The sequence below is a fragment of the Antedon mediterranea genome, chromosome 3 (assembly GCF_964355755.1).
Source record: "Antedon mediterranea chromosome 3, ecAntMedi1.1, whole genome shotgun sequence".
NCBI lineage: Eukaryota > Metazoa > Echinodermata > Crinoidea > Comatulida > Antedonidae > Antedon > Antedon mediterranea.
Genome location: NC_092672.1, coordinates 30959541 through 31098737, shown reverse-complemented (window position 1 = coordinate 31098737; position 139197 = coordinate 30959541). Strand labels below are relative to the sequence as shown.

General features: G+C 32.6%; 6 protein-coding genes and 4 long non-coding RNA genes across 12 annotated transcripts; 4 read left to right on the top strand and 6 right to left on the bottom strand.

The window, feature by feature from the left end:
- The first annotated feature begins 25593 nt into the window (after nucleotides 1-25593).
- On the top strand, nucleotides 25594-33674 carry LOC140043846 (translocon-associated protein subunit gamma-like). Its single transcript, XM_072088318.1, has 5 exons — nucleotides 25594-25754; nucleotides 28582-28708; nucleotides 30435-30533; nucleotides 32477-32608; nucleotides 33303-33674. The coding sequence occupies exons 1-5, from the start codon at nucleotides 25628-25630 to the stop codon at nucleotides 33367-33369; spliced, it is 552 nt and encodes a 183-aa protein (XP_071944419.1). The 5' UTR covers nucleotides 25594-25627; the 3' UTR covers nucleotides 33370-33674.
- LOC140043845 (uncharacterized) lies at nucleotides 26421-27409 on the bottom strand. The gene is made up of 3 exons (XR_011844426.1): nucleotides 27262-27409; nucleotides 26757-26788; nucleotides 26421-26587 (listed from the first exon to the last, which is right to left on the bottom strand). It is a non-coding gene; the product is annotated as an uncharacterized lncRNA (long non-coding RNA).
- A 3695-nt stretch (nucleotides 33675-37369) lies between the features above and the next one.
- Nucleotides 37370-113585, top strand: LOC140045196 (procollagen-lysine,2-oxoglutarate 5-dioxygenase 1-like). 3 transcript variants are annotated; one of them, XM_072090003.1, is made up of 20 exons: nucleotides 37370-37761; nucleotides 41723-41823; nucleotides 44011-44147; nucleotides 45476-45590; nucleotides 47608-47766; nucleotides 48638-48701; nucleotides 49359-49456; nucleotides 50227-50328; nucleotides 50635-50766; nucleotides 51480-51601; nucleotides 52105-52206; nucleotides 52331-52456; nucleotides 53020-53155; nucleotides 54459-54533; nucleotides 57430-57543; nucleotides 66759-66827; nucleotides 67556-67660; nucleotides 85042-85188; nucleotides 87244-87369; nucleotides 112972-113585. In XM_072090003.1, exons 1-20 carry the CDS (start codon nucleotides 37650-37652, stop codon nucleotides 113125-113127), a joined length of 2298 nt encoding a protein of 765 aa, XP_071946104.1. In that variant the 5' UTR covers nucleotides 37370-37649; the 3' UTR covers nucleotides 113128-113585. The 3 variants fall into 3 exon arrangements, with proteins under 3 accessions (XP_071946104.1, XP_071946105.1, XP_071946106.1); XM_072090004.1 differs by lacking the exon at nucleotides 54459-54533; XM_072090005.1 differs by lacking the exons at nucleotides 54459-54533; nucleotides 112972-113585 and having other exon boundaries at nucleotides 87244-87378.
- Nucleotides 68981-71108, top strand: LOC140045199 (uncharacterized). Its single transcript, XM_072090007.1, has 2 exons — nucleotides 68981-69042; nucleotides 69982-71108. Exons 1-2 carry the CDS (start codon nucleotides 69032-69034, stop codon nucleotides 70709-70711), a joined length of 741 nt encoding a protein of 246 aa, XP_071946108.1. The 5' UTR covers nucleotides 68981-69031; the 3' UTR covers nucleotides 70712-71108.
- On the top strand, nucleotides 76576-79060 carry LOC140045198 (complement C1q-like protein 2). Its single transcript, XM_072090006.1, has 2 exons — nucleotides 76576-76764; nucleotides 77771-79060. The coding sequence occupies exons 1-2, from the start codon at nucleotides 76754-76756 to the stop codon at nucleotides 78531-78533; spliced, it is 774 nt and encodes a 257-aa protein (XP_071946107.1). The 5' UTR covers nucleotides 76576-76753; the 3' UTR covers nucleotides 78534-79060.
- Nucleotides 90722-91953, bottom strand: LOC140043956 (uncharacterized). Its single transcript, XR_011844448.1, has 3 exons — nucleotides 91896-91953; nucleotides 91097-91193; nucleotides 90722-90823 (listed from the first exon to the last, which is right to left on the bottom strand). It is a non-coding gene; the product is annotated as an uncharacterized lncRNA (long non-coding RNA).
- Nucleotides 101296-104830, bottom strand: LOC140043843 (uncharacterized). Its single transcript, XR_011844424.1, has 8 exons — nucleotides 104799-104830; nucleotides 104459-104490; nucleotides 103527-103558; nucleotides 103184-103215; nucleotides 102842-102873; nucleotides 102495-102526; nucleotides 102306-102345; nucleotides 101296-101672 (listed from the first exon to the last, which is right to left on the bottom strand). It is a non-coding gene; the product is annotated as an uncharacterized lncRNA (long non-coding RNA).
- On the bottom strand, nucleotides 105727-106790 carry LOC140043844 (uncharacterized). The gene is made up of 4 exons (XR_011844425.1): nucleotides 106759-106790; nucleotides 106416-106447; nucleotides 106070-106101; nucleotides 105727-105758 (listed from the first exon to the last, which is right to left on the bottom strand). It is a non-coding gene; the product is annotated as an uncharacterized lncRNA (long non-coding RNA).
- Nucleotides 113586-121493: 7908 nt separating the features above from the next.
- On the bottom strand, nucleotides 121494-124221 carry LOC140043842 (uncharacterized). The gene is made up of 2 exons (XM_072088317.1): nucleotides 124198-124221; nucleotides 121494-123781 (listed from the first exon to the last, which is right to left on the bottom strand). Exon 2 carries the CDS (start codon nucleotides 123776-123778, stop codon nucleotides 121841-121843), a length of 1938 nt encoding a protein of 645 aa, XP_071944418.1. The 5' UTR covers nucleotides 123779-123781; nucleotides 124198-124221; the 3' UTR covers nucleotides 121494-121840.
- A 7031-nt stretch (nucleotides 124222-131252) lies between these two features.
- LOC140043840 (uncharacterized) lies at nucleotides 131253-136791 on the bottom strand. Its single transcript, XM_072088316.1, has 4 exons — nucleotides 136778-136791; nucleotides 135324-135435; nucleotides 134580-134864; nucleotides 131253-132027 (listed from the first exon to the last, which is right to left on the bottom strand). The coding sequence occupies exons 2-4, from the start codon at nucleotides 135415-135417 to the stop codon at nucleotides 131741-131743; spliced, it is 666 nt and encodes a 221-aa protein (XP_071944417.1). The 5' UTR covers nucleotides 135418-135435; nucleotides 136778-136791; the 3' UTR covers nucleotides 131253-131740.
- Nucleotides 136792-139197: the final 2406 nt, after the last annotated feature.

The following is a 139197-nucleotide window of genomic DNA, read 5'->3' as shown; positions in this document are numbered from 1 at the left end:
TATTGAGTTGATACGCCTCTCATTAGAATTAAATCATTAAAATAAGTCCATATTCCTACAAATGTTCTCACTGGCAGCCCCAACCACGGTAGGGCTGACATATTGTTGAAATGTTTATATTTATCAATTTAACCCGACCAGAAGATTTTAAAGATTTTTAATTTCCTTATTTAGGTAAATTGATATATAGATACATATTCGGCACGTGGAAAACGGCTCCGTTCATTCTTTCGCATTATGATTTAACAACAAGGGAGTGAAATTAATACCTCATTCGAACCTGGATGATTTTCTGCTCAGGATGCAAGTGCAGCCTATTTGACCGGCATGCCTTTCATGATTAATGTAAATAGTGATTATAGTTGGTTCTAGTAAATTTATAGTTAATACTCTTATGCACAGGGTTGTAATAGTCCATGTATAATGAAAGGTTTGGTTCTAAAATCCACCGTGGTTCATCAGGCATATCGGAAATGTCTATTGTGTCAACCTGTGACGAAATTAAAATTATATTTGTGTGTGATTATGAGGTACGTGTTACCAGTTTTCACAAAGGTAATGTCGTCGAAATAATACCCTAATTGATAAATGAAAAAGAGCGGGTGTAGAGAGAGTGTAGAATGATCAGAATTATTTACTTTGTTTGAGATTGAGTTTTGTATTCTGTACACCTTTGTGAGTCATATTTATTAATATGGACATATTATGGTATAGTTTACCTACAGGAAAATACATGCTCTCCTGCATGGGAAAGTTCTCCAAAATGTTTACGCTCACATACAACATACATTAAGGTACAGTACATTATAAATATAACTAGTCCTGTGGATTAGATTTGGCGGTGTGGTATACAACAACTAAACAGCTGGTGTCTCATGGTAGGGGTATACGTGGAAGTAACGCACTGTTTTAGAGTAGTGAGAATGCTTTATTAGAAACTGAGACCACCTTTTACAGAATAATGTTCGTATTTTATTCATAAAAGTTGCGTATCACGAAGTAGGCGCAGTTTTTATTTCATTTTATATATAGACAGAAGCAACCTATAGTAAAAGCTGCATGTGTTTATTTCAAGATTTTGGAGTTCAAAATATAATACAGTGTGTCGACGAATGTTTTTATACCTGGTATAGGAAATATTAGTGTGTATAGAATGTATTAAAGGTCTATAAAGGCTGACTGACTGGCTGAACTGTGACGTCATTGGGAATAGCCCCGCCCCTATTAGAACATAGCACAAACCAAATTAATTACGCATGCATCAGTAGTCTCATTTATCAGACCAAACGCATGACTTCACCTAATCGGGGATTCCCCATACCAGATGATTCAGATTTGATGAGGTGATCCCCAAATGTGACCCCAGATGATGGACACTAACTTCAAGAGTACAGTGCACCGGCAGTAACTGTTATAGTTATCGGCGCAAAATTGAAAGTACTTGCAATAGGCAGCAGTAGCAAAAAGTAGCCGGCACAAACTAATTAATTGAAAGTAGGCGGTTGACTGAATTGAAAGTTTTCAGTCGGTGGATCATTTTGTTTACAGTGAGTATTTTTTGCATATCAAAGGAGGCTTAGACTTATTTAATTCAAATACAAGTCAATAGCTTCTTCTTCTTTACGAGAGTGGAAGGTGGCGTTAAGGTATAGACACTCACCACATCCAACTCTGTATCTTACTAAAATCACGACAATTAGATCGCGTCAACATTGTATTTTGCCATCATAATGTCAAGACAAACATAATATTTGACACAATTAGGCCTAGAGTTATTGATGCATTATACATTATCGAGGATAATCGATTATTTAACCTTTTTTTTATGCCAAAATCGATCTAAAAGTATATGATTTTATTGATGAAAATGCAATGAGTACTAAATATATCCTATTTTGTATAATTTACACTTTATACTGGTTTGGACAAATGGTATTAGACTTTCCAGGCCTGGAGCCATATACCCACGTCACGTTCATCGGGGATCGCTACTTATGTATACTTCAGTCTTATTATCAGACCAAACGTTCTTCTTTTTTTTTAAATTACGGAACCACGGGCATTTTTGTTTATATTGTTAATGTTATATTTCGTAGATTAATATATTGTATACAATTAATTTGATGCTTTAATATCTGAATGCCAAAATTGGGAAACTATTTTTATGAGTACTTTTTTATGGTTTGAAGGACCAAAATTTGTCTAGTTTATTCTTGAAATTGATGTACTGAGCATTGACAACCTCTTCAGACAGAAGAAAATTTCCAAAATGTGCAAAATAGATCTAATACTATACTCGTTTTGTAGTTACGAATATGACTGGTGATATTCGTAAACACGAATACGCTTTACGAATATGAAAACTCCTTATATTAATACCTGCCAGTTTAGTTACAACAAACAGAACTGGGGATCGTCTCAATATGTTGATTCACCATTATTATGGGGGAATCTCCCTATTAAACATTGTATTTGGTATTCAATGCCGATTGGCTAATACAATATTTAATAGGGAGATTCTCCATAATAACGGTGAATCAACATAGAGACGATCCCCAGTCCTACTGTTTGTTGTAACAGAATAATTTGTTTTGGTATTCAATGCCGATTGGCTAAACAAATTATTTAGATAGAAAGATTGACAGTAAAGGTGTGTCAGAGCAGTGTATACTATTCTAATTTAGAAGTGCGTTGTATTCGTGCAGTTGCCTATGGGCAGTGTAGTTGGCGAAAAATTGAAAAAGTAGATGGTTTACGTCATTCTTGTTTTGTTCTTATATCATACGTAATCTTTGCATATCGAAGGTAGGCTTAATTACTTTAATGTAGAATCTAAAACACTCGGATATATCGAATATTTCAGTTATTTTTAGACATTTTAAGTACCTTGGTTACAGAACACATTATATGTAACAAATCTACTTACTGAAATGTTATACATCCGCGACCTGGACCTTTAAACAGGTACAGGTAATAGGCCTGCAGTAATATTAAATTGGATATTCGGTGGATATTCTACATAGTAACACTGAGACACCCTTTTTCAGGTTCCTATAATAATAACAGTAAGTTGTGCATATCGTTTGATAAATTAGGATTTAATCAAATTATAGTTTGGTCTTTATTATAGTTATTATAGTTAATTAATATATTTATAACATATTTATACTTTTAAGTACAAATTCATCCCATTACACTAGCCGCGGCGGGGATGAGTTTTGGATGAGTGGGGCTGTGGGGAGGGAGAAACTTTAGAGTCCACACCAACTTAGCCCCACCATGGTTGTAGTTGAGTAGAGGCGATTTTGAAAATAAAATATGACACCTCTACCATAGGTGCAGTACCAGTACCATATGCAATACATTTTCCTTCATTACATTGTTATGCAAATTAGCAACCATTTAAAAACAAAATCTGCCCTATTTTAACGCAAACCTAGCAAAGACTATTCAAATGTACTAACAAGGCGGAATGCAGTCATTTTAATTTAAAAGAAAAATACTTGTTAATGTTTAAAACAATAATTCAATGAGTGTTTAGATTTACTTGTGAGAGCTTATGAGCATTATTATATTAAGGCTGCGGTGAGCACCCTCAGATCACAACAGAAGGCATTAGGCCTAATTACGCTAACTATCGCTAACTATTTATTACGCTAACTATCTATTACGCTGACACATGACAGGATTGCCGTCGATTTATTCGATTGATCCGCACAATTTGTTTTATGTACCCAAAAATCCGAGCGATTTCGCCGAACGGCGGGATATAACAGAAAAACAGTTATTTTCAGGAAGTTATTAAGAATGTATCTGTTATTATTTGCGAGTGGCAAACATTATAATTTGTAATTCAAAAAAATCATTTCACTTAATGTAAAGTGTTTTGATACGAGTATAAAAAACCGAGTTGTTTTTTTTTTATCCCAATCCCCGCGTGTCTAGCCTTTTCTTTTTGCTTCGTCATCACCTAAGTAAACAATGCTCGAAAGTTGATAATTATCTAGGGCCCCTCGGAAGAGCAGTTTTATTTTATTACTGAGAGAGCTACCCTACTGAAAGAAAACGAAATAAATAAATAAATAAATCTATTGTTAAACTTATGTTTGTTTATACCAGAAAGAAAACGAAATAAATAAATAAATAAATCTATTGTTAAACTTATGTTTGTTTATACCAACCGTGTTATCCTGGGCACAACGCACTGATATTAAATAGGCAAAAAAGTGTTATTTTTGTTGTAAATTAAGTTGTAGTTAGTGTTTAAATATTGAGAATAGATTTATTAATAAAAGCTAGAATAAAAGCCATCAAGTGCACTTTCGGTGTCAACGAAGGACGCGAGTACGTCGGAAATGTTTGCCAAGGGAGGTTCAGTCTCAAATCACATGGGTATGGTATAAATATATGAGTACGGTATCTACAAAAACTTAAATTTTAGTATGTATACCGTTTGCAATAACATAAAAAACAATACTGCTATTACTAAAGTCCTACTACCAATAATACTCAAGGTCGTAGCGAGAGGTTAAAAAAAAAAACAGACGAGGCAACGATGGTTTAAATATATACAGTAATTATTAATCTCGGTTTGTATAGAGATATAGAAGTGAATAAGTAAATTAATAAATGATAAGTGTGAAGAAATCAGTAATCAATGTCATTATAATTATATTTTACTTTCACAGCCATGGGAGATCACGAACTAAACAATACTGGGATTAAAGAGGAAGATATACAAATCGGCATCGACAAGTTTTGGCTTAGAGTTGGAGGCGGTGCTTTTTCTATTGAAGAGGTTGGAAACAACGATGTTGGTTCACAAGACGAGAACAACAACGATAATGCATCCGGCACAGCTTCAGGAAGCAATGGAGTTTTTGAAGACAACGGTGCCGCCGTCAATTATTGCCCTCCTATCCAAGAAGTTGGCGAAGACGATCTTAAATTCGGTATACAAGAAACAAATACACAATAAACAATTGATACTATCAATTGTTTATTGTGTATTTCATGGAATGGAACAATTCAATCGTATCATCATTTAGCGAATGTATAAGAACTTTATTTGTACATTTTAATTTGGAGCAACGAGCATCTTTGCGAGAGGATGATGCGTGATTCGAACCTGAATGGTCTTCTGTTTGGGACACAAGTAGACCATAGACCAGTAGACCATGCTTTTCTGAAGATTAATAATTACTGATGATCATGTAATAGTAATTATTGTATCGTATGGTACTCATTAGAATCAATGTACTCTGAGATTTTATTACAAAAGTTGTTGACACATTTTCAGTTTAAGTATAAATTGTACAGATTTCAAACGGGACGGGTAATTTGGGCAAACAGTCCTACTACTTCAAATTCACGATATGTTCCTGTATACTATAGTTTTATGAGAGTAATTTTGCGGTTGAACACACTCATTGTTGATCACCAGTGAGTACCCGCAGAACATATCCAAGTATTGCAGATAGATTGCTAGACTTGCCCCAAGTCTGTATTCATTGTCTATTTATTTATTTTATTTCTTTTTATTTCGATTTTTGTCTGAAAATATCCAAACCAAGTAGTATACGTATGAAACGCCATATGTGCAAAAATATTTATCTTTTTACTAAATTAAGACAAGACTCCGTCTGGAACCCAGACTAATAGATTGTAAGTACTGTATAGTTTAAGTACAGTACTAATGATTACAATTAATGGCAGATGCTTTTACTTTTGTTATTAATTCTATAATTCCATGACTATGGGAACAAATATCAAGTGAATTCACTTTTTTTCACAACAATTTCAATATTACAGCTTCTCTGACCAAACACTGTGTTTGACGATATAAAATAATTCTATTAAAGCCATTATTATTTTAGTTTGATATGTATAATTATTCATTTAAACTGATAAATTGTTTACTGTAATATAGAGTGAGATCTGTTTGGGCTTTGCTTATTCTCACTTCCATGGCATTTATTATTATTATTATGGATCTTAAAAGATCACTTATAATCTGTTTTCTTCTGTACATATTTTTCCCGGAAAACGTTTAATCTCAATGATGTTCCAATGTTAACAACACCCCTTCCTAATAGCCTATCATTACATGTGCATTTAACCACTAAACATTATCCAAGTATTGTACCCAATGTTAAATAACAAATACATTTAAACAATACCCACCCTATTTTTTAAGACTATTTAATGTATGCACTACGGAATGCAGTCATTTTAATTAAAAAGAAAAATACTTGTTAATGTTTAAAGCAATAATTCAATGATAACATCAAAGACAATTTAACACTGTGGACTACATTCAGAATTAAATAAATTATTGTTTGTACATTCGGTTAATCTTCAGGTAAATCTTTGGATTTTTTAATACAATCGTGGTACTTTAATTCGAACTACTCCATAGCAATCCTGCCTACGGGCCTGATTTGTGCATCATAATTATCTGTATTGATTTCACGCCGTTTTGAGTAGGCCTACATAAAACAACACTTTTAGTACAATTCCTACCACTGTGTCAATCAACAACATTTATTTAGAAACAGTTCATGAAATAAAACAGCATACATTAATTACAATAACTTAAAATGGTAACATTAAATAAGAACTGTTTCTGGGATCAGAAAAAAAGTAAAAGAACTTGTCAAATACCAACCCCAAAACAAAAACAACAAAAGAGCAACTGCATGACAAATTATTAGCTAATGATAGTAGATCTATAAATTATAATCCTAAAAAAAAATTTATAAATGGTTTATTTTTTTCATTTAACAAATAACAAATCTAATTAGGCCTACGGCACATTATTTATATTTGGAAACAAACGTTTTTTTTTTATAGTTTTTTAAATATTTTAAGGTTTTTACAGCAAGTCGTTTCTATAGACAGTTCATTCCATAACTTAGGACCATATACTGTAACAAAAACTTGAGTCTTTTTTAGCCTCGTAAATGGTACTTCTACTTTTACTGTAATTTAAAGATTTTCATGATATTAATGGTAAAGTCGGCTGCCCAGATAATGTTACAATATTGCAAATGAGGAAGAATAAAAGAATTATATAAATTAAGCAAAATATGTTGAGGAAAAAAGTGCTTCAGTTTGTTTATAATCCCATGTATTTAGATATTTTATTGCAAATATACTTTTGATGGCTAGACCAATTTAGATTTTCGTGGATAATTGCACCAAGAAAAGCAGTCTCAATTTTGCGTTCGATGATATTGCCATTAAGATAATTATTTAGATTTTTTAGTTTAAGTTTAGACTTTATACGGTGTGAATTAAATAAAATATAATTGGTTTTAGTAGTATTTATCAAAAGCTTATTTGCAGTGAACCAAGCACAAATCTATGTTAATTCGCTATTAAAGTTTTTATACAAATTAACAATATTATTATTTGTACAAAAGAGAGCATTGCGTATCATGCTAGGTAACAACTATTTGTGCTATGATCATGCATTGTCTGTTACTGGTTTACCTTGTAGAGAGAAGAAACAAACTTGTGTTGTCTTTCGGGGAAGGCTTATTAAAATCCGAGCTGTTTAGAGAAATACTTCCCCCTCTTCATAAGCCAGCTCGGTCTCTCAGAGTCAACCGCTTTCTAGAAGTACCTCATTGTAAAACCAACAGACTTAGGTCGTCTCCAGTTCCCACCATGGTGGATATAATTAATAGGCACCACTAGCTCTTTTTTAGATATGTAATAAGTGAATGTTTTAAGGTTTTTTATTCATGTATGTTTTTAATTGTATGGTACGATATCTAATTTTATTAAGATGTTTCTATTTTTATAGCAATTTTAACTAATTTTTAGTCATTTGTAATACATTTCATTTCAGTCCTTGACTGTCGTTTTGTAATATATTTTTATATACCGAATAAATAAAAAAAATAATATAGTATCATCGGCGAAGGAAACAACATGAAGAGTATCACTAACGCGAGGTAAATCATTAACGTATATCAAGAACAGTAACGGACCAAGAACAGATCCCTGTAGTACTCCACACTGTGGTTATGTTTGTTTTATCTCCATCGTCGATGATTTAAATGTACCAATCTGAACATATTGTTTCTATCCGCTGAGGTAACTTGTGAACCAGTCATGAGATATACCTCTAATACCATAACGAAAAAGTTTAGAAAGTAATATTTTATGACTTATAACATCAAACGCCTTAGATAAATCAATAAATGTACTTAATAAGAATTCTTTATTTTCAAATGAAGTATTAATGGAATGGAGTATTGGAAGTGGGTTGTACTTCATAATTATTAAAGAACAATGTTAGTATAAAATAACTGTCGAAACAAACAATTGTTACAGTAATTTATAAATTAGGCTATAGGTTATATCTTTACCAGACCAATTAAGATTCACCTGTTGTGAGCTTTCCAAGATAGTAAAGAGGTACTGTATATTTGTAAATGTCTAAACACTATCAACAATTCTTTTAATGCATCTTACCGATGCAATTTAACTTGTATCATTAAAGGAAGAGTAAAGTTTGTGATGTAAGAAGTGATTTTCTTTGACTTTAGAATTGGTCAGAAAGGTGAACTTAGGAAGTTTGAATTTAAAGGTAATAATAAGACTGTTTAAAAAGCAACTTGACCAATTGAGTTATTATGTAATGTCAATGTAAAGTTGAAACAACATTTGAATTTACCAGTCAAGATGTCAGCATCCTGTCGCATGTTGAATATTATAACATATTGACACCTGGAAAAATAGTTGATTGAGGAAATATTTAATAAAGAAAAGAGGTAGGCCTATATTTATAAATTACTGTAACAATTGTTTGTTTCGACAGTTATTTTATACTAACATTGTTCTTTAATAATTATGAAGTACAAACACACATTTCATTGTTTGGAGTGTGTATTAAACTTTCTAAAGAGGTGGTTATGATTATTTACCTACCCTGTTTAATTCAACTTCTACCAGGTATGGCCTAACAACGCTGTGCGATATTGTTTTGCTTCTTTTTTATCACTGCCATGGTCTACAAAGACTTGTAGGCCTTGAGATATCTACAGGCTTGAGGAACATTGTTGGTTCTAATGTCATCTTGATTACAAAAACAATAGCAACAGTACTTTCCTTTAAAAATAAATCAATTTTTAAATCTACAGTACTTCAGTTTTGTGTCCAAACAAATCCAAACAAGAGAGCTAATAGCCAAAATATTAAACCATTATTATACTGTACAAATGTATTAATATTAAGGCCTAGCCTAGCTGTGACTGTCACTCAGTCACACCAGCTAGCCTAAAAATGCACCAGGAAAGCAATAATTATTATTATAAACACATGCCATTAATTATTTGGTAACAGTTATAATGATTACATTTAGGATTAGGGTAATTAAAGGTTTAACTATTACGAATTTTCTATGTTTCGGCCTAGCTTCATTCTAGGCCCACATTACCGTCACGGTCATCGCGGGCGTCAACGCACTTTCTAAGCCTATCGCCAAACCGTTTTCTCGCCGATAACAATAACAATGTATAAAAGGGTTGCAAAATATGCGAGTTTTACTAAAAACTGAACCAGGCTATATTAACAAAACTAGTATTATTTTGTTTATATAATAATGATGGACTATATTCTAGTTCGTTCTTTTTCTAAAAAAATGAATTATATCCACAAAAAAAGTAAAGAATACAATGATATTTTCTACTTACGATTATTTACTACTGTATTTCATTACACAGTTTATCTCAACTTCCTGGTTTATGTGCGGGAGAGTATTTCAGTAAAATGGACAATATCGTCGTTTATTTATTAATTTATAGTAAAGAAACAATAAAATATTTATTTTTTAATTGAACATACACTTTTTTTAATCGTTTAGTTTTGTATAAAATGTTTTTACTACATAAAAACTCACGATAATCCCACAACACAAGGATCATGGCTTGGTCCAATCCTGTTTGTTGCCTTCATATTGATGACCTCCAGGTCGATCTGCCGCTTATGAAGAAATATGGACGATACCACCTTTTACCAAAGATATAATAAGAACTCCGAGTGCAAAATTCAAGATAGTATGAACAGTATATTTAATCACTGTGAATGGATCCGAAGTCAAGTGTGTTGAGCATGCAAAGTTACTAGGTGTCAATCTTGACCGTAAATTGTCGTGGCAGACACATGTTGACTGTTTAAGCCTGTTTTCCTGTCGACGTTGAAATACGTTGAGTTGCGTTGAGTTTAAAATCGTTAAAGTTGAAAATAAAATAGCGATGACGATGATCGAGTCGGACCGCTAATTTTTACAAATTTTTACGCGATCGTTCATAGTTTCTTGGTTCTCTCGAGCGTTGCTGGGACACGCGGACGTGAAGTGTTGCAAAACTAGCCACGCGCAGCCAGGACCGCGTGAAAATTGAAAAAGTTACGGGTTTTGATTCTTAAACCCAGCCTAGGACATGCTTTCGTTGATATCTTAATCTAGGCTTACACTAAAGACAAACATTAAATTTAATTGGTTTAATATTATAATTTAATTTAACTTACACTTGTTTTTTTTTAAATATCAGACCTTAAAAGTGTACAAAAATAATGATAATGTTAATCCGGGTGTCTTTTTTGAATTAGCACCATCTACTGTAACTAGAGGCCACAATTTTAAAATTAAAAAAGTTCATAGTAAATCGAAACACAGACAGAAATTCTTTTCAATATCTGCAGTAAATGATTGGAATAGTTTGCCATATCATATTAGTAAATGCATCCTCTATAAATAATTTTAAAACCCATCTTGAAACACACTGGAAAACCCACAACCTAAAGTTTGAGCCATATAACCAAGATGTTCAAAGAGGGACTCACAAACCTTAACAGGTTTATAGTCTAAAGGTCAAGGTAAATCAAGGTAAAAAAGGTGAAAAACATCGTCGCGTTGTAAACATTGAAGAATTGTCAGCGCGTACCTATTTTTTCACAAACTGCAATGACGTAATTTGTGGACCATTTGATTGGTCAGTTTTAACGATCGTAACGATCGTAATCGTTAAAGTTGAACCGAGTTCAACTTTAACGATTTAAGATTTTAACGATTTTCAACGTTAATTTTTACCCCCTTTTCCTGTTAAATCGTTGAATATGTCAACTCAACGCAATTCAACGCAACTCAACGTAACTTAACGTCGACAGGAAAACAGGCTTTTAAAGTTGAACCGAGTTCAACTTTAACGATTTAAGATTTTAACGATTTTCAACGTTAATTTTTACCCCCTTTTCCTGTTAAATTGTTGAATATGTCAACTCAACGCAACTCAACGTAACTTAACGTCGACAGGAAAACAGGCTTTAACTAAGCGCGTTGTACCAAGGTTGTTTTTTCTCAAGCAACTCAAGAGGTCTGGCTTAGATAGACTGGAACTGCTCCGATACTATCAAGCAGTGACGACCAGTTCTCGAATATGCCTGTGCTGTTTGGTCCCCGAGTTTATCCAAAGCACAATCTGACCAAATCGAACATGTCCAAAGAATAGCGTGTAACATAATATGCCCCGATGGTACCTCGTATGCTGATACCTGCAGATACCTTAACATCATCACTCTATCTGAACGCCGCGAGAAGTTGTCAAGAAAATTCTTTGATAAAATGAAAAAAGAAGATCATATTACACTCTCTCTTACCTAAACCTCCCACACACAACCATCGGGTGTCACGAAACCTAAGACCACGAAAGCGAAGACCCCCTAAGACCTAAGATCACGAAAGCTAAGACCCAACACCTAAGATTACAAATATTTATCTTTCGCACCTGCCTTGTATTTTAACTCCCAACATTTATTCTGAATACCACACCTTAGAATTGGCACTTTCATGAAAAAGAATAATACATTTTTAAATTGATGATTTTACAGACGTTTTTCTCGCACACAAAATGACTAGCCTACAGTACAGTAGGCCTACCCCATGGGCCATGTTCAATGTTTTTGTTTCTATGTAACGTCAAAAGAGCAAAAATTATATAGAGGGCTGAAAACTCTGTGGAGTCCATCTACAGTGTGGATGGAACAATGTAAAATTAAAATTGTAATGATAATAGTATAATCATGCAAGTACGAAGAAATAAATACTGGCAAATAAATTTTAATTTAAAAATCATGATAAGTTTTTTTTGTTTCGTTTTCTTTCTGTTTTTATACTTGTACTATTATTGTTGCTCTTTTGGCGCTCCATAGAAACAAAAACATTGAGCATGGGGAGCTCGAGGAGTTACATTGTCATTACAGTATACAAAGAAACACATCTGTAAAATCATCAATTTAAAGGATTTATTTATTTGTTATTATGTGTTTCTCCTTCTGAAAGTACTTATAAGTCCTAATTTTAAAGTGTGGTGTTCAGTATAAAGTTAGTCAACAAATTTGGAGTCAAAATACAAGAAAGGCAGGTGCGTAAGAAAAACATCCTCTGAACCAACACAATGGAGTAAATATATACCAACAAACAACCCGTCAAGTTTGTTTGTTGTAAAGAAAAAATATACATTTACTCAACGGGCGAAAATAATGTGAGTTTATCTATGTTTTGCGGTAGACGTATTAAATTATAATTATGGTAATAAATGAAACCTACTGTGTTTAAAATTATGTATGGATAAACAAGTATTGTTTTTAAGCTGTAGTATATCTTAGTATTTGTAATCTTAGGTGTTGGGTCTTAGCTTTCGTGATCTTAGGTCTTAGGGGGTCGGAGCTTTCGTGATCTTAGGTTTCGTGACACCCCACAACCATCAGCTCCGACGCGTTAGATCGTTCACCCTCCCCAAAGTCCGGACACAACGCTTTCCACGGAGTTTTCAATGATTGGTGAATGATCAGTAGCTGAGTTATGATAAGCAAATTGTGAACCTCTATTGGTTTGTGTTACTGGATGTACTATGATGGCCATTGAAAGACTGATTTGTGGACTATGATATATTTTAGTATTACTTGTTTGGACTGTGTTATACTATGTGTTTACATATTTACTATTATATTTATGTCAACTTCATCACTGCTTACTTGATGCAATAAAGGAAATAAATAAATAAATAAAAACGATAGTGAAATTTAATTTGGCGTTCGCGAAATAATGGTTTGTAAACAAAAATTATATGTCCGCTTGACTTTTTCTGATATATCTTAACACTAGTTGAAACAGATCCAATCACATCACGTCATTTAGGACGGAATGATCCACTTTTTCATGGGTTTTCTAGGTATACAATATAACCAAACACTTTGATCTAAAAACTTAGATAGGCTTATTTGAGTTTTTAGCAGATCTAAAATACTTGGATATATCCATAGGTTTTGAGTTATTTTTAGGCACTCATTACAGTGACTTAGGATACAGCACACATTAAGTGAGACTTATCATCCGGAAATGGTAGATTCTATGTCTATTATATCGTTTGATAAATTTAGGCTTGTTTAATCTATAGTTGTTATTATATTTTTTCACGCTGCTGCTCTAGCCCGCTACGTCCCATTAGGACTACTCAATCAGAAGCTAAAGCAAGCAGCAGTTATAGTTCTAAGGACAGACAGTTTTGTGAAAATGGAAACTCCACTATGATTTATTGATTCCAGCTGCTACAGTAGACCCAAAAAACGGCTGGGAAAGAGTCTATTAGGACATGCCATGCTAAAATTACAAATCCCTATATTCACTGTCAGTGTCAGATATTCATTGAATTATTATCGAAACAGTCCATTAAAGTTTGTGTTTGTAATAGGATACTTCACAATTGAAATATCTAGGGTGATGAAGCGACCCCCAGATTTGACCTTAGCAATAAAATTAACTAAAGTGACAGAAATTGAGTATTCACTTCTGTAACAAAAAAGTAATATTTATTCACATATAAAAAATGAAAAGAAACCCAAAAACCAGTGTCTGACAGACAATTTAAGTATTTGTTGCTTTAAATTACATTTTTTCAGGTAAAATAACTATCTATTATGTGACAATAAAATGACACATTTAAAAACATTTGAAATAAAAAATATTTTTCAATAAGCGAGCAGCGTTTTTTGTAAGAAATATTTCTTGTTTAATATAGACATAATAAGATTTCACCATATTAAATTATGTTTTTGTGGTGTTTGCATAGGGTAAAATTAAATACGCTTAGCAGGACCCACACCCAATATCTTATATACAACTTATGCCATGTAATGACACAGTGTTTGATTTCGGGACTAGGCCTACTGATCGCGAGTCATGGGTTCGAATCCAACTTTGTCGCATTGCGTGTCACTATCGTTATTTAACGTTATTAAAGTGTACAGCGCTTAGCTGATGTTTCACAACATTAGGCGCTTCATAAATCCAGGATATATTATGCCACAAACCATATTCTTAGAGGAATGGCAAGGCGGCGACGGCTCTTTTCGACCAACTTCTGCAGTACACCTACTCAGAGGAATTAATTCATTCCTCCATGATCTTACTAAAAGATAAAATAATGAACAGATATCTGAAAAATCAATGAATAGTTTTATATTAATTAAAACAAAAATAACATTTCAACTACAAATTTACATAATCGAATACGATAATTAAAAAACAATTATTTTATATAATGAGCACATCATATAATAGTTTATTGATAATTTTGGTAGACACTAAAACTACTTGTTAAAATCATAGTGTGAACATGGACCTATAAATGAGAATAATGTTGTAAGGAACACGGTTCATTCATGCAATGTATGCAGGATTTTTTCGACTCGATAGCTAGGTGGAGCTTACTACCCACCAAAAAGATAAACTATTAATAGCACAACCCGCAAACGGTGCAAAGTGACGAATCCAGGGATCATCTTACCACCAGAGGAAACTCCAGATATTATCTGCAGCACAGTGGATAGGCCAATAACCATCTATATTGAGATGATCCCTGGTAACTCATTTCTAGCGAATGTAGAAATAAAATGAAAAATGAATTTAACTTTTTCAGTCGGTGTAGTGGATCACATTTCTTATACAGTTTTCTTCTTATATATTTGTATGTGTAAAATTAGTAATTTATGCATATTAATTAATATAGCCTCTTCTCCAGAAGGGTGCGGCGGAGTTGAAAAGTAGTGTACAGGCTCTCTCATGGCGCACCAAAATTATTTGCAAATGTCAATAATCTTGCGAATGCCTACCGAAACACCATACTCACCTCTGTATTTACTAAAAGAGGTAATTGAAGTCATAAGTCATACACTGTAAAAGCAGAGTTTAGATCTTAAACATGTATTTTGTATACTCATCTTTTCTACACATTTAGCTTAAAAACATGTTTAGATATGAACATGTAGTCTGTATCCAACACAACACATCAGTGACGTCTGTGTTGATTGCATGTTAAACATGTGTAGCAATATAAAGACACGTTTAGGTATTAAACCTGTTTAATTTGCCATGTATGGATCTTTTTTCCGTATCGTATGTCCCAACGCTAAACACGTACCTAAACATGTTGACTGAACATAATAGTGACATGTTGACTGCAAAGTGGAGGAAAACAACATGTAGCTTTAAACACGTTTAGGTTTTAAGCACGCTAAACATGTAACTACGTGTTTAAAAGCTACAAATGTGTTTAAAAGTGGATACAAAATAATGTTTAAGATCTAATATTACTACTACTACACTAGTTTACAGTGTACATAATGTATACCCATGACTCATCTCGTGAATTTGTTTATTATTATACTTTACTTTATATTTTATATTATTTTACAGATGGAAAGAAGAAGAAGAGAAGAAGAAGACATACATATTAGAATTGAGATCCGCCTTAATGGAAGCGGTGGTGTTTCCATCATAGTTACAAACAACGATACCGCCGATGCTGTTTTACAACAAAAAGCTGAAGATGTCCCCGGCGGCGCTACTGGACAAGACGCTGCAGCATCACTAAACGAGGACCACACTGGAGTTGCTGGCGCTTCGGCATCACAAAAAAAGGAACTCACTGGAGTTGCTGGCGCTGCAGCATCACAAGAAGGGGAAAATACCGAAGTCGCTGACGCTTCTGCAGCATCACAAGAAGTGGAAAGCACCGGAGTCGCTAGCGCTGCTGCATCACAAAAAGAGGAACACGTCGGAGTCGCTGGCGCTGCAGCATCACAGAAAGTGGAAAACACCGGAGTCGCTGGCGCTACAGCATCACGAGAAGTAGGACGCACTAGTGGAGTCATTGGTGTTGCTTCACAAGAGGTTTTTGGAGATAATACCCTCAATTATTGTATTCCAATTCAGGAGGTGGGTGAAAACGGCCCTGTCATGTTTACCGATTTTCTTAAATTTGGCATACAAGAAACGAATACACAATAATCATGGTACTACCAATTGTTTATTGAATTTATGGCAGAACAATTATTAATATAATTTTACTGATTATACATATATATAAGTTTTTTTAAACTCTTTGCAGATGCAATTTGAGTAAATTTTGATATTTACAAAACAACTTGTAATAAATAACTCATAATTTAGTATTTTGTTTGTTTGTTTTTTGTTGTGAAATTTGGAATTAGGAATTTGCCTATTGTAATTTTGAAAGATAAGACTGTGTTATCACACACTATATTCGATACTTAGATATTTAAATTAATGTTTGTTTAAACAGTTATCACACCTAGAATATGATCACAGTCCATTTCGTACTTTATTGGAAGCATATAGTTGGTGGGTTTGCACATACGAAAAATACTACGAAATCATTGTGACTTTTAGCAGCCAAATTGAAAGGAATTAATTGAGGCCTACAGCAGATAATCTAGGAATTTTCAAGATACACTAGGGAGCAGGAATTGATCTCGATTTATTGTTTCTCTACAGTAACATACTAGGCTACGGATGCCGGTTCTTGATAATGTTCATACACACACAGCAAAATTAGCTGATGTTTCACAACATTAGGCGCTTCATAAATCCAGGATATATTATGCCACAAACCATATTCTTAGAGGAATGGCAAGGCAGCGACGGCTCTTTTCGACCAACTTCTGCAGTACACCTACTCAGAGGAATTAATTCATTCCTCCATGATCTTACTAAAAGATAAAATAATGAACAGATATCTGAAAAATAAAAAAAAACAATTATTTTATATAATGAGCACATCATATAACAGTTTATTGATAATTTTGGTAGACACTAAAACTACTTGTTAAAATCATAGTGTGAACATGGACCTATAAATGAGAATAATGTTGTAAGGAACACGGTTCATTCATGCAATGTATGCAGGATTTTTTCGACTCGATAGCTAGGTGGAGCTTACTACCCACCAAAAAGATGAACTATTTTCGACCAACTTCTGCAGTACACCTACTCAGAGGAATTAATTCATTCCTCCATGATCTTACTAAAAGATAAAATAATGAACAGATATCTGAAAAATCAATGAATAGTTTTATATTAATTTAAAAAAAAAATAACATTTCAACTACAAATTTACATAATCGAATACGATAATTAAAAAACAATTATTTTATATAATGAGCACATCATATAACAGTTTATTGATAATTTTGGTAGACACTAAAACTACTTGTTAAAATCATAGTGTGAGCATGGACCTATAAATGAGAATAATGTTGTAAGGAACACGGTTCATTCATGCAATGTATGCAGGATTTTTTCGACTCGATAGCTAGGTGGAGCTTACTACCCACCAAAAAGATAAACTATTAATAGCACAACCCGCAAACGGTGCAAAGTGACGAATCCAGGGATCATCTTACCACCAGAGGAAACTCCAGATATTATCTGCAGCACAGTGGATAGGCCAATAACCATCTATATTGAGATGATCCCTGGTAACTCATTTCTAGCGAATGTAGAAATAAAATGAAAAATGAATTTAACTTTTTCAGTCGGTATAGTGGATCACATTTCTTATACAGTTTTCTTCTTATATATTTGTATGTATAAAATTAGTAATTTATGCATATTAATTAATATAGCCTCTTCTCCAGAAGGGTGCGACGGAGTTGAAAAGTAGTGTACAGGCTCTCTCATGGCGCACCAAATTTATTTGCAAATGTCAATAATCTTGCGAATGCCTACCGAAACACCATACTCACCTCTGTATTTACTAAAAGAGGTAATTGAAGTCATAAGTCATACACTGTAAAAGCAGAGTTTAGATCTTAAACATGTATTTTGTATACTCATCTTTTCTACACATTTAGCTTAAAAACATGTTTAGATATGAACATGTAGTCTGTATCCAACACAACACATCAGTGACATCTGTGTTGATTGCATGTTAAACATGTGTAGCAATATAAAGACACGTTTAGGTATTAAACCTGTTTAATTTGCCATGTATGGATCTTTTTTCCGTATCGTATGTCCCAACGCTAAACACGTACCTAAACATGTTGACTGAACATAATAGTGACATGTTGACTGCAAAGTGGAGGAAAACAACATGTAGCTTTAAACACGTTTAGGTTTTAAGCACGCTAAACATGTAACTACGTGTTTAAAAGCTACAAATGTGTTTAAAAGTGGATACAAAATAATGTTTAAGATCTAATATTACTACTACTACACTAGTTTACAGTGTACATAATGTATACCCATGACTCATCTCGTGAATTTGTTTATTATTATACTTTACTTGATATTTTATATTATTTTACAGATGGAAAGAAGAAGAAGAAAAGAAGAAGACATACATATTAGAATTGAGATCCGGCTTAATGGAAGCGGTGGTGTTTCCATCATAGTTACAAACAACGATACCGCCGATGCTGTTTTACAACAAGAAGCTGAAGATGTCCCCGGCGGCGCTACAGGACAAGACGCTGCAGCATCACTAAACGAGGACCACACTGGAGTTGCTGGCGCTTCGGCATCACAAAAAAAGGAATTCACTGGAGTTGCTGGCGCTGCAGCATCACAAGAAGGGGAAAATACCGAAGTCGCTGACGCTTCTGCAGCATCACAAGAAGTGGAAAGCACCGGAGTCGCTAGCGCTGCTGCATCACAAAAAGAGGAACACGTCTGAGTCGCTGGCGCTGCAGCATCACAGAAAGTGGAAAACACCGGAGTCGCTGGCGCTACAGCATCACGAGAAGTAGGACGCACTAGTGGAGTCATTGGTGTTGCTTCACAAGAGGTTTTTGGAGATAATACCTTCAATTATTGTACTCCAATTCAGGAGGTGGGTGAAAACGGCCCTGTCATGTTTACCGATTTTCTTAAATTTGGTATACAAGAAACGAATACACAATAATCATGGTACTACCAATTGTTTATTGAATTTATGGCAGAACAATTATTAATATAATTTTACTGATTATACATATATATAAGTTTTTTTAAACTCTTTGCAGATGCAATTTGAGTAAATTTTGATATTTACAAAACAACTTGTAATAAATAACTCATAATTTAGTATTTTGTTTGTTTGTTTTTTGTTGTGAAATTTGGAATTAGGAATTTGCCTATTGTAATTTTGAAAGATAAGACTGTGTTATCACACACTATATTCGATACTTAGATATTTAAATTAATGTTTGTTTAAACAGTTATCACACCTAGAATATGATCACAGTCCATTTCGTACTTTATTGGAAGCATGTAGTTGGTGGGTTTGCACATACGAAAAATACTACGAAATCATTGTGACTTTTAGCAGCCAAATTGAAAGGAATTAATTGAGGCCTACAGCAAATAATCTAGGAATTTTCAAGATACACTAGGGAGCAGGAATTGATCTCGATTTATTGTTTCTCTACAGTAACATACTAGGCTACGGATGCCGGTTCTTGATAATGTTCATACACACACAGCAAAATTAGCTGATGTTTCACAACATTAGGCGCTTCATAAATCCAGGATATATTATGCCACAAACCATATTCTTAGAGGAATGGCAAGGCGGCGACGGCTCTTTTCGACCAACTTCTGCAGTACACCTACTCAGAGGAATTAATTCATTCCTCCATGATCTTACTAAAAGATAAAATAATGAACAGATATCTGAAAAATCAATGAATAGTTTTATATTAATTTTAAAAAAAAATAACATTTCAACTACAAATTTACATAATCGAATACGATAATTAAAAAACAATTATTTTATATAATGAGCACATCATATAACAGTTTATTGATAATTTTGGTAGACACTAAAACTACTTGTTAAAATCATAGTGTGAGCATGGACCTATAAATGAGAATAATGTTGTAAGGAACACGGTTCATTCATGCAATGTATGCAGGATTTTTTCGACTCGATAGCTAGGTGGAGCTTACTACCCACCAAAAAGATAAACTATTAATAGCACAACCCGCAAACGGTGCAAAGTGATGAATCCAGAGATCATCTTACCACCAGAGGAAACTCCAGATATTGTCTGCAGCACAGTGGATAGGCCAATAACCATCTATATTGAGATGATCCCTGGTAACTCATTTCTAGCGAATGTAGAAATAAAATGAAAAATGAATTTAACTTTTTCAGTCGGTGTAGTGGATCACATTTCTTATACAGTTTTCTTCTTATATATTTGTATGTATAAAATTAGTAATTTATGCATATTAATTAATAGCCTCTTCTCCAGAAGGGTGCGACGGAGTTGAAAAGTAGTGTACAGGCTCTCTCATGGCGCACCAAATTTATTTGCAAATGTCAATAATCTTGCGAATGCCTACCGAAACACCATACTCACCTCTGTATTTACTAAAAGAGGTAATTGAAGTCATAAGTCATACACTGTAAAAGCAGAGTTTAGATCTTAAACATGTATTTTGTATACTCATCTTTTCTACACATTTAGCTTAAAAACATGTTTAGATATGAACATGTAGTCTGTATCCAACACAACACATCAGTGACGTCTGTGTTGATTGCATGTTAAACATGTGTAACAATATAAAGACAGGTTTAGGTATTAAACCTGTTTAATTTGCCATGTATGAATCTTTTTTCTGTATCGTATGTCCCAACGCTAAACACGTACCTAAACATGTTGACTGAACATAATAGTGACATGTTGACTGCAAAGTGGAGGAAAACAACATGTAGCTTTAAACACGTTTAGGTTTTAAGCACGCTAAACATGTAACTACGTGTTTAAAAGCTATAAATGTGTTTAAAAGTGGATACAAAATAATGTTTAAGATCTAATATTACTACTACTACACTAGTTTACAGTGTACATAATGTATACCCATGACTCATCTCGTGAATTTGTTTATTATTATACTTTACTTGATATTTTATATTATTTTACAGATGGAAAGAAGAAGAAGAGAAGAAGAAGACATACATATTAGAATTGAGATCCGGCTTAATGGAAGCGGTGGTGTTTCCATCATAGTTACAAACAACGATACCGCCGATGCTGTTTTACAACAAAAAGCTGAAGATGTCCCCGGCGGCGCTACAGGACAAGACGCTGCAGCATCACTAAACGAGGACCACACTGGAGTTGCTGGCGCTTCGGCATCACAAAAAGAGGAACTCACTGGAGTTGCTGGCGCTGCAGCATCACAAGAAGGGGAAAATACCGAAGTCGCTGACGCTTCTGCAGCATCACAAGAAGTGGAAAGCACCGGAGTCGCTAGCGCTGCTGCATCACAAAAAGAGGAACACGTCGGAGTCGCTGGCGCTGCAGCATCACAGAAAGTGGAAAACACCGGAGTCGCTGGCGCTACAGCATCACGAGAAGTAGGACGCACTAGTGGAGTTATTGGTGTTGCTTCACAAGAGGTTTTTGGAGATAATACCCTCAATTATTGTACTCCAATTCAGGAGGTGGGTGAAAACGGCCCTGTCATGTTTACCGATTTTCTTAAATTTGGCATACAAGAAACGAATACACAATAATCATGGTACTACCAATTGTTTATTGAATTTATGGCAGAACAATTATTAATATAATTTTACTGATTATACATATATATAAGTTTTTTTAAACTCTTTGCAGATGCAATTTGAGTAAATTTTGCTATTTACAAAACAACTTGTAATAAATAACTCATAACTTAGTATTTTGTTTGTTTGTTTTTTGTTGTGAAATTTGGAATTAGGAATTTGCCTATTGTAATTTTGAAAGATAAGACTGTGTTATCACACACTATATTCGATACTTAGATATTTAAATTAATGTTTGTTTAAACAGTTATCACACCTAGAATATGATCACAGTCCATTTCGTACTTTATTGGAAGCATGTAGTTGGTGGGTTTGCACATACGAAAAATACTACGAAATCATTGTGACTTTTAGCAGCCAAATTGAAAGGAATTAATTGAGGCCTACAGCAGATAATCTAGGAATTTTCAAGATACACTAGGGAGCAGGAATTGATCTCGATTTATTGTTTCTCTACAGTAACATACTAGGCTACGGATGCCGGTTCTTGATAATGTTCATACACACACAGCAAAATTAGCTGATGTTTCACAACATTAGGCGCTTCATAAATCCAGGATATATTATGCCACAAACCATATTCTTAGAGGAATGGCAAGGCGGCGACGGCTCTTTTCGACCAACTTCTGCAGTACACCTACTCAGAGGAATTAATTCATTCCTCCATGATCTTACTAAAAGATAAAATAATGAACAGATATCTGAAAAATCAATGAATAGTTTTATATTAATTTAAAAAAAAAATAACATTTCAACTACAAATTTACATAATCGAATACGATAATTAAAAAACAATTATTTTATATAATGAGCACATCATATAACAGTTTATTGATAATTTTGGTAGACACTAAAACTACTTGTTAAAATCATAGTGTGAGCATGGACCTATAAATGAGAATAATGTTGTAAGGAACACGGTTCATTCATGCAATGTATGCAGGATTTTTTCGACTCGATAGCTAGGTGGAGCTTACTACCCACCAAAAAGATGAACTATTAATAGCACAACCCGCAAACGGTGCAAAGTGACGAATCCAGGGATCATCTTACCACCAGAGGAAACTCCAGATATTATCTGCAGCACAGTGGATAGGCCAATAACCATCTATATTGAGATGATCCCTGGTAACTCATTTCTAGCGAATGTAGAAATAAAATGAAAAATGAATTTAACTTTTTCAGTCGGTATAGTGGATCACATTTCTTATACAGTTTTCTTCTTATATATTTGTATGTATAAAATTAGTAATTTATGCATATTAATTAATATAGCCTCTTCTCCAGAAGGGTGCGGCGGAGTTGAAAAGTAGTGTACAGGCTCTCTCATGGCGTACCAAATTTATTTGCAAATGTCAATAATCTTGCGAATCCCTACCGAAACACCATACTCACCTCTGTATTTACTAAAAGAGGTAATTGAAGTAGTCATACACTGTAAAAGCAGAGTTTTGATCTTAATGATGTATTTTGTATACTCATCTTTTCTACACATTTAGCTTAAACATGTTTAGATATGAACATGTAGTCTGTATCCAACTCAACACATCAGTGACGTCTGTGTTGATTGCATGTTAAACATGTGTAGCAATATAAAGACACGTTTAGGTATCAAACCTGTTTAATTTGCCATGTATGGATCTTTTTTCCTCCGTATCGTATGTCTCAACGCTAAACACGTACCTACATGTTGACTGAACATAATAGTGACATGTTGACTGCAAAGTGGAGGAAAATAACATGTAGCTTTAAACACGTTTAAGTTTTAAACACGCTAAACATGTAACTACGTGTTTAAAAGCTATAAATGTGTGTAAAAGTGGATACAAAATAATGTTTAAGATCTAATATTATTACTACTACACTAGTTTACAGTGTACATAATGTATACCCATGACTCATATCGTGAATGTGTTTATTATTATACTGTACTTGATATTTTATATAACGTTACAGATGGAAAGAAGAAGAAGAGAAGAAGAAGACATACATATTAGAATTGAGATCCGGCTTAATGGAAGCGGTGGTGTTTCCATCATAGTTACAAACAACGATACCGTCGATGCTGTTTTACAACAAGAAGCTGAAGATGTCCCCGGCGGCGCTACAGGACAAGACGCTGCAGCATCACTAAACGAGGACCACACTGGAGTTGCTGGCGCTTCGGCATCACAAAAAGAGGAACTCACTGGAGTTGCTGGCGCTTCGGCATCACAAAAAGAGGAACTCACTGGAGTCGCTGGCGCTGCAGCATCACTAAACGAGGAAAACACCGGAGTCGCTGGCGCTACAGCATCACGAGAAGTAGGAAGCACTGGTGGAGTCATTGACGTTGCTTCACAAGAGGTTTTTGGAGATAATACCCTCAATTATTGTACTCCAATTCAGGAGGTGGGTGAAAACGGCCCTGTCATGTTTACCGATTTTCTTAAATTTGGCATACAAGAAACGAATACACAAAAATCAATTGGTACTACCAATATTGTTTATTGAATTTATGGCAGAACAATTATTAATATAATTTTACTGATTATACAAAACACTTTTTCTCTCCCTCTTTATGATGCAAGAGGAGAGAGAGGAATGAAGATCTGCTACTATTATAATCTAAAGGACGAGGAACAATAATGATACGCGCGATTCGAACATTGATCTTCTGCATGTTATCAGGCCCTTCTGCAGTACACCATATTTTTCATGAATTTTAATCATGATAATGTAAATAATGATTTAAAAAAAATGTTATTATAGACTTATAAGTGAATGTCCAAAGTTATATCCTATAGGATTTGATACATTTCGTAGGCATAGGATAAATTGTACACATTTAAAGATTTTTTTCCTACCTATGTCGATTCTTGATTATTCTAACTCCCCAAAAAGTCATACACGTTTTAGTTTTTGTCTTTCTTAGTATTAATGTATTCGTTGTTACGGATCAAATACTTGTTGACAAATATATTTTTGTGACAGGAAAGTAGGTTTATCATTAAATTATTAATATTATTAGTATCACTAGAAGTTATTTGTGACATAAACTCAGTCCCATTATCCTATGAGTTATGCACTTGAAAAAGAACACAGACGTCGTTTCAGCTTTACTTTTCTTTTAACTATTTTGAGATTGAGATTTATAATTAATGTTATAGGCTCCTGTATAGGCCTAGACATATATATTGTATAAAATAGATGAAAGACATTCTATCAGGAATTGTTTTTTTATTTAATTATTTTTTATTAAATCAAAAAGGTGGACATTTTTTATTCATATAATGGTATATATTATTGTATGTATTATTGTTTTATAATAAAATAATTAGACACGTGATTACTATATTACCTATATCTGACATTAAAATGGTATATTAAAAAAAATAAAAAGGGAACTATGTAAAGAAACGATTACATCCGAATATAATTCGGTCAAATATTAATACAGTACACACGTGAGTGAATTTCATAGAAGGAGGGCTTTAAAAAAAATGTATTCGCACAATTTTAAATTTCAATGGCATTGATTTATGTTCAATTTAAAAATAAAGGTTGATAGTGTAGACAGAGCTTTAATTATTTCGTTTTTTTTTTAAGAAAAAATTCGTTATCCGGCTCTCTGGTTACGAAAAATGTAGCGCGCCCTCATAATAGCGTTGCAGACTCGCAATTTTGTCTTCTTCTCTCTTTTTGCTCAAAATATATACAACAATATGGCTGGCGGAAAGAAACTTACCAAGGAAGAAGAGCTTTTGCTCCAGGATTTCAGCAGAAATGTCAGCACAAAATCATCTGCCCTATTCTATGGAAACGCATTTATCGTATCAGCTATACCAATTTGTAAGTAGACTTAGTATTATTGGGCGATCTTCTTGATTAACGCTAGGCTAGTTTAGTTGGCTGTTTGATCGGGCTTGCACACCGCGGCTGGTACCTGTCCTATTCTATGTGTAGGCTACTGCCACGTTTACAAAATGATCTCTGCTGGTGGATTTATGAATGAGCTTTACCAAAGGAGTGGAGATTTCTTTCCGAATATTTTGGTGATCCTGTAGTTTAAACTTCCGAATTATAATAAAACTGGCCGCCAGTAATCTAATAAATAAATTTGAGATTAAAAAATGTTAAATCTCGATTAATTTATTATGATTATGAATGAATCATAGGTAGGTACGAGTCAAAAAAATTCAAAGTCAATATTTTAAAATAAAATTGAAGTCAAAAAATCAGAAAAAACACATCATTTTCAAAAATGTAAATTTTATTAAAATTGACCAACTACTTGATTTTATATTAATTTTTTAAGTCTTAATTTTAATCGGAATTTTGGTATAGGAATTGCTAATAAAATTGTGACCTTTTTATAATCGATTTTTTATATTTTGTATAAAACATGTACATCTTTTTACTTCATAGATTTTTTTTTTTTTAACAGAATGAAGCTTGCAAAATTTACATTATGCTAGTAACATCCCCTCCCTACCCCCCCCCCCCCAATATTTATAATGTTCCATTTGATGTTGAATCACATTCAGTATATATAAATGTAAAGGATGTGTCCATTCTTCAAATCTACGACGTCATCAGGAAGTTCAGAATAGCCACTCAAAATCTGCCTATGTTTTTCTGGTTTTATTTCAACCTTTCTTTTCTTTTTTTTCCTCATATTCAAACTACAGAAAATATTTAAAAAATAAAAAACTGTTAATGTACTATAATATTATATTAATATGGTAGTGAAAAGGCAACAGTAAATATAAATATATACTTAAAAAAATACTACCACCACTGTGATAAAATGTAAACCTATCATTGAAATTAAAATGGAATATTGTTACTCACCAATTGTATACAATTAAAGTTTGTAAAAATACCTGAAAAAATAAAACAAAATCCATTAGAAATGGCTTGATCATGTGATCTGCAAATGCATGAATGGGCCAATCAGCAGCCAATTAAATGACGTCATGCGATATTCATTCTAAACTGTTTAAGCGTCGGATTTTCAGATATTAGAAATCCACTTAAATCACCTATAATATGTTTATTATTTGTAATTAAAACTACACAAAATTATTTAATAATATTTAAGTAATCTTATATTTTGAATATTCGGACACATATCGTTAATTTACACTAAAAATATTGTCGTTACATTACTATTACGAAAGCCGGTTTCGACTATCCCAATAAGCCTGTCGCCGTCAGAGAGCACCCTCAGTGCTACAAGGTGGATCACGGCGATCGATCACATTCTACCGTTAATTATCTAATTGCTTTCATATTTGGCAGAAATATACCTAAATACATGAACTACTGTTTACCGTCATAATAATTTATTACTTACGCAATGCTAAAAAAAACGACTTTTATTCGACTCAAATGTTCAAAACGCTGCCAAAAAATTTGACGATCACTGTTTGAAAAAAAAAAGTTACCTGACCCAAGATTGAACTTTAAATGACCTGTCTGACATCAAATCCCTTAAATTAGCCAATGAAAACTGATTTAAAAATGTAAATTCCCAAAGGGCTTGTTGCGCCCACACGATATTTTGGGATCAAAAAAACAGAACCGAATTTAAGTGAGTGACGTCACAAATTGACTCGTACCTATCATAGGATGGATTGTTATTTAATTTGTATAAAAATGTAACCCTAGGCCTAGGCTAGACCTAGGCCTAGTTGTCCACAAAAACTTTGTTTAAATGCCCTAAACTTTTGTCAACTTGGCTTTTGATAACGTTTGTTTAACGCCGTGGTTAGGATTCCGGCACCGGAACTCAACTGCCCACCGTTAGGGAATCCGACACGCTATTGCGCATGCCCACAGCGCCTGTAATCGGCGACTCTATACTTTATCAACAGCGATGGATCAGTTCATAGCTCCGCCACGGCGAACTAGCGTAGATAATTAGTAAATACTAGGCTATGCCTACCAGCTAGACGTGCCAGTGGGCCTATTTATTTTGTAATTAAAAAGTGGTTGCTTCATTCATATATAAACTTCATATAGGGCCTAATTATGAATTATATAATTACATGAGTTGACCAGTTTTATGATTTTTCAAGTACAAAATAAAAGATTTCATATCTGTACATGCAATCACAAGTTATTTTGTTGACGGCAGCCACGGCGTGGAGTGAAAAAACTGTTCGGGAAGTCGGGGTCGCAACAGCATAACTACAGCATTACGATTCTTACGGTAGATAGATACTGATTCTTATTAATATCATAATTATTTTAACGCGTGGCGTAGTCGTATTTTAATTATTAATTCATGTATGGCCTAGGCCAAGTTTCATCCATCGCTCTCTCGCTCGCGCAACGACTAACTAGGCTACAGTAAATCCTAACACTCCGACTCTCAGCAGTGGTAGTGTGGTGTGTGGCACAAGCTATAATTCACTTCCCAAAGCTCTGGGCATGCGCAATAGCGTGTCGGATTTCCTAACGGTGGGCAGTTGAGTTCCGGTGCCGGAATCCTAACCACGGCGTTTATTTAATGTTTAGTTTTATTTGCACGGAGACTGTGAGTGTACTGTAGCCTAGGTAGTACTACTAACTATAAATATAACTATGTTTTTAAATATAGGTTCTAAACATTGCTGAAAATGAAATCATTAAAATAAAATGATAAATGGATTGTTTAATTTTACTTTTTTAGGGGTGTACTGGCGAATTTATCAGATGGACCTTGTACAATCTGCAGTTATTTTTGGAATCTTCACAATCATTAGTACCTGGCTTGTTGCCTTCGCCTACAAAAATGTTAAATTCGTTCTCAAGCACAGGTGATTAATTCATTTTTATTACTGATATAGTGGATAAAGTAACATGTTGTTTAGCACATACTGTAGGAAGATGGTAAAAATATGTTTTTTTAATATATAATTGTTCCCTGCCGATGACACAAAAAAAATATCACCTAAATTCGTACTTCATTTACAACACATCTACTTAAATATTCCTAATCTATCTTGTTACAATTTAGTGTACAGTACTGTGTACAGTGCACAGGTCTCACGTACCCGCAATTGACCCTGAGTACTAATTGTTCTCTGTGTTTATGTATTAACTATTACAGTATGTCGTTCTATTAATCACACAAAATAGAGTGTAACTAGTACCGTCACAGCGTAATCTGTATTAAAGTCATGCCTAATTTTGCCAAGATGTACAACTTTTTTATTTTATTTCACATACATCCAACAGCGATATCGCCAATTACAGGATGCCTTAAAGAATATTATATATATATATGATGAGTTTGTTACAGTGGCTGTGTGTGAACTAGTACACTGGGGTAACCCCCAACTCATCTCGAAAGATGTACTAGGTTCTTTAAAGTACACATGAGCCAGATGTGCACACTTGACCTATGGTTTATAGTCCATATCCTAGAAGACCTGTTCTATCACCAGAACCACGAAGCGAGTGAGCTTGAACCCTTGCCGATGTTATGGCAACGTATTACGGTTCCACTGTCTTAACCGCTCGGCCACTTACTCTAATACTGTACATAATAGTAGGAATTGCCGATTAGGATATTTTGTCCCCCAAAAAACAATTTACTAAAAATGTGTTTGTTGAATATGCCATTTTATTGTCACAATAGTTATTCGCTTTGACAAAAAACTGTATCGAAAAAAAACCCAAATTATTTACCTAGTGCAAACTGTATTTAAAACCAACAAATAGTCAATGGATTTTTTGGGAACAATACATCGTTATCACTGATAAAATCCAAGCATAATTTATATTATATTAAAATAAATAGGGACATTGTGCATTGCTTTTAGCAGTGTCCTCTCAACAGATATGGTCAAATAAGTTTATTCAGATGGGAGGATTTCTAGTTTCTACTCTGAATTTCAGTTCAAAACTTTGTGTATGCATAGAGATACACTATAATATCTCTATGGTGTATGTGAGTCTCAACTTGAGAAAATGCAATGTTGTAAACAAGAGAGAAAAATGTTAAGATACATTAAACTATAGAGGGTGCTATTATAAAATCTAGTGCTATCAGCATCTATAGTAAACAATGGGCATGTGAAGCATTTTGTTTTTAGTAACAAACTAGGGCTTAGTTTAAAACATAATTCACTATAAACAATAATAAAATTAAAACAATACTATTTATACATTATTGAAATGAATTTTTGCATCTCTAAAACTCTGTCTTCACTATCAAACTAGTGTGACAAAAAGTGTGATGTGCCAATTATGGTAGTGATATGCCCAAATATAGTAGTGGCACATCACATTTTTTTTTTGTCACATAAACTTTGATAGTGTAGACAGAGCTTTATACGATTGGGAGACAATTAGGTGGATGGGAAAGACGAACTGAAAATATCTTGAAACTCTGCAATTATTGAAACACTACGTCTTGTAACAGTTTGTACCTCTTAATGATGTCACTAACAAAATACTTTTGTGATGACTGCCGTTGATAATATAAATTGATTTAAATTATTATGATAATAAAAGTGTTTTTTTTTTTTAATTTATCAGAATTGCACAGAAGCGGGAGGATGCAGTTTCCAAAGATGTGATGAGGAAGCTTACAGATACAGATAATAAGAAAATGCAACGCAAAGAAAAGGATGAAAGGTAATACAAAACGAATAAAGGAAAAATCTCCTCAAAATAAATACCTTCCAATTAAGGACCATGTTTTATCTATCTAGTTCAATTTTAACTAGCGCCCTTTTAAGCTCTGTCTACACTATCAAACTAGTTGGACAAAAAAGGGTGGTGTGCCCTTATAAGGTAGTGATATGCCCAAATATGGTACTGATATGTCATCATCATGTCCATCACATTTTTTTGTCACATAATGTTTGATAGTGTAGACTGAGCTTAAGATGTATTTATTATAGATGTTATCAAAATACACCGTCAACTCTCCTAATACCAGGGACAGCATTGGGCTTTGCTAATGATATGTCTGGTTTCCAGAAATTTTAAATGTTTTTGATGACAAGTTGAAAGTATTGATATTGTCACTTTTGGAAGAATACAAAAGTAAAAAAATATAAGACTAACAGAAATTGAGTTGTGAGCGAATGAATTTCTTAGTGCAGTAAAACTATAAATGACATCTTTTGGATCACAAGAAAAGTCTGGTTTTTGGAGAGTTTTGAGTTTTCAAAGATTCCAGTATATGGGAAAACAGACATATCGTATTGAACAATAAATCTATGTATTTTAAAGTATGGTTATCTTCTGGGTTTAAAACAATCGGAGATATTTACATGAATGATAGAGTACTTTCACCTTGTGAAATATTTCCTAAACTGTATAAACAGCATAACGCCTTAATTGAATATATGCAATTGTTAAAAGCCATACCAAAAGAGTGGAAAGAAATTATTGAAAAAGATAATACAAAAAAGGAAGACAATAGTATTCCTAGTCTACGACTTTATATGAAAAATAAAGGAACCGTCTTCTATAATCATTTTATTAATAGATGTTCAAAAATACCAAATTCACAAACAAAATGGGAAATAGAACTAGGTAAGGTAGACATTGGTTGGAGTAATGTTTGGTACTATAAAGTTTATAGACTAAAACATATACCCAAAGTTGCTCAATTTAATTTGAAACTTCTGCATAGAATACTACCATGTAAAAAACGATTAAAAATCTGGAACTTAGCAGGTAATGATTTATGTGGTAAATGTATAAACAAGGTTGAAACTGAAAAACACATGTTATATAAATGCAGTGTAATTCAATGGATATGGCTTAAATTTAAAAATGTCATAGCTAAGAGCTTTTCAAACGAAGACCCAATAACTTGGACTACAATGATTACTGGATCAAATAACATAATTGTAAATGAATTGATTTCATTATTTATATTCTCTATATATAAGTTGCATATATTAACAAAACCTGAAAAAAAAGGAAACAACTATAAAAAAAAGATCTGGAATCTTTTTATTACTGAAGTAAAGCATTTAATTGAAAATGAGTATAAGTGCTACTACTTTAAAGCTCAATCAATGTAAATGGGGAGATATAAAGCAAAATCTCCTTAAATTATTGAAATAAAAAAAAATGCTATTTTTATCTCTTAAATACATTGTATATAGGCCTAGTAACTATATTAGTTTTAAGATATGTCATCCGGGTATGAAGCGACTCACATACACACAGAGCCAAAATATTACCTTGGACTTGCACTGTGTATGGACTCTATCCTTACGGTTTTCATTATATATATCATTCCATCCTATCCATTCTAAACACCCTTTTTTCAAGCTTCAAAAGATATGTATTTTTAACAATGTACCTTATAAATAAGAGAATTATATAAATGTGCATATATAATATTATTTATATTTATAATAAAAGTGGGACGAACCCACACAAGACAAAAAAAAGATTCCAGTATTTTGGGACCAATTATAGAGTCGACTGTGTTGCTATGCTGTAAGGTGTAACCAACCAAATATTCTGCCATTACATCAATAATTAATATATCAATTTAGTCTTACAACAAATTTTTTTATATTTAATAATATTAACTTTTTTCTTTGTTTTAGAATTCTATGGAAAAAAAATGAGGTTGCGGATTACGAAGCTACCACTTTCTCTATTTTCTACAACAACACGCTTTATTTGTTGCTCATCGTGGTCGCTAGTTTCTTCGTGTTGAGTTCATTCGAACCACAAATGTATCCTTTTTTTTGTACTTTACTATAATAATAAATCATACTGTACAAAATTTAAATTCAATTCAGGTTTTAAAGAATATATAGTTTTATACAATTTAACAAACAATGAACATGAGTTTTTAATATCTGAACCAAAAGCATGCAAGTTTACAAAGAAAACAAAACATTTTCAGTTACGTAACGACGGTGGCAAATGCCCCTGGTATAGTAATTCTAAGGGGCCCTCCAATAATCGGCGATCTTCTACGTAAACATTGAAATGTGAACGATTTACAGGAAAAGGTACTCGTTATCATTTCAACTTGATCGTTTTCAAACGATCGTAGTTGAACTGTAACGATCAACGACGATAGCGTCGAATAACTTCAACAGGAAAACAGGCGTTACATAAGTGTAATAATCAATATTTAGATATTTATTACACTCTTCAGTTTAAAACACATTCAACATAAAATGCTTTAGAACTTCATTGGCTAGTTTTGTGTTATCACATCTTCTATAGCGCCCTCTATTATTTATGTGGATGAGTTTAAAACTTTTCTATAGACTTTAAAATAAAATTATTAGTAGTAGTAAATTATATGTATAGAACACCCAAATAACTGACGTTCATAAATTGTTTCGCCTAATAATACATTTTAAAATCTTAACTAATGTTCAATCTTGTATTTTTTCCTTTACTGTATTCCACTAGAAATTACATAGCATCGGTACTTATGGCGTCTGGCTTGCTAGCTCTACTATCAACCGGAACAAAATAAACATGAAGACGGACAATATCGGAACAAATTGGACCAATCAAATTCATAAAATAAACTAGATTTAATAATTTTTTAAATGATAACAATAAAAAATCCTCCAATTACAGACCACTTTTCAGTGTCCTTAATATACTTGAAATAATCTTGTCTTATAGGGATACTTAGTAAAGACTGGTTGTAAGACTACTACTGGGTCTTTTATTGGTCCCTAATTGGAGTAAACATGTACAATTAAAACAATCTTTTTTCAGCAACATGGTTACCACATACATCTCTACTGTATTTGAATAAACTTATAACATCACGTTTCATGAAGTTTATGGTTATTTTTGTTGTCAAACGTTTTAATCAAAGCTCTGAAGACAGACATGCAATATGTATAAACGCCCTCTAGGTTATATCCTTTCTACATTAGAAAGAAATACAAAGACGTAACCGGAAGTTGCGTGTTATGTGTCTCCACTATCATTACGTAACAATAAACGTGTCTGGGTTGTAAATAAATATCTGAATACCGCCCTCTGGTTCATGAATAAAACCGAATACTGTAATTGTAATGGACGACGATCGTTTTTTTTAAATTATTTATTCAGACAAAATACATAATAGACACCTACATACAGAGATGCATAAATATAATACAAATCAAAAAATTAAACAAACACGACGTATAAGAAGAGGAGAAAATATATATAATATGTCAGTTGTCACCTAGCTAGCTGCCAGGAAAGGACAAAAGCAGCCTAAGCCACTGTCACCAATTCGGTCGTTGATTCCCACAAAGATGTGAGCTGCAACGCCAAGTGATTTATCCAATCACAAGCGTTTAGTTGAATTATTCTAACTGTCGCTTGGATTGGTCGATTCACTTGCGTTATGTCTCCGCCCTGAAGCGTGGTTCCCACTAGCGACGCAACGCAAGGACGTAACGCAACGCAAGTGAATTGACCAATCACAAGCGATGGCTTATTCGCTTGTGATTGCTAACTGTCTATAACTTCGCTTTTCATTGGTTAAAACGCTTGCGTTGCGTTTACGTCCTTGCGTTACGTTCTAGTGGGAACCAAGCTTTACTTTCCTTGCGTCACAGTAGAAGCCAAGCGACGGTCAACGGTTTTTTTTTAGCTTAACAAACAAAAATAGTTTTCACAGAGAGTAAAATGTTTTTGAATTTCCTTAATAATGCTTGGTTCCCACTAGAGAAGAAACACAATGACGTAATGCAACGTAAATGAGTTGTGTAAAGCTTGGTTCCCATTTGAAAACATAACGCAAGGACGTAGACCAATGACAAGCGACAGTTTGAATATTCCATCGCTTGTGATTGGTTTACTCATTTAAGCGTGGTTCCCACTAGCGACGCAACACAAGGACGTAACGCAACGCAAGTGAATTGTTGACCAATCACAAGCGATGGCTAATTCGCTTGTGATTGCTAACTGTCTATAACTTCGCTTGTCATTGGTTAAAACGCTTGCGTTGCGTTTACGTCCTTGCGTTACGTTCTAGTGGGAACCAAGCTTTACGTTGCGTTTACGTCCTTGCGTTACTTCCTAGTGGGAACCAAGCTTTACAAAGCAATAAAATAACAAAATGATTTAAGCAGCAATGTTTTGCATAAAAAAAGTGAATACAAAAGGAGCAAGAAGCAATCCTAAATGGAACATTTGTAATTGTTTAGTTTTAATCATTTTATAAGGGGAGACATAAACAAAAAATACCTGTTTTAATCAGAGTATAACAATCGAATTCAATTCAGCTCATATTTATTTAGTCATCGTTTATAATTATAATTTCAGTATATAATTGATGGCAAGGATCCTGCATAAAGCGCTTATTCGCTTGTGATTGCTAACTGTCTATAACTTCGCTTGTCATTGGTTAAAACGCTTGCGTTGCGTTTACGTCATTGCGTTACGTTCTAGTGGGAACCAAGCTTTACGTTGCGTTTACGTCATTGCATTACGTTCTAGTGGGAACCAAGCTTAAAGAAGTTTACAACTGTTTTCGCAGGACCCTTTTTAGACGCAAACAATAAAAACACAACATAAATAAAATTAAAGTAAGAAAGAAACGACATTTCCTATATAGGCCTACATAAAGCGATAAATAGTATTTTTTAACATGTTTATTTATAAATTTATTTTTTCTTTAAAAAATATTCAGTTATTATTATAGCAAAAGTAATTTGAATCAGTTTACGACGGGAGAGTTGATTTAGAACGACGCGAGAAGAAGACGAGGGATTTACATTGGATTATGAATAATGCGCAAATCCTAGTTTATTAACAATGGCTTCTGGAGAGATCTATATTTCAAATCTATCAAGCCGTTTGACGTAAACAAGACAGTAATGGTGCAATTTATAATGCACTGCTTTTGTTTGAATATAATAATAAACAAATAAGTTATTTAAATTGTGTAGCATTCAAGTGTAAGCAATACGCGCGCGCGACCATGGCCCAATTATAATACAGTATAGCGCCCACCCATCATTTTGGACACGTACCCAGTTATTCAAGAGCGACATCCATATAATTAAGAGAAAACTTTCTCATAAAAGCCAACTCGATGAAAGGATACCTCCATTAAGGAGACACTTTAGTTCGGTCGTCCCGAAAGTTTTCCCCTCCTGATATCTGTCATATGGTGCACCGTATTTTGTTAATTTTATAGTGAGCACGCCTTTCATAGCCAGCCTCACCCTCACCACTAATTGACAATGCAAAAGCTCGGGGAGACATGGGTTTAGCACTTCACTTTAACATTTGGGTCTGGGATAAACCCTATTTCAAAATCCTGGATTCACTGCATTATTCATCTGAATTCAGGTTGCATATAATGCTTTCGAATTTTGGGAGGAGGGGGGGGGGGGGGGCTCATGGGTGTCACCCCACCCCACCCTACTGCATACACTCCAATACATTTGCCAGTGTCCATTAATGTAGTGTAATGTGACACACAACACGTACACAATACACACACGTACGACGTTTATTTCCGACGCAGCCGACTGCGATTATTCGGTCTTTAAGGATGTTATTAGACAAGTTGAATTACTTCATCTTATAACGAGGCAATTTAATTAGCAGACCAATCGTAAGGAGATCATTAGACTTATTTATATGACTATGAGTTTAATTATAGCTTTACGCTCCGCGGAATTTCTGACTGCGAAGGCATTATGATGAACAAGACAAACAAAATAGGAATTGGCCAAAGAGCTATGTCTACCACTATCAAACTTTATCTGATGTGACTATATTATAATGGACATGATGATGTCATATCACGACCATATTTAAACATTAAAACAATACGAATAAGATTTTACTGTACTATGTTCATTTAAAGTGTATTTTAATTTATTCAGCCTTTATTCAGTGAGTTTATAATTTTTATAAATTTATTTATTAAAACTTAGGTCTAAAGTAAAGAAGAGCGGTGGGATAGAGGTTTACACTTCGTATCTCCTGGCCTGATCCGGCTACCGGATGAATGGACGTCTAACTTTTGTGTTAGACTTATTCTCTGGGTATACTTGTGAGGAAGTGCATTCCCTAATCTCCTACCCGCATAATTTTTTGTTGTAGGCCTGGGTGACGGACATTTATCGTATTTCTTTAGGTAATGGAAAAATAAGTACTTGTGGGCTACTACTAGCATTTCTCCATGCTTGCCCTAAGAATTTAGGCTTCTCTGTTTTGCAAAAAAAAAAAAAAAAAAATTGTAAATAAATAAAATAAAATAATTACAAATAAAAAGTTCGATAAATCTCTATCTACATCTATTAGAAGATTGAGATACTTTAACAAAAATTAAACTGTAAATGAATTGAACTTATTTTGAAATTTATTCAATCCTTGAAAAGGTAAAAAAAAAACAAATAATTGATAATGCCTAGGCATATAATTATGTTGACAACAAAAAGTAAAATTGATAACACCCACTAGTGTTAGGAATAGCCTGTTAACACTTGATTATCATTTATGATAGTCATTTCAATTTTCCGAAGCTGCTAAGTAGGATTAATGGCAACAGTAGTTAATGGTAGTTCACATTCATGTGCAATACGTGATATTATGTTGCTCAGCTCCAGTTGTTTCTAGAATTTTCATTCTCAGATGGTCACGTAAGCAAGAAATCCACGGGACACACATACTTCACTGTACACATTTCGCCACGTAGATAACTTAATTGATCCGTTAGAGGGCGTTTTTGCTCGATTCTAAAAAAACAAGAAGTCTCGGAAAAACTTTATATTTTCTTACCGACGAAAAATGGCTGGACTAAATAAAAGTTTATTACGGACTCTGATATACATATTTATTATTAACTTATCGGCTTTTCAGCTTACATATTCTGCATCTACAGAAGCTTTAGAAAACTACGGTAAGCAATGGTTTTACTGACAATTTGTTTCTTGCAGGAAGTTAGTTGTTTAGCTTAGCGGCGTGTGCTTACTGGCCGTGTATATTGCTTGGTGTCAACGGGGCACACACACAGTGTGTCTGTCAAGTGCAGTTGCTGCAGAGAGCTAGGGATGCCAGCAGAGAGCTAGCTGGCTAGTGTTTTGTCAACACTTGGCTGATTTGTTTAGTATTATCACTACACTGTATGTATTGTGTAGATTTATTGAATGAATATTGTTGTCTAGCAATACAGTATTTTAAGAAATATATCTTTAAAAATTAAAGTCAATCAAAATTTTAGTCAGTGCATCAGTCAGGCCATGGAATCTTTTTTATACCTCCATGGTCAGGCAGAGTATTTCAATTGATATCCTTTTAATTATAAATTTTTTGAATTTTAGGTTGCCATAGATTATTTAAATTAATTAAAAATATATATTAAAGTTTAAAAGCCATCAGATATAGAGTATCAACATGTTGTAAATAATATGATTTTCCATTTTATTTTAATATGACGCTAAGTATGAGTTATGCCTTAACTTTTATGTCTCAATTTAAATAAGACTGATCAGTGATAATTGTAGGCTATGCAAAGATGTACGGTATGCATTTTGTTAAATTTTACATAAATACCCAATTTCTCAACTGGTCATCATTAAAAAAATAATTTTATTTAAAAAAAATCAGGGTTTGATTAAGTCCACCATGTTAATATTCTAGCTGTGATTCTCTTCTTTATAATGAAGGTCATGAAGGTCATAAAGGTAACATTTGATGCGTTCCTATAATAATAATAATTAACAAGATTTTTATAGCGCACATACCACTCAAGAGTGCTCAAGGCGCATTGTGTATCTCTGATTGTTACATTGTTTTTAATTGTATATTTTTATGCAGTATCTGTATATATTATAAATGTTTGACTACAAACAAGCTATTGAAATTTCTTCAGATTGGATTTTTCTTATTATAATGCGTTATTTCCGCCTGTCTGATTGTGTTTTATGTAGGATGTCTATTGTTTGACTAATAAGATAATGTTTATCTTAAATTATGGAACTTGCTGATAATGAGTCTGATAGACCTTGTTTAAATGAAAGCTTGTCAACTCGACTCACGTCAACTCGCCCCCGCATCAACTCTTCCCCACGTCAACTCGCCCCCGCATCAACTCTTCCCCACGTCAACTCGCCCCCGCTTCATCTGGGCCACAAACTAATCAGCCCTAATAAAGATGTATGAAACATAAAGAGTTACTTACCTAATATTAATAATAGGCCTACTATTAAAACAAAATTCTAATTTTAAGCACATAATAATTTCTCTCTAAAAAGGGTACTACAGTAAAACTCTTATACATTTATATAATACCCAATTTTTTTCTGAAGATTGCAGACATTTTGTTTTACTGTAATGGTACTTAATTACATTAAGGTAACATTACATGGGTTCTGCCCGGTTCATAAAAATACTATTATCTGTGATTCCATAGTTTTCATTGTCAATATTGTTACTGTAATATGAAATTGTAATTATGATATAATCCCTTATATTGATAATTAAACAGCAGTCAATGTTAATTCAATTCTTAAGTCAAAATAATTATTTATTCTTCTTTCAATTAGAAATAAATGTGTACAGTTTTTACAGTACCGACCATAACTACTACCTCCCAATTTGTATGCATCCGAGAATTCGTCAAGAATGTGTCCTGAATACGTCCAATTTTTAGACGCGTCCGGTGCTTTTCAGACGGACGTACTAATTTCCCCAACGTAAAATTTAAAACATTGGTACTATTGTTAACTACTCATTGTTGAGTGATTCAATGGGCTGAACCCCCTGCTTGTATTCTTGGTGGGAGCAAGTCTTGGGTTACACTACAGCATTAGGTCATAGCACTGTACACACATAAGTTGACCTTTTAACGATTTATTTATATTTATACAGTTGTATTTTAAAATATTAAAGTAATTTGCACTGACAAAGGACCAGTATTGCCCAAAAGCTCTGCTAATTTTTCTGATTGTTTTATTTTACTTTATCTTTTTGATTTAGCTTTTTGCTTTTTTTATTTTGTATATTGAGATCCAGCCACGGATACCCACAGCATTGTAATTTTTTTAATAATTTGCCTTTGGATTTATGATATAGTACATAATCTCTATCTAACCCACATCCCTCTAACTATTCATCATCATAATAATATTAATAGTACTCTAATTAATGTAAGTTAGATTTTCAATATAGAATACAGTTAGTATAGTTTAATTTATCATTATTATTTTAAAGTACACATTTTTTGTTAGAATACAGTATTCATCATTATTTGTTATTTAGAAAACTATTAATAAATTAATAATTTTTCATAATACTAATACTAGTAGCATTATACTATACTAATTCATCATCATTTTTTGAATTAATTTATTAAAAAATTATATAGAAATAGAATAGAACGGGATTAATCATTATCATTATTTGAAAACTTTATTGATAAATTTAAGAATATAGAATATTTTAGTACATTTTGTATGATTCATGAGAATATATTAGAGGTTATTTTATTTATTTTTGAAAGCAGAGTTATTGTTACTTTGGAATCTTTATATAGTGCCTGTTTCAACTACTAATTTATCCCCAATTCATTGACAGCATAAATATGGCAAATTTCAACTACAGGTACCTATTTAACTGAGGTTAACAACATACTATCACAACAACCACTGGTTTAATCATGCACCTACTGTATAGGTCCATAGTTTAATTTAAACACTTTTTTGAGAGTACAAATTTAGCAGATACAGTAGTGGGTCATCCGCTAATCAGAAGACACCCCAATTACGGTTGTTAGGTCCCAAATGTGTCCCTTTTAATAGAGCTTCTACGATATTTTCATGGTCAGCATAGGCAAGAGAAACATTCCCATGCATTAGTTAGATAAATCAGGCTTTTTGAAATAATACTTAAATAAAGCACTGTTTATTTGTTGACAATGACTATCACATGTTTTTAAAACTGAAGGTTCCTCTTCCAAACTGCATCCTTTAAAGCTCTGTCTACACTATCGGTATCAAACTAGTTTGTCAAAAAAGTGTGATGTGCCCGTATATGGTGGTAGTGATATGCTTAAATATGATAGTGATATGACATCATCATGTCCATATATGAGCACATCATACTGTACTGTAAGTAAATTGATTTTGTCCCATAAAGTATGATAGTGTAGACTGAGCATAATAATGTGGTTGCTACTGACACCCATACTGGGTGCAGAACAGTACAGCAGATATTTTTGATAAAATTTGAAGTAAAAGAACATTTATTTTGGTTTTTCTGATAGAGTATAGTATACCATTTGAAATGAACTATTTATATTTCAATGTTTAGGGGCTGAACTTGATTAGTTTTAACTATTTTTTAGCCCTTGTTTGTTTATAATTTATATCATAGGTAAAATAAAGAAAGAAAGAAAATAAAGAAAGATCTTATTAAAGTATAAAAAGAACAAAAAAAAAAGAAAAATAAAATTCACCACCCCAAGAACTTCGGCAAAATTATTTACGGCACTGTTATTTATTAAATCTTGGCCTATATATACACACAAATTATACATACAGTACCTCATGCAGTAAAGATGATATAACAATACCTTATTATTATTAGGGGAACAAATGGTTTTTCTCACTTGGTTGGTAATCTGTTACAATTATTAAAATTAGCAGAGGCTTTAATAACTACTGTACTTCTCTATTCATAGTAGTTGATGAATCGAGTTTTGTACAGTATACATTGATATAAAGGAAGTAATGTGGGATGATGCAATTTTAGTACAGTACTAAATAATGACAACATGGGTCTGGCTTGGCTTTGAACATAGGAAGCTGTATGCAATTATTTTAATAGCATATTTAATTGTTAATGTACTTTTTTTCTATTAGTAAATGGACAGAAAGTTGTCGTCTTCACTGTAGCAACCAATGAAACAGATGGATTTCTGAGATACAGGAAGTCGTGTGAACAACATGGGGTCAAAGTTCAGGTAAGTCATTTTACATGAAAATTAAACAAAGATTGGACACTTCTTTCTCCTGATGTCTCCAAAAAATAAAAGAAAGAAAGAGGATAATTTAAATGTAATTAACAATGGTTATTACTGTACACTTTTACAGTTTATGTGAAAAATAAAAACCATATATATTTGAGAAAGAGTAGAGTTGAAAATACATTATTAATGCTTTATGGTTTCATTTAATTTCCTTTCATTTCCTTTCATAAAACACCTGTAATCATGTTTGTATTTTTTTATAATCTCTCTCTTCACAGTTGACCGAATAAAAAAAAGGAATATAATTCTATAATGTTTACTATAATTTGTAATGTAGATTTTAAATGAAAAATCAGGTTTGGTTGTACCAACTTTTAGAATCGGCTGAATTTATTTTATAGTAGATAGAAAACCCTATTGGGACACCTGTTTAGGGGCACTTGATTTCAAGAAAAGTCCAGTTTTCAGAGAGTCCGGTATTGGGAGAGTTGAACCTGTATGTTTTCTACTTTTTTCTACTTAAAGTAAGGTTTCCTCCAGATAAGGGTTGTTGTAATGTTGTTGTATTGTTTGTTTATGTTAGGAGGCGTTCTGCTATATTTGTATTTAATCTGAACTTTGAATCAGTAATTTGCAACCATGTGCAAAATCAGCAAATATCTGAAAACAATATTTATAACCAGTACTGTATGTAATTGTAACTTTCTTTTAATTTGTTTTGGTTATTGAATAGGTTGATTGGTTTTCCTTAATATGCTGTATACAGGCCTTTTTTATATATGTCCCATGGGTTTTTTGGGCTAATTGGGCTGTCGTAAGAAGAATTTTAAAGTAAAGTAAGAAATTAAATTTGTGTACAGTATGTCCTGAAGATAATTCATTTGTGTTCTAGTAATTTCTTTTAGTAAGCTCTACATAATTAACTATTAAATTAACTAATTTCAAAATACTATATTATATACTTGGCTTGTAATGATCATTTTTAAAGCAAAAATTGTAAACCTAGAGAAACTGTCTAATGCTCTGTCTACACTATCAAAGGTTATGTGACAAAAAAAATGTGATACGGCCATAATATGGGCGTATCGCACTTTAAAAAAAATAGTTTGATATTGTCAGACAGAGCTTAACAATGTTTTACAAGTGAAAATATTCATTAACAAATTTGTCAGGCAGTATTGCTACACAAAACCAATGAAATGGGCTAATATTTACATAACATTAACAATATGCACAACGAAAAAGTATCTCAAACAAAATGATTTTAGTGTGCCTTTAACAGATAAAACAGAGAAATAGTAGTGTACTGTAAAAGTAAAGTACCGTCGTAGGCCAGCAATTTCACTTTATTGGGTTTGGGAAGATGGTTTTGTAGTGTAGGTCAAACCCATGGACAGGCAGACAGACAGGCTTTACATGAGCGAGAATGTATTTCTAAAGTATAGAGTTTAACCCAAAATAATGCGATTACAGTTGTCATACAGCTTCTGGTGTATGATGTTGGTCTGTGCTTCCGATTTCAAGTGGTCACCCGAGAACATCTTAATGGTGTCAAGTATTGAAACATATTGTATATGGTGTCTACAAATTATCATTTATACACCTTTTCACATACAGTACAGATGAGCCTCCCGATGTGACCACTCACTTTGATTTGATTTTAATGCTATTGTTGAAAAAGATACAAAATACATACACAACACAATATTAATATTAAACTTATTAAAGGCAGATAAGCACTGTAATTAAAGCATCATTACACAGTATTGTTAACAATCAAAAGTAAAACACTACAGTAGAATCTATAATAAGAGACACCTTCAGGACCCAACAAATCTGCCCCCTTAAAGCCTGTTTTCCTGTCGACGTTATTCGACGCTATCGTTAACAATAATCGGCGATCTTCTACGTAAACATTGAAATGTTAACGATTTACAGGAAAAGGTACTCGCTATCGTTATCATTTCAACTTGATCGTTTTCAAACAGACAGGAAAACAGGCTTTATAGAGGTGTCCCCTGAAGTGTTGATCATAAGTGTTAAAACATACTGTAAATTTTGCTCCTCTTTTGTTTTAAATTTGGGTGTCCAAAAGGATGGGTTCTGCTGTAACTTTACTAACCATCAATTGAGGCATTTACTATTAACTATTATTTTGTTTTTTCTTGTTTTTTTTTTCAGGTTTTAGGAATGCATAAGCAATGGGTAGGAGGAGATTTACAAAGGTTTCCTGGCGGAGGTCAGAAGGTCAATTTATTTATAGAAGCTCAAGAAAAGTATAAAGATGAGCCAGACACTATTGTTCTATTTACTGACAGGTAGGTACAGCTATTGATGCCTAGGTTACCTGGATAAACCAATATATGCACTTTTCTCCTCTGAGAGGTATCAAAGATATTGATGTTTAATTTATTTCATGTGTTGAGAATAAATATTTAAAGCTAAAATTGCAACCGATTTTATTGTTTTGCAAAACTTGTATGTGTGTGAGCTTATTTCGAATTGGCTCATCAAAAATGAGCTTGCTCATGAGCTGGTTGTTCACATGGATAGACCCAAAGCAAGCTGGATTAACCAACCTAGCAGTCGCTAATCACTGGTCACCCATGTTTGTTATGTTGTAACATGTGACAAGCAAGGCACATTTTGAAATGACCTCTCGTACCAACCTTGCCGTCAGCGAAAAAATCCAAGATACAAACACGATTTGAACCTACATATTTTTCAAAATATAGCATGAAATTATTTTTTAAATTACTTTTCTTGCCGTTCAGGTGCTAAGAATAAAAGAGTTTTTAATCATTTACATCAGACACATAGAATGGATTGGCAAAACAACACTTACTCCTGCAGAAAATTAATTGTTAATGGCGTATCTTATAAGTGATTATTCAATGGAACGAGAGTATTTATAAATGATAAGCCTTGGGATTTGGTCTTTTGTCAGATACAATTAGTCTCGGCAGCTTTGTCTCTTCGACTAGCGTTCACGATGCACTGAAGCGATTCTAACTGTAGTGAATTCGTCGTACTTCATTTGATATACGATGTAGATAATTTATCAAAGCTTACAAGTTTCAAAGAAATGCAATTTAAAAGAGTATTATCATATATGTAATATAATGAAATATAAGAATACTTGGTAATATAAACTATTGTGCTGTTTAAAATAATATATACTTTTCGGTAAAATAAAATAGTCGGGTTAAGTCTTCTATGTATGGGTATGGAATTATTACAGATTACAAATTTATTTATTTGTCCTACTGTAGATGTCCGAATAATATAATTTTGTTTTAAACGCTTAAAATGAATCAGAAATTATTTTCGTGCTTTGTATGCGTTTTAGTGAGCCACTAAAAGAAATGTATATTATTACTGTTACAAGTACGGTACTGTATCATAATGTAGGCATATTGAAGGGGCTGTCCCATCACTTACCCCTCTGTTGCGTATTAAAATATTTGGTTGTGTTGCACAAATCTTAATCCAGTTAAGGTTTGATACAGACTATGATTAGTAATCCTGTGATACATATGTGACTCTGTATTTAGAATTTACCTATGATACTGAACAAATTATAGATACCGTCCGATAATCGGCTAATATGAAGTCAGGTTAAATTCTATATTTTGTTTCGTTTCAGTTATGATGTAATATTTTTAGGAGGATTAAAAGAAATAGTTCGCAAATTTAAGGATTTAAATTGCAACCTTGTTTTTGGAGCAGAAAACTATATTTGGCCAGACACATCTCTAAGGGTAAGTTAAGATACTGTATGTGTGTTCAGATGTACAATATCATGGTTTTGTATCTTAAGCAAGGTCACATGGTGTTGAACGGTCAAGTGTTTTTAGGCTGTTTAATTTAGGGAATGTAAATATAATTTTAAATAATGTTAGAACTGAACATATTATAAGGATAAATTACTGGATGATGTAACTGCGGTTGTTCAGACTTACAGTGTTATGATTTTGTATCTCAAGCAAAGTCACATTAGTGTTGAAAACCAAGTGTTTAGATAGTGAGTGAGTGGCCGAGCGGTTAAGACAGTGGAACCGTAATTACGTAGCCATAACATCGGCAAGGGTTCGAGGCTCACTCACTCCATGGTTCTGGTGGTAGAACAAGTCTTCTCGGATAAGGACTATAAACCGTAGGTCCAGTGTACACAACTAGCTCGTGTGCACTTTAAAGAACCTAGTAAATCTTTCGAGACGAGTAGGGGGTTACCCCGGTGTATTAGTACATCACAGCCACTGATCACCAACAGGGCCCTCTGGGAGATCAGTCTTTGACAGAAGAGGTCACCCAGTATAAAAATGAACTAACTAACTAACTAACTAAGGATCTTGTATGTTCAAAGTGATATGATTTGTAATACTAATAGACACAGTATACAGGTACACAAACTGACTCTCCTATAATTTCAGTTTTTATGATTATGGTTTTCACATTTGAATAATTTTATTACACTCATTCTTGTTTTAATGTATTTGAGTTAACACATTTGTACGCAGGTTACAGCAGAAATGAATTAAATAAATAATCCCATGGGCCTATGATCAAATTCAAATCCTGTCACAGTCAGAATATTCTCACAACAAAGAGCATGCAGTAGAGAATTTTCTGTTTTGAATTCAATTATCATTTTCACTTTAAAAATCAAGTTGACTTTATTATATTGTCAAAAGCACAGCAGTCTGGTTGAAGACTAGATCACAACATTATACAAAACAACAAAATAATACCCCTGTAAAACATAAACGGAAAACAAAATTCCTAAAACATGTTTTAAATTTAGCGTTACGTACTGTTTTAATTTATGAAAATGTCAGGAGAGCCGATTCCCATCTGTTGGAACAAATATTTTGCTTGTTATAGTTGTCCTTGCTAAAATTTAATACCGCCCTGAGTTTAAAATCTCACATGAAGTCTATAATCCAACTCTACAGTAGGTTCTATTATAATCCCACCGTGGGGTTAATAATCCTACCCCAAGTCTACGTTAGGACAAATTGGCATCCATCTAAACTTTTATGAAAAGTTGTTTATACAGGGGTGATGCATTGATAAAGCCTGACCAGCCAGATCAATCTTGAGTTAGTGAGGATTGGGCAACACAGCAATATGTTTAGCCTAAACTAGTTAGTTTATTATTGATTTTTGATAATATATTATACAAGTACTGTAGCATAAACTAATACATTGAGACTAATGTTATATTGAAGTACAGTAGTACCATAAGGGCGTGTGGTGCAGTGTGTTGGACTGATCATGAGATCATGGGTTCGATTCCGATTCTAGCCGCATTGCTTGTATCCCTAGGCAAGACACTTTACTTACGTTTTTGCTCCTTTAAATCCAGGTGTACAAATGGGTACCTGGCAAGGTAAAGACACAAATTTGCGCGGATTAATAGCTGCATTATGAGAATATTTTTTCATAAACATGTTTGATCCAACAAATGACTGGAGTAATGATATGTATTCTAGAGGGCCCCAATGGAAAGCAGTGATATTACTGATATGGCCTTCGCTCTCTAAAGCTCTGTCTACACTATCAAACTTTGTGAGACAAAAAAATGTGATGTGCCCATAATGGACACTACCATATTTGTGCATACCAAACATATTTTGGCACTTCACACTTTTTTGTCAAACTATTGTTTGATAGTGTAAACAGAGCTTAAAGAAACCTAATTAACAATAAGTAAACTATAAAAAATACCTATACTACGAGTAATACTGATTATTATTTTATTTTCTCTCTTTGCAGCATTCATATCCTAAAGTTGAGGGCTACCGGTTTTTAAATTCTGGTCTTTACATCGGCTATGCTGACTACGTTTGGAAAGCGTTAACTCACAAACCTATAGCAAATACAGCAGACGACCAATTATTCTTTACAAAGTTATACTTAGATGATGAAATAAGAGTAAGTAAATGGATAAGAAGATAATCGGAGAGTTTCAACCTATTCGTAAATATGAATAAATAAATGTTTTTAATAATGTATAGCCAGTGCATTCAAATTTGTTTAGTACCTTTTGCAATTGTCTAATGCTCTGTCTACACTATCAAACTTTATGTGATAAAAAAATGTGCCCATACTGTATATAGACATGATGATGTCATATCACTACCATATTTGGGCACATAACATTTTTTTGTCATATAAAGTTTGATAGTGTAGACAGAGCTTTAAGAAAAGTAGGCTACATACAACAAAGGCATTCATGACCTGTATCCAGGTACAGTAATTATGGAATGTCTGTAATTACTACTGAAAATTTGGCCGCATTACAGACATATGGAAATGGAGATAAACACTGTGGAAATGCATACACTACATGAAAATATTGCTGAGCCTATGATTGTAAATGAACCCTAGTTAAACATGATCTAAATTATAGTCAAATAAACGACCTACTGTATATGAACCCTATATATTTTATTGCATTTTTTTATATGTAAGAAGCAAGACAAATTTCGGGCCAGAGTGCTTGTCGAAACAAAATAATTGAATTGATTTAGCTACCTTTCATTTTCATGATTCTTCACTTGTGTCCTGCTGAGTCGTAAAGTCATTCTGCTTATTCTAATATGTTTCTTAGCATGCAATGAACGACTTAACTACTAAAAAAATTCACAGGTACTGCCTTGCCTTTTTTAACGTTTTGTCAGGCTCAGGTTTTGATCATGTTTTTTTGCTGGTAAGTACATAGGCCTACAGCTTGAGAATCTGGTTTCCAAAGCAAAGCAAAATATTTTATTCTTCAAATTATAAATTTCTTTTAATCTTTTAGAAATCATGGAAAATGAAATTAGATAATGAAGCTTATGTTCTTCAAAACCTTAATGGAGCAACACGTAAGTACAGTATTAGATTGCTAAACCCTTACAGTACATCAATCATCAACAGTTATTAGACCATGACTGATTCTAGATGGTTTCTGCCACCCTCTATAGGTTTTGTCCAGGACTGATTAGGTGGCATTTCCCACTTCTTTTATTTGTCTTTTCTGTGAGTTACCATTTTGATGATGTTTTAAAGCTCAGTCTACACTATCAAACTAGTTTGACAACAAAAGTGTAATGTGCCCAAATATTGGTAGTGATATGATTGTTTCCATATGGGCACACATCACATTTTTTTGTCGCATACAGTTTGATAGTGTAGACAGAGCTTTAGATAAAAATTGGTTGACTATGGACTTTAAAGTTTATTGTACTATTCAAAAGTGTGTACACAAAAACAAATTACTAGACTGTATATATATTGAAAAGATTGATAGATATACTGCACCATTGCAGAGGTCATGTCAATTGATGTGTCATCAGTTGTCAACTACTAGGGACCTAAAAACTATCAAAGCTTGTGGGGAGGTGGAGAGTGAGGAAGCACATCCTAAATTCCCTGCATGTGCACACTGAATTGACATGACCTAGTTAGGTTGTAAGTCATCAGTCGACCAATCAAAAGCTCCCGATTCTTTAAGTAGTCTGTTAAAATCTATTTGTTTTCAGAGGATGTGAAAGTCAAGTTTTTGAATGATGCCAGTTTCTTGCACAATATAAAACACAATACGCTACCTTCTATTGTACATGGCAACGGTCCATCAACAGTAAGGATTATCTCATATGGATTTTCAGAAACATATTTTTTAAATTTGTTTATGTATGATTGTAAACTTTGAACGATTTGCAGTAATAACATGATATTTTAAATACCAGATAGATTATGGTATAACAATAATGAATGTCAGTTGAATGGTGAGAATATTTCATAAGATTAACTGCTCTATTCAACAAGGGCACTAGGCCTAGGCCTAAATCATTAAAAAATGAAGTAGAACAGTTTTAAATGGCTGACACTATAAGTTTTCTCAAACGGACCAGTCAACAACTCGCATGGTATGGTAGAACATCTTCAGAATTTTTACTCAACGCTGGACGTTGATTATTAGTAATATGGAACGTCATGTGATATGTAATTAACCAATCAAATTGCAAAATGTGCTATAATTCTCCTAACAAACAATATGTTTAAATATTTGAGATGATTAAAATGTAAAAATTATTTTCTCAGTAAAATCACTTTTTAAAATGTATTAAATTGTGATTAATAATAATTAATAATTCTGATTCTTAAAGACACTTTCCCTTGAATAGTTTTGTAAATATAATTCATATTTGTTACTTTAAAAACATTAAACCAGGTCATTGTTTATTTTATGGTTAATTATGAGAAAAATAGAAAAGAAATGCACTACCTAAGCAGCTCACGTCGAATGTCCTCTTGTGGACCGTCTTAGGCCTATAGCTTAGCTAGTCTTAGTTTTTTAGGCCAAACTGGTAAATTAATTTAATTATGTAACTTCTGTTTATGTTGCAGTTGTCATTAAATTTACTCGCTAACTATCTTAACAATTATTGGACGGAAGAGTCTGGATGCAAGGAGTGTGATGATGGTACCTTCACATTGGACAATGTAGAGGTAACTACAATACATATACTAGAACTGAAAATTTATGATTAGTGGACTCTGTGATTAACTTGCCCAGTACTAGACCAGTAATTGACCAATACTAGACCAGTAGGGTCTTTCCATTGTCAAAAGCATCACTGCCTTTCCATGTCTCTTTTTAAATTTTTGCTAGGATGCGAGGTCCAAAAATACATTTTTATAGGGTGATGAGTACCCTTGTCTGGCCTGCCCCACCCCAACCCAGAGGATTTACAACGTTTCTTGTTTTAATGTGATACATTTTTAAAAGCTATGTTTATCTTTTTTATTTTGTAGGATGAAGACTTGCCAAAAGTTCTTGTGGCTATATTCATTGAGCAGCCAACGCCATTTCTTAATCAGTTTTTTGAAAACATTCTTAATTTAGATTATCCAAAGTCAAAAATAGACTTGTTTATTCATAATAATGTGAGTATAATATGCCGTTTTGGTATGTCATAGCTGTAGAGACTTTTAAGGTTTGTCTACACTATCAAACTAGTTTAACAAAAGAAATTTGATAGGCCCAAATATGGTAGTGATATGGGCACATCAAATTTGCCTAAAACAATCTTTTCTTTAGTTGTATATTATATATTTAAAATTGAGGGACTAGTGCTGTTCCGCCGTACCATGCCGAAAATGTTGAAGAGTTGCTATCCAATCGGGTTCGAACTACACCGTGAAAGTCCCAGTGGTCTAATGCTTAGGACATCTGCATATCAAGCATTATGCCCGGTTCGAATCTCTGTTGGGGCGACTTTTTCTCATTCTCACAGATTTCTCATCTTATCGTTTTAAATTAATTAATTAATGAATTAAATTTCAGTATATCACCGAACGGTTTAAAATTAATGTTATGTGTATATATATAGTATTCACCAATCACACTTAAGTAAGATATGTCCCTGAAATATTATGTATTTCACTTAACTCAATAAATATTTAAGTATTCCTTAAATTGTATTCACTAATAATTTATATCGGAAATTTTGTTATTTTTAAGGATAAGAATGTTTCCCAAAGTGTGAATGGTGAATACGGACCCAGGCTTGCATTTTTTCCTTCCACAAATTTTAACGCAATGAATTCTATTAACAATTACTATTTTTCTTATTTCATAATATATTTCTGGTTTGTAGGAGATTCATCACTTCAGACATGTGTTAAATTTTACAAGAGATTATAAGGAAGTCTTTAGGTCAATAGAATACATTGTACCAGCCATTGAGATCACAGAAGGAGAAGCACGCCAAAAAGGAATGTAAGTTTATAAACACACTGGGCTGAATTGTGCACAGGCGTGGACAACACATACCACAACTTTCTCCCCCCTAAAGGTCCCTTCGTGTTGAGTGCTGCCACCAAACGAAACCCGTTCATCTGTCCAGATCGACAGAGTGGACCAGTACACTAGAGTATTACCCCCTCTTCTTCTGAAAGATGTACTGGGTTCTTTAAAGTGCACGCGAGCCAGATTGTTTGTGACGCCCCTTCCTTAACCGCTCGGCCGCTCGACTTGACATTTATGTAACACAATAAGGAAAGCATATGGTTAGTTCTATTGAATATTTGAGTTGAACTGAGCATTATAGTATGATTATATAAAGTTTTCGGTTTTTTCAAGTTTTTGATTATTAAAGTCTATGTCAATATAAGAAGTGTCCTCATGTTTGACAGATTATAATTTTGTGTATATGTTAAGAAATCATTAAAAAGAAATGAATGGATAATAATAACAAAGTAATCATTTTTTTTTGTCTGTAGAGAATACTGCAATGTAATTTTGTGTGATTACTACCTGTCTATAGACAGTCCGAGCCAAATTGAAAATTCACACTTAATACGTAGTTTGATAGAGCAGAATCGGTAAGTAGTAAGAGAAAAATATTTTTTATGTTTTTACATTACAACACTTATCATAAATATGATTGCGATGATTATTCTTTTGTTTATAAGTGTGAAAATAAAACCATTTTCATATAACCTTTAGTACTGTCATTGCTCCAATGCATATCAAGTATGGAAGGCTTTGGTCCAACTTTTGGGGCGCCCTCAACGACGATAACTACTATGCAAGGTCACAAGATTACGTCTCTATCGTGAGACGTCAAAGGCTGTAAGTTATTTTTTTGTCATTTTTGAGAAATTGAAATTCATATTTCTATAATAAATTATGAATTAAATTTTTTAAATTGACCTATGAGAAATAATATGTATAAGAGATACAGTTAGACTGTGTGCGCTGATCCATAAGTATCCCAGCAACATTTTCAAAACAACAAATTAATAAAGTCACTGCAATAATTAAGATTAATAAATATTTTTTTGGAAATTTTATAATTTTGATGTTAACAATAATGTTGATGGTGGCCACAATAATACAATAATTGAAAATAAAAAAACGCAATAATTAAAAAAAATGAAAAACAACATTTTTTTTGTGCTCATCATATATTTCACCCAAAGATTGCTTTGTACAAAAACTTGAGCTATTCATTAAACTACAATATTTAAGTTACTAAAAACAAAATATAAAATTGTTATTCGGAATAAATTTTGCCTATTTGACTTGAGTACAGTGGCTGTATTACAGCGGCATTATCATTCAATACATTTATTTTTACCGTGTGCCAAAATGACTGAATAAAACGTGATTGCTTTTATTTTGTATTCCATCAGGGGCGTGTTTAATGTACCATACATCTCCAGCGTATATTTAATACATGGACGCATCTTGAGGGAGCCCCACATGCCCTCCTTTCTTGATGGTGACAGAGACGCAGACATGAACTTTTGCTCTGATTTGAGAAGTAGGGTAGGTTATCCATTCTTCCATTGACATTTCTTTTCTACATCTTTTAGTATTAGTATTACATAGTTATTTGGCTATGTTTGAAGGGCAACATTCATTTTTAACGGACCTCTACTGTTGAGGTTTTTATCGAGGTTCCCTGGCAAAATCAACCAAAATATTTAACTATGTAATTAAGAGTAATGGTAAAATAGGTGGTTTAAACCCATGAGCTTCCGAAATCTTCACCCCTAGACCCTCCTCAATATGAGGCCCTATCAAGGTTATTTAGTAAATTAAAATCTGTCACACACTAGAAAACTACTACTTACTAATTTATCCTGAAGTGAAAAAGTCACGGAACTTTCATGCTTTTAATACTCTTAATGATTAAATTGACTAGTGTAAACAGGCTTGCGTAATCCTCCTTTAGTTAAACTGCTAAATTCAAAATCTTTGAAAATGTTTTCATTTAGTAGCACATGTAAATATATTTTTTTTGGCTCTAAATTATTATTCATCTTTTCTAAAGTTATTAGGTTATTTTGGTGGAATAGTGCGAAAAAAATTTAAATCTTGCCTTTGAATTATTCATACTTTTGGAAAATTATAACATTTGTAAACCCAGTGCTATGTTAGTTTTAATCCAGAATCATTAATAATAATTCTATCGTTAATGTATTCATGGTCTAATTACTATCTAACTTCTCTGATAGCGTTCCTATCTTTTAATTGAGATGTTTAATGTTGTACAGTATATCTATTAGGGAGGAGAGATTCGGCGAGCTCCCCAGGGTCCGTCACAAGTCGGTGAAGCATGACACGTACTGCGACGCTTGTAGCTTCATCATGAATTTTTGAAAGTTCAATGTGTCTGTATTAATGATTAATATTGATAATATTTGATAAGTGTTAATAATAATAATTAATGGAAACTGTAGGTTTAATTAAATAACTTCTTTTTATGTTGATATAATGCGGCATTCTCACTCCTGAAGATGATCGAAGTATATTGATCGAGAAACAGTTCTTTTTAGAACTATATATACGTGGTGTACCGCGAACTTTATATTAGCATATTGATTTTGCCATGCAAACTTTTAAACAATAATAACTTCAATGTTTTTACCACTAGACAGTTGGTTAACACCACTCAACCCCCCTATTTTCCCAACACCCTAAATCCGCTACAGTTCTTCAATTAAAACTGTTAATATACGTATAATACAATCTATGTTTAATATGTATTTAACTGTCTAAATGTTTAATATAATTCACTATCTTTGTGTATGTTCTTGCTTTGTAACCTGACCTTTAACCTTTACAGCGAGAACGTAGAAAATGCTTATTGAATAACCAAGGCGACAGCGAAGTGGATTTTTGTACCAACCTTAGAAATAGGGTAACGTGCGGGTCTTCGATATTGAGGTGTCGCAAACTTACAAAATATGATAACAAATTTTAAAAATAATTTTTGAACTAAATAAATGAGTTATTTGAGAGAATATTTTTGAAAATCTAATAAATATTTTCAAATAATTTGATCCATATGAGTGTTATCCTAAAGCTTTGTCTACATTTTCAAAATAATGTGATGTGCCCAAATATGGCAGTGATTTGCACATTACATTTTGTTGTCACATAAAGTTTGATAGTGTAGACAGAGCTTAACTCTTATATTTTGGCCATTTGGTGTAAGCTCAAATCTCTCCCCACATTCCCAAACTATACATAATTTTCATGCAGTATACTGTAGGTGTTGAATAACGGCCCTCTCAATCTTGATTAATATTTGGGAGAAAGGCTAAATGTTGGTAGATGTTATCATTATCATATTTTGTAAGGTTGTGAAACCTCCTTATTAAACTTATTTCACAGTTTCTACTGAGCATGACTATGCCTAATACCAATCTATTTTTATTTTCAACCTGTCTGTATACAGTAGAACCCTCCTTTCCAATGGCAGATGCCGGATTTTGAAATTTTTTGGTAGGTGGGGGGGGGGGGGGGCTTCCAGGGCCTACAAGTAGTGAAATGAAGTGTGATGTTTCTATCTTTTGCATTACAATTTTTTGAATTTAGAGGAGGCCTTGTTCAGCTGTGCCTCCCCTTAAATCCACCCCTGCTTCCCACCACAAATATTCAGGGGATACCTTAACTACTATATAGTAGTATAAAACAGCATAAAGAACATTTATAATAGCACTGCTTAAAATCTAATGAAAAAAATTCCTGCTAACATAGGATTTTCTTTATGCATTAAATTAGGCATTGGTCATACCAAGTTGAATCTCTGAATAAGCTAATATAACCTGCATGTGTTTGATAGAAACAATTAATATTGATGTATTTAAATAATATTAACATCCTATATATAGCATGAATGTTTGTACTTGTATAGAGATTGGATATGGTGAATATTGTATTGTTAAATTAAATTCAATGTTTTGTTTGTCCAGACCAGATATTTTTCACCAGTTGGAACTACTGTATATTTAATAGGAAAGGAAAGAGAGTTCCTGTATTAAAAAAAAATCATTTTTGTTTCAATTGTTCTTCTGTGTACATTCAACTTTCTCATTAATTACTGGTTTAACAACAAATCATAATACTACTATAAGGACTGTTTTTGTTGTATTTTGTATTATTTGCAGTGTGTCTGTGCGTCCTTTTCAGAGTCGTGAACATTGTTGTAATGTGTTTTTATTTGATTTATTTGTTTCTATTGTGATAATGGTCTAAACTTCAATAGCACCCTCTATTTTCATGTTTGAAAAGAAACTTTTTTTATAATAATATTACGTTGCAATATTTATGGGCAAAAGAAGAGATTATGCGAGAGGAAGCTGTAACTTTATTAGATGATATAAATGAATATTGTAAAACATATAAATAAAGCATACATAAAGTATTACTTATTAAAGATGTATTTTCCCCTTAAAAATATAATTCTTAAACATTTTTTGTTGAATATGCCATTTTTATATCACATAATAGTTTTCCAAAATCGAAAAAAAAAATTTATTTACCTGAAATAACTTTAATTTAAAGCCAAAAAAATAGACAAATTAGGTGATAGCCAATGGATTTTTGGTTGAATTTAACTATTTATTTTGTCATTTTATAAGTGAAATGTTTTCTCTTTTTTTTCCCATGGAAGTGAATAACTTCCATAACTAGCTATTCAAAGTCTGATTAATCTTCATTTTTCATGTTTTTGGTGGACAATACATCTTTAATAATGAGTAATGTTCTTGTATATTTCTCTATACTCTCGTAACCAATCTATTTATTTATTTAATTCCAATCCAACATCGAATCATCACCACTAACAGGCTGGTTATAGCTTATAACATATATAAATAGGTATTAGTTTCGATATAATGGTTTCTTTCTCTAATATCTCTAGGACACTGTTACAGTGTAATTTTGTCACAGATGAGAAACTTTTGCTTTTGTTTCAATTCTATTGTCCATTTTACAAACCGAAACAAAGGTCATTGTCTTGAATGTCCTCTTGAGAAAATATAAACAAATTATTAAGAAAGAATGCAGATAATAATAATAATAATAATAAACAGTATTTATATAGCGCCTAATGGATCACTGACCCCTCTAGGTGCTTTACATAGGACCTTAACTAATGGTAATAAACTATCCCCCGCCGGACACCATTCCGGTATTTCTTAGTCGAGGTTTCGGGGATGGAGACAATCAATAATGTGAAAAAAAAAATGTAACAAAGCTGAACTATGCTTAACTAAGGTAAAACTATTCCCCGCCGGACACCATCCCGGTATTTCTGAGTCAAGGTTTCAGATATAAAAATATACCACAATAATAATGTTACTATTATTGTTCTCCAAAAGTGTAAGGTGAAAGTTAGTTAATAAAACATTTTTATTTTAATAAATGAAATTAACCATGTATTTCGTTTATTAAGGGTTGAAAAAACTTTTGCTTTAAATATAGAAATTAATTAATCAAAATATAAATTAAATTAATATATTTAAGTGTTTTTTTATAATTTTAGGAAATTAATATTTATTTTATTTGGTAGAAATTACACTCTGGGTAGATATTAAAATAATAATAAATGAAATAATATTAAAATGGAGATGTGTGGAAATTGAGCAGGATCACAATTTAGCGGATTATGAAATAGATATTTATTTATTTATATCTATTTAAATATAATATTTAATTAGTAATAATAAAATTATGTTTTTTAACTTATTAATATAATTAAATAATTCCATTTTCATTTATCTAACGCTTAGTCTGATTGGTTCTTTTAGGGTATCTTCATGTATGTGACGAATCGTGAGATTTTCGGGCATCTGGTGAACACTGAATACTTCGAGACGAACCACCTTCATAACGACATGTACGAAATATACAACAATCCAAAGGTAGAGGTTATTTTAAAATTTAATTATTCTAGATATGCTTATTACACTTTTACCACATATTCTCTGGTATAATCCCACTCCCCTATAAAATATACCAGAGGAAACCCTGCTTCAGGAAATAAAATAATTGGTGAGCATTTTTTTTAAAACATCATCTGAACTCACTAGAGAGAGGCCTACATCCAGATCAAAAGTTAATACTGGGACTATACCCGGTGATATGCCTATTTGTGAAATCAGACATAAAGTAGGGATGGGATTAGGTCTGAAGTGTGATTACACCTGAGGAAATAAAGAAAAGGGAGATTTGTTGCATGCTTTTTTTCTATTATTCTTTGATCCTCCATAATTTTAATGCACTGTTAATTCCATTGAAATGCCTCATAAACTTCTACATTCAAACAAAATAAATACATTAATTGAATCATATGTATTTACTGCAGTAGAATAATTTGAATATCAGAAAACAATTACAGGGCATCCACAGTATTTGGTCCAAGAGTTAAACAAATTTCATTTACTGATTTTGATATGACTCTTGGCTATTTCTCAAAGACATTTTTTTTTTTTTTTCTGATCTTTATTTTTTAAGCTATTTAATATTAAATATGAAAAAATCATATTTAACGTTACGGCCGGGACATTATATAATCCTATTTATTTCATGGATACCATAACCATGGATCCTGTAACAATGTTGTTAACATATATATAGTTTACTTTATGTCTCAATTATTTATATGTAATCAAGTATTTAATTAACAATTATTTTGCCCCTATATTAATGAAGATGGTTATTGAATTATTGCGTTGATTGTAATGATAAGAAAAGTGTGATATGAATAAACTAATATCAACAAACTTTTTTTTATTTCATCCTGTCCTGACATTTAGTAAATTGTTCTTTAAAAACTTTCAATTAAGAATAGTGAACTACGAAACAGAAAGTACTATTATAATTCAAAGTAGTAAGTCCAAGATAAATATTCAGATATGCCGTTAATTCCTGTCGTTTCTAATTTGTTCCAGTTAGTTTACGTTGATATCACTAATTAGTAACGGACCCGGAAAACTTCTATAAATCTCGCTTTCTTTATTTAATGTTTTGTTAAATATAGAGTGAAAAATATTGAAATTTACAAAATGAATTTTACAATTCAATATATTGTTTGGTAATATTTTTTTGTTGGCCATTTTAAGATCAATTCAATTCAATTCAATTTCTTTATTGCTGCAAATGCCATCAAGGGCTAATATCTGCTTAAACATATACTACATCATAATAACATAATTATACATATTTACATTTAAAATTTAAACACATAAAAATTATAGTCATTACTACTGTAGTGGTTATTATTATTATTATTATCACATAATATTTTTTAATTTCATTTTTTAATTCCACCAAAAATTAGATTGATTAGGTTTAATTTTATTAATGTTTATTTGTTTCATATATTTGTGCAATAATCATCCATATTTACTAAATAACTCAAATCATATTTTAAAACATTTTCTTTTAGTTTTATATATTTTCTTTTGGTTTTTAAAATGGTATATGGCCTTGTGGAAGAACACCTTTCTGGTGAACATTCTAGAATCATGTCAAAATTAATCTGTTGCAGTTACTGCAGTAACTACAAGTTCCTGCTGCACAATAACATGATTTTCAATGACAATCAATGCAAATAAAAGGCTGCTATGATTAATAGCTTTTAAAAAATAAACAAAATGTAATACAGTACTGCAGTAACTGCAGTAAAACAATTGTGACATTTATCCCTTAAGCTCTGTCTACACTATCAAAATATTGTGACAAAATATATGATGTGCCCATATGTATGGACATGATGATGCCATTTATCACTATAATATTTGGGCATATCACTATCATATTTTGGCAGATCACACCTTGTTTTGTTAAACTAGTTTGATAGTGTAAGACAGAGTTTTAGGAAGATCATACAAAGACGATTAAAGTTTGCCTTGTAAATTGCTTAATCCTGCGTATCTACCTCTTCATTTCCAAAATGACATTTATTAGAAATGTTAGGTTTAAAGGATTAAGATAAAACTACTACTAGCACTCTACATTAGTCACCAGTAACCACATTGTGAGTGGCGCTCTAATCTTTGACTGCGTACGTTTGTGAGATAGAATCTTAATTGTTTGAAGGTGATTTAAAACTGTGTTTATCTGTGAAGTTTTTGACCTAATTTTGTGTTTTTGTTCTTCATGGAAATGATTTAGCTTATTTTTTAGATTTAACAAAAAATTCTGTTCTAATTAATTATAAAAAATACTGTTCTACACCTTTTCCCATGTCTCTTCAGAATATTAAAGTTGTTGTCCCCCTGAAAAAATATGCCATTTGAATGTCACCATAATAGTTATTCACTTTGACCAAAAATTGGATTGTGAATCAAAGTCAAATTGACTGGAAGTCAATGAGTTTTTGGATGAATTTAAATGTTTTTTGTCAAGAAAAAACATGGTTAAACCGTATTAAAACTATTTCAAATTTTTTAAAAACTTTATTGTTCATGTTTTTGTATTATAGTTAGGCATTGCAACTTGTCGACAAGGTTTATAAGTTGGAATACCAATAATTACTTTTGTAAACCAAATTTTACTTTTGTCCAAGATTGTTTCCCGAGAGTCTTATATGTATGGTTTATTAGGTTACCCAAAGTTTTTTTCTGTAACATCTGGGCTAGTTACCTATAAATTCTACTAGCCCCAATTCCATTTTGTTTTCCCTGCATACCACTATAAAGCTAAACACAAGATTTACACACGATTCCAGTATCTTAAATAAAGGCTAAAGGTTGTTGAGCACAGAGGTGTTACCTGGGCTGGTAACCTACGACCTAGGACATTTATGACCTAGATAATTTTATATTGAATTGGGCTGTAGCCAAAATCCTGTATGATGATTATCATTTTTTTTATAAAGAAAACTATCTTGTTGAAAACATTTAATTATTTAATCAACTTAATCATATATGCTAATACCTGGGAAGAGTGAAATTTCACTCTTCCCTGCAATTTCGCTCTTCCCTGCTAATACAAACTTAAGTACCACTGTGAGACATGTGCAGATATAAATAATATCTCTTTTTCAATATTTAAAATTAAGGATAATCCTAAGAAACTTATAGTTCCAAACTAGGCCATCGCATCAAACTTTCATTTTACCTTATGCATGTGCAACTTGTACCTAACTGCAGTGAGTAGCAGTACAGTAACTATTCATTTATTAATGCTTAAATAACTTTTGTTGATTATTTCATCTAATTTGCATATAATTTCAACCACTTGGTTGGCCTGTGAGAGTTCTTTGTTATAGGTAGTTCTTTTAAATAGTTGTTTTAATGTTAAACAGTGAAGATAGAACCACCATTTTTATCGACCAGTATACAGTTTAGTACTGTACAATACAATAGTAGCACAGTGCAGTTTACAATTCAGTTTTTTGGTTCAGTTGTTGTAGTTACTACCAATTTTAGTTACCAGTACAGTAAACTACATTACAATTCAGGACAGTATTACAGTAGAGTATTACAGTACAGTATTACAGTACAGTATTACAGTACAGTACAGTATATTACAGTACAGTACAGTATTACAGTACAGTACAGTATTACAGTACAGTATTACAGTACAGTAGTACAGTACAGTATTACAGTACAGTACAGTATTACAGTTCAGTACAGTATTACAGTACAGTATTACAGTACAGTACAGTATTACAGTACAGTATTACAGTACAGTACAGTATTACAGTACAGTACAGTATTACAGTACAGTACAGTATTACAGTACAGTATTACAGTACAGTACAGTATTACAGTACAGTTTTACAGTACAGTACAGTATTACAGTACAGTATTACAGTACAGTACAGTATTACAGTACAGTACAGTATTACAGTACAGTACAGTATTACAGTACAGTAGAGTATTACAGTACAGTACAGTATTACAGTACAGTATTACAGTACAGTACAGTATTACAGTACAGTACAGTTTTACAGTACAGTACAGTATTACAGTACAGTATTACAGTACAGTACAGTATTACAGTACAGTACAGTATTACAGTACAGTACAGTATTACAGTACAATACAGTATTTACAGTACAATAAAGTAGTAGCAGTGTAACACAGTACAATGAAGTAAAGCTAGCTCTTTTTATTATTTATTTATTTCATGGATTACTGTAATTTTTATGTGAAGGGCATAGAGGCTTTATGTGCTTATAAGCTTATTATTATTAATAGGTATTACTATTTAGTACAGGGTATTAGATTTGCCATTGCTGTAAATTAATTCATGAATGAGGCAATATTTAGAATAATTAGGCAACTGCTAATTGTATGCGCTACAATTATCTAAATTATTTGTTTCTCCATCCTTAACCCACAGAATTTTTCAGTAATTTGTCTTTGGATTTATAAACTAAACTGTCTGCTAACGTTATAATTTTTTAATTCTTAAAACGGCTTATTAAATGGATTCAACAGGCAATAATACCTTTTTCAAAAATATAAAATAAGCAATTTCCTAACTTAACCTATGAGTACATTTGTAAATGTTATGTATATAAATTAAATTTGTAATACATTTTGAATGTATTTAAAAAAATAATTAAAACTTATTTTATTTATATATAAATTTGAAAAGAGCATCCAGATAATGTTCACGACATATTCTCTAGGCAATTACTATATCATCACATTGAGACAAAAATAAATGTCATTTTGTAATGTTTAATTTCTTGTGAGGATACTTTTCACTCATGTCATTTTAAGATGTGCGGTAACTTTCTATCTGTTGACCTAAATTTGTCATTTTTGTTTTCCACGTCTGCAATATAGTTATGATATTATACGGTATATATGGTACTTTTGTCTTTTTATGAGTGAAATAATTTTTAGTTTTTGTTTTTTTTTACAGAAGTAAATAAATTGCAAAATGGCCTATTTAAAGTCTGATTTATTATCTTGTTTTTTATGTTTTTTCGGGGACACTACGGTACATCTTTAAGAAAAATGTAACAACAAGGTAGTCGTATACTACATGATTTAATATCTTTTATGTTGGTTCAATGGGGTTTCCTATTTGCGGGGCTTAGCAATACCCTAATTGGGTTGATAAGTGGGAAGAATGTATCATTAGTTATAGCTACAGTATGCATAGTGGAAGGCTAAATAAGGTGGCTAAATATTTATTATGTCTTTGAATACAGTTTACTGTACTAGACAGTGCTTCAGAAATCTAGGATCCGCCCTTAATTGTTCACAATTTCCTGAAAACACATAACCTGTTGCCAATGGCTCCAGTGAACCACTCAATTTGATTGGCTTGCTTGGATGTTGTATAGATTTCCTGTAATTTGATTGGGTTATGTTTTTCTGCAAAGAACAAAATAAAGGTGGTATACCGAACAGTGTGTAGGCCTACTATTGAAACAATAATTAAACAGAAAAAAATTAGAACTAGATTTAATTCGTCACTATGACGAATTATAGGTTATATGCATTGATTTAAATAAAGATAATTGATTTTTAAAAGATATATTGATTGATTGATTTTCTCAGAATCTTTAATTATTTATAATATATGATAGGACCTTGCTAACGCGAACACCATAGCCGGTAACACAATCCGATCAAAGATCCATATGCGTATAATGTCATAAACCACATTTGTTGTTACATAATAATAAAGACATAAGTTAATTTTTATCTAGATTTCATTATAAATCATGTGTATAATCTATACACTAAGAAATAAATTTGAACAAACAATACGGATAATAAAAAAAAATCTTATTTTGTAAAGGTGAGACTCGATCTCGGTACCTTTAATGCCATAGACACGAGCACAGACCACCGAGCCGTACACAACTGACTAATAGTTGTAGAAAAATTCCTCCGTGTATTTACTATGAAGTAACCACTTTGATGCAAATAGATTATTACATACCGAAATGAATTATAATTTTTTACTATGATGACATTTTTAAAATGTATACAAATGATGCACTGTCAAACTACATACTTTTAACTTTAATATATGGATTTTTGAAGGAAGAAAGTTAATGTTAAGTTTGTTATTTTGGCCTAAGAAAATTTCATAATTTGTTTGATTGTCGAAATTATTTTTTTTTAATTTAATATGCAATTAATGATGACTTAATCAACTTTTGTTCTCTTTATTTGATAATAAATCATACATATGATACATACACTTCAAGAAAATGAAATAAAAAATAGGTGTTCCCCTGCATTCTGACGATATATATTAATTTTAAAATTTAGCATATTTTCACCATTTTGTTAACTTATACGTGCGTAGCCAGTCACTTTTGACGTGCTCGTATAACGCAATTTCGAGTTGAAACCTGAATCAAATATGATGATATTATTAAAGAAAGATTGTAAAACAGAAATCGGGCAAAAAGAGTGCGGATTAACGTTTAACGCGCAGTGCGCGTGCAAAAATCTGCGCACTCATGGCAATTTTTTAAACGCTTAAAATTGCCTGAAACGTACTCTAATTTCATCGAAAATAAATTTTGACAATTTTGAACATTTTAAGCGCGCGTACGCAAGCGTTATATGCGCTACGCACGTAATTTTATTGCCATATGATGAAATATGACCTGAAATTTATGAGTACCAAATTTTGTTTAATTGTGATTCATGCTTGTGAAGATATGATTACAAACGTGATTTCGTAAAATCGCGCGTAGACCGCGTAATTTTTGATTACGCATCGTGAAAATATAACCACATCGATTCCTGGCCATGAGGAATATACTCTGAAAACTTGACTTAGCTAGATTAAACTGATGCCAAGATAATGCACGGACAAAATAGTGCTAAGGAAAGAATAAATAAATAAATAAATAAATAAATAAATAAAGATTTTGACAGAATCAAGAGGTTATATGCATATCATGCATATAACCTAACTAGGCAAAAGGCCAAATTTAGTGCGTGGCCAAGCAGTTAAGACAGTGGAACCGTAATCACATAGCCATAACATCAGGGTTCGTGGCTCACATGCTCCATGGTTCTGGTGGTAGAACAAGTGTTCTCGAATAAGGACCATAAACCGTAGGTCTAGTGTACACATTTAGTTCATGTGCACTTTAAAGAGATGAGTACAGTAGGGGGTTACCCCGATGGACTAGTACACAGTCACTGTCAGCCACTGATCATACCTGGGCCCTCTGTGAGAACAGTCTTTGACTAAAGAAGTAACCCCAAAAAACATTATTAAATTAAAAAAACAGAAGAAATTCTATTGAGTTTCCCATGCTCAACTTTTCCCCTCTTAAGATAATTCTCCTGTTTAGTTTTCTCTCAAATAATGTGTATTATCTTTCATTGTCTGGTTGTCTGTAAGTTTTTCAGCGTGACCTATTAATTGACCGGGTGCAAACTTTGAATGATGGACTCTAGGGAATGATGAAAACGAAAGTCTTTTTTTAAACTTTCCTTTTAAAAAATAATGTATGACAATTTTTGTAGAAATAGTTTTTTTTCATTTTTCGTGTAATTATGTTGATATTACTTGTAATTCATCACAGCAAATTCATCAATACCTGTATATGTCCGATTATAGTCCCATGGGGCCTGTGTACAACATTTTAAAGAATACTATGGGACAGTATTATACTGCTTTGTTAACAGTGTATAAAGAAAAACACTAATAAAGAATCGCCATAAAATATACATTTGATTTACATAAAAAAGAACAAGAAAAACAAATTTAATATATTATTAAAAATGACATTAAAACGTGTTACAACTAAAAATATCAATGTAATGAAACATTTAAACTAACTATTATATGAATGAGCAAACAATAATGTCGCTAAACAATTCTTATTGATGTTTTCTAACGAATCATGTGCTAAATAAAAATACATTATATGACATGTTGCACCTATACAGTAGAACTCCTCCCTTGGGACAACTCTATTAAGAGGACACTTTCTCGTAGACCAAATGACAGGAAATACAAGTTTTAACACTTCAGGTGACATCCCTATTAAGGGGACACTTTTTTTGATCCCAAGGTGTCTCCTTATATTCCCAGATTGATATTTATTTATTTATTTATTGGCACATTGACAAGTAGCATAGACAATTTATTAACTTTCCCAATAAGTGTCAATCGAGTCAAAATACTTGTTTTGATCCCAAAGGTGTCTCCTTATATTCCCAGATTGATATTATTTATTTATTTATTGGCACATTGACAAGAAGCATAGACAATTTACTAACTTTCCCAATAAGTATCAATCGAGTCAAAATATTCCGACCTCAGACATGATTTGAACCAAGACCCTGATTGTTAAGATGATTAAATTTGTGTCTTGTTGAAAGGAAAATGAAATGAAAAAATCATCTTTAAATGATACCACCCAATACTATTATTTATTAGTAATATTTGTACTGTTAAAGCCGTTTCTTATTGTTATCATAAGAAACATTCAATTAAACAATCCCAATAATTTATGAAAATTGATTTAATTTCATTTCATTGCATCAACAAAATATCTATAAACCATGTTGTACAATTTGATAAAACTTGATTTAGTTTTTATGTGAGTTCAATTATTTCTGTATACATGTCTTTGTTTAAATAGTTTGTGAAAAGTTAATGTATGCGAAATGTTGAATCCGCCAATACACGTTGTTGTTAAAAAAGTACACCAGAAATGAAAGAATGATAGTACTGTAATGATATTATGGAGAAATTTAGACAATCATGCCTTTCATGCTAGCCCAGCACAGTACCTAATTTCCCTGAAAACAAATTCAATATCGGTCATTACGGGTTATACTGATTATTGATTAATATTGTTTGATTTTGATTAATATTGAGTATTGATTAATATTGATTATTACTAATTATATTGAGTATTGATTAATATTGATTATGACTAATTAAATAAGTATTGAATAATTTGATTATTATTAATTATATTGAGTATTGATTAATATTGATTATTACTAATTATATTGAGTATTGATTAATATTGATTATTACTAATTATATTGAGTATTGATTTATATTGATTATATCATTGATGATTAATATTGATTTTACTAAATATTGATTGATATAGATTATAATTGATTATTGATTAATATTGATTAGTCATGAAAACTGTTCTTTTTCTTTATAGGATTGGGAACGTTTGTATTTACGACCGGATTATTGGGATACATTGAACGAAAAAACTGACATTGAATCGGTAAATTATATATTTTTCTTTACTACAATGCTTTGAGTTTTGTTTTAGATTTATAAATCTTTAAGCAAAGTTATTAAATTTTAAGTTAATTGCTAAGTAAAGTGTGATAACTCTGGCTTCTGTGTAAGATTTTGCCAGCATGAAAAAACTACACTACATTTATGAATGTAAAGTGATACTTTCTTTAATGAATGACATCCTGTGTGTAACATCTTTTAATTAATTGTTCATTGGATATTTGTATAGAAAATGTCTGAATTTTGTATTTGAATTTTTGGGCGTTCCACTGCAGTTACTGCAGTATATATTTGTTTATGGTAACATACTGTATGCTTTTAGTTTTTTTAATGTCATTTACTGCAGAAAAAAATATTTTCAAATAAAAAAACTTGCTAAGAAATAGGTAGTTACTGCAATTACTGCAGCAGAATTTTGGCATACTCCATTATATATTTTGTTTTCTTCAAAAACTATTATTGTAAACCTAAATATTTTTCTAATAAAAATACTATATAAGATTAAAATAAATAATTTTTTTTAAATGTAATAATTCTCCAAAAATCAATAAAATTTGATAGATTTAAAAGTCATTCTGGGATACTATACCCGAAGCCTTTAAGATGGTTGAAGGTTAGCTTAAAAAGTATAGTTTAATAAAAGAGTTTTATTTAGAAAACTTTCAGATTTACTGTAGGTGTAAATATTTTCTCTTCTAATTTTTATTCTAGCCATGCCCCGATGTTTATAGGTTCCCGTTGGTTTCAGATCTGTATGCGAAACAGATGATCGAGGAGTTAAACGCATTTGGAGAATGGTCCAATGGGGATAACAAGGTAAAGTGACCTTTCTTATATAGTATGAGGTAGTCATAAACTTGAATACAATTTTTGTTACATCAGATAAGGAATAAGTTATGTTCCTTTAAATGGAATTGGAATTTGTAAACGTGAGTAAAATATTGTAATAATTGTTTTTGTCCTTTGTGGATTATGGTGTGTAAAACAAAACTTATACAAAAAGGTTAATGACCTTTTTAGCTTGTAACTGTAATGCCAGTTAGTTAAAAGTCTTTATACTCATGTTGGCATTTCTCAGGATCTCTGTGTGTTTTTGATGTGAAATGTTGGTCCTTTTCTATACCCTCCTTCACAAGCAAGAGTCTGAATCTGGCCACGTACACTTGTCCATTTCACAGACCACGTTTGATGTAAGTCAATAGCCAAAATCCACTCATCAATAGAGACATGTTCACACCAGGGAGTTGTAACCAACTCCCTGTGAAAAACACAAAACTTCACACCAATAGTGAACTTGGAATTAAGGTTAAATATAACCTATTCTTTTGGGACACATTGACATTTTTCAATAACAGTAGCAATTGTGTCAAAGGTTAAAGTACTTGCAAAGTTCTAAGTAAACATCTAACAAGTAAGAAACTAACAGTAACAAGGCGTATTAATTAAGATAAAGGTTTTTGAACTTTGAACTTAATGTAGTTTGAATCAATTCGTTTGCCCATAAGGAGAAATAAAAGAGGTTGTTCAATTTCCATTTATCATGAATGTGAGAGAATTCCTTTTCTGACCATTTAACTAAATTCACAGTAGGCCTCACTATAGGTGGGGAGGGGGGTCTCAAATACTTAGTGTCTGGGGCCCCTTTATTTCAAAATCTTGGATCAGCCTTTGAGTAGAGTCATGGTTATGAGTGGCTATATACAAAATTAAAAAGATGAATGAATGTGCTATAAAAGAACGGAAACGGCGGAAATCATTAGGTATTAAAGTTCAGATGGCGTATCAATTATCAGTATACTACTAGATGGTTAAAACAAAAACATTCCATTGTTATCGTGACATGAAAAGCTATATTGTCTTTATAAAAAGGTTGTTGAGGATTTAGTACTTGTTTGTTACTAAAATGTCCTCGAAAAATTTAAGAAAAAACCTTTAACAAGTAAGAAAATCGTGGGAACCATATGATATACCGGATAATATGGCATATGTTTGTTTGGCTGTACGTCAACAACTGAATATAGAACGGGAAAAATGAGGAAATCTATTATGACCATAAGAACATTGAACAACGCTGTTAGGATGTGAAAAAATGCTTAAATACGCATGTGAAACTTGTCTTGTCTTTACTAATGCAAGAGAAACATCAAGTTATTAATTGCTGGTACAAGATATTAAAAGAAAATCATTATGTTAAGAGGGTAAGTACATTTGTACACTCAGTTGTATTGTTAAAAGATTACTGGCATTAAGTTTAATGTGTGTATATTTTAGTTTAAGTTGTATAGTCACTGTAGTGTATAAGTTTGGTTCTCACTTGGACGTCAAATAACGATGTAGGCACAATGCAAGTGTGTTGACTGATGAAAAGTGTCAGTTTGGATGATCCATTGTGTTGTGGTTGGTCAAATTACTTACAGGGGCTTACGTCCATGTTACTTACAGGGGCTTACGTCCATGTTACTTACAGGGGCTTACGTCCATGTTACTTACAGGGGCTTACGTCCATGTTACTTACAGGGGCTTACGTCCATGTTACTTACAGGGGCTTACATCCATGTTACTTACAGGGGCTTACGTCCATGTTACTTACAGGGGCTTACGTCCATGTTACTTACAGGGGCTTACGTCCATGTTACTTACAGGGGCTTACGTCCATGTTACTTACAGGGGCTTACGTTCATGTTACTTACAGGGGCTTACGTCCATGTTACTTACAGGGGCTTACGTCCATGTTACTTACAGGGGCTTACGTCCATGTTACTTACAGGGGCTTACGTCCATGTTACTTACAGGGGCAATTACGTCCATGTTACTTACAGGGGCTTACGTCCATGTTACTTACAGGGGCTTATGTCCATGTTACTTACAGGGGCTTACGTCCATGTTTTGCATCTAAGTGAGGACCAATCTTTAGGTTAGAATTGTTTATTTTTTAATCTTCAGAATCAAGTTACTAGTTGCATCTTTGTATAACTAATTTATATAATATACATGGACCAAAATAACCAGCAGCTGTTATCCTCTCTTCTAGACACATAAAGTTTAAATCTTTAATAATCGGTAATCAACACTAGGCTCTGTTATTGTCTGTCTGTATCTGTATCACACAATAAGTCTTAACATTTATTTGATTTCAGATTGAAAATGTTTTTTACAATTTTTTTACAACTTTTTCTTATTTGTGTCATAAAATCATCACAAACTGGTTCTGAAGGTTGTAACAGCTGTTGTGCATCTGGGGTTCCTGGTATTCCAGGACATAATGGGAGTCCAGGCATTCCAGGATTACAAGGAGTGAATGGAGAAAATGGAATGAAAGGAGTACAAGGAATGATAGGAGAACAAGGAATGAAAGGAGAACAAGGAATGAAAGGAGAACAAGGAATGAAAGGAGAACAAGGAGATAATGTAAGGAATGGATTAGATGGGATTCCTGGTAAATTAGGACCAAAAGGACCTCAAGGCCTCAGTGGGCTACCAGGTGAAGTAGGACCTCAAGGATTAACTGGGCGACCTGGAGCAATTGGAAGAAAGGGAGAAAAAGGTGAACAAGCTTTTGCTAGTCAGCTTAGGTCTGCCTTTACAGCAACTTTTGCTAAATCATATGAGGGTTCGATTCATCCTGATGTTGCCCCTATAAAGTATAACTCGATGACTACAAATATAGGAAATCATTACAATATAAGCACAGGAAAGTTTGTCTGTGCAATTCCAGGTGTTTATGTATTTCATGTAACATCATATAAAACTACGCAGCCTAATGGTTTTATGACATACCTAATGCAAAATGGCCATGTTCAAGCAACCATAAGGGAGGGGAGGTTACAACAGATAGTAGAACTTATGGTTCTGCAAGCACAATGGTGATACTTGATCTTGTAGTAGGTGATGAAGTATGGACTCAGCCAGCTTTTTCCACCGCAAACAATTACTACCTTTGGCCTGGATCCTGCTCATTCTCAGGTTTCTTGCTTTATGCAACATGAAGTAACATGAAGACGATATAAATAGAATATCAAGATATAATGTTTTTTTTACATTGTTGTTAAATTTTATGATGAAGAACAAAAGTATACTAAACAAATATTTTGAACTTCAAAAGCAATATACTAATTTTCAAAACATGTTTTTGGTGAATAAATAATATGCAAATAAGTACTGATAGAATAGCTGAAATACATAGAAAATTAATACGTATTTAAAACACATACTAAGTATACATACAGTTAAAATGCATACATAGAAAAAAAGTACATTGTTAAAATATTATAGGTAATTAAAATACATTATTTAAATTGATTGAACATGAAGCAATAATAACTGTGTGTGTTGTTTATTTACTGTATAGTACGCCTTCTTTTATCATGTTTGTAAATGCATACATCAATAATGGTTGACTTATGTCACCACGGATCTGAAAGCAACTCATCAACATAAGCTCTCCAAGATACTGACCTCAATTGACCTGTGCAAAATATGTCGGAAAAGAAGCAGAGTTTAGTTGAACATGTTTAAAAATGGAGAGTAAACACAACTAAAATCGTGTCGCACATCCGGCATGGATAACCGCGATCAGTGTGGTGCCAACATCAATGCTGGTCCAAACTGAAATTGACCTTTCTTAGTCCCTCCAACTGGACTTTGTTCTTTCTTTAGTCCCTCCTGCTGGAATTTGTCCTTTCTTAGTCCTTGTTTGACTACGTACCTCCACAGGATACATTTGAAATCATACTAAAGCCTTGTTTACTTTTTGTGACAAAATAATATGATATGCCCATATATGGACATGATGATGTCAAATCACTACCAGCCTTATTTGGGCATATCACACATTGCACTTCAAACTAGTTTGATAGTGTAGACAAAGCTTAAGGATATGTGTATGATCCTTAATGTACAAACAAATCTTAATAGATGGTAACTTAAGAAGGTCTGATATTACAGGCCCGTAGCCAGGGGGGATTTTTATGGTTCGGGCGAACCCCCCCTTTACAGCGAACCCCCCTTAACCAACTGCGAACCCCCATCCCCGACATGCCCAATACCTCGCCCTCATCTCCAAAAATCCTCCAAATACGTGCCCCACAGTACAAAAAGTTGTTTGTAAATTGAAAAATTCGTAAGCTTGTTCGTGAACCTTCTTCTCTGTATGAGCGTCAACTAGTGATACGTGTCTGTAAATTTCTAAAAGCTGCAAATGAATTGCCGATTTTAACCTGAAAAATAAATGTTTGGTCCCTGCATGTAACATGATATTGACGCGTCTCATAGCGAGCTGGCGCACGAACGATTCGTACAAAGGACACCGCCAGACAACTGCGTACCTATAATTGTTTAGATCACTGGCAGTCAGGCAGCATGCATAAAGTATATAGCCTTCCGACGTACATCAGTATTTATGTGACTATGAAGTATAATGTATCATAGAGGATTATAGTGAATATTAATATTTTACACTATAATGTCTATGGTATCAAGTACTGTAGTTCACATTATGGCATCCGATTATTTTTTTCTAGACCACCAGCCGATACGTACTAAAATGTATCAATATCACCTATTTACATATTTATATTCCTCAACAAATTGCTGTAAATAAATATTATAGATAGAGCTAGCAAATAGCATTTGCCTTCACCCAGTGTGCTTTTTTCGGGGCTGCTCCTAGATATACGTTCGCATTGAACTTGAACGCAAAACAAAATACGGAGTAAATGATCAAACAATCGGCGGTTCCACACAGAGCACGCGCATCTAACATACGGCAACAAATAGTTATCGTCATTTAAATTATCGACGTGTTTGAGGAGGAGGAAAAAAGTACGATCTTTTTGCTCATTGGTTATATAGCATGCTTTACGAGAGTGTCTTTTCCGGCCATCTAGGGGTGTCATTTAACAAAATTCGCTTCGCATCAGGCTGGGGGGGGGGGGGGGGTTGACCCAAATATTTAGTGTCCGAACCCCGCCTTGACAGATCCTGGCTACGGCCCTGTATTAAAAGAGGTTTTAAAGAGAAGGATCACATAAATAGGGAGCAGTGTCGAGGCAAGAAAACACGTCCCAATATTTACGCATCCACACAGTGAATTAACATAGTTTGGTTGTCATTTGTCGTAATATTTCTGTTTATAGCTTATCAAATTATTAAATAAAGGATGATGTGTTACAGTAAAAATCTTGAGGTATTGAAGTTCGTGTTAGTGGAGTCTGTTAGGGCTGAAATAAGGGTGTTTGGTTCAGTTTCTTCCAAAAGCACCAAAATTGGTATACAGGTTGCCCATCCTATACAAATTCAATTTTTGATGGGCGCCAAGCAAAATGACCCCTTGGGTCACCTAATTTGCATAATTTAAAATGGCGGACATTTTCGCTTAAACAGTCTATATCTCTAAAAATACTGGTCATAGAGAGTTGATTTTTAGCCCAAAATGTTTAGAACATAAACATTCCTATTTACGCTAATGAAGTTTTTTTGAAAAAAATGACCGGAAGTACCAGTTTTAACCTTTGACCCATATTTTAAGGTATTGCCATATCTCAGTAAATAGTTATCACAGACAGTTTATTTAAGTGTCAAATTGTTCAGAATATATATGTTACTATTTAATTTAATGAAACATTTTATCCAAAAATGACCGGAAGTACTCAGTTTTGCCTTTGACCGTTACGATGTAATTACCAGCCTTGTTACGGTTAATATATTTTGATATCCATAAAACTACTTGTCATAGAGAGTTAATGTTGGTGTCAAAATGTTCAGAACATAAACATTTCTATTTACTATAATAAAGTTTTTTCTCAAATAATGACCAGAAATACCATATTTGACCTTTGACCTGTTTTTTCAGGCAAATTGCCATATCTCATTATTGGGTTGGAGTGGAAAGTTCATTTTGGTGTCAGATTGTTTAGAATATATATGTTTCTATTCTGCTTAATAGAAGACTTTTCAAAAAAATGTCAGGAAGTATAGTTATTGGCTTGTTAAATACATAAAATTTATAAATTTGTTCAGTTAATTGTATAGTTAACTGTATATTTATGATATTATTTTGCAACCCACTTTTGAGCACTTGTCGAAGATGGCTGCTTGCATGTGCAATTGAACAAAGTATACTGAACAAAGTTGAATAGATTGTCCTATTTGTAGTGAGTCTAGAGTGATGTAAATGAGAAATGAGAAAATTGTATATACAAAAAATACCCAATCTCATCTAATCGAGTACTTAAATGAAGTCTTCCACATATTTAGCAATAATGTGTAGGCCTACTGATGAAATCCAGTAAAAGTTTTGTTTTGGAAAGTTAGTGTTTCCGTCACTTGTGTTTGCTGTTGCATAACAATTTCATGTTGCTACATTTCTCTTTGTTGCCATAACACGAACAACCACTGAATGGGGAAAAGACACCAAAGATTTCTGTCCTCCAGACCTAAGTCATCCAAGGACCGTCGAGCTTGGTGGTTCTCAAAGATTTTCAAATAAAAAAAAAAAAAGAAATCGACCATATACAGTAATCATCTAGAAGAGATTGGATGAATAGGAACAGTTTTGTTACTAATGACATGTTACGCTCTAGTATCCTCTTTTTCATATATTGCCCTTTTTTCAAACTTAAAATGAACTCTGTATTGCATGTCCTTGACTATGAGAACAATGCAAATTTTATGAATGGAAATGTTGTGCAAAAATCAACAAAAAGGTTTAGCCTCATTTCTAAGAAACAATATCATACTCAAGCTCAGAACATGATGGGGCATTTCGTCTTTACGAGAACACTGAAAATATTACAATTACCATACATGTGCTTATGGTGACTGAACCAACCAGACTGTTCAAGGATTGCTAAAGAAGTTTGAATAAGCCATTATTTTCCAAATACTCGATATGAGAAAGGACACATCATTCAATACTTTGAAAATGTACATAAAAGAAATGAAAGTAATAAAAGTAAATCTGTTCATGAGGTTAAAACAGCTCATCAATACATTATGTTACACAAGCCAAGAGTTGTTACCAATTCCAATATAACAACAATTTAACATTTACTAATCAACCAAAAATCAAGTAAAAAGGCAATAATGAAAAAGATGATACTAAGGCGTAATGTCATAAGTAACAAAACTGTAATACCCAAATCGTGTCCAGATGATGGCCAAATTTTTTAAAATTAAAATTCGAGAATTCTGCCAAGTTTGGCGGACCAAGGATTACTTTAGGTCTGGTGGAAAAAATATATTTTTCAGTTGTGGTTCGTGATATGGCAACAGTAGTCTAGTTTTTATATTGTGCATCCCGAAAATGTCCATCCTTTTAATTAGTAGGTTATACCCCAGTTTGAAGGCCCTTTAAAGAAAGATACTCAGCGAAGAAATGCAATATAGGACAATTACCCTGAATGTAACAACCAAACAAACACAAGTGATGGAAACACTAACTTTCCAAAACAAAACTTGAATAGATTTCATCAGTAAACATTATTGCTAAATGTGTAGAAGACTTCATTTAAGTACTCGATTAGATGAGAATGAGATTGGGTATTTTTTGTCTATACAATTTTCTCTCATTTGCGTTACTCTAGACTCACTACAAATAAGACTATATTCAACTTCATTCAGTATACTTCGTTCAATTGCACATGCAAGTAGCCATCTTCGACAAGTGCTCAAAAGTGGATTGCAAAATATTATAAATATACAGTTAACTTGAACAAATTTATAATTAATTTTTATGTATGTAACAGGTCAACTGTACTTCCTGACATTTTTTGGAAAAATCTTCTATTAAACATAATAGTAACATATATATTCTGAACAATCTGACACCAAAATGAACTTTCCACGCCAACCCAATAATGAGATATAGCAATTTGCCTGAAAAAACAGGTCAAAGGTCAAATATGGTATTTCTGGTCATTATTTGAGAAAAAACTTTATTATAGTAAATAGAAATGTTTATGTTCTGAACATTTTGACACCAACATTAACTCTCTATGACAAGTAGTTTTATGGATATCAAAATATATTAACCATAAAAAGGTTGGTAATTACACCGTAACGGTCAAAGGCAAAACTGAGTACTTCCGGTCATTTTTGGATAAAATGTTTCATTAAACTAAATAGTAACATATATATTCTGAACAATTTGACACTTAAATAAACTGTCTGTGACAACTATTTACTGAGATATGGCAATGCCTTAAAATATGGGTCAAAGGTTAAAACTGGTACTTCCGGTCATTTTTTTCTAAAATACTTCATTAGAGTAAATAGGAATGTTTATGTTCTGAACATTTTGAGCTAAAAATCAACTCTCTATGACCAGTAGTTTCAGAGATATAGACTGTTTAAGCGAAAGTGTCCGCCATTTAAAATTATGCAAATTAGGTGACCCAAGGGGTCATTTTGCTTGGCGCCCATCAAAAATTGAATTTGTATAGGGTGGGCAACCTGTATACCAAATTTGATGCTTTTGGAAAAAAGTGAACCAAAATATCCCTAACAGACTCCACTATGTAGCACACTTCTAATAATTATTAGTGCATTAGATGATCAAAACAATATTTAAAAACAACCATTCTATTGTTGCCGTGACACAAACAAGCTTATCATGGATTAAGTACTTATTTATTAACAACATTTCCTCGAACAATTAAGAAATTTGATGGTAACCATATGATATCAGATAATATGGCGCACCTTTTTTTGGTATTACATCAACAATTGAATAAAGGGTGATTGTCTATCAGAAATTCGGAAATCTATTATGACCATACATGGTAAAATTGAACAGCGGTGTTTGGGTGTGAAAGATTGCTTAAATACGATGTGAAACTGTCTTGTCTTCACTTTACACAAGAGAAACATCAAGTTACTGAACAACAAGTACAAGATATTAAAGAAACCATTATGTATTTTGGGTAAGTAAATACATTTATATGTTTAAAATATACTACTGTAGTAGCATACTGTAAATCCTTGAAGAACCTTTTGAGATAGATAGATTGATATAGGCTTCAAATTACATTTTGTATCTGAGCGACAACATTTCTTTTACTAAAGTATGATAAGGTAGCCATTTTAGCTGTCTTGGTTGGGTGTCTAGAAAACTCAGATCTAGAAAACTCAGATCTCAGATATATCTGAGTTTTCTAGATCTAGAAAACTCAGATATCTGACTTTTCCAGATCTAACCAATCATTTGATGATCTAAGTTTTCTAGTTCCATTCTGGAACTAGAAAACTCAGATATTGATATCTGAGCTTTCTAGATCTAGAAAAGCCAGATATCTGAGTTTTCTAGATCTAGAAAACTCGGATATATCTGAGATCTGAGTTTTCTAGATCTGAGTTTTCTAGACACCCATCTTGGTTCTTAATAGCTTAGCTGTGCTTTCACATCGGGATGGTAACAAAAGGGGATGGTAAACTATTAGAGCATGGTCGATTTCGAGGCAAAAGTGATAACAGGCCTTCTAGACTTCGGCCTCATACCCTGTACACGTGAGCTCAAAGTTCAAAAGTAAGGAACTTGAACACCTCATCAAAACCTTGAAAGGGCTTAAAAGGATTTGTAATGAGTGTAGATGAACCATTGAGTGAATTGACAGTCTAAACACTAGTATAGTTTGAGGTTTTAGTTACGTTTACAGCCAACCATGAAGAACTTTACCACATGCATGCAATTTGTACTGATCAGCCATTCAAAGTTTCAAAATGACGTCATAAGCTTTGCTCCGTTTATCGGACCAAACTTTAAATTGACCCGATAATGAAAGGAGTGGAGTATACTGGGTTGATACGCATGCGTAAATTAATATTTATATGAATTACCATCTCCTTTCGTCTACCATCTCGATGTGAAAGCTCTCTAATGTTAAAATGTAATTTTCTATATTCTAGTCAGCACATAATTTCTTATTTCAGATTTAAGACGTTTTTCATACTTGCTGTCCTTCAAGTAATAAATTCTACTGAATTTGATCTTGAAGTTTGTAATAGCTGTTGTACAGATGGGGTTCCTGGCATTCCAGGAAATAATGGTATTCCAGGTGTATCAGGGCGACAAGGACAAAATGGAGAACCGGGAATGAAAGGAGAACAAGGAGAGAAAGGAGAAGAAGGAATGAAAGGGGATAGTGGAAGGAATGGCTCAAATGGAGTTCCTGGAGAAATAGGACTACAGGGACCTCAAGGGCCGGCAGGTGAATCAGGACCTAATGGTCTTCCTGGTGAATCAGGGCTTCGAGGGCGAACAGGGTCAAGTGGTCAAAAAGGACAAAAGGGTGACCGAGCAATTCAGAGAAAGTCTGCCTTTTCCGCAGTTTTTAAAACATCCCCAGGTCGTCCTACTGGTATATTGAAGTATGACACAGTAGTTACAAATGTAGGAAATCACTACAACAAAAACACTGGCAAATTTGTTTGTGTAATTCCAGGCGTGTATGTGTTTTCTGTAACATCATTGTCCAATAATGGTAATGGTTTTATTACATACTTGCTTAAAAATGGTAAAACTCAAGTAACCGCATCTATGAAATCTGGTGTTAATACTGCTAGCACAATGGTGATACTTGATCTAGTACAAGGTGATCAAATATGGACTGAGCCAAATATAAATTATAACTATTACATAAGTAACATCAATGGTCATTGCTCATTCTCAGGGTTCTTGCTTTATGCAGCATAAAATAACAGCAACGGTTTCTCTAACGATGATAAGATAAACTAGAATTTAATTCGTCACTTTGACGAATTATAGGTGATCATTTTTATCATTTTAATAAAATTAACATTTTTTAAACATGCATGTACGTTAACATACGATCGTTAAAAGTTGATGTACGCCATCCTATGACAAAAGCTTGTTATAACAGAAGCTGATCACATGGAGGGTCCAATAAAAAAGGTTGCTATAACAGAAGCTGGTCACATGGAGGGTCCAATAAAAAAGTTTTTTATAACAGAAACTGGTCACATGGAGGGTCCAATAAAAAGGGTTGTTATAACAGAAGCTGGTCACATGGAAATAAACAGTAATAAGTTTTTAAATTACAACATTAAAATTACTTTAGATATAATAATTTTAATTTGATTTTAATTTTACTGTTTGATTTTAAATTCAAGTAGCTATACTGTTTTACTTTTTTATACTTGAATTAAAATTCAACAGAAAAATATATTTTAATTACTTTAAATTTTGTAATTAAAAAATGTTACACATCTTTTTATTGAATTTCGTATTTGATTTATAAATTAAAAATAAAAATATATTAGATTTCTTCAAGTCTTATAATTAAACCCTTTGACATTTGCTCAAACTCTTTAGGAAAAAAAGATATAGAAAGTTTTTTATTATGATTTCCCGTGAGTTGTATTACGATCAGATATGGACATACAGTCTCCAGTCCTTCCTTCAGCTACCACTATGAAAAACAGAAAAATAGAACCTGAACAAAATGTAAAACACAAGTGGTATTTGTATTTGTTTTCGGACAGGACGTGTATATAAAGCCGGTTATTACCTGAATTTCCAAACTGATTTATCACTGATAATATTAGACTTGACTCCCGGCCTTGCATCGGTTTTCCACATTTTCTCCCGGATTACAAAGATAACTGAATTTTGATGTATTTCTGCACAAAAAAGACTTACACACAAGCAAATTTACAATATTTATTTTAAGCCATTGTACGACCATCTGCAATTTTCTGATTTTTTCCTGAACTGACAGGGGATTCCCCTCACACACTGCACTCCTTACATCTCGATAATAAAAGAGAGGGTGCTTTTGACCTAAACAAACACCACCTCCCATTTTTTAAACTTCAGATGTTGGCATGTATGTAGAAAGTTTGTGTCTTTTTTTTTTAATCTGTGAGGTTATAAGTGGAAGTAAATATTGGCACAGTGAATTGGCATGGTCAAAATGTACATGTAATTTACTATTTTCTCTCCTCATCTAATGTAAAGTTTTCTATCGGAACAGTCCATTGTACTGATAAAAAAAGAAGCAAATGATGCACAGTTTTTGACCATGCCAATAGAAAATACTATATGCACAGTCATTCATGACTATAAACAAATGTAATTGACCACCTTACAAATATACTATATGCACAGTCAACCATGACTATAAACAAATGTAATTGACCACCATACCGATATACTATATGCACAGTCAACCATGACTATAAACAAATGTAATTGACCACCATACCGATATACTATATGCACAGTCAACCATGACTATAAACAAATGTAATTGACCACCATAACTATATACTATATGCACAGTCAACCATGACTATAAACAAATGTAATTGACCACCATACCGATAGCCTCGCCCCTTTATAAACACACTATATTTTTGCCAATTGAGTGGTTGATTTTGTATCGAATGACATACTGTACTTGTTACCTTATTATAACAATTGATAGTGGTATACTACGCACTCAGCATTTAAGGCTCATTTACACTAGGACGATAACGATCGACGATAAATAGACAAATGTGCATTTTTCATACATAAAACAAAAGAAATATAAAAACTTTTCATTCTAGAACTATAGAATAACCTTCTATGCTTCCTTTGATGAAAATGATATTTTCACACGTCCAATCAAATGACGTCATGATTAGTAAGAGCAATAATATTGTGACAATACAACGATTTTATTGTTTTTATTTATCATGACGTCATTTGATTGGAATTTTAAAAATATTATTTTTATCAAAAAGAACATAAATGATTATCCTATAGTTCTAGAACGAAAACCCTTATAATTGATTTTGTTTTATGTAAAAAAAATGCATGTTTATATATTTATCGTCCATCGTTATCGTCCTAGTGTAAATGGGCCTTTAAAGTTAAGGAACTCTTCCAATGTATCATTACCATGCTGGTAATACAGAAAACAAACACGTATAAGATATCCTTTACAAACTCCTGTTCTTGGAATTGGTTTAACTTTCAATATGCTAAAGAACTGATATAAATGTTAAGGTTGTTGACGCTGATCAGCTTAAACCAGGAATTATTGTAAATGAAAGTTTTTTATGTAAATCTGTATGTAAATAACTTAAGCTACTTGTCATAAAGCACTGCAGACAAGTTGGAATTAACATAAACTCATGTGATCTTAAGAGTAAAATATTATCTTTTCTAGAACAACTTTCAATTTTAATTAAATATGGTGTGAAAAATATACTGAGTATGTTTGATTACAATGGATTTGAACTCATAATCGTCACATTACAGGCCTGGAATCATTCCTGTTGTTCACTTAAAGCTAGTACTCTAGTAGCTAGATGAACTTTCGTATGCACTTTGAGGTCCAGAGAATTTGACTTCAGAAATTGGTTTAGGGTGGTCAAACAATCATTTTTGGCTTGGTTACACATTTTGAAAATGTGGCGAAAGGTCAAAGGTCAGGGTCAAAAGTTATAAGATCAAACACCATTATGTCCTTAAATCTCGACAACCACTGGTCACAGCGAGGTAATTTTGGTCTCAAAATGTTCAGAAGGTATACATTCATATTCAGTCTAATGAAACATTTTAGTAAAAAATGACCGGAAATGACATTTCTGACCTTTGACATACATACCAGGGCATCTTCTTATCTCTGTAAGTACAGGTCGTAGAAACATTTACATTCATTCTAACAGAAAATTTGGATAAAAGATGATCAGAAATACTATTAATTACTAATCTTTTAAATGAAAAACATATCTACCCAACTTATCATTACACAGTAATGTTATGCAATAATTGATGCTTAATGATTTCATTATACTGTAGGAATTAAAACAAATCCTTTACTGTTTGTAATAATTGTACTTTTGCTTATAATAATGCTAGAAAGTATTGTTGACCCCCGAACGTTCAAACATTTTGAGAATGCTAGAAGTAATTTACTGTAGTTACCCGAATAAAAGCCTTGGGCATTTATTTATTCAGGGAAGGCGTTTATTTTTTTGGGTGTAATAATGGTAACATGTATAATCAAATAAATACACCCCAGATATATATATGAAAAAATATATATATATAATAAGAATAATAACGGGATTAAACCTCATTCTATCCTGGTGGAAGTACAATCATGTAATAAAAGGTATCGGAGACCACAATAATAGACCAAGTCATTGTCATTATTACGTAACACTGTTGCATAATAGTTTTGAATGTCAATGACAAAATTTATACATATACACGTCTGTTCCCAGTGTAGATAATAAAACAATATATATTTCTGGAGATTTATTATCAATACCACTAGACACTTTGAGATGTTTTAGGTACTGAATGCATTGACAATAAAAGCATCAGAAGTTTATCATGATAAAATCATACTACAACACTGTACTACAGTACACAAGGGTGTTTTCAGGAAAGCTGGACATATTGTACAATAGTAATGAAACTATGTATTGGCATTTAAAACTATGCAAAAGATTGTAGTCAAATTGTAGTTACAAACAAATAGATGATAGAATAAAGATCCATTATGAGTGCAATCGTGTCAGGATAATGATGTGTCATTGTTTTATATCATTATACTGGCACCTGGAGGAGAAGATCCATTTAATGGAATCTATCACTTTTATTTTAAAAGACAGAAACATTTCGTTAAAAAGCATAAAGAGGAAAACGAATCATGTATTAAGTACCTTTTATCAGTTGAGAAACGAAATACAATTATTAAAATTAGAGTATTCCTTCAAATAAACGCCACCATTCCCTCCAATAGAACACCATGTGGAATAAACGCCCCGCCACATGCATTTACACAATAATTGTATCACGTCAACACATTTCATTAACTACCATAATCTACAATTTACCAAGAATTTTGACATAATTTTATCACTTTTTGATATTAATTGTGCAGTATTTTTTTACATCTAGGTGGTATTTATTTGATTATACATGTTACCATATTATAACCCAAATAAAGATGCCTCCTTTCCACCTAAAAACCCTTTTGAACAATAAATGCCTGGGGCGTTTAATCGGATACATATGGCAAGTTACTTCTAGCATTCTGAAAAGAACTGTTGAGCTTAACGTTTCTATCAAAATTTCCTCGGGGACAGCAATAACTAGTACTTGAAATTAAAACAATTTAAAGTATCAGTTATTGCATAACATTACTGTCTAAGGATAAGTTGTGTAGATATGTTTTTTGTTTGAAACATTGGTAATAGTATTTCTGTTCATCTTTTAACCACATTTTCTATTACATGAATGTAAATATGTATATTTCGAACAATTTGATACCAAATTTAAGTTTCTACGACCTGTACTTACAGAGATATGAAGATTCCCTGGTATGTGGGTCAAAGGTCAGAAATGGCATTTCTGATCATTTTTGACTAAAATGCCCCATTAGATGGAATATAAATGCATGCCTTTTGAACATTTTGAGACCAAAATTGACTTGCTGCGACCAGTGGTTGCCGAGATACAAGTACCTTTTTTATTTGTTCAAATAACACTTGACCTTGACCATTTGACCTTTTGTAACATTTTTCAAAATGTGTAACTAATAACAAAACATATATTTCGAACAATTTAAAACCAAATTCAAGTGTCTACGACCAGTAGTTACGGAGATACATACATGCCCTGGGTTGTGGGTCAAAGGTCATAAATGGCATTTCCGGTCATTTTTTAATAAAATGTCCCATTAGACTGAATATAAATGTATACCTTCTGATTAATTTAAGACCAAAATTACCTCGCTGTGACCAGTGGTTGTCGAGATTTAAGGACATATTTATGTTTGGTCTTATGACCTTTCACCTTGACCTTTTGACCTTTCGCTACATTTTCAAAATGTGTAACCAAGCCAAATATGATTGTTTGACCAACCTAAACCAATTTCTGAAGTCAAATTCTCTGGACATCACAGTGCATACGAAAGTTGATCTAGCTACTAGAGTATAGTAATTTTTGTGTATACTAATGGAATGTCAAGGGAATAGGCAAAACTCACTTAAAACAAGATTTTTGCGATTGTGAATTTCCAGTAAATTAATATCAGCGAGAAAGACAAGCTAGTGTATGCCCATAGCAGATTCATAGTTATTTATTGGCATTTTATGTACTGCAAAAACTCTATTATGGGGACATCTTTGTTACCCAAAAATATGTTCTATAAAATGGGGTATACCTTCATTAGGTGCTGGCCATAATGTTAAAGCATATTCCTCCGCCACACACACATTGGTTTCACATTTAAAGTGTCCCCTTATTAGGGATGTCCCAAAGGTTGAATATTATTTCATAGATGTGGAGAGAGGAAGAGTTTTGGGAAAGTGTACAAACTTTTTTGTTCTTACTCTTTGGTGTATTTTTGTGATTGCGATTTGCAAATGTAATTAAAATCAGAATATAAAATTGTGTATATACAGTTCATGTTCTATTTATATATTAATTTGATCACAATCCCAATGGAAATAACTAATAAGCTTTTTTGGCCTATCCTGGAAAATCTTTTTGAAATTATTTGTAATGTCAGTAATTTGTATGTATTTTTTATAAAGATTTTTCTATTAAATTCAAATCAAATCATCCCTCTTATGACTTATATATTGCTTTTCATTGTTATTTTTATCCATACTGATTATATTCATATATTTCATTTGTAATAATTGCCGAAACAGCATGATTTTGTGTTTTCTATTCCATTGATATCACATACATACTTCACTGTTTGCCGCTTGTTTTGGTCTACTTTCTTTTTGCGGATATCTCAAACATACTTTTGCAGTGCTCCAAATTTGGAACGAGTTTCATTCTGTCACTTGATCCAATGGCTTTCATCACCTTTTAATTGCTTACAAATGTTAATGTATTCCTCTAGAGGGCGACTGTGATGAACGAAGAAGCATGGTTTTCAATTCTTGTCAATCAATCAAGATAATTATTTTGTTTTCATATTTCAAACAGTCACAGATGTCACTGCCTGGAAGATATCAATTTGTAACAGTGGTTAATTTAAAGATTTACACCTGTTGAGCACTGGGAAAAAGGATATTAAATTCTACATCACCCCACCCCATCTGCTCCAATGTTCCATATTTGGGCATTACAACATTTTTCTGTGGTTTACACAGTATATTATTTTATTATTTTTTGGAAAAATATGGATGCCTTAAATGAACAAAAATTTGTGTTTTTGTAGGATCCACGTTTAAATGGAGGGTATGAAAATGTGCCGACACGAGATATTCACATGAATCAGATTGGTTTTGAGAAACAATGGCTGTACCTTGTAAAGACCTATGTAGCACCAATACAAGAAAGGCTGTATCCTGGCTACTATACTAAGGTATGTGGATTGATTTTGAAGGACGCAGGGTGGTGGGGGGATGAGTTTGGGTTGGGGGAGGAGTATCTGGTTTAGGGAGGAGTGTCTGGTTGGAGGAGAAGTGTCTGGTTGGAGGAGAAGTGTCTAAGTTGGCGGAGGAGTGTCTAAGTTGGCGGAGGAGTGTCTGGTTGGGGGAGAGTGTCTGGTTGGGGGAGAGTGTCTGGTTGGGGGAGAGTGTGTTTATGTCAATATTTATTTATTATCAAACATCAATATAGCTTTGGTTTTTGTGAGGAGAGTCTGGGTTGTGGTAAAGGTATAATAATATTAATTTACCAAATTGAGGGCAGGGAGGAAGTTGGTGAGATTTGACTTTTAAATTAACTTAGCTTAAATGTCCTTCTTGGCAATATGTTTGTTTAGAAATTTAGAGATTCTGTAAGTTACTTTTTTGTGGAGATGAAGTAAAAGGAAAATGGAATCACTCACTTCATGATTTAAATAGTATACTAACCACTTATTATAGTTTAGTGTTAATGCTGCTAAACAAACTTAAATACATGTAAAATTAATTTAATTAATATTAATATCTGCACTTATTTTGAACTGCCCTAGAGCTGACACGTTTGCCCCATATCAAATCAGCTGATGATATGTTATCTGATGATCTTTTAGACAGATTAGGGACATTTCCCAAATGACGCAACTGATCGTCAGAAGTTTGAGTCGTTTTATTTTAGTTTGAATTCACATCACATAATATGAAAGACATCAGTAATATATAATAAAAACATCATGAAAATGTATAAATACATCAATAAAAACAAAATAAAGGTGAGATTTATAAAGTCAAAGGAGACATGGATAACAAAAATAACATGAAGAAAGAAAGTGTACGTCAAAAGTCAATTGGTGTATGATACACTTAAACTTACAATGATTATATTTCTTGATGGGAATGTCCGTTTTGTTAGTCAAAAAGTATGGTGATTAGTGTTTCAACATCACATCATATATATGAAATAGTAATCAATAATATATAATATAAAAGTACCATAAACATTATTAAAATCAATAGTAGTGGTACTGTAACTTGGTTGTTAACATCCTTCCAATCCTAAGGTCTAGGGTTCAATGCTGACCTAGTGCCAGGGTTAACTCACGACTCTTTCAACTCCACTCCCTAAGCCCAAAATCAGACTTAGTTTTAAGCACTATAAAACAGATTGTCCATCCTGTATTTTAGTAAGTTACTCACTGTTGGTTGTGTATAAAATATATAAAAAAACTAAATAAAAAAAAACTTTTATGATTTATTAATTCAAAGAATGCATGGTAAAACCAATGTGGGCCTATAGTAATTATAAATTGGTTATATAAAGGGATAATAAATTGACCAACTGACCAATTGATCAACTACAAAATCTTACTGAGAAAATGACAAATGAAAAATTGGTTTATAATCGACCGTAAAATATGTTTTAGACAGTAAAAGATGTTTTAGACCGTCAAAGATGTTTCAGACTGTAAAAGATGTTTTAGACCGTCAAAGATGTTTCAGACTGTAAAAGATGTTTTAGACTGTAAAAGATGTTTTAGAATGTAAAAGATGTTTTAGACCGTCAAAGATGTTTTAGACCGTCAAAGATGTTTTATACCGTAAAAGATGTTTTAGACTGTAAAAGATGTCTTAAACAGTTTTAGTAATTTTACTTTTGGACAATTCTTAACATCAATTTTAAAAGGGAAAAAATTATTTGTTGCTTTCAAAATAAATTGGTTTAACTACTTATTCATAATAATTGAATTAACCAAACTGCTTTAAGGCTTATCCACTCCTCTCTCTCTTTAGGCCTAAGTGATCAGTATCACCCTTGATGATTTGTCCCATAGGATCTGGTTACATCTTTCCACCCTCAACTCTCTTCAAAATGTGTAATTTTAACCTTTACTGTACATGCATGATACATAAATATTTTAATTTGATTAAAAAGCAACTAGATTTTCTTTTTTTTTTTATTTTCTTTTATCTTGATGATAATATTGTAAAATCATTTTGTGTTTTTTGATTTTAAGGCATTTGCAATAATGAATTTTGTGGTACGGTACAAACCAGAAGAACAGCCGTTTTTGCGACCTCATCATGATTCGTCAACTTTTACATTGAATATGGCCCTCAACAGACATGGAATTGATTATGAGGTGAGTTGAATTGGTAACAAAATTCTGTTGAACTTGAAGATGAAAAAAATGCATTTAAAAAAAATTCTTCTCAATAAAGTAACCCTTAGGAACAGATCCAGAGGGTTAGTTCCCATTTAAGAGCGAAAATGTTATTTTTTATTATCTAATTTTGACAAGGACTTGCTATTAATATTCTTATGTTAGCACTTCTTTGTTTAGAAAATCCTGGATCATCCCCTGTGTATCTATATTTTAAATATTCTCTTAACAAAATCATAATTTAATGCTTATCTTCAAATATTTCCAGATCCAATAAAACAATTTTTAAAAATGTCAAAAATGTTGTTTTAAGCATAAATGATTCACGTTACTCCCTAAACCACTAATAAAAACGTTGACAAAGTTTCGCAGGATGCGCTCTTGCACTTTCTCTATTCTAGAGGATCACGCTTATAAACTCGGGAATTCTCTCCGAAATCCTTAACTTTCTATATGGCTCACTGCTATATATGATAATGAAGCTATCTGATTGGATATCAGTATGAACTCATTATAACGAGAGCTGTTATATTTCTGTAAAATTTTAAATTTTGACAGTTTCAAGTGTGGAAGTTGATTGTAATCTTGTTAATAATGACTTTCTGTGCGTTTTGGACTACATGCTGCTGTTACTCCGTTAATGATGATTTAAATCATATTTCTTTCCTTTCGTATTAAATTACATCATAATTACAATTTGATTGGACCTATAACTCTGAACAACCCTGCCCATTTCCCATTTCTGTAACTTCTCTAAAAAATGATTTAATAAAATAATTAATATTATTTTTACTTTTTGGTTATCCGCACTTGGCGGATAACCTCTTGTTATTGTCAGGATCTTTTTTTTTTTTTTTTTTTTTCTATGTTATTCTTCTTTCTTTCCCAAAATTTTGTGTCACGTGTATCTCAAATTATGATCAACATTACATCGTATAACTTTGTCAGAAGATTTACCTCTATCTGTAGAAGTGCAGGACAGCTCGTTTTTTTACTTTAGAGTCGCGCAGCGTAAGCTACGCGCGATTTTATGAATTTCGCGTATTTAACATAGACTAAAAAGCAAAAGTAATTTTGTAATGACACTTGGTGAACATTTAAGTCATATCAAGGGCAAACTTTCTATGGATTAAAAATGGCATGTTTGACATAAATTTACGCGCGCACGCGCGTTTAAAATTTCAAATTGCGAAAAATCCATTTCTAATCAACTTTCTACGCGTTTCAGGTCATTTTGAGCATTTCAAAAATTCCCACTCGTGCGCACTTTTTTTACGCGCGCGTGCGCACGTAGCGCAAAAACATCTTTTTTTTGCTTGATTTTTGTTTTTTCAGCCTTTTCTAGTAAATTTACCAATTTTCAATCAATTTCGACTTACAATCACGTCATACGAGCACGTAGAATTGGACAATTTGCGCGCGTTTTTGAAGAAAAAGTTTAACAATTCGTCAAAATTATGTCTTTTTTAAAACAGTCATAGATTGTAAACTACGAGGTGAACTTTTTTTAAATTACACATTCTGGAAGATGATGAGTTGTAGATATCGAATCATGCATCGATATGGCTAACCGGACATTGTGACGTCATTGTTTGGCCACTCGAATATGAAATATAGGATTTTTGTCTCTTTCGTCATAGCTCATCACATTTAATAGAGCGCATCTCCACTTATCCGTATTCCATTTCTCCCCATTTTTATATATTGTCTAGTACAATCAATTATCTTTCGCATGATATATCGTTTTTAAAATTATGATGACGTCATCATGTTCAAAAGCGTCAATAACTTGGGTCACTTATTTTCACCTATTCTTCACTGTATGTAGTACGTATACAATATATAGTGTAATTAACTTATATACTTAGACGTGACACAAAATAGAGAGCACACTAACATTTTTTCAATGGCATAATCGTTTTTCTCTGCGCAATATTCTACCGTATGACGTGCACGTTGCGTTTGCCATGATACTCGTGATTAAAAAGTTTTCTGGAAGCTGTTGAATTGTAGATACAAATTCATGTAAAAATTATGCGCATCGCATGTTGTGTGACGTCATCATATGGCCAGTTGAATTATAAAAGTCGTATTTTTATATTTTGCGACATAGTTCATGACATTTAAAGAGCGCGCATCCATACTTTACGTATCCAAATTTCTTCAACACGTTGATATGTTGTTGCTCAGATAATTCCTTTCCAAAATTACTATCTACGCGTTTCATTATGATGACGTCATCATGTCAAAAATTTAAAAAAATGGCGGTTTCCGTTATTTCCACCTAATCTGCCCTGTATGTAGTATGTATACAATATAGTGTATACACAAAATAGAAAAAAGATTGTTCGCAGCGTATCTCTAATTCTGGTCAACATAAGATTGTATAACTTTGTCATAAGATTGACCAGTAGCTATAGATGGGCAAAAAACTTCGTTATATGGCGTTACAGTTGCGCAGTGCAAGTTACGCGCGATTTAATGACATTTTATGGTTGCTCATAAATTCTGAAAAAAAAAATGTATTTTATAAATGAAAATTTATGAAAGTGTATTTCATAATATGGAGCAACTTTTGACATTATAAAAATGACGTGCTACGCAAAAACAATACGCGATTACGCGTATATGAAATTTCAAATTTCGCAAAATTCTTTTCTAATCAATTTCACGTACATTTGAGGTCATTTTGAGCATTTCAAAATTGTCTAATTTGTTTGCGTCTTTCGCACACACTATTGCGAAATAAACCTCTTTATAAATTAAATTTGTTATGTTCTCGTTGAGATGAATTACTTTTCGAAAATGGACATACCTCTATTTTCCATTTTTTGATGACATAAAACAATGTTGTTCCCGTAATTTCAGCTCTGCTATACACCATAATATACTACAGTACAACCAGTTACAGAATTATGTGTGAATAATTTTAATTTCTTGTCTCCCCTACTCCGTGTTTTGATCTAATGGAATCTCAGTTACAGTGAAACTTGCTCCAATAGATATAATAGTTCTGATAAAACTAATATTATCACACCGTAACTGTTAAAAATAATCTTTTATTTCAAACAAATGGAAAAAAACCCACAAATAAGTATAAAATGTATGTATTTATAAAAGCTTTCATTGGTTATTGTAAATTGTACAAAATTGTCAACATATAGTAGGCTGTTCATGAACATTTGGGTGGTCAATAATATAACTTAGTACATTATATACATGTTAATTTGCTAAATGTGGATTCATTAAACGCATATTTATTGATCTATTTATAGAAGATTTTTATTTCTAAACTATCATTAACATAATTAATAATGTAATCATTTGCCGCGTTTAGACAATTGCTATAAAAGAGCGAATGACTGCATTAACTGACTGCCTAAAAATCCGGATCCCATTATGATTGAAGAGATGAAACCATTCCATTGAGCACCTAAAAACCAAAACAAAATAAATTGATTATTCTTGCAAATGAGTAAATTACTATATTATTAATTTCATGTGGACCTGGATAGATAGAAAAATAATATAAAAAACAATTATGCAACTAAAATTAGGTATAGACCTAATGAAGTATTAGTAATCGTATAAAACAAAACGTATTTTCTTCTTCTATAAAATGTAACTTTATTATGTGCACAGATTGCAACATTGCATATTCAAATTCAGAACAATATTTATAATAATATATAAAATGTTTACTCACCAGATATTGTTTCTCCTATACAGGAGAATGACATGGGTTGAAGTTACAGATTATTCGCTGCCCCTTGTGCATAGAGAGTCTTGATTTGTATCCAGTTCTATTTTCAATTTGTAAAAAGTTTTTATAGTATTCTGTTGGATTATTTTCCTGTTATTATTATTTACTAATATATTTTGATAGCCCTAATAGTATTTCATTTTGTTTTTTCTCTTTTTCCCATTTCATAAATGCAATAAACAAGTCGAAATAATAATACTATGCAAGTTAAATTTCCATATACATGAACATAATTAAACTAATTAAAAACCATTGATGCAATTAAAATTTAATTTGAATGGCTTCATGATAGCTGTAATAAACTGGAATTACTTCAGCCTGTACTGGATCAAGACCTTTGCTATAGACATGATCAATCAATGTATTGTTTTCAGTGGTGGAACATGTAACATGTTGTTTGTACTCATTCTCTGCCATTAAATTATTCACTCTGGAAGATTGTTTGAAAAGATTTTCATTAAAATCACCCATTACAATACATTTTGTACTCATTTTATGTAACTCTTCCAAATGTTTTCTCAAATTTTGACAGAATTGATTAATATCATAACTTGGGGGTCGATAAATTACTGACACGGCAATAGAAATCGGACTTGTTATTAAAAATGAAACTGCTTCTATATCATTATTACATATGTTTAATCTGCTTGACGACGTGTTCTTGACATACACTGCAACGCCACCATGAGCCTGATGTTTTATTTTGGAACTGAGATCATTTGTATTAGAATACGAATCATACCTTGTTTGGTGATAACATTTATACGGCTCAATGCGTACGTCAAAAACATCATCATCCTTGTTAACCCATGTTTCAGTTAGACATATTATATTAGAATTCATAAACAAATCATTACACTGAAGATCATCAAAATGTTGTTTAAGCCCTTGAATGTTATGTAACATTATTGAAAATCTAGAATCCAAATCATGACCTTGTTTATCACATTGTACGTATGAATCCATATTATTTAAGCACTTCTTTATGTTTGGATCACAATAAATCAGACTAGGTTTAAAATTTTCAATTGTAAGTCCAGATATTGAAGTAACACGACTGAGGCCTACATATGCTTGTCCATGCGTAAAAGTATCTTTAAGGCAAACCACTGCTTTATCCATTGTCATTCCTTGCACTTTATGAACTGTGCATGCATATGCTAATTTGAGAGGAAATTGTTTTCGACTGTATTTTTCCCCCATAGATTCTTTAAACATTTCAATTGCCTGAATACCAATGTCATTATTATCAAACTTTACTTTAATAGATACTGGTTTGGCGTTATTATTGGGTTTGACTATTTCATAAACATGTCCCATACATCCATTCGTTAAGCCTTTTTTAACATCTACATTTTTAATCAACATCACTCTGGCATTAAGTGCAATCCACAAATAATTTAGTAAACTAGTTTGACGTGAATTCCGAGGTTTGTCACAATTTTTGGTCTGTTTCTTGGCGTTTACTACACTATCTTCTGCTTCAATGCATACAATGTCTGTACAGGTTTTGTGCAACATTTTTTTATTCCATTCATCAACTTGTTTGTTGCGTGGGTAAATGTGAACAGCATCTTCACATTCTTCACCTGTTTCACGTGATTTTAGAACTAATAAATCGTTATCAGACAAACAATCATGTTTTTCTTTTGTACGCAATTTGTTTAACAATAAAGCAAATTCTTTATCTTCTTTTTGCCTCATGATTTGATCTAACTGTACTTGCTTAAAGTTATCTATCCACAGTGAGCTTTCCAATGTGTCTTTGTATAACGAACTGCCCATAACCGGGGGTAACTGATAAAAATCACCAACAGCAATTACTGAAATGTTACCGAATGGACTATCGTTGCGTACTTGTTTTATTTGCCTTAATCGTCCGTGGATATACCAAAGTAACCTTTGATTTACCATTGATATTTCATCTATAATAACAATTTGCAACTGGCCCAATTTATTACGAAGTGCACTTATTTTTTCTTCTCCAAGTGGTTGATACGGAAGTGAAATATTAATCGGGATAGACAAAGCGCTATGAATTGTTTGGCCTTTAATATTATATGCTGCGATTCCTGTAGGAGCTAATTTCAATATTGACAAATCATCGGGATTTTCCATAATTTTTCCAAGAATACGTGTCGCTTCATTATAAATACAGTTTACCAAATGACTTTTTCCTGTACCAGCGCCACCAGTTATGAAAGTGTAAAATGCTTCAGGTTTTTTACCATTAGCTTTGTCTAAACACCATTGTCTTGTCTTGTAAAATATATGTTGTTGTTTTTCATTTAAAGATCGAATCATTTTGTTCAATTCTGGTCTTGGAATATTAGATGAATTAGACTCTACTTTAGATGTATGATTTTTTTGAATTCCAAAATCTGGAATGAAAAATTCATCTTCTTCATCATCAACCTCTACATTTGGCTTTGGGTTGTCTAACCTTTCTTTTTCGCTTTCTGGACATAATAAACTCCATGCATCTTCTTGTGGTCCAAATTTTGATAAACATTCCTGTGCTTCTTCAACATCATCAGCACTTTTTTCATATTGTTCCATGTTTCCATGAACTATTGACTTTACCGTTTGTAATTGACAGCCACATAATTTAACACATCCTTTCTCATGAAATTGTTCATACGTTTCAAAATTTGGAGGTTTTAACTGTTCATCTTTTCGAAATGGTAGAAATAACTGAAGTATACTCAAAAAATATTTCTCTGGTGCTGTATCCATTGGAAATCGAGGGTATCTTACTATAGCATTACTAGTTCGTGTTCTTTTTTGGATGAATCCCAACTGTTTTTTTAACTGAAATACATTCTTTTTTTGTTTGTTTCCTTTCATTTCTGATGAACTCAATATTCTATATTCCGAACAAAATTTTGCAAGGCACATTTTATTAAATTCAGAACTATTAGGTCGAGCTTTATATTTGTCGATCTTATTTGGCAACCATGCACTTACATCATCATCTTCTTTGTTTTTAATTACACTTAGTGGTAAACTCATTCTGACAGGATTAGGTCCTACTGGGATAAATTCAACTTTCCTTGAACATTCTTTTAATCTTAAACTACAAACACGATAAATACTTTCTTGTGCAGACACTTCTCGATTATTCATATAAACATTACCAAGTTTTCGCAAACTTTGCCTAGCATCTTCATTGCCTTCTTTTACTTCTGATGCTGCATGATTTAACAGTAAACCCATTTCACGTTCAGATTTTGACATATATCCTATAACGTAAATTATACATGCATATACATTTGTAATATATTGAATATCCATATTTGCATTCCATGCTCTCAATAAGGAAGGATTATATTGATTTACCCACACATCTTGAGGGTTTCTCTTTATAACAATTTTTTCCTCAGTAGCTACACAATTATTTGCTTTCTCAAATGCACTCTGTGTAATACCTAAACTTTGGAAAAGTTCTATTGCATTTTTATATGTTTCTTCATTAGTCACAGCATCTTTTACTGAGGTTAACAGCTCCATTGCTTGTTTATTGTCATCATTATCATCATTGTCTTTATCCACAATTGTAGGTCTCATAACAAATGTATTTCCAGAAGGTTGTCTGGGAAAGTTAAATCTGCAATTTGTTCCCTTTTTTTTACATGATTTAGAATGTCTTTTACTGTGAATTTGCACACTTTTAACAATTTCATTCAGTTCACGATCTACAGTTTCACATGGCACAGCACAAGAAATATATTTATCAACAAAATTAATAACTTCATTATCTTTATCTGTACCAAAAATAGGAGCATTTTCAACCCATACTAACATATGAACATGTGGACTTCCTCTCATTTGAAATTCAATTCGATAAAAATAATCTACGACTTTACCAATAGGCTGTGCTTCAGACAAAATTACATTTTTCAAAAAAGTATGAAAGCGTTTATCAAACATTCTGGCAACAGTCACTGGATTTGATTTCAACAAATTACATTTATCTGCCCATTCTAATTCTTCAATGTTTCTTTGATCTCCTGACTGATTTAACAATGTCGTCATTATTTCTTTCCAACGGAAATCAGCACTTGAGAATGAAAGAAAGAATGTTGGTTTTCCAATCTGTCTAACCATTGCTATTATATCTTTTTGTGTAGCTTGCCAGTACGGTGGAGTTCCACGAATTTGTTTTAGAAATTTATAACCCCTATCAGATTTTAAAATCTCTTGAATTTTGGTAACATTTTTTAAATCGGATACAGTAACTTTGCTAAAATCATCTTTTTTACTTGACCCTTTTCGCAATGCAATAGAAATACTTGATAAAATTTGTTGAAGTTCATATAAAGATTGAGCATAAAATATGAATTCTGTATTTTGTGCAAACCTGTTATCTATATGCATTAATCTATTGTGAAAATAACGTCCAAGTGTTATTTTAACATCTCTCGTATCATGGAATGTTGGTTGGCCTGTTGGAAATAAAACTGGAAATGATTTTGCTTCATTGCTTTTATTACTTAACAATGCAATAGGACTATTATTTTCACATGGTGCACAACAAATTATGTCATTAAAATATTCATCAACCAAATTTTGTCGCCTGTCAACAGGTTGAAGACTTGTATCAAAGGTAACACCACATAATCGGTCTTCTATTTCTTCTTCTTTTTCTTCTTCTTCATTGTTTTCATTTTCATTAGTAGTTTCCCTTTCGATGTTATCTTCAGATAAATAATTGTGCCATTCTTCATTAATAGCTATATCAAAATAGCACTTGTTATGATCCTGTAAATATCTAAGAGCTTGAATAACATTGGCAGTGTTAACAAATTTATATTTGTAATAACCTTTGTAAGACAACTTTCGCTTCAATTTTACAGATATTAATTGATCATCAACCTGTGGTCTAGGAAGCATTTTTACAGTTTCAATAGTATTTGAAGGTACACATACAACAGGTCCATGTATTCCATTCTGTCCACCTTTAGGTAAATTCATTAATTTCATAAAAGGAATGTTCAATCCAATCAAATGCTGCTCTAAATTATTTAAACACCTAAGCTCAGGAGGAATATCGTGTAGTAGTAAATTGTTTGAATTGGCTTCTGCAGGGACTTTCCCGTTTAACAATTTCCTGTGGCATGTGAAACAAATCCATAAACGACATCTTGGTGATTCGATAAATTGACAAGGTTTATTACATTCATTGTTGCAAATATGCAAATACTTTTCATTTATACAAGTCTTATTTTTGTACTTAGCTTTGGTGCACTTCATAACTTGATCTTTGAATAACATTTTAAAGCATACACAACAAACATATTCAGGACCACGAGAAACTGTTTCTCTGAAGTTTTCTAAAACAAACTCAAAATTAGTGTTTTTTGTTTTCCTTTTTTCCCGATTCTTCATGTTTTTCTTCATGACATTTTTTCGGAACCCTTTATCACCATGATACTTTTCTGTAAATCTTTGCTTACACCTTTGCTTAACACTTTCACGGAATTTTAAATTACTTCGATATTTCTCTGCCAATTTTAGTTTACAGTTTTGTCTAAATTTTAAATTACTCCAATACTTTTCTGCCAATTTATGCTTACAGTTTTGTCTAAATTTCAAATTACTCCGATACTTCTCTGCTAATTTATGTTTACAGTTTTGTCTAAAATTCAAATTACTTCGATACTTTTCTGCCAATTTCTGTTTACACTTTTGTCGAAATTTCAAATTATTCCGATACTTCTCTGCCAATGTTTTCGTAACATTTTCTCTAAATTTGGAATTATTACAATACTTCGCTGCTAATTTTTGCTTCAAATTTTGTCGAAATTTTGAATCATTGTGATACTTTTCCTTATTTCTTTGTTTATTATCTTGTCTAGATTTATGTCTAAATATTGTATCATTGTTGTATCTATTTTTCTTTGATTCTTTCAAATTTTGCGTAAATTTTTTATTAAATTTATAATTTATCAGATTGTTGGCTTTTTTAGTTGTTCGGTAATCCAAATCAATTGTGTAGTTATGTCTCGCTTTATTTCGTACCTTAACATTATATTCTGGTTCACATCTATACATTTTGTATTGTCTTTCTCTGTTTTCCTTCCTTTTTTTGAACTTATAATCATCGTCACCATATCTTATTTGTTGCGCATCTTTTACTTTACATTTCTTTTCTTTTCTGTATACAGAATCACTTTGATATTTGTTTCTAATTTCATCTATTTCTTCCGAGTTTTTTTTTTCTTCACTTTGACGTTTAATTCTCTGTCGATTCTTTTTAATTTCTTTTCTATTTCTATAAGATCGTTTTCGTTTTACTCTGCTTTCTGAACAAGGTCTTTCAACAGTTTTACTCTGTTTGTGTTTTGGTTGTATATCTTCAAATGTGTCACAAGTTTCATTTCCCGTTTGCTTTCGTTTCTTTGTTGTAGAATTCTTTACCAAAAAAATTGCCTCTGTATTTGACAGTTTATTGTGGGATGTCACATTCATATCAACTTGTCCTGTTGTTTCCTGAACATTATTTTGACTCACATTGACAGATTCTACTACATTAAAATGCACATTCATGGTGTACAAAATATATATACCATTGTCAGTTGTAACATCATCTATTCTCCCCGGCTTTTTAGCAGAAAACAATTGCCACGTCAAAAGTTGATCATTAAATGAATAAATATCTGTATTAAGCAAGTTTGCCATTGCACTTATTTCAGTATTGGATGCCCACGTTCCATTATCCATTACTCTTTTTTTAAACACATATTCCTTAACTGATCTATATTCGTGACTAAATGTATTAATAAATAATTCATCAGTTTCCAATAAATGATTAGTAATTGCTCTTCTTAAAAGTAAATGATTATCTTCAGTCCCAGAAATAATGTATGAAATTGCACGATAAAAACAATTACCATCACCTGTAATATTTGTAATTTGAAGAGGATGTCCAATCTGACTGGCTCTGTTAATACCACAATTCATATCGGTATGTTCACAATGAATGCCTAATTTATTACACATGTTTTTCTTTTGTTCTTCTGAGATCGGAATAAATTTAAAATTCTCGTCAGGTCTTTTTTCATACTGAACATTAACAATTTCAATATCACTATCACTTTGCCATCCATTACTTGATGAGACATGACCTTCTTTATTATGTGTTTTGCCTTTAACGTTAGAATCAATATTCTTGTCTGGTAATCTTGTACTACATTTATACTGATAAGACGTACTAGGTTCATCAACGTCGACGTTTCCCAAGTTTCTTTGTTCACAATTATCATCGAGCACAGAAGCGGAACATAACATCATAGACTTATTTTCAATATTTACACCAGTCAGTTCAAACTCGGTTTCATGTATATTACAGTTCATTGACCTTGCTAATCTTATACAATAATCGTACACACCTTGCCAAGATGGACTGTAAAGTAAAATACTCTTTCCATGTTCACTAACACAACCAAATCGATCTCTTGCATGTGGATCAAATATAAGAAATCCATTTACACGTTTGATAATAGAAAATGTGCTTCTGTTGAAATTCATAAAAAATGCATCATGTTGATGTAATTCTTGTTCAAGAGCTTGGTTTAATGACAAGGCTCCATATTCAGCCATAAATTCGAGATTCCCATCTATTATGCCAAAAACTGATTCTTTGGGAGATATTACAAATGTGTTATCCAAGATATCCAATTCTTTCGGCAGTTCAGAAATCATTAAAAGGTCCTCGTGCATAGTGGAATCTTTCTGAATGTAACGGTACAACTCGTTTCCAAGAGTCAATATGGTATCAAGGTCTTTGGTGTAAAATTCATTTCCATTCCTCTTTGTAGAATAAAGAATAGCTACAAGACTATTTGCAACACACTGTTTACCACTTGCAAAGCCAAATCTATAATTCCCTTGATTAAAATTACCCTGTGCTACAGTTATATTTTCATTACTATTATATACTTGTAATTCATTTATTGATTGTGTTTTCTGCCTTTTTCGTGTATTTTTTTGTTTTGGTACATCATCGATTATCAATTCTTCCGAAAAATTATTTTTTGTTAAAACTTCAATATCCACATCGATAATATGTTGGTCACATTTAGGTTTAGTATGGGACCTAATTTTTTTAGTCATTGCTTTTTTGCATCCGTCATCAATTATCAATACTTCATTTTCCTCAAATTCACAACTTGCACATGTTTGATTTTTATGATCTGTACCATTACTATCAATTATTCTACTTCTGTCATTCATTTTGCTATTATTTTGTGCTTTCGCATCGTCAGTCGCTGTGTTGTTGTCGTTTTCTACAGTACATTCTATTTTAAAATCCTCGTCAGTTTTCGTTTCAGAATTGTCATTATTACCCATGTTCTTTATATCTTTCATAGTATCGCAATCATTCTTTAAATTCACATTACCTTGTGCTTTTTTGTTATCAATCTTCTTAGTTTTGACAAAACGACCTTTGTTATTTCGTAAACGTTTCGAACCACCACCTGATTGTTGTTGTATTCCGTTTGTTACTTTTGTATTTTTCAAAACATCACACATAGGCCTACCACTGTCGTCAATTATTGTTTGTGAATTTCCCAATACATTCGTTTTAGAATTTTCTTTGTTGTATTCTCTGTAAGTATTTGTATTCATATTCCATTCCATTTTGTTATTATTTCGTCTTTCATAGAAATCTTTTACACCTTTGCCACTATATTTTACACCTGGTTCTAAACTTATACCATTTATAACGGGCTTTCTCCTTTTCTTATTTCCTCTATTTTTACATCTTTTTTTTTTGTTGTCGGTTCTTTTCTTTGATCTTACTCTCATCCAATCACTACCAAGTAAATCTTCACTTCCTGTTTGTTGACATTTTAATTTGGCATTATTACAACGTTTTTCTTTATTTTTCGTTAATTCTGGAAAGTCTGCAGTGACAGATTCATCAGGTTCTAGAATCGTATATCTATTGAAATGACAGGGAATACCTATTTCACCCAACATGTTATTAACAAAATTACTATTCCCACACATTGAACAAATCCAAATTACCCTGGAATTACATAGTTTGTCTTCAAAAACATCTCTTACACATTTCACATGAAAATATTGACTACAACAGTCACATGTTATGCAATTGTCGTCTACTTTCACTTCAATATTACAGAAATCGCATGTATCATCAAACTCTGAAGTGACCTCTGTACCATAAGATAATATGTTTATGATATCATCAATTATTCCTTTAAATTCAGTTGTATCTTTCATAAATTCACAATTGACATTACCTGTATCATCATTTCTCTCGTCTTTGACATTCTCAGTTGAACAGCATTCATCAAGTAGGTCCAAGATGTCATTAACAACTATTTTAAATTCTGCTGTCTTATCCATAACTCCATTATTAACATTACCAGTTGTATTGACAAAAATCTGCTTTTTACTTGTAACTTCTTTATTCACATTTTTACACAAATAAATTATCATTGTAAAGATAATCAACAAAAAGATACCAACTACTGCTATGAATTCCATATCCATTATTCAAAATTTGTATAAGAAACAAATTTCTTCAAATTTATAAACTTTGTTTACAAATTAAATTAAAATGTATTCTGCAATTCCAATGAATATTACAATTAGGTTCTTTTTATCAATTCAAACTTCAAAAAAGAAATCCTTGCTACAACAAAATAAATTATTAAAAATTCCAAAAACAATTCAACTTTATATTGTCTTTTGTTTCTATGACTTTTAACTTTTGTCCTAATTTCTTTTCTCTTTGTCAATACTTTTTTTGTCTGCTTTTTTTCAATAATTCGATTATACAATTTCACTGAATAAAAAAATTAGCTTCTGCTTAATATTGGCTTGATGAAATACTTTATATTATTTTCAACTTCTCTTTAATACTTGGTTATGCTAAATAGTTTCAGATTCTAATTTTTATTCTTTTTACAATTCTACTTAATAACAGATTCAAATAAAAGTGACCTTTAAATCTTCTTTAATTAATTCTTTTGTAATAAACTCTGTTTAATATTTATTTCTTTATAATAAGCTTCTGTTTTATTCTTCAAACTTTTGTTTGTATAATCAAACTTTAACTTTACACTTTTGCTTTTGCAAAAATGGTTTTGTAATAAACTTTTGTTTATTAGTTGTTTCCTTGTGATTAACTTCTGTTATCTTCAAGGTTTTACACTTTTGCTTTTGCAAAAATGGTTTTGTAATAAACTTTTGTTTATTAGTTGTTTCCTTGTGATTAACTTTTGTTATCTTCAAGGTTTTACACTTTTGCTTTTGCAAAAATGGTTTGTAATAAACTTTTGTTTATTAGTTTTTCCTTGTGATAAACTTCTGTTTACTTCAAGGTTTTATTGAATGTTTCAAAGATACTTTTAAAAAATGTTTAAAAAGAAATTGTGCATATATTAAAATTCGGTAACCCCTCGTAGAAACTCTCTTTGGAGAGTGGATCTTTTTCTAAAGACCCGGATCTCTTCTGAGATCCAGTGGGTTTATATAAGACAGTCACCTACAATAAAAGAAAAAAAAAAGAGTTAGTTATTAATTTTAAGATACACGGTACAGTACTAAGAATTCCAGTCAAACAATTATAAATTGAATCAGTAGATAAATCAGTGTTTTTACAAATACCTAAATAATAATATACATATCCCCCTTGTGGAATGTAACATGATCTATTGGGCCTAGCAAAACAAATTAGGACCAACTCACTACTAAATTTAGGATAGAGACCCATTTTATAAAATTGCAAATTTATGTCTGGAGAAACTGACCACCACATTTATGTTAAAAAGGATGATTGTCCCAAATTTTGAAGTAAACGGTGATAATATATTTGTGACTTTGGTTTATACAATATAAATAAATCACTATAGAAGATATTTTGACCTAAAAATATGTCAAAACTTCATTACATGGAATGTGTCGGAAACAAATTCTTTCATAAAAATTTCACCTTCAAAATTAATCTGAAAATAGGTTTAATTATTCAATGTTCTAATAAAATAGAATTTTATACACAAAAATATTTGGTCACTCAGTATAGTAAATTTACAAACAACACATGTTTATCAATTAAGGGAGGGCATAAAGTAAGGAAAATATGTTTTTTCCGTTTTACAGATAATTTTTTAATACTCACAGCTGTAACTGACACTGTATATTTTCTGTACAACTACAATCTAAAAAATAAAAGGAAAATCATTAATAATGGCAAATAAACAACATTAACACTTTTTTAAAATCAACATGCTTCTTAATCAATGCCAACGGTTCACAAACTAAAGAAAATATGTTTTATCCGTTTAACAGATAATCTACTAATACTCACAGCTGTAGCTGACACTGTATATGTTCTACAATCTAAAACAAAAAAACAAGGAAAAATATTAATAATTGGCAATAAACAACATTAACACTTTTTCCAAATCAACATGCTTCTTAATCAATGTCTGAAAAATTAAGAAATTCCTCAAAATAACTTTGGGTATGAGACAGCTGGTTAGGGCCTACATGTTGTCTCTATGCTAATTTCATTTAATATTTTATTCACAAACCATAAAATCTGAATGCCGTAAATGTTTCATAATAGAAAATTCCTACAAAATAACAGGCAACTGTTCACAAAGTAAGGAAAATATGTTTTCTCCGTTTAACAGATAATCTACTAATACTCACAGCTGTAGCTAACACTGTATATTTTCTACAATCTAAAAACAACAAGGAAAAACATTGATAATGGCAAGAAACAACATTAACCCTTTCGCTAAATCAACGTGCTTCTTAATCAATGACTGAAAATTAAAAAATTTCCTCAAAAAAACCTTGGATATGGGCCGGCTGATTGGGGTCTACATGTTGTCTCAATACTACTTTCATTTAATATCTTATTCACAAACCATAAAATCTGAATTATGTAAATGTTTCATAATATAAAATGCCTACAAAATAACAGGCAACAGTTCACAAAGTAAGGAAAATATGTTTTCTCCGTTTAACAAATAATCTACTAATACTCACAGCTGTAGCTGAAACTGTTAATTTTCTACAATCTAAAAAAAACAAGGAAAAACATTGATAATGGCAATAAACAACATTAACACTTTTTCCAAATCAACATGCTTCTTAATCACTGTCTGAAAAATTAGGAAATTTCCTCAAAATGACTTTGGTTATGGGCCGGCTGATTGCGGCCTACATGTTGTCTCAATGGTAATTTCATTTAATTATTTGATCACAAACAATAAAATCTGAATTACGTAAATGTTTCATAATAGAAAATGTCTACAAAATAACAGGCAACAGTTCACAAAATAAGGAAAATATGTTTTCTCCGTTTAACAGATAATCTACTAATACTCACAGCTGTAGCTAACACTGTATATGTTCTACAATCTAAAACAAAAAAACAAGGGAAAACATTAATAATTGGCAATAAACAACATTAACACTTTTTCCAAATCAACAAGCTTCTTAATCAATGTCTGAAAAATTAAGAAATTCCTCAAAATGACTTTGGGTATGAGACAGCTGGTTAGGGCCTACATGTTGTCTCAATGCTAATTTCATTTAATATTTTATTCACAAACCATAAAATCTGAATGATGTGAATATTACATAATAGAAAATGCCTACAAAATAACAGGCAACGGTTCACAAAGTAAAGAAAATATGTTTTCTCTGTTTAACAGATAATCTACTAATACTCACAGCTGTAGCTGAAACTGTATATTTTCTACAATCTAAAAAAAAACAAGGAAAAACATTGATAATGGCAATAAACAACATTAACACTTTTTCCAAATCAACAAGCTTCTTAATCAATGTCTGAAAAATTAAGAAATTTCCTCAAAATGACTTTGGGTATGAAACGACTGATTAGGGCAGGCAACAGTTCACAAAGTAAGGAAAATATGTTTTCTCCGTTTAACAAATAATCTACTGATACTCACAGCTGTAGCTAAAACTGTATATTTTCTACAATCTAAAAAAAACAAGGAAAAACATTGATAATGGTAATAAACAACATTAACACTTTTTCCAAATCAACAAGCTTCTTAATCAATGTCTGAAAAATTAAGAAATTTCCTCAAAATGACTTTGGGCATGGGTCGGCTAATTGCGGCCTAAATGTTGTCTCAATGCTAATTTCATTTAATATTTTATTCACAAATCATAAAATCTGAATGATGTAAATGTTTCATAATAGAAAATGCCTACAAAATAACAGGCAACAGTTCACAAAGTAAGGAAAATATGTTTCCTCTGTTTAACAGATAATCTACTAATACTCACAGCTGTAGCTGACACTGTATATTTTCTACAATCTAATAAAAAAACAAGGAAAAACAATAATAATTGGCAATAAACAACATTAACACTTTTTCCAAATCAACAAGCTTCTTAATCAATGTCTGAAAAATTAAGAAATTTCCTCAAAATGACTTTGGGTATGGGTCGGCTAATTGGGGCCTACATGTTGTCTCAATGCTAATTTCATTTAATATTTTATTCACAAACCATAAAATCTGAATGATGTAAATGTTTCATAATACAAAATGTCTACAAAATAACAGGCAACTGTTCACAAAGTAAGGAAAATATGTTTTCTCCATTTAACAAATAATCTACTCACAGCTGTAGCTAACACTGTATATTTTCTACAATCTAAAAACAACAAGGAAAAACATTGATAATGGCAATAAACAACATTAACCCTTTTGCTAAATCAACATGCTTCTTAATTAATGTCTGAAAAATTTAAAAATTTCCTCAAAATAACTTTGGGTATGGGCCGGCTGATTGGGGTCTACATGTTGTCTCAATACTACTTTCATTTAATATCTTATTCACAAACCATAAAATCTGAATTATGTAAATGTTTCATAATATAAAATGCCTACAAAATAACAGGCAACAGTTCACAAAGTAAGGAAAATATGTTTTCTCCGTTTAACAGATAATCTACTGATACTCACAGCTGTAGCTGAAACTGTTAATTTTCTACAATCTAAAAAAAACAAAGAAAAACATTGATAATGGCACTAAACAACATTAACACTTTTTCCAAATCAACATGCTTCTTAATCAATGTCTGAAAAATTAGGAAATTTCCTCAAAATGACTTTGGGTATGGGCCGGCTGATTGCGGCCTACATGTTGTCTCAATGGTAATTTCATTTAATTGTTTGATCACAAACTATAAAATCTGAATTACGTAAATGTTTCATAATAGAAAATGTCTACAAAATAACAGGCAACAGTTCACAAAGTAAGGAAAATATGTTTTCTCCGTTTAACAGATAATCTACTGATACTCACAGCTGTAGCTGAAACTGTATATTTTCTACAATCTAAAAAAAAACAAGGAAAAACATTGATAATGGCAATAAACAACATTAACACTTTTTCCAAATCAACAAGCTTCTTAATCAATGTCTGAAAAATTAAGAAATTTCCTCAAAATGACTTTGGGTATGAGACGACTGATTAGGGCAGGCAACAGTTCACAAAGTAAGGAAAATATGTTTTCTCCGTTTAACAAATAATCTACTAATACTCACAGCTGTAGCTAAAACTGTATATTTTCTACAATCTAAAAAAAACAAGGAAAAACATTGATAATGGTAATAAACAACATTTACACTTTTTCCAAATCAACAAGCTTCTTAATCAATGTCTGAAAAATTAAGAATTTTCCTCAAAATGACTTTGGGCATGGGTCGGCTAATTGCGGCCTAAATGTTGTCTCAATGCTAATTTCATTTAATATTTTATTCACAAATCATAAAATCTGAATGATGTAAATGTTTCATAATAGAAAATGCCTACAAAATAACAGGCAAAAGTTCACAAAGTAAGGAAAATATGTTTTCTCTGTTTAACAGATAATCTACTAATACTCACAGCTGTAGCTGACACTGTATATTTTCTACAATCTAAAAAAAAAACAAGGAAAAACATTAATAATTGGCAATAAACAACATTAACACTTTTTCCAAATCAACAAGCCACTTAATCAATGTCTGAAAAATTAAGAAATTTCCTCAAAATGACTTTGGGTATGGGTCGGCTAATTGGGGCCTACATGTTGTCTCAATGCTAATTTCATTTAATATTTTATTCACAAACCATAAAATCTGAATGATGTAAATGTTTCATAATAGAAAATGTCTACAAAATAACAGGCAACTGTTCACAAAGTAAAGAAAATATGTTTTCTCCGTTTAACAGATAATCTACTAATACTCACAGCTGTAGCTAACACTGTATATTTTCTACAATCTAAAAACAACAAGGAAAAACATTGATAATGGCAATAAACAACATTAACCCTTTTGCTAAATCAACATGCTTCTTAATCAATGTCTGAAAAATTTAAAAATTTCCTCAAAATAACTTTGGGTATGGGCCGGCTGATTGGGGTCTACATGTTGTCTCAATACTACTTTCATTTAATATCTTATTCACAAACCATAAAATCTGAATCATGTAAATGTTTCATAATATAAAATGCCTACAAAATAACAGGCAACAGTTCACAAAGTAAAGAAAATATGTTTTCTCCGTTTAACAGATAATCTACTAATACTCACAGCTGTAGCTGAAACTGTTAATTTTCTACAATCTAAAAAAAACAAGGAAAAACATTGATAATGGCAATAAACAACATTAACACTTTTTCCAAATCAACATGCTTCTTAATCAATGTCTGAAAAATTAGGAAATTTCCTCAAAATGACTTTGGGTATGGGCCGGCTGATTGCGGCCTACATGTTGTCTCAATGGTAATTTCATTTAATTGTTTGATCACAAACAATAAAATCTGAATTACGTAAATGTTTCCTAATAGAAAATGTCTACAAAATAACAGGCAACAGTTCACAAAGTAAGGAAAATATGTTTTCTCCGTTTAACAGATAATCTACTGATACTCACAGCTGTAGCTGAAACTGTATATTTTCTACAATCTAAAAAAAAAACAAGGAAAAACATTGATAATGGCAATAAACAACATTAACACTTTTTCCAAATCAACAAGCTTCTTAATCAATGCCTGAAAAATTAAGAAATTTCCTCAAAATAACTTATTTTATTCACAAACAATAAAATCTGAATTATGTAAATGTTTCATAATAGAAAATGCCTACAAAATAACAGGCAACAGTTCACTCCCAATCATGAAACCATTAATCCTCTCTACAAACTATTTATTTAATATACACTACTTACAATATTCTGGAGATACTAAAGTAGAAACAATTGTGTATCTCTTCCAACAGCTACAAGACAAAAATATATTATTATTATAAATATCAATACAAATTGTGATCAAAACATCCACAATATTTGTAACAATGACAGGTGCGAAAGAGAACTGCGCTGACCTACGTCACTACTACTAGGACTACTGGAGTAAGCCTAGACAACATGCTATTGTAAGAAGAACGAGTCATTGTTTCTTCTCTTTAAGAATTTATACAACTAAAAATTAAGCTAGAGTTAATATAATATAAGCCAGGTGCAAAAAGGGAACTAGCGCCGTTTAGTCCTACTAAAAACAGCAAGTATTCTTGTACAGGCTAGGCCTAGGTACACTATGAATGTAGCAGACATATATTTACCGGGACCGTATTTAACATACACATGGCCATACACGATTGTCGTGCTGCTACGAAAGCCATCGGGCTGAAAAACGTCACGACGTTTGCCATCTCTGAAAGTCTGACATCCTTCCGTATATCTATAGTAGGCTAGGGTATCGTTAGTAAGTATCAATTACAAAACAACTACAAATCAAACAATCCACATAATTTCTTACCTATTTCTTATAGTATATCAATTCTCAACAAACTTGAGTTTGTTATTTATTTATTTAATCGTTGAAGTTCGACGATATAAAATGGTATTTGTAACAATATTATCAGAGAGCGACTCTTAAAAACCAACATGGAGTTTACCAACGACATACCACAACACAACACATTGTCGAATTTTCTCGAAATTCGGTTCACCTACAGTATGGCATGCAATCCTCGCCAAAATTACCAATATGTAACGAATAACGAAAATTAGTTTTCACGTCAGACCTATGTATTCTATGTGTATATTAGACGTTGCGTTTTCGCGGATAACCTAACTCGTCCACAGTGACGAGTTCAAATCTAGTTCTTACTTTAAAATTGTTTGGAAAGGCTTCCCCTACATTATTATAATATTCAATGTTAAAGTGGAGGTGTACTCAGAGCTTTTCCTTCTGTTATTTACTTCAGTATATTAATATTAGTAGGTACAAAATAAGCAGTTTCTGAGAAATCAGAAAAATAAAAAAATGTGCAAAAATATCGAAAAATCGCTGTATATTTTTTTCAGCAGTTAGGTAATGACCTTAGTTGTAAAGGTCACGTTACCATGTTATGTTATGTGTCTCCTCCTCTCTTGTCGGCGGATCGCTCGAGCTGACAAGAAGCGCTACTTACTATTACTTACTAAGTGTATCATTTTCGTCTCCCTACTCATTATCCACATCCGATCGAATGAAGACAATTTATTATTGTCTTGCCTTTTGTTATTACTTTTTGTGTCTACACTTAGCTTCAAAATGAAGCACTGTATGGTATATAAGTGCCATAACAAGTCACATAGAGATATCAATCAAGTGAGGTTAATCTCTCTGTTGCTGGGGCCTAGGCCTCGCTAGAAAGCCAAAAGTCGCGCATGCGCAAATTGATTGACTCCCTAGAATGTAAAAATTACCCACTTAGCTCAAATGGGTAGTTTTTTTAATTACGCATAAATGAATTGGTCAAGCCCTTAAAAACACATCGGGAATGAAAAGTTCGGCTTCTGAAGAATCTGAAAACTTATATGTATAATATTTCTGGAACTTACATATATTACATTTTTTTTTAATTTACAGGCAAATGAATAGGGAAAAGGTTTGTAATTTGAACTATCCCCCCAGATGGCATTTTTTGATGTTTTTCAGAATAACCACGCAGCATACAACATATTAAAAAAGTACCTTAATTTAGATGAAAGTAATGTTTATTATGAACTGAATAAAATAAAAATGTGACATTTTTTGCGAGCACCTCCACTTTAATGCAATATTAAAAAAAAAAAAATCTAATTATTTTAAAGATGCTTAATTATGTATGGAAAGTATGATTTAAATTATCATTTCTGATACGTTTCTGTCCGACAAATTAATTGTACAGATTGTTATTAACTGCTTTCTTCAGTACAGAAATCTACTTTAGACTTTGATAACCTAGATATTATGAAATATGAGAGAAATAATGATGATAATAATGTAATATCTATGTTAAAACTGAAGTGTGTATTGCACTATTTACAGTATCTGTAGATTCCTTTCTTACAATACAAGTAATCATATTTGTTTGTCACATAAAGTTTGATAGTGTAGACAAAGCTTTACAGCCCTATAAGATATAGGAAAACATAATAACTAAATTTTAAAAAGAGACTTAAATTGCACTAAGGAATTGGACGTAGATGTTATGTGTGCTATAGACCGATACATTCATAATTGTCATTTTTGTCTGTTTTATAGAGACTTGATTTACAATAATTAGAGCTAGTACAGATATTCCATCTACTGTGGGTCTACTTTTATTTATAAATTTGCATTCATTTGGCCTAAATAAGAATATTACATCTACTGCATCTGAAAAAATAATTCTTGCTAACATTTTTTGTTGAATATGCCATTTTAATGTGACTTAATAGTTATCCACTTTGACCAAAAATTGGATCGAAAAAAAATTGTATTTACCTTTAAAAACTGTTATTTAAAGCAAAAAATGGTCATATTGGCTAACAACCAATGGGTTTTTTGGTTGAATTGAACCGTTTATTTTTCCATTTTATCAGTGATTAAACATTTTTTTTTTCATTTTTTTTTCTATGGAATGGAAGTAACTTTATTAAAACTATACATCTTTAATGGGTCCCCCACTGTGCCATTTTTGGATTTGAAAACCTATATAGATATTAATGTCTGCTAGAGACAGATACAATCATGTCATTTTGTCCGTTATGTAGACATGATATTTAGGCCTAAGTATATGAATATTCCCCCAACTGAATGTCTATAGATCCTCTCTGTACAACTTTTAGTCTAAAAGTTAGCCTAGATACTATGTCCGCTAATAAACAGTACAAGATAATGATATTACAATTATCATTTCTGTCCGTTAATTTGAGACATGATAATTATGATAGGTCGATAAATTCCTCTAAAGAATATCGATCCCTGTCTGACTGTTGATTAAAAATGTAATAATGATAAAAATGTTTGCTACAGATCATAATTATCCTAATTTAATCAGGTCAGAATGATGATAAAATAGTGACAAATTCTTGTAGTGTTTGTATCTCCATACAATTCAGTGTGACAAGTTAATTATTATATATATTATTATTATTAGTTATTATTTTAATTAAAATAACATCAGACTTTTTATTAGACACAGTTTTATTATTAGTTTTTACCTAGTAGTAAGTCATTGAGAACTTGGGTATTATAAATTCCACTTGATATTAGATGATAATCGTAACATTGATTATAGAGTAGGTTTATTACTGTATAGAAAATGAAAAATCATGTAATAATTTCTTAAAATTTCAGCTTGTCACAATATGGTAGCACTTTCACTTCATATGATTTTGACAGTTGGGTAAACCACAAGATTAAATATGGTTGATATTATATGGCTGATTCATTATGTTGGTAGCCCGAATCATTGTATGTTTGTAGCCCAAACCAATTTATGATATTAGCCCAACCCACTTTATCTTGGTGGCCCAACCTGCAGTATGATGGTAGCCCAACCAAATGTATGATTAGCTCAACCCACTTTATCTCGGCAGCCAAACCCACTATATGATGGTAGCCCAAATCACTGTTTGTTGGTAGCCCAACTAAATGTATGATTAGCTCAACCCACTTAATGATGGTAGCCCAACATGCAGTATGATGGTAGCCCAACCCACTGTATGATGGTAGCCCAAATCACTGTATGATGGTAGCCTAAACCAAATGTATGATTAGGTCAACCCACTTTATCTTGGTAGCCCAAACCACTGTATGATGGTAGCCCAACATGCAATATAATGGTAGCTCAACATGCAGTATGATGGTAGCCCAACCCACTGTATGATGGTAGCCCAACCTACTGTATGAAGCTAGCCCAACCCACTGTATGATGGTAGTCCAACCCACTGTATGTTGGTAGCCCAACCAAATGTATGATGGTAGCCCAAATCACTGTTTGTTGGTAGCCTAACCAAATGTATGATTAGCTCAACCCACTTTATCTTGGTAGCCCAACCTACTGTATGATGGTAGCCCAACCTGAAATATGATGGTAACCCAAATCACTGTATGTTAGTAGCCTATCCTAGATTGACTTACTTCCCCCTTACTGCTGTTGGTTAGTGTTAATAGGCCTACTATATCTTTACTAGTCTGACCCACTAGTTGTTACTTTGTTCTATCCACACCATCAATATTTCAAATGAGCGTATTTAAATTAATTAAAATTAATACCACTAACAATTTTACATAGAAAAGCTATCAATCAAACGTAGGGAGGGTCAAAAGTTTGTTGACTTGGGAAAATAAGTTGAATGTAGATAAATAAGTTGCCTTAGAGCATAATTATCTTGTCTCACAAACTTTTTTAAAACAATCTTATAAATTTTATACGCTAAAGGCTATAAGTCTAATCTTATTTTTCATTACTGGTTGTAAAATTTTACTAGTTAATTTTATTCTAAAACTCCACATTTGCACAGTATGTGTGCGATAGGTAGTAGACCACAAAAGTTGAATTTGACTCCATTTGTGCTACCATGAAGTAGATAGAATTTAATTTTTCGTCAGGGGGATCAACTTTAACCTTATTTGGACTATGCATTCAACTTATTTTACGTCAGGTTTTACAAAATTTAAAACCACAATAAATAAATAGTAACCTTTTTATCTAAATCAGGCATGTGGATTGTGATATTCTAATGCCTATGGAATTGATACCTAAAAAATGTAATAATTTTGGAGACATTTAAAGGTAAAGTTAGGGGAATAACCGGTGACTCAACTAATGAACATGCACTTTTTACTTTGTTTTAAATGTTATTGTACCTTCTAGGAGATAACATCAGCATGGTTTAAATAGATTGCCAGGGTAATCTCTTATGCCCCTGTCTTATAAAAGAGCTTTTAACAGTATTATAATGTAGTATACATAGTTTTAAATACTATTGCTTGTTTTAAAGCTCTGTCTACACTATTAAACTTTATGTGAAAACAAAATGTAATGTGCCCATATATGGACATGATGATGTCATATCACTACCATATTTGGGCATAGCATTACTATATTTGGGCTATGAAAAAACCTTTGATATGGCAGTAAAAAAAAAAATGAGAACAAAAAAATGTACTGTTATTTATTTGGTTTTTAAAATTGTGTAAAGAAAACATTAGGAATTTGGTTTTTATATTGTTTGGAAGATTATTACAGAGAACATTTGTATACTGTGTTTATTTGCACATCGCCTAACAAAAGCCTGAAAATTACACACACACCTGGGTGTAAACAACTACCTTTTCTATGGTGTGGCAAAGGGGTAATATTTTCCCCGTATGAAAATGTTCTTTTGTCTTGGACCATTTTTTTTTTGTTCCATTAAATTTGATTTAAAAAGTTTCACAGTAAGGCCAGTAACACTATAACATTTTGTGCCAAAAGTACACATTTTCAAATGTTTCTGTTTTCTAGGGAGGTGGTTGCCGTTTCCTGAGATACAACTGTAACATCACAGACTCAACTGTTGGACAGACTCTCATTCATCCTGGCCGCTTGACCCACTACCATGAAGGACTTCTGACAACTAAAGGCACTCGTTACATCATGGTCTCATTTGTTGACCCATAGAAAATGACCACCAAAGGTGATCCATTCGTTGGACCAACAATTTTCTAATGTTGGACATAAACTTTTTTCTGTTGTTTATTTTTTTGTAACGTTTCAAATCATCTCGATATCATTTAACTATTATTTTAAACTTTATTTGTAACCTTTAACCTATGACCCCTATTACTTACTGTCTTTAACTGTTTAATTCCAGTTAACAGTTTCTTTTTAATATTCATGTTGATTACATTATGGCCGTTTTGGTTCCATTACTTTACAGTACACCACTGTACAAATATGTAAACTATATATGCATCATCTTATTCTTCTTGTGATCACACTATTCCATGCGATATAATGCTTTTCAAAGTGTACTTACTATATGTCTAGGTCTTGAGGATCGTAAAACAAGCAATGGCGTAACACAGGGGGGTCATTCCATCTCAGATCACCCAATGAGTTAAACCCTACCTCTTCCAATTTTGATGAAATTTGGTATATGGGTGATTCATAGCAATTAAAGCCAAAATATCAAATTTTAACTTTATCGGACCAACGGTTTTTAAGATATCGCAATTTCACTTTTCGGTTTTTACGCAAAAAAGGGCGCGTCCGCCACGTTTCAAAGAGCTGTATCTTGGGAACTATAGGTTCGATTTTAAAAGCAAAGGTATTTTTGTAAAGGGGAGACCATAAGGAATCTAAATATACTAATTGTGTGTGTTTTATGTTAATTTTAAGTTGAATAAAACTTTGACATATATTTTGACCTTGAAATTGACCCCGTGGAACACGCCCGTTTTGTTGGTGACTATCATGAAAAATGTAGCCCTACGTGTCAACTACAACATATAAAAAAATTGGAGGGGTTTTTTTTCTTTGTTTCCATGAAATTACAATTTGAAGTTGACATACCTCTTCCTTTTAGTGTATTTTTGGTGTCTGTCCATGCATTACTTCAATGTCAATTTGATGTATTCCAAAATTAATTTTATTTACAAACTAAATATTATTATAATGTTACAATTGTCTATGTCTGGCCTTTACTCCTTGTCATCTGGACAATTCAAACAGTATTTAGAAATGTTGTGGCGATCATTTTGGGAAATACTGTAATTCCTAGTCGAAGAGGATTTTATAAACGGAGAGGCTATAATACAATGTACATTTGATTCAGGAATCCAACAACAGTCTTCTTTGGACGGCCAATAAAAGGTTTTCGCTGACCCATGAGGATGCATAAATTTAATTTGAAAATCCCCAAACTCTTCTGAGAGTGAGACATCCACCACCAAACCAATCCATGGGACACCATCATAACTACAGCACACAAAATTCTGAAGTCTAATAATGGTGGGTTGTGTATCAGCAACAATTTCATTTTCATCACTGAAAGATTCTTGAATCACTACCACATCCGGAGGGTTTATCTGGGTACTAAGTTTGTAGACCTGCATCTGTGCCAGAGAAACGGGAACAAAGCGATGATATTCTAATGTACCCTTGATGGTCTGGGCGAGGTTGAATCTCGGCTTTATTTCTTTTTCCACAGTAGATACCTCATCTATTCCCACATGAAAAAAGTTGATGCCTGGAATGTCCATATGAGCGAGTCATATGGCCGAGCGGTTAAGGCAGGGGCGCCGTTTACCGTACCTAAAAGAGCCAACAACAACATCGGCAAGGGTTCGAGGCCGACTCGCTCCGTTCTGGTGGTGGAACAAGTCTTCTCGGATAAGGACTATAAACCGTAGGTCCAGTCCAGTTATAACATGTGTGTACTTTAAAGAACCCAGTTCATTATTCGAAAAAGAGTAGGGGGTTACCCCGGTGAACTGGTTCACACAATAGCCCCTGTATCAGGGGGATTACCACCTATCTGATAGGACAGTGATTAATTCACTATTGATAATCCTTGGCCACATTGCCTAAAGACATATAATAAAAATAAAAAATTACACAGTAGTCGAACATACTGAGAGATGTGATAATATGACATTCAGTCAAACGCTGTAAGCTTCTCTTAGTGACAAGCCTCTTAACTGTTCCACCTATGCCATCACACGCACTCTTGCCATGTGATGTAGCGAAAAAATTCCACTCGGCGTCTAAACCAAAATCTTCCTGGTGGTGGCAAAGGTTAATAAAGTTATATTTGTTTTTGTATTGGCCGCCACATCCATCTGTGAAATAATGAACTTTTTTCATGGTTGGTAGTTTTGTTTTTATATAGGGGATGACAACCTTTAAAAAGGCATATACAGTAACTGTTGTATGTTCTCTGCAATCACTTATTATGCATATGTTAATGTGCATAATAACATAGTAAGGACACTAAACTATGTGTCAAAATTGATTTGAAAAGTATGCGAGTTACCCAGTATTTCTCATATCAAAATATATCTACTGTTTAAGTGGGCCTGATGAGAAAGCGTAACAATAAGACACCTTAACAGTTAGTGTTCACACTGTGTATAAGTATAACAACACCAAAAATACACTATAAAGGAAGAGGTATGTCAACTTCAAATTGTAATTTCATGGAAACAAAGAAAAAAAACCCCTCCAATTTTTTTATATGTTGTAGTTGACACGTAGGGCTACATTTTTTGTGATAGTCACCAACAAATCGGGCGTGTTCCACGGGGTCAATTTCAAGGTCAAAATATATGTCAAAGTTTTATTCAACTTAAAATTAACATAAAACACACACAATTAGTATATTTAGGTTCCTTATGGTCTCCCCTTTACAAAAATACCTTTGTTTTTAAAATCGAACCTATAGTTCCCGAGATACAGCTCTTTGAAACGTGGCGGCCGCGCGCTTTTTTGCGTAAAAACCGAAAATTGAAATTGCGATATCTCGAAAACCGTTGGTCCGATAAAGTTAAAATTTGAAATTTTGGCTTTAATTGCTATGAATCACCCATATACCAAATTTCATCAAAATTGGAAGAGGTAGGGTTTAAAATTCCATTTTTTTTGGGTGAACTGAGATGGAATGACCCAGGGGGAAAAATTCTCTTAGTAGCACTCCTAAGGGCGGTTACATTAGGGCTGCCCATGCACTGGGGGCCCCCTAAGCTGTTGGTTAATATCCAGTGAACGCTCATAGCCGTTGTACCAATGCAAACAAGTGATGCATAATACAGGAAAGTATCACATTAAACAAATCAATCCAAAACCAATTTGTGCGCGATATGATGCATTTACGACCATTGTATCATTTTTATAAGGTTGGTGTAATCAACTCCATTAATGTACACTATATCAACATTATTGTTATCGTACCGTGATTATTATTATGTTAGTGTGAAATTATGCACTCAAACAAATCACTATCATACTTCACTTGTTGTAACACAATGTTTACACTTGCATTCATTTTTTTATTTAAATAATAAAAACGAACACAAAACAATGTGTTCGTTTAATTTTTTTTTTACACAATCAACTGTTTTTTAAAATAAGTTCGTTAAATCAAAACTTGATTTCTAGCCTCTTATACTTTATTCTTTTGATTTGTATTCTCTTTAGTCAAAATCAACCTACTGCTACTGCAGTTACTGCAGTAACTGTAATTTGTTTTCAGTTTAACCTGTTTATGCAATTATTTAGAGAGCTTTTTTTGGATAACCACATACATATAATTATAGATTCCTCATCAAAAGCTTCTACATTAAAACAAACTAAAATCATACATTATTGCAGTAAAATACTTAGTTACAGCAGTAACTAAATAGAATCATTTTTACATGAATTTAAAAACCATTTGAAATAAAACAACAATACAATTAAACCACAGTACATTGATGGCCTGAAAATGTGAGACCTGGATAGATTTCTGGTTGGCAAATAAGAAAAATAACTTTACAGGCCACTTTGCAGGTTTTGACACAATACTGTGGCTGCATGTACAGTATACACATGATATTCACAACCAGCAACATGTGTGATTACACACCTTAGCTCTTGTTCTATTACACCAGTGCACATTACATCCCCACCTGACGTGTAGGTACATAATACATGTTAGGAAATCACCGATTATTATTGTCGTCGATACAGGAAACAATAGTTTATAGATAGATGCTAGGAAATTGAACAATTAATTTAGCCTAAAAACGGGAAGGAAATTGATCGTAGATAAGATGATGGAAGAACGGTGAGTTGTGTTGTGACAGTAAAAATGTTTACCGTATGTGGCTCGGTAGTCTAGCGCTCGAACCTCAAGTATTTTGATTGACCCGGGCAGATCTTATCAACTACATGTGTTTACTTGGAGGCAATATCTTGTGTAAAAACAGGTTTCTTCGGTTTAGTTAATCTTCAGTAGGCCGTAGGTACGCATACTGATATTCCTTAAGGCCTTATCTTGTTGCTCCGGCCTGACTTTCATCCATTCTTTGTGTTAAGACAACTTTCTTTTTCTGAAGACATGTACCGTGAATGAATTTGCAAACAAGATACCCATAATCTCTCGTTTAGTAATCTTTATTTAAACCATTGGTCGTTTATGACTTTCCTTATTTTAAAATTTGTTTTGCGGTGTCTTTTAGTTTTGTAAAAAAAAAATCTAATTTCCATTTACCACTATTTTTAGTATTGCTATTATTTTTATTAAAACCCATTCTGAAAAGATGTAAAATAAGATTATAAAAACATTAAAATATATATATATATATTATTTACATACAATTTTGTAACCATTTAAATTTCATAATAGAAAATTTATTTTACATTTCATGATAATAGTTTTGTGTTGATTAAAATTTTAAAAATTAATAGTCGATAAAAACACAGTTTTCATAAAAAATAAATAAAAAGAAAAGATAAGAAATTTGTAATTTCTTGACATAATAAATCTGATTGATTGAATTAATTACTAAAAATGTGAAATATGTTATAACTTTAGTAGATATTATTATCCCTAATTTCATATTTGAATACATCACTGATATGCTAACATACAATATTCTCTTGTGTAAAAGAATACATTTTTTTAAAGTAATAAAATTTAAATTAGCATTAAATATTGATATTAATGAAGTGATAACTAATTATTATCACTGCTGTCGATCAATTTTAATTTAATGTTTAAAAGTACTCTAAACTAAATATACAAGTTGTCACTAAAAAAATTTCAATTTCACCAGATTTCCTCGACAAAAAAAAAAACACACAAAAAACTATGTAAAACCATTTTTACTCTATCAATTTCTCCAGTGTATTTTATTTAAGGAAGTTTCAGCATTTAATGTAATATAAGCATATAACTATACAAATGTTGAAGTAGTGTAAGCGACATTTTTATATTAAACAAATAATTTACATAGATAATATTAATTTTCCAATGTACAGACAATATTTATTAATACACTTGTTTGATTTTCGATATATAACGGTTGCAAAATTGGGTTCCTACAAGGGTACGACTGCGCAAATTATTTGCGAATAATTTGACCAATATCGGGCGACGGATCATTTGAACTGTCTCTTGTAAGTTTTCAAATTGGGAACCAAGCCAATTTATACAGATTTAGCGAAAAAACCGCGTAGATTATCCCACGTAGAATCTGTATCTATCCCAAGCGGAAACCACCCGTCCGCTCCGCTTTGTTTATGTAGGCCTAGATTCTATATTTTAATTACCGTACTGTTACCGCTCGATCGTCTGTCTGTGTAAATTCGGCTTTGTCTGCAGCAGTATCAAGCTTTTTGGGACAAAAAAATGTGATGTGCCCGAATATGGACACGATAATGTCATATTACTGCCAAATTTGGGCAATCACACTTTTTGTCAAACTAGTTTGAGAGTGTAGACAGAGCTTTAGGATATACATAGGAAACATAGGAGGTTTGTACACAGTACTGCATTTTCTCATTTTGTTTTGTTTTTCCACGTCACAGCAAAATGATGTTTTTCTATATTATTAACGTATTGACTTACTGTATAGGCTAGATAATACATTTTCTAATGTAACTTTCAAATTTAGATATTAACATTGACTAAAAATAACTTAACCCATTCGATGCATTTAAAAATGTATTACAGATTAACATACAATGTGTCTTCTGTCGAAACAATTACATTTCCCGGTGTTTTTTAAAATTTATTTTACTTGTCTGACTTTTTAAAAAATGTAATGGATTTTAAAATGCAAAAATTAATCTAAGTTTGTGTTATTCTACATATAAAAATCTTGTTTCTTTTTGTGATGTATATTTGATCAGAATGATGAATTCTAGCTTTAAAAATGACAGTAATAATAGATAGATATTAAGCAGTAGACTGTAAATGTTTGTAGGTAAAATGTAGGCCTACGTAAAACATTTTTTTTAAAAATAATTATAATTTGTTTTGGTTTTGATTAAAAAAAAATAATAATAGTAATACAAAATCCATAGAGCATTACGAATATCTGCGCACGCGTACATACCAATCGGCGTTGTGAAAGCTTAAACGATTTTCCATTTATGCCTATTTAAGGGAGCATTTAAGCCGCCATTCGGTCTGTATAGACATGTGTTTGTTACAGTTGATTGATATGTAACGCACACGTGCAAATAACCGAGGCTTATTTAAAAAAAAAACTTGGATGTAATTATGATAAATGACGTCACAAACGTTATGAATAAATTGGTGCTATTCTATAATCGTATTACCTATTGGTTGACATAATTAGTGTAATAAATAAATTACTTACGCAAAACAAGGTGCTATTAGAAAAATAATTAGTGGAATATGAATTTAATGTTAATAAGTATGATGCAAGAAGTAAGTCGCATAAGTTTCGTACCAACGTCACGGTTGAATAAGTTTAGTAACCAACTAAGTGAGTAATCTTTAGGTTTAATACGGTTTTAAATCTTTACGCGTATAGTATTTTACTGTAGTTAAGGTTGTTTATTGTAAGGTTACGCCTTTATAGAAAGAGCGTACATTGATTTTTTGAATTCCGATGGAAATAAATGTGAATTTGTTCCTAAATTTAGTAGAATTTGCCTTTTTACAAAAAGAATACTTTGTTTTTGTTCTTTTTTTTGTTTGCATACTAATTACAACGCACCATTAACAATTATTTTTCGTTCAACGTTATCATCGTCGTCATCATCATCATCATGATCACAAATTGTCATGTTATGCAAATGAGTAGAATGATGACATCATCCGTTTACGTGCTCGTGCGAAAGATCTATTATAATATCGTTATCGATCTTATTTATATAACTATTCATTCGTACGCACTGTTCAAACATCCATTCTAATTCACTATCAATAGTTTTTACCGTCGACATTATCGTCCGTAAACAAAATGCAAAATATTTATTAATTTCATCCACCATTGCCATCCGTAGTTTAATGTAATCGTCGTCCTCCTCGTCGTCCTGTATCACATTTGTCGTCCTCCTTTCTCGTCCTTAACTACTTTTTTTTTTCTGCCGTTTTCACCATTCAACATGGTTTTTCCAGTTACTGTATTCTTGTATCTTGTTATTAGGCTATTTCCTTATTACTGTTCTTGTCACCGTTCATCATCCGAACCAACGTCAACTTCTCTTTTATTGTTTTTATTTGACCAGATTCATTGTCGTCATCATATTTACCACTAGTAGAATTACCCTCCTCTTTTAAACATCGTTATCATTGTGTATCAGTTATTATGTATGATGCTCAGTCGTGAGTTGGGGTGTAGTTGTTAACTTTATAATTCATTAATGGTTGCTAACATATCGCCGGCAACTTATCGCCACAAACACATCGCCACAAGCACACCGTAACCAACCCATCGCTGCAAAAACACAGCCGCCAACACACCGTAACCGACCCATCTCTTCAAAAACACCGCCGCCAACACACCGTAACCAGCCCATCGCTGCAAAAACACCGCCGTCAACACGTCGCCGCAAACACATCGCCACAAACACGTCGCCGCAAGCACATAGCCGCAAGCATACCGTCACCAACCCATCGCTGCAAAAACATCGCCGCCAACACGTCGCTGCAAAAATATCGCCGCCAACACGTCGCTTCAAAAACATTGCCGCCAATTACGTCGCTGTAAAATCATCACCGCCAACACGTCGCCACAAAAACATCGCCGCCAATACGTCGCCGTAAGTATTACTGTATCTTCACTTTCGTCATCTTCAGCTGATACAACAATATTAAAAAATGTTTACAATTTTTATTATACTGTAAATGTTTTATTTAAAATATAATTAATTGCTTTCTACAAATTGAACATTACTTGTTATTATTATTTTTTTTTACAAATTACTTTAACGACTGTACATTTGTGCAAATATAATATAAAAACCACAATATGCGATACACATAACATTTAAACAAAATATATTTACATGTGAAGAGACACAGTCCCTAATTATCTCCTAATTATAATAAATTAATTATTAAATATTGTGTAAAGAGTCGGTTTGATAAATATTTTACAAATATATAGAAAGTTTAAAGTTTTCAACAGGATTATAATTATTTGTAATTAATGTGGAGTAGTTTTGCGTCATGGTGTTGAGTAATTGGTCAGATGTTTCCCTACAATGACGTAATTTGTACTTTACATTAAGAATACTAGCGAACAAATTCGCAAGTAATTCTCAGATACATAGTTTTAAAAACAGCATATTCGGCGTCTCCATTTCGTACGTTTGAGCTCCCTGGATATTTGCCAGGCCATCGGACTTCTTTTTTACCATAATTATATATAGTATACTAAAGTTTATTCAGTTGATTGTGACGTTTACTTTGCAATTCCTGGTTCATCATTTCTAAGCATGCGTAGTCGTCCATTTCACTACCACAAATAAGACCTCCAGTACCTCTACCCCTGACAGAGCTGACACCAACAACCCCGGGATGGCCATTCTCTCCCTCTCTATTCATATACATTGGAAGTGTGTTCCATTGTCCGTGTGTATTAGTTCTCACAACTTCATTCGGTCCTGCATAAATATGTCCCAGATCCCGATAATCATAATCATCATTAACCCGATTGTGAACATATGCATATTCATCTTGGCCTATACACATAGAGGAATACATACTGCTATACGTATTGTCACTTATAGAGGCTACTAACTTTCTATGCCTATATCTCGAACGTGGGTCAGCCGTCCTTGCACGATCTGGCGGTGTGTAATATCGAGCAATACATGGAAAACCCATCCCATCGTTTTTCTCTTGCGGTAATGGAAGAAGGCGCCGTTCAGAGGAAGTCCTAGTCGATGACGAGCCCGCAGACGAACAGGCAGACGAGCAACTCGCAGTATTGTTCAAGTTCGTATGCTTACGTACAGGTCGACTGTGTTTTCTAAACCAACATGTTAGAAAAACTGCAGTCAGTAAAAACGTTAGAACGAACGTGATGGCTATAGTGATGAAGACACCCGCCAATGAAACGTGCACCATCGAGTAGTCTGTGGCGCATGGATCAATATTGCGGTCGCCATCTTGGCCTATTATGATCTCTGGATTTGTGTTTACGATTCCTGGTAAAGGATGAACACTGTTCGGACAAGAATTACAATCGCATAGAACATCAAGTTTGAAGTATTTTTTAACTTCACCGGCGATACTCTTTGCTACGCAAACGTACTCTCCAGTGTGTGTCATCTGCGCAGCATTCAATAGCAGACGACCATCTGGTAGACTTTTAACCTGCGTATCGCTAACTCTTGACGGAAGCACCCACGAAATTGAAGGAACAGGAGAACCTGTTGCCTCACATTTAATCACTACATTGTTTTGTACTTTCGCTAAAATATTTGTATCAGTCGTGGTGATGTTTGGTTTTACACACTTTAACCTGAACGTTATCGTTCGAAGATCTTCGCCTTTGAGCAAAGCTGGGGAAGCACATCTAACTGGTGACGTTGTCAATATACGTCGTGCCGTCATACGTGCACGTAACCAACCGCGTAGATATTCCAGCTGGCAGTCACATGTTAACGGATTGTTTTCAAGACCGATTGAAACCAACGATCGCACATTCTCTAAAATGTTAGGAATCGTGTTTAGTTTATTATTGCCAAAGTATATTGTCTGCAAGCGGAGAAGTCCAAGAAACGCATTGTCTGTTATCGAAGATATATTGTTAGATAGAAATGAAATAAGTTGTACGTTTTCTAAACCAGAGAGAATATTATCCGATATTGATCTCAGCCTATTTGCACTGAGATAAAGATGTACTAACGACTTCATTGGTTTTAGAGCACCGACCTCAATTTCGTCGATATCATTATGCGCAAGATCCAGAATCTTAAGTTTCGGCATACCAGCCAATGCCCCAACTTCAATCGTCTTCAATTTGTTCTGCCGTAGATATAGTCCCTCCAATCGTTGGAGATCATTAAACGCTCCCGGTTCTATAGACGAAATGTGATTATTATTAAGAACGAGTTTTTCAAGATTCGGTAAATGGCTGAACGAATTCCTCGTGATTTTCGTTATTAAGTTGTTCTCAAGAACAAGTTCTCGCGTTTGTGGGTGCACTGTAGGGATGCACGTAATCTGCCGTCCTGAACATTTTACAACTCTTTCTTTTTGATTTACAACAGAGCAACTTGCTTTGCATGTTGCTGACGTCACACTTACATTGAAGACTATTATGAAACAAATTGCTAATGTTTTCTGTGCCAACATTTTCACCATCTTCTGTAGTAAATAAAAACAAAATGATAACATTAAAGTCTTTAGAAACTTAAACTAACTTATTGTTTACGATATACCGCATAAATAATGGTAGGCATATGTGTCCTAATTGCGAGTGGAATCTTAAAATCTCTAATAAGAAATAGATTTATTTATTTTAAAACAATTATCGAAGTTATTATTTTGTTTGAGATTGTTTAAAATAAATATGGATATAAGCTAAAATTACTTCATGCTATATTTATCCTAATATTAGGACAATTCTAATCCAGACAATTCCACATGACTGTCATAGGCCTATTAAGTGGTTCCCTCTTTCTTGACGTAACTTCATAATATTTTTACAAAAACCATAATGGTCGGATTAAAATATAAACAAAATAACTAAATCTATAGAATGAAATATACTCAATACTTACCTAGTAATATTTTGCATGTACCTTCATGGAATTTTGTACAGTTATGAATAGATGAAACTTTTCTTAGTTATCAAAAAGAAACTCGGTAGTGTACTTTGATTGGCTCAGCAACTTTAACCAATAGCAATGCTTTAGTTAATTACGTCACTATATTAGTAAGACAACTAAAAAGGAAACGCGTTCGTTTGACCTGACACTTTGCAGATAATTTGCCGATTAACCGCATGTACCAATCAAATGAGTGTTTTCATCGACAGTGACGTAGAAGGAGTGGGATATTGGGTGTTGCTAGATTGTGTCTGTAGTAGTAGGCCTAACATCTGTCTAACATTAACAATTTGGGAGAAGTATAAAATATTCAATCCTGGTTCCATGATACATTTCTGTATAGTGTTTTTTCTTTTATATTAGCCAATATTTTGCTTTGTGTGTGTAATCTTGTCTTATTGTATTATTTATTGTCCTGTCATTGTCGTGTTTTTATTGTTATAGTTATTTTTTCATAAGGGTGGCCATACTATCAAACCTTGCTCTTTTTTTCTCTCCACTAAATTAAATGTGTATTCTTTTATAACATCACTTTATGCAATTCGGAAAATAAAGTTAAAAGTTGAAAGTACGTTTTGATTCCCATTTTGTAGAATACTTCATCAGTAGACGTATAGACTTCAGAAAACGTCAATATCTTAAAAAAAACCTTTGAAAACTCACTTTTACACAGAAGCATTTCCTTTGTCTAACTTTGTCAAACGCCTCTAAGCGTTGCATTATGGATACCGCCGCTATAATAATGATGATGAAATATTGACTGATCGATTAATATATTGATAAAATAATGCATTTAAAATAAGTAAGAAAGTAGAGTAGTAAAGTAAATCATTTCTTTGGAACATAATTTCAATATAATTTTATTGGAAAAATATTCATTCATATTTGTATTTACTGTATACTTGCACATCTACAATAAAGTACGATAGGCCTACTATCTCTCAGACATGTTAATGCATCAGTATTATTAGTACATATCTTTATTCATCCCTCATGAGGCAATTAAGGATGTATTGTCCCCCCAAAACATGAAAAGATTAATAAAACCAGACTTTGAATAGATTATTTTGTAGTTTTAATAAAGTTAATCACTTCCGTAGAAAAAAATGGAAAAAAATGTTTTCACTTATAAAATGACAAAATAAATGGTTAAATTCAACCAAAACCCATTGGCTGGCAGCCAATTTGACTATTTTTTAATTTAAATTACAGTTTTTTGAGTAAATACATTTATTTTTTTCTGACCCAAGTTTTGGTCAAAGTGGACATTGAAATGGCATATTCAACAAAAAAGTTTTTAATAATTATTTTTTCAGGGGGACAATGCATCTTTAGCAAAAGAAGGAGATGGTTACAACATCTTACGATATAAGTACAAATTACAACATCTAATATAAAATATAAAACTCCTCAGAATTCTAAAATGTTTAAGTTAGTAGGCATATAATAAAAAGTTAAAATGTATAACATGATGAAAGAAAAAGGTCAGATCACAATCAATAAAAGAGTTAAAAAGTCCACAAACAACATAATTACTTCCACTAGACCAAAAAATAAACAATACAAAAACACTTCGAAGTATGTTGATATAAGTTTGCGGTAAACCACGTATGTTAGTTGTGAACTGTTGAATTTCTCGACGTTTCGATCAATATGCTTTGATCGTCCTCACTCCTGAGTGAGGATGGTCATTTGATTTCACCTTGCAAACCTTCAAACAATATATCACTTCGAAGTAGTTAATAAACTGTAAGAAACATCAAATCAATCCAAAACCAACCGTCCCCACTGAGCAGACATAGATATAGACATTAAACTCTGTCTACACTATCAAACTTTATGTGACAGCCAACCGTAATATCACTACCATTATTATTTGGGCATATCACTACCATAGTTGGGTACATCACACATTTTTGTCTTGGGCATATCACTACCATATTTGGGCATATCACTACCATAGTTGGGTACATCATACATTTTTGTCTTGGGCATATCACTACCATATTTGGGCATATCACTACCATAGTTGGGTACATCATACATTTTTGTCTTGGGCATATCACTACCATATTTGGGCATATCACTACCATAGTTGGGTACATCATACATTTTTGTCTTGGGCATATCACTACCATATTTGGGCATATCACTACCATAGTTGGGTACATCATACATTTTTGTCTTGAGCATATCACTACCATATTTGGGCATATCACTACCATAGTTGGGTACATCATACATTTTTGTCTTGAGCATATCACTACCATATTTGGGCATATCACTACCATAGTTGGGCATATCACTACCATAGTTGGGCATATCACTACCATAGTTGGGTACATCATACATTTTTGTCTTGAGCATATCACTACCATATTTGGGCATATCACTACCATAGTTGGGTACATCATACATTTTTGTCTTGGGCATATCACTACCATATTTGGGCATATCACTACCATAGTTGGGTACATCATACATTTTTGTCTTGGGCATATCACTACCATATTTGGGCATATCACTACCATAGTTGGGCATATCACTACCATAGTTGGGCATATCACTACCATAGTTGGGCATATCACTACCATAGTTGGGCATATCACTACCATAGTTGGGCATATCACTACCATAGTTGGGCATATCACTACCATAGTTGGGCATATCACTACCATAGTTGGGCATATCACACATTTTTGTCACATAAAGTTTGATAGTGTAGAGCTTAATGGAGAAATTAGTTTGATTTTATTGTTATTATGGTGAGTATTATTCTTAATACTTAGGCTACTTACTCACTTATTTCGGTGAAGATTTAAATAATTTAAAGTTAAACACGTAAAAACATAAAAAATGATAATAATAAAAGACTTAAATAGGCCAAAAATAGTGTTTCACTTATAAAAAGACAAAATAAACGGTTAAATTCAATAAAAAAACAAACCATTGATTTTTGGTCAAAGTGAATAACTATTATGTGACATTAAAATAGCATATTTAATAACAAAATTGTAAAAATTATTTTTTCCAGGGGACAATAGATCTTTATAATACGCACGCACAAAATTCTCCAAGAGAGCTAAAACCAGAGTGTGAGGGAGTTGACAGGAATTTAAAGTTAAAATAGTAAATAAATTATTCCCTGAATACTCTTTTTATTACGGCTATTCAATTAATTTCTTTATAAATCGTTCTGTAATATTGAAGAGCTATGCTGCTAAAAAAAATCGATATTTGCTGAAAAGCAAACAAAATAATCTGTTAGCTTTATCGTACGAGAACTGATGTCTTTATTAATCAAGATTTGATTAAATGTGTACTGTAATGTAAACAGATTTAATCTCTTAAATGGAAATTATAGTTGGATAATAGTGCAAAGAAAATACAAAACACAAATACAAGAATAATAATACAAAAGGTACGCCCGCCACTAATTTGTATTTGAGATAAATGTTACAGTTATTGATCAAGATTTGATTAAACGTGCCGGCAATGTAAACATATTCCCTTATATGGAAATTCTGGCTGAATATTAGTACAAAAACAATACAAGGAAGAGTAAACATCAGTATAAATGCCCGCCACTACATTTGTATTTGAGATAAATGTTACAGTTATTGATCAAGATTTGATTAAGAGCGTATAGTGTAAACAGATTTTTATATAGCAATTCTTGCTGGATATTATTAGTACATAAGAAAATACAAAATAACAGAAGAACGGTAGACAACAGTTTAATTATGTATTTGTGATAAGTGTTACGATACTACAATAATTAACCAAACTGGACATATTTCATACATAGAAACACATAAGGAAAAAAAAAGAAAGAAAAAACAAAAAGACGTGTCTAAAACAAGCAGTAAAAAAGATTAACATTACAATAAATTAATAAAGTCTAACCATTGTTTCTCAAAATCATTTGATTCTCCATTTTGCCTTGCAATATACCTTAAAATCGTTAAATAATTTCTTAAACAAATATTTAAAGCCTTGATACTTGGCACAGTTTTACCAATTCTACATATATAAATTAAATACTTTGTAAGAATAATAATTGTATTAACAGAAAAGCATTGCGAAATATCTCCAAACAAAATTAGTATTTCCTTTAAAAAATAACTTTTACAATTGATTTGATTTTGTTTGGGTATATTTAATCATTGTTTAATGATTTTCAATTGCAATTATGCTAAAATTTGTTTAGACGTGTAGAACTCGCCAAACAAACGATGTTACAGTGATTGAAAATGCTATTCTCTAAATTAAAAAAAAAGTATGTTATATCTTAACTTATGATCTTTTATATAGAATACTATTTAAGTGGTCCCTTCCGATGAATAGCAATCGAGACAGAGACCACTTACAGTTTGTATTTTGCATCTGTGCAGATGCCTACATTTAAATTAGACATACATATTCCAATCATTAATTAAACTTTAACATGAATTGAAATATCATCCATTGTGTTGCTCCTTTCATATCCAATGCGAATCTTTCTTAAGGCTCATTTACAAGTTGGACGATTAGATCGACGATAAATATATAAACATGCATTTTTTTAAACATAAAACAAAAGAAATTAGAAATGTTTTTGGTCTAGAATTATAGGATAATCATTTATGCTGTCTTTGATAAAAATAATATTTTGAACATTCTAATCAAATGACGTCATGATAAATAAAAACAATAAAGTCGTATTTTCACGATATTATTTCTCTTACTAATCATGACGTCATTTGATTGGACGTGTGGAAATATAATTAAGGAAGCATAGATGATTATTCTATAATTCTAGGAAGAAAGTGTTTATATTTCTTTTGTTTTATGTATGAAAAATGCATATTTGTCTATTTATCATCGATCGTTATCTTCCTAGTGTAAATGGGTCTTTAGAGAGAAACGAGGATTTGGATAGTAAACATGCTGCACATTTTTTTCTGACTGATTTACTTTATCGTTTTGATTTAGTTTGGCTTATTTTATTTGTATCTGTCATTGAGATCCAGCCACTGATACCCAAAGCATTGTGATTTTTTCAGTGCTTACTTTATTTTGTATCTCCATTAAGATCCAGCCACTGATATCCACAGTATTGTCATTTTTCAGTATTGCCTTTGGATTTATTAATTCCTGTGTAGGCCTACTGTTACTTTTTCATTAACCCCTTACTTTTAAACCAAGCGTATGAACCTGTATTTGAACTTATTTTTTCATTTTTATTTCCAAACCCAACCAACAGCAAAATAAATTCGCCAATAACAGGAGGGTAAACACAAAACGGATACAAATACATGAATAAAACAAGATAATAAGGTAGCATTAGAAAATTATAAAATACTTAACACTTTGTTCTTAAACTGATTCAATGAATCAGAAAAAATATCAAGGCCATCATCTATAACTAAAAGAGAATTATATAATTTACTAAGTCTACAAAACAATCCATTTTGGCAGAAATTCACCCTCCTAAAGGGAACATGAAATGTGAGTTTGGATCTTAATCTACGGGAAGGAACATGGAAAAAAAAAACAAGAAATAAAATTACAATCAAAATTACTATGAATGGAATTATATAGAAACTTAAGATCAAGGTAAGCTCGACGTAATTTAGGTGATAAACATTTAACCAAATTAATTTGCTCAGTTTGCTTATATGAGACAAACCGCATGAAACGATGATGGAACCTTTCAATACGATTGACATGAACCACACTAATTGAATTATAAATAACAGAACCGAAATCAAGAGAAGGTCAAATAAACATCTGATAAAGAGAAATTTTTGTTTGGGGGTGAAGATCCTTACAATTTCTCCACATGAGTCCCAACAAACGGTTAGCCCTTTTAACGGTTTCATTAATATGAACAGAAAAATTAAGTTTAGAGTCAACATAAACACCAAGATCTATCAATGAAATTATCAGTAATGGTATAATACTTAACATTTTACACTTTCCGGGGTTGAGTTCCAATCCCCACTTTTGTGACAATTCACACAATCGGTGAAGGTTCTCTTGAAGCAGACTTGAATCCACTCTGGAACTAATTGTTTTATACATTTTAAGATCATCAGCATACATTAAACAATGTGATGATTTAAAGATTGTACTTAAAGATGCTGAGCTCCGTTATATCAAAGATTTTATGTTTGGTTGCGACATGATCAATTCCACACCCACTGAACGTTTGACTGATTTTTGATTGACCAATTGGTTTCATCAAATGTTTGGTTACTAGAAACGGGAGAATAATGTACAGAATTTGTCGCAGCCAATCCTAAGAACAAAGGACTGTAACGATGTCCTATCTTGGTAAGACAGGCTCAGTGTCCTGTTGTTAGATTGCCTGTAACAAGAATACTAACATTAATTCTAAGAACAAACAAAGGACTGTTACAAGGTCCTATCTTGGTAAGACAGGCTCAGTGTCCTGTTGTTAGATTGCCTGTAACAAGAATACTAACATTAATTCTAAGAACAAACAAAGGACTGTTACAAGGTCCTATCTTGGTAAGACAGGCTCAGTGTCCTGTTGTTAGATTGCCTGTAACAAGAATACTAACATTAATTCTAAGAACAAACAAAGGACTGTTACAAGGTCCTATCTTGGTAAGACAGACTCAGTGTCCTGTTGTTAGATTGCCTGTAACAAGAATACTAACATTAATTCTAAGAACAAACAAAAGGACTGTTACAAGGTCCTATCTTGGTAAGACAGACTCAGTGTCCTGTTGTTAGATTGCCTGTAACTAGAATACTAACATACTACAATATATCGTTAGCTTTTTTTGGAATTTCCCTCATCTGTGTATTATATAGTACGTTAGCATAGTTTCTTTCTGCAATAGTGGCGCTCAAAGAAGAAATATACTCCTATCAATTCAATCCATCGCGTACTTTTCAAGCCTCAGTGCACACAACGTTGTTTTTGTGTGAGCACTTAGTGTTTAATACAACCATTGTCATGTTATTACAATAGACCCATTGTACCACTTTGGCTTTATTACATTTTATTACATAATAAATTATTTCTTAATAGTTTATTTATGAGTTAATAATATCATATTACGTTTATAACTGGTGTGCATTTAATAGAATTCCGTAAAAGATTGAATGGTCATAACAGTCATATGTCTCCATACTGAACTTAATTAATGCGTTCCAATTACATTAATTTTACATTAATTTCGATCCTAGGTAATTAATCTCGCCATCAAGCTAGCTATAAAATTAGATAGTTCGATGACCTTGTGAATGGAAAGTTTTGATATGTTTAGGACTATTCACATTCATATTCATTGTTTCTATTTTTGCGTTTCAAAAAATCGCATCAGATTATTGAAGAATATTTGATTCGTACGAACAAATTCTTCACCTGGTGAAAACGGCTTAATATTTCTTTTTTAAATATTTGAAATTTACGTTTACTATCCTCATAAATATTAAATGATCCTCGCGTGTCACACGCATATCATGAGACAGTTTTCCATTAATTATCTGTGAATAGAGTATTATTATAGACATGATAAAGTGCGCAATCGGGTTCATTGTAATAATATTGAAACGCATTTCCGTCATCACTGAGAGCGTAGCAACTTTTATGACGAATCTGAAACGCGTTACACTGCTCAACTGATTTGCAAAATTGAAAACACTGTAAGCTGTTCCTTGTGATTTTATGAGCTAACGATAAGTCACCAATAGCGTTTACAGTCAAACACGCTCCATCAACTAACTTTGCATATGACTGCCTCAGTGGTTGCTTCGGTGGTTCATCTGAAAAAGATGATTAGATCAGTAACACATTAATGTTAGTAAACCTTATTGCCACTAACCCTAAAATGCGCATGCGCATTAATTATCTTTGAACCTGTGTGGGCCGTCTAACGGCTCTACTCTGCGGTCAAATTCTGAGCGCCATATTTGTTATTGTCCGGATTAAAATTATTGTCTAATATTTTAAAATGTTCCACACTTCAGTCAACATTAAATGGGTAAAAAATGTTATACAGGAGCTTAAAGTTAAAAAAGACTACCTAACCTTATGTAAAGTATCAACATTTATACATTTGAATGTTTTTCTTGCGCTTCTGTCAACGCATTAATGTATGTTCTTTATATTAGGCCAAATGGAATGAATTTCCATTTTCTTTCAACAGTAGGTGAATAATTAATGTTTTGTATTCGTGGAATGGTTTGAATATTTTAAATCGTTGAAAGATGCGCTTGTTTATACACAGTGTCATAGGTCGTGTTATCAATTTAACCTGAATCGTGTTCATTGTAGTCCACCGGATATTCCTAATTCTAAAGTTAATCAACAATAATGCAAACAAAATTATTTTTTAATATAAATCAATATAGATAAGTGGCATTGCTTTAAATACGCCTCGTGTTAATATTACCAGTGAATAAAAAAACGAATCAACAAATCCTAGGCCAAGGCCTCTATTAAGCGCTGACAACATATAACACGTACTGGCAATTTATCAAATTATATTAATTTAGCAATGTACTTTAGTTACTTTAGGAAGAGAGAAATTACACTCTTCCCAGGTTTCTTTTACCGGAAATATCTTTGGCCATCATACATGTCGGCCATTGTACAAAGATCATCAAACTTTATTTTTGAACAATTATGGCGTTATGGATTTAGACTAGAAATCAATAAACAAATGTTAAAGAGTATTTTTTTTTTGATTCGAGGTTTATAGTGTACTTTGTACTTTGGTATTCACAAATTCTTACCACAAGTATTGTCAATTCTTGACCGTTTTTGGTTTAATTAAACGATTTGATTAGATGACTGACATGGTATAATTAAATGCATCTCACCGTAATAAAATAAAAATCGATAAAGTATAATATTTTAATTTCCGCACATAAATTCTATCATCAATTACCGTATGCGTAAGGAAAACTAATACATATCTGAATTAGTGTTTTTGTGAGGTTAAATAGCGGCCTGGTTTTGCTATTTGAAATAGCCCTGACACGTTGCCAGCACTGGCAGAGATTATGTGGTCCTCCTTATTTTTCGAGGACAGAACCCCAAAATATGGACACTTAATATGACCAAGGCGACTTAACAACAGGACACTGAACACTCCTTGCCAAGAAAAGAACTTTCTTTTCGTTGATCTTATGCGACAAATACTAATCTTACTTCAAATTGCTCAAGAACCATCTCTTCTCCTTGTTTAATTGCTTCCTTTCTCATATCTCTCTCTGACATGGCTTTTTATTTTGTTTAATTGTTTAATTGATGTCCCCTTTGCTTTTAGTTATCTATATATATTATGAATTTTTATAAATTCTATTTATTTAATTTAATTTTTAATTGTTGTATGTTAATTTCTTGTCAAATTGTATTTTTGTGAGGGTCCCTAATGTACTGTACTATGTGGGCCTATATATTCCTCGCGGCGCGCGGTGTCTGGGAAATGGAACTGATCATGTCGCAGCCACTTATAAACCCTTTGATCTCCGGAGCTCAGCATCCTGTTGTTAGATTGCCTTGATATGACCGCACATTACGGACCATTTACTCAAAATGTATCAATGGTTAACTATATATGCTAAGTGTAGTACAATAATTAACACACTTAGGCCTAAATGGCGCCGTTTAAAATCATTTTATAAGTGTTCTGTTAAACTAATGTGTTTGCAGATAGATATACATTTAACAGACGTCGGCGGTGTACAAATCAATACAATTGTTTACTCTTTTTTTGAAATGATATAACCTAAAAAATGACTGATTGGTTTTTATTTGATCGATCGTACTGCCATATGGATGGGACGGGAAGGTGTGGGTGGGGTGTAGAGAGGGGATTGGTGCTTTTATGTTGCGTGGGTTTGGGCTGGGGTGAATGGGAAGCGTTCGATGAAATAAAGTAAATGATTCCTTTATTTTAAAAATTACTCTCCCCACCCTTTTTTTTTCAAAAAAAGGAGGGAGAAGTAGGGTGGGATAACTGCATTCATACCCAATCCTTAGTGTTGTGTCTCCATATACGAAAGCACAATATTTGCTCAGTATGTATGCAAATTTGGCAATAAATCATCTCATTTGCATCACATGTGGTGCCTGCACCTTGCAGTGTTAGGTCGGTAATGGCGAAGGTATACCGCATAATAGGCTACGATCAGATACTTGTGACACATATGTGATACTATAATATTACGGAATTGTTTTGGAGAAATTGGATGCTCAAAAATCGGACAGAACCACCAGCACAAACCCACACTTTACACTCTTGAATGTTTCGCTTATCAATTATGATTTACATCAATTCATTGATTGTAATTGATTGTAATTTAATTACCTGAACCACATGTGTAATCCACCTCCATATATTTGTAAATGCCTGGACAAGGATCGCCATACATACTGAAGGACCTCACTGAACATGAGTTCATATCATTACACAAATTAGACGCGTATTCTGATGTATCGTATCCACAACTATGAGCCGGTGACGATGAATGGGGACAGTACACACTACCAGGCTCATAGCGACCATAATGCGCTGATATTACTTGAATGTTCCCTCCATTTGTGCATGTTATCTGGTGTGTTTGACCCTCGCATATTATTTCTTTTAAATTGCCTGTGTGAAAAGTGAAAGCAAAACGAAATATTTGAATTTCATTGGTGCGGAAAGAATATTATTGGAAACGCTGAAATTGAATAAGTCTCAAAAGATTGGATAAATAATAAAGGAATCTGAAGGAATATGAAAACAATAGATATTTAAATAAATATATCAGTAGAAGCTAGTATTAATAATGGCAATCAAACACCGCTAGAGGGTATGAGAGAATGTGGAATTTCTACTACGGACCCACTGCAGCCACAGGACAGCGCCTCCCAGATGGACCCTAGGAATACTAAAGTTACTATAAGTTTTCCCACAATAAGGGTTTTGTATTTTTTCCAAATCACCCGGTCTACCCGTAAAAACAATATTTATGACCTATTTATGACACGCAGATTTATGTAGTAGAAATTTCGGTATATTGAAGGTAGTGTATATTTCATTTATTTATTTGCATACAAAATATCTTACCTTTAGTAAATGCAAAAAATAACGATATCACAGTGACCGAGAGTAACACATTCCACGTATTTTCCAGATAAACTAAACTTGTTCTCGATAACATTTCTTGTTGATGGTAGGCCTAAAAAAGGTTTGTAATGATTGTGTTAAAATATAATTGGCTAGATTCTATATCGTTACCAGGAAGGTTACCGTACTATTTGTAATCAATCACAGAAGAGTATGTATCCCGTTTGCTCGTTTCATCATACTTTTTTTAATTCCGCATTCCCGCCATTTGGAGCAATCTCACAATTTTTCTTCATCGTTAAAGATATATTGTACCGCCGCCAAAAACAAAACAAAAAAGAAACATGAAAAATGAAGATTAACTAAATCAGACTTTGAATAGGTTATTTTGTAGTTTTAATAATGTTAATTACTCCATAGAACAAAAAAAAATAACGGAAAAAATAATACTGTTTTCACTTAAAATGACGAAATCAATGGTTAAATTAAACAAAAGCCTATTGACTGACAGCTGGTTTTATGCTTTAGGTTACCGTTTTTTCAGGTAAATACATTTTTGTTTCGATCCATATTTGGATCAAAGTGGATAACTATTATGTGACATTAAAATGGCATATTGAAATTTAAATGTTTTTCAGGGGGACAATACGATACATCTTTAAGTTAACAGTACATTGTTTTTCTGCAACTACAAAAATGGTTTAATAATTGAAGTCTTCAGTTTAATGTTTAAGTTCTCATCTTATTATGTATGGAAGCAAAAACTGGTCTTCCTGACTTTGTTGTTTCAGCTAGTTCTTTAAATTTGTTTAAAAATAGACTAAATGAGGCTTGGGTAAACCATCCATTAAAGTTCACACCGTTTGTACAATATGACATGATAATCGCGAGGGGCTTATAAGCAATATTATGCTTCGCCTCAATTTCTCTCTATTCATACGACTATGAGGGATAACAAGTAAACAAGTAAAAACCTAGAACTTTTAGCTATTTCTTTTGTAACCTTACGTTTTTTTTAATTTTGGAGGAAGTAACAATATTGTTATTCTGAGTTTGTGGAGGAGGGCATTTGACTGATTAGGCGGTATAACTTTCGCAGAACTTGAATCTCATTGACGATTTTAAAACAGATGTTTGAAAAAACGCGCGTTTGAACACGATTAAAAACATCATTTCTTTCAATGTGTTGCTGTTTATCATTACATCAGCTTGGTTCCCACTAGCGAGGCAACGTAACAAACGCACCTTCACAACGTAAGAAAATGTCCTTTCAGTAATCGTGCTTGCCCTCGTAAAATTAAAACCGCGATGTTTTCAGCAGTGTTGCGTCGTCGGTTCCCACTTGCAATATAGCACTTTTCGTCAATACGTTGCCCGCGTTGCGTTGCATTGCGTCGCTAGTGGGAACCACGCTTTACATACGTAGATATCATAAACAAAATACCAACACTTACCTTAGCAAGGCATGCATTTTCCAACTGATAAAATGAAAGTAATGCACTCTAAATTCAAGTTCCTATGATACGCCCTCATCGTCACTTTTTTCAGTGAATATCGATTTTTGTATTAGCATTAATTTGTTTACCACTAGAACGCAACGCATCGAACATCAAAGTATCGACGCAACGTGCTGTATTGCATACTCACAAGTTGGAACCGACGACGCAATAGTGCTGCAAACATCGCAGGTTTGATTTCACGCAGGCGGGGGCAAACACAATGATTGGAAGGACATTTTCTTACGTTGCGTAGGTTGCGTTACGTTACGTCGCCAGTGGGAACCAAGCTTCACCATTAACAACGTTTAATAATAAATCGTATTCTGACCCCTTATCTCTATGTATTCTAATGATCGGTATGTTTAAACTTAGTCTAGGCTCTAGACCGAAAATTAGTAAAAAGATAAATATTTTCACACATAGCGTTTCATTGGTATAATATTCGTATTTTCGTAGTATTCAGACAAAAATTGAAACGCCCAACATAAAGAAAGATATTAACTACAGATTTGGGGCAAGTCTAGATCAAAAACTATGGAATTGGATTTTGTAAAAGTTAACCATTTTGTGCCGAATAATAAAAATCTCATTTTCAACAACATTCGTTATTTTTCAACTTGATAACAACAAATTTCATGTTCGATCATATTTCGCCTTTTATTATCAAAAGGCAAACTTTTGTAAAGACAAAGTATGGTTTGTAAAAGACAAACTAGCATGGTTTGTAAGATGTAGGAAAGAAGAATGCGTGTGTCGATTGATAGCTCGTTGTAAAGCGTGGTTCCCATTAGACTTAGTTCCCACTAGCGACGCAACGTAACGCAACCTACAAAACATAATGCTTGGTTCCCACTAGAGACGCAACGCAAGGACGTAACGAAACGTAAGTTAGTTGACCAATCACAAGCGATAGCTTATTCGAACTCTCGCTTGTCATTTGTCAACACGATTGCGTTGCGTTTATGTCCTTGCGTTGCGTCCGAGTCGAAACCAAGCTTAAGGAAATGCCTTTCTAATAATTGTCTTTGCTCCCGCCTCCTGCGTGAAATAAAACCTGCGATGTTTGCAGCACTATTGCGTCGTCGGTACAGCACTTTGTGTCAATACGTCGCTGCGTTGCGTTCTAGTGGGAACCACACTTTACGTTACGCTTACGTTGCGTCCTAGTCAGAAACCCGAGCTTTAACGAAAGAAGCATTTTAAAGGTAAAGGTTGTCATTTATGCCCCCAAAACCTTGAAGCGCTTCACATTATTCTTCATTTTTCGTTTATCAAACACGTATGGCAGCATACTCCCATAATGTGGGAGCTAGTAATCAGCGCAGTTTGTGTCTTGTGTACCCATTTTTCTTCCCCATGGGTGGAGAGAGAGGCAAATGCAAGTAAAGTTTCTTGCCTAAAGTACACATGCAATGGGATGAGAGACTCAAACCCACAATCTCGCCATCAGTCCAACGTTCAACACACTACATAACTGCTCTCAGTTAAGCTCAGTCTACACTATCAAACTAGTTTAACAAAAAAGTGTGATGTGCCCAATGGTGGTAGTGGTATGCCCAAGTATGGTAGTGATGACATCATCATGTCCATTATGGGCACTCACATGTTTTTAATAAAGTTTGATAGTGTAGACAGAACTTAACTGAGAGCGGTTATTCAGTGTGTTGAACGTTGGACTGATGGTGAGATTGTGGGTTCGAGTCCAATGCTAATCGCATTTCACGTGTACTTTAGACAAGAAACTTTACTTGCATTTGCAGGGAGTGATAGGAAAATAACATCAAAGTGTGAAAACAAACATTAATTTACCTAAATCTACTTACTTGGATTCGGCAATAAAGATGTATTGAAAAATCTGCATCAACTGCTTTTCGCCTTGCTGCAAAAGCGTTTAAATTGGAAATGACTGAAATCGTAGTCGTATTTTGATGTAAATCAATTAACTCCACTTTTTAATTAAAAACACGAAACAGCAATGTAACCATTCAAACGGATATAAGGCTGAAAAATATCCTGGGGCGTCAATAATGTAGAATTATGTAACACGACTTTGTTTTCATTATCAGACCTTTGAGTTTAAAAGAAGGATCTAACGTTGTTTAGCCGATTTTTTTTTTCGCGCGAATTGAAAACATCAGCTTAGGCCTATACGCATTTAGGGCTTCTTTTCTAAGTTATTTTTGCAAACTAAAAAGGGGAACTTCTTTTCGAAATGAATGCTGTAAATTTTGTGAATTGCTACTAGAATAATATTGACTCAATAATAGGATATTTGAGATATTATTTGTGATCAAAATACCATTTTTAAACTGAAAATAAATGTATGATCATATCATCACTTCATCATACATTATATCTGCATCACAAGTTATCTG

Coding starts and splice junctions, on each gene's coding strand:
- LOC140043846 (XM_072088318.1), top strand. CDS start 25,628: ATGGCTGGCGGAAAGAAACTTACCAAGGAAGAAGAGCTTTTGCTCCAG. Junction 25,755..28,581: donor CGTATCAGCTATACCAATTT/GTAAGTAGACTT, acceptor TTACTTTTTTAG/GGGTGTACTGGCGAATTTAT. Junction 30,534..32,476: donor CGCAAAGAAAAGGATGAAAG/GTAATACAAAAC, acceptor TCTTTGTTTTAG/AATTCTATGGAAAAAAAATG.
- LOC140045196 (XM_072090003.1), top strand. CDS start 37,650: ATGGCTGGACTAAATAAAAGTTTATTACGGACTCTGATATACATATTT. Junction 50,329..50,634: donor TCACATTGGACAATGTAGAG/GTAACTACAATA, acceptor TTTATTTTGTAG/GATGAAGACTTGCCAAAAGT. Junction 87,370..112,971: donor GACATGGAATTGATTATGAG/GTGAGTTGAATT, acceptor TCTGTTTTCTAG/GGAGGTGGTTGCCGTTTCCT.
- LOC140043842 (XM_072088317.1), bottom strand. CDS start 123,778: ATGGTGAAAATGTTGGCACAGAAAACATTAGCAATTTGTTTCATAATA.
- LOC140043840 (XM_072088316.1), bottom strand. CDS start 135,417: ATGTTATCGAGAACAAGTTTAGTTTATCTGGAAAATACGTGGAATGTG. Junction 134,865..135,323: donor ATTTTTTGCATTTACTAAAG/GTAAGATATTTT, acceptor CTTTTCACACAG/GCAATTTAAAAGAAATAATA. Junction 132,028..134,579: donor GGATTACACATGTGGTTCAG/GTAATTAAATTA, acceptor CATCTTTTTCAG/ATGAACCACCGAAGCAACCA.